Source organism: Saccopteryx leptura, chromosome 10, assembly GCF_036850995.1.
Source record: "Saccopteryx leptura isolate mSacLep1 chromosome 10, mSacLep1_pri_phased_curated, whole genome shotgun sequence".
Classification (NCBI taxonomy): domain Eukaryota; kingdom Metazoa; phylum Chordata; class Mammalia; order Chiroptera; family Emballonuridae; genus Saccopteryx; species Saccopteryx leptura.
The window spans coordinates 23,845,131-23,989,309 of NC_089512.1; the positions used below are offsets into that span (position 1 = coordinate 23,845,131).

General features: G+C 42.0%; 1 protein-coding gene across 1 annotated transcript; it reads right to left on the minus strand.

The window, feature by feature from the left end:
- Positions 1-17,493: 17,493 nt before the first annotated feature.
- LRRC3B (leucine rich repeat containing 3B) lies at positions 17,494-109,781 on the minus strand. Its single transcript, XM_066350903.1, has 4 exons — positions 109,488-109,781; positions 84,453-84,539; positions 34,895-34,964; positions 17,494-18,736 (listed from the first exon to the last, which is right to left on the minus strand). The coding sequence occupies exon 4, from the start codon at positions 18,569-18,571 to the stop codon at positions 17,792-17,794; it is 780 nt and encodes a 259-aa protein (XP_066207000.1). The 5' UTR covers positions 18,572-18,736; positions 34,895-34,964; positions 84,453-84,539; positions 109,488-109,781; the 3' UTR covers positions 17,494-17,791.
- Positions 109,782-144,179: the final 34,398 nt, after the last annotated feature.

Consider the following 144,179-nt stretch of genomic DNA (forward strand, 5'->3'; position numbering starts at 1 on the left):
GGGGTTATATGCCCAGGCTCACCATCCAGAAAGTTTTCAAGGTGGTGGGACACAGCCACCAACAGAGTCAGGATGCTGGGACACATCTTTGGATGGTCCCATAGGATCACAGTGTTAGGAATTTGTTGTGATCATCTCCTCCTTACCACATTGTTAAGAAAGAGATTCTTGTCTTATAGAGATGACCAAATACTAGATATCCAACATCGGGCAAATAAGGTTAACCACCTTTATAGGCATATACTTTCACAGCCCAGGGGAGGAGAATATTTCATATGTTATACAAGGTTACACAGGGACTGTACTTAGGGACGGAGGAAACCACCAGGGGCTGTGTGCAGGCTTTATAGAAGTAAGAGAATGAGGCACCCCTGATTCCCATGGAGGGAAGTGATTGACTTGTTTCAATAATTCTGTGGCTGGCAGGAAGTGGAAGCCCACTACTCAGGGAAGTGTAAAGACTATGCTCGGTCCTTATGCTAAAGGAGGATTGCTGGCTAAGGGTTCTTACCCATGGTATCAGAGTGTTCAGAAAGAAAATTAGCTGTTAGGTCATTTATGTCCTTTCCAATTTCACCAGATGTCAAAGCAGCACATAATATTGAATGTAAATCTTAGGTGTTATTTCTAAGTATCATATTTGACACACAATGTTTTGTTTAACTTTTGTAATAAACCCCGTAGATAGTTATTATTATCATGTCTCACATTACAGTCCAAAAACTCAAGTTCACAGAACTTAAATGACTCCAGGTGACTTACCAGGAAATGGAAAATCCAGGATTCCAAGCTGAATCTCTCTCACAGTATAGCTGTGACATATGTAGTGATACAGCTTTTGAGGGAGGATTCTTTACAAATCATACCGGTACACACTTCTGATTAACAATGCATTTGAACACCGGATGTAAATGAGGAAGCAAGGTGGACATTCTTGATATCTGTATCACCTATTGTACTTAGTATCTTGTGAATAAGCTGCAGCTCAGCAGATGGGAAGCCCTTGGGTACAGTGAGTACTTTGGTCCTTAAACAAAGTGCTAATTATTTTGCAAAACCTCGACATGTTTAATTCCCCATGGATTATGTGTCCTTTCAGTTTAATGAAGTTTTCAGGCAATCTCAGGGAGATACTTTAGATAAAATGTAGACCAGTGACTTGGAATGATTCTAATCAACTTATATATGGTGATTTTTGCAACTGAGCTAACCATTTGCTGATATATTTGCCTACAGTAATCTACCTTTTATATGAGAATCAGACTGAACACACTAGAGTGACATTTTGTATTGATGATCTATCCAAAGAATTTTACAAAGGAAGAACTTGGATTGTTTCTCTGCACATGATATACGTAGTATATATCCTTTCAAAAATAAAGGGTATCCTCAGGCTTAAAATACAGTAGCATTAATCTTTCTCCTCCCCATTTATATTGTGGACTATTCCATTAAAGCAGTACACAAAATTATTGAAGGGACTCTTTTGTTAATTCCTTTAGCATTAGATGAACTTTTAGGATTATTTCTTATGGATTGTAATAGTCAGCTATTGTTGCCATAATACTGCATAACAAGAAACCTAAGCATCTCAAGGGTGTAAAAATGTTGTAGACTGAATTGTTTGTGTCTCCTTAATATCCATATGTTGAAATGCTACCCCCAAATGTGATGGTATTACTAGCGAGGGCCTTCAGGTGGTAATTAGGACTAGATGAGGGCAAAGCCCTCAGGAATGGGATGAGTGCTGTCTTAACAATCCTGTGAGAGCTGGCCTCTGACTGCTCTCTGCCATAGGAAGAGGAGCAGATGGTCATCTATGTACCAGGACGTGGGCTCTCACCAGACACTATCTGCCAGTGTCTTCATCTTAGATTTTTCAGCCTCCAGAACTGTGAGAGTTTGCTTGTTTGTGATTTAAGACACCCAGTCTATGGTATTTTTGTTATAGAAACCCAAGCTGACTAAGACAAGGAGGAAGCATTTCTTTTTCTTGCTTACAGGTCTAAAGGTCAACAGGGGCTTCAAGCTACCAGGTGATTTGCTTCAGGAAGTTCAGGAAGTTGGCTTCATGGGTCTCCAGAGACCAGTGGCTACTGGAGATATATGCTTTTTTCATGATGAATAGCAGGAGCACAGGAGGGTGAGTGGAAGCATTTGCTGTCTCTTATGACCTAGACTCCAAATGGGTACACTGTTACTTCTGAACAGGAAGAGGTCCAGCAAGTCATATAACATGGGATCAAGGTCCAATCTGCTTCCCTCCTATAGGCTTTTTACATGGTGCCTTATGATTCATATATATATGAAAAGCCATTTTAAATTTAAATTAGGTGGGGCTAAAACTCTAAGAAAAAGAAAAAGGTGACCAAATTTACATAAACGTAACTTCTTCATCCTCAAAGCTGCTATTTTTCTGATTTTTGATTTTTTTTTCTCCCAGATGAATCCCAAAGTTGTGTTTTGAAGATATCTCTCTTGTTTAGGAAAATATCAGAAGCTAAATTTTCTGCATCCTTCTCCATAGAAAAAATGGGACATTATGGCTAACAGACCCACTCTGTGATGGAGAAGAGCAATTAGGATTCAGCATGTACCCACAGTGTGATCATTGTGGGTTATTGTCTTAAGTAAGACCTTTTGCCTTGACTACAAAATATCAGTATTGGCAGTATAATGTAGTATAGGTGAAAATTCAGACATACTCATGGTTATTAAACTGTATAGTCTATTACTTATAATGAGCAAGAATTTTAAGTCATTGCAGCTTGGTTAAGACAAACAAATGATTAACTTTGGTGAAATTCAGTGTCCCTTAATTTACAAAATTCCTAGCTATGCCTCTCTATGACATGTGGTAGCCAACTTCAGACATGATGGTCAGACTTGGGATGGGACAGGTGATGTTGACATAAGGAGATGCAGCTCAGACCTTCCTGTGTGAGAAGAATGAAGTTGTGATCCCTGTTCTGCCTTACTAGCAGAGGGACCGTGGGGGGTCATGAAAAGTTTTGGGTAGAGAGCCTTACTTATGGAATGAAGATAATGAGGATGCAGAGTGTTTTCAGGTTTAAATGAATTAACCCAAGTGTTAAATACTATGATGACAAAACATTATAATGTAGACCGGCTTTTTCTGGCAAGGGGTATCACTGCAAAGCTGCAGCGTGGCAATGTGGCCTCTGGAACTGGATTGCTTGCACTGAAATCACTGCTGGATCCTGGAGAAGCAGTGACCTCACGAGAGTTTATTATCACTCTAAACTTCAGCGCACTCATTTATAAAATGGGAAACATCACAGCATCTACCTCAAAAGGTTGTTGCTCTAAAGAGAAACCAAGAAAGGCATGAAGGGTGCTTAGCATGACACCTGGCATATATTAATTGCTAAATAAATGTCATCATCTAAAAATAATGATTTTCATTATTTTGGGGTATGTATTAAATTTCGGTAACATAGAGCACCCCGGAGAACATTGTATTTTATTGAGTCTTAAAAACAATGCACTTTATTTTATTTTTGGACAACGACTTTAACCCTTTATGATGTTTAATTGGCTTTTTAGATTTTATGATATGAGATTTGAGTGGCAATGGGGAAAAAGTTTCTAATTTTCACCCATCCTTAGAGAACATCTCTTTTTGTGAACACAGGTGCAAGCATGTTGTATCTCCGCCTCCTGACTGAAAGCTCAGAGGGTGGCCAGGCTGCCTAAGAAACAGGTCCTCACGTGTGTGGAGAGGTGGGAGGAGCGAAGACAGAGATTCCAGAGGATGATGACTCTCGGGTCAAGGATTAGACAAAAAATTTAATAAACTGCATTAGTATGAGCTCAGTCATTTCCCTGCAAGGTGACAGGCGGGTGCAGTTTTTGATTTAAAGCCTTCATTAAAGGAGGTCATTTAAAGAAAATGAACTTCATCTCTTACTGACAACCAGTCTTAAGACTGTTTAATCTCTGATGAAGTTTAAATCAAATCTATTTTTGGATACCTCAGGTTAAACTTGACAGAGAAACCATGTTGCCTCACTAGAAGAATTAGGCTGGTTTTATGAAGCCTCATTGGTTCCATATATTTGATTGATTCTATGATTTCCACGTATAATCATTAAACTCTAGGGCCAGAGCATGACCACAGTAATGACTATAATAAGGATAATAATGACGACGGCGACGATGAAGATGATGATAATGATGACAATGATGAGGATTATAATGGTGGTGGTGGTCCTGGCCGGTTGGCTCAGCGGTAGAGCATCGGCCTGGCGTGCGGGGGACCCAGGTTCAATTCCCAGTCAGGGCACATAGGAGAAGCGCCAATTTGCTTCTCTACCCCCCCTCCCCTCCTTCCTCTCTGTCTCTCTCTTCCCTCCCGCAGCCAAAGCTCCATTGGAGCAAAGATGGCCCGGGCGCTGGGGATGGCTCCTTGGCCTCTGCCCCAGGCGCTAGAGTGGCTCTGGTCGTGGCAGAGCAACCCCCCGGAGGGGCAAAGCATCACCCCCTGGTGGGCAGAGCGTCGCCCCTGGTGGGTGCGCCGGGTGGATCCTGGTCGGGCACATGCGGGAGTCTGTCTGACTGTCTCTCCCCATTTCCAGCTTCAGAAAAAATAAATAAATAAATATAATGGTGGTGGCACTGACCCTGTGCCTGACTGCATCTCCCACACAGCTCTCAAATTCACCGACTCTGTCTCCACTGCCACAATCCTGTCCAGGCCGCTAGCTTTTTCACTGGAATTTGGTGCAACAAATACCTGGGCTCTATGTCCTCATAATCCCTGTCCCCTGCCATGCGTTCTGACTACTGCTGCCTAAGTGTTAGCTTCCGGGAATGTGAAGTTAATCACACTCTCATCCCAGCTTGAAACTCTTCAAAGGATCCCCTGAGGATTGTGTGTGTGTGTGTGGGGGGGGATTTCAATAGTTCAGGATGGGAAAAGGTAGGAACCTAGTGAGCTTTGAGGACAGAAGCAAGAGATCGTTCTGGAAAGCTGAACAGAATTGATCAGGAATGGCCATATTAACATTAAGGAATTTGGTCTGGACATTATTAAGGGTGAAAGGAGGTGCCGGCTAACGTTTCTGAACAATGCACACAGTAATCCTTTCATATAAAATGTTACACATGTTTCCACACAGAGAGAGGCCCAGAAAAAAGTTCAAAGATATTAAGAGTATTTACTTCGGAGTGATGGGACTTAGAGTCATTTATATAAGGTCTACCGGAAAGTTCTGTCCATTTTTGGAATAAAACAAAATACAAATTTTTCTTACCGTCAATAAACTTTATTAAATAATATAATTGCCATTATTATTAATGATTTCTTGCCAGCGTGAGGGTAATTTGTATATCCCATTTTTGAAAAATGTTTTATCTTTTGATGCGAAAAATTGGACCAGTGCTTGTTTGATATCTTCTTCATTTTTGAATTTTTTGCCCTTCAAAAAATTTTGTAAGGACAAAAACAAGTGATAGTTGGAGGGTGCTAAGTCCGGGGAATATGGTGGATGCGACAGACATGCTTCTGTAACATTTCTTTCTTGTTGAAATTCATATACAATACAGTGGCGTAAATGAACTTTATCAGTAGCCATGGGTACACTATTGCTTCACACATAAGACTAATGTGAATCAACTTTGTTTTAGTTAATTTGCTACATCAGTATGTATACATTAAGTGATAAAAATAGAGAGGCAGGCCCTGCCGGTTGGCTCAGCGGTAGAGCGTCGGCCTGGCGTGCAGGGGACCCAGGTTTGATTCCCGGCCAGGGCACATAGGAGAAGCGCCCATTTGCTTCTCCATCCCCCCCCCTCCTTCCTCTCTGTCTCTCTCTTCCCCTCCCATAGCCAAGGCTCCATTGGAGCAAAGATGGCCCGGGCACTGGGGATGGCTCCTTGGCCTCTGCCCCAGGCACTAGAGTGGCTCTGGTTGCGGCAGAGCAACGCCCCGGAGGGGCAGAGCATCGCCCCCTGGTGGGCAGAGCGTCGCCCCCTGGTGGGCGTGCCGGGTGGATCCCGGTCGGGTGCATGCGGGAGTCTGTCTGACTGTCTCTCCCCGTTTCCAGCTTCAGAAAAATACAAATATATATATATATATATATAGATAGATAGATAGATAGATATAGATAGATATAGATAAAAAAAAATAGAGAGGCACACATGCGCCAAATAAACATGTGCTTATGTGTCGAAACTTGTTGTGATATATAGAAACGGACAGAACTTTCCGGTAGACCTTATATTTTCTTCTTCATGCTCTTTGATATTATTCTCATTTTCGATGGTTCTATAGTCTCGGATTTTTAAACATTGAAGTTATTGTCATTTTTCAAGCAAAATAAAACAAGTCCTGCGTTCCTGTTTACCACACCACAAGGCAAATTAAAACAAAGCATTAATCGGGCTTCTGCACATTAGGTTCTCCTAGTAGCCACGTCTGTAGAGCCCAATGAACTGTTTTATTAGGTAGGCTTCCCATTGTCTCTGATCTCTAAGTGTCTTGCCTGCAGAGATCTTCCGAGTCTCTTCCTGGCTGAATTGTAGTCACTGCCAGTGCGTCATCAACCAAATGGCAACCTAATTCTAATTACAGTGTTGTTATTGCTCTTGGAGAACTGAGATATAAGAGCCATCTTGTACCATCCTGGTTAGGGTTTTTGAATCCCCTAATCAGAGAATCAGTCACTGGCTTTGTAAACTAGGCTAATCTGTGAAAACCGTTGGAAGTGAACTGATTAAAAACCTTCCCATTGTAAAGCCCCGGCTCTTCAGGACAACTGATGGAGTTGTTGGGATTTTTAGCTCTGAGGGAAGTTCCTAATGAAGCTGGGACAGGAGGTGAAGTAGAATTTCAATGTAATTGGCATGTAATTAAATATGGGTCACGCAGATAATTATAGCGTTCTTCTAATTAAGATGCTTTATTACTTATAGCCAATGTTCCCTTGAAAATTGTTATCTGGAAATGAAGACAGCCCGTCTGATCATTCACTCGTTGTTGTCTCGTTTGTTCTTGAAGATCTACATGAATATCCACACTTCTCAGACTTATTATACTTACTTTTCAGCATGGAGGCATTTTCAGAGGACAGAGGTAAATCCATTTCAAAAGCAAAATTGTCTGTAAAAACTAAGGGCAGGGCCTGGCTGGGTAGCTCAGTTGGTTAGACATCATTCGACATGCCATGGTTGTGGGCTTGATCCCGAGTCAGAGCACATACTCTCTCTTTCACCTTACCTCTCTCTCTAAAATTAATAAGTAAAAAAAAAAAATTTAATTTATAGAACAAAACAAAAAACCGAAGGACAGGCCCTGGCCGGTTGGCTCAGTGGTAGAGCATCGGCCTGGCGTGTGGGGGACCCGGGTTCGATTCCCGGCCAGGGCACATAGGAGAGGCGCCCATTTGCTTCTCTACCCCCCCTCCTTCCTCTCTGTCTCTCTCTTCCCCTCCCGCAGCCAAGGCTCCATTGGAGCAAAGATGGCCCGGGCGCTGGGGATGGCTCCTTGGCCTCTGCCCCAGGCGCTAGAGTGGCTCTGGTCGCGGCAGAGTGACGCCCCGGAGGGGCAGAGCATCGCCCCCTGGTGGGCAGAGCATCGCCCCTGGTGGGCATGCCAGGTGGATCCCAGTCAGGTGCATGCGGGAGTCTGTCTGACAGTCTCCCCATTTCCAGCTTCAGAAAAAAAAAACAAAAACCGAAGGACAACACAAATATCCTTATATGTGATGGCATTGATTAATTGCATTTCCTGAAAAATACTCCTTGGAAATCAAGAGTTAACATGTGTTAGTTTGTGGAGGCTGACTTAATAAAACTCTGCTGATGGGTGGCTTAACAGCAGACATTTATTTTTTTATTGTTCTGGAAGTCTAAGACCGGGGTGTCAGCAGGCTTGACTTCTTCAGAGGCCTCTCTCCTTGGCTTACAGAGGGCCACCTTCTGCTGTGTCCTCCCATGTCCTTTCTGACACACACATCCCTGATGTCTCTCTGTATGTCCTAATCTCCTTTTCTCATAAGGACACCAGTCATATTCGATTAAGGCCCATGCTACAGTCCTCGTTTTAACTTAGTTATCTTTTTAAAGGCCCTCTCTCTAAGTACATTCCCATCCTGAGACATTACGTGTTAGGACTTCAATGCTGGAGAGGAACAAAACTTTGCTAATAACAGATGGCACCAGTTAGAAAGAGTAAACGGACAAAAAATCCCCACAAGTAGTAACTATTGCTTGGTGTCTTAAGATGTCAAGAACTGCCAACTTTTTTATTTTTTATTTTTATTTTTTTTACAGAGACAGAGAGAGAGAGTCAGAGACAGATAGGGATAGATAGGGAAAGCCAGGAATAGAGAGAGGTGAGAAGCATTAATCATTAGTTTTTCGTTGCGACACCTTCATTGTTCATTGATTGCTTTCTCACATGTGCCTTGACCATGGGGCTACAGTAGACCAAGTAACCCCTTGCTCGAGCCAGCAACCTTGGGTCCAAGCTAGTGAGCTTTGCTCAAACCAGATGAGCCTGCACTCAAGCTGGCGACCTCAGGGTCTCGGACCTGGGTTCTCCGCATCCCAGTCCAACACTCTGTCCACTGCACCACCGCCTGGTCAGGCAGGAACTGCCAACTTTGAATAGAGATAAATATGAATGTTTTGTACCCCAAAACCAGAGTGTTCTCCTGAACCAGATCATTACTCTCCTGCTGTTCCTGAGGCTTCTTCAAAGGCATTCCTGCCTCATACATTAGAAGTGTCTGGAGCAAGAGCTTTGCTGTCAACTGAGCTTCCTGCAAGTCTCAGCGCTCTCCCTGGTTACCTGGAGACGCCTTGAGCAGGTAACTTAGCATCTCTGAATCTCAGCTCCCTCATTCAGAAAATGATGTTATCATACCCCCTATCTCCTTTCTTCCAAAGCGGGTGGGGTGTTTTATGACAATCAACTAATGGAACAGTGAGGCTTGAATTGGTGTTTGAGCCGGAATCTGGGCAATTCAGGCGTACTTTCATAGAAAAGAATGATTGGATATCAAACTGTTTCACAACAGGGAAGCATGAGGACACAAATTATAAGAAATTGGAACTTAAGCAACATGGAGCAGGTAATGAGTCTGAGGAGAATGTAAAAAAAAAAGGCAGGAAATAATCTTAATTTTTTTTCCTGTTTCATTAGACAAAGGATCTGAGGGGTCTTAAAGAGATACTTATGATACAATAGAAGAATGCAAATAATAAATTTAAAACAATCAGAATAACTGATATTGTCCATGTCCCAACAGATGAAAAGCAGAGAAAATTGACCTGTAGCCTGACGGGCTATGAGATAATAAACAGTTACTAAGTTTCCTTTTGTTTTTCTCTTACTCACATGGTGTGTGAGGCAAAAGAGGAGCTTCATTATGGGTTCACATGACATTTACTCTCCATGATGGGACAGGAGCTTATGTTCTAAGACAGCGAAGTTATGTCGAACACAATGTTTGAGAAAAAAAACTCAGCACAGGATGTCTTATTGGTCGGTGATCACTGACCGATCACCCTAGGTCTCCAGTGAAGAGAAGACCCTACAGCAAATACGGAGGTCTGAGCCCAGCCCCCAGGGACTGCAGTGCAGTAGGTCTGGGGAAGGCATAGGAACTTACATTTTTCAAAAGCTGTCTCAATCTGTCAGGTCATTAGCTAGGCATGGAAAGCATCGATGTAGGGTAGACTCAGGTGATCTTAGTTTGGGTCCTTCCCATTAGTAGACACTTGAGTACAAAGAGTTTATTTGAGAGGTGAAGGAGATGCTGATAGGGAAATGTGGAAATGAGGTAAGGAAGGAAAGACCCCCCCAAATAGTGCCTCAACCAGCCCATTACCATGATGGACAAGTAGAGCTTCATTGATAGGGCAATGTGGAAATGAGACAAGGAAGGAAAGACCCCCCCCCCAAAAAAATAGTGCCTCAACCAGTCCATTACCATGATGGGCAAGCAGAGCTTCATCATGCTGGGGAAATCTGCAACACAGAGTAGAATGCATGCTTCAAAAGCTAAGGAGTGGGTGTTTCTACACCACATCCCTGGGAGTCGCCCCTTGAGGGCTGCTCCTAGAGGCTGGCAACTCCCTGGCATCCCCACCCTTCTTTGTAAGTGGCACAGTGTGCTGTGGGGGCCAGAGAAAATCCTCAGGCGAATGCATGCAGGAGGTGCCAGTGGGAATTTGCCTGGTGGACACACAAATGGTAGGGGTGAGTGTAGATGCAGCTACCACAACGCAATGCATCGGCCACCCCCTTCACCACTACTCCAGGAGCATCAGTGAAACAGAGGGCATCATTTCCAGGCTTGAGAGCTATCTACATGTCTGCCCCTCCCTAGAGCAGGGTGTACTACTGTCTGTGCACATGGGATTTCAGGCCTAGGCACAGAGAGAGGGGTCTGCAGAGAGGGTGAACCACTGCGTTCCCCAAACACCAGGCTCTGCTAAATGGCTCAGTAAGCAAAGGCTTGCTTTTAATTTTTGAACCTCATTTTTCTCCTGAGAAAATTAAGAAAAATGTCTTGTCCTATCCTCCTCCATTGATTATCATGGGCCTTAAGTGAAACTTCATAAAACTGAAAGATGGTGAGTAACTAGGAAGTATGGCTTAGGTAGAGAAAAGGACTTTGCAGGTAGCTGGGTCTGGCTCCACTCTGGCACGTTAGCTGTGTGCTCTTGGTCAGAACACTTCCTGGGTCTTAGTTCTCTCATCTGTAAAATGGGAAAATGATAACGTCTACATGGCAGGGCTGCTGTAAGAACCAGGGAAGGGAGGAACAGAGGAAAGGAACACTCTGCCAAGTAAAGGATAACTCTGGTTAAGGAAGAGGAAAAGTATTTGACAAATGGTTCTTTGATTTGTAGAAGGTTCTTATCTGCACAGACAGTGGTCTTCCTCAGTTCATGTTTCAATGAGAAGATAGGTTTTGTCAATGGCAAAGTGCTGAACATATCAGTCTAAATCAGCCCTGTATGTTTCCCTAAAGCAGTGGTTCTCAAAGTGTGTGTCAGGGCACACTGGTGCGCCATAGAAGATTTCCAGGTGTGCCCTATGGTATTCCAGAGAAATATGTGCTTGTTGGGGACCAAAAAACCAACAGGGTGTTTGGAGTTTAGATTTTTGGGGGACAGAGGTGTGAAGAATTGGCTATAAGCTGACAGTCTGCCCAACCCCCCACCTCACTTGCCTGATTAGGTTGCAAAAGGCTGTTAAGCTGCGGTGCTGGATTGTTTACACTACCCCCCATGTTCCCCGGAAAGACTGGAGGCAAGTTTCTTCTATCCTTTGTTTAGTGTAAAGTTAAGATGATATATATGGTGGGGTTTTTCTGCACTCAATACAATTAAGAGTAAAAAGAGAGGAATTCTTTAATGTATTGATGAGGAAATGAGAGTCTGCCTATGCCCAAACACTGAAGAAATCACTAGGACACATCAGGTTCATGTTTCTCCTAAACACAAGAATGAAAAAACTTAACACATTTGGGCTGGGACTTACTGAATTTACTAAATCATACTAAGAATATATCTATATGTATAAAAAGATAACTTTTTTGTCAGTTTTTAATTTTTAACCCCTCTTTTTTATGAATTCTAAAAAAGCATAACTCAAAAAATGTAACATAAAAATGTTTTTAATGTCAGAATAAATTTAATTTTGTCATATTCATTTACTATAAAAGCACAATTGGGGTTTATTTTTTTCTTTAATATTTGACTTAATTAGTATAGCATATTTCTCAGAAATTTGTATATAGTGCACCTACAATTATTTGTAGGATTTTAAATGCTCCCCCACTTCAAAAAGTTTGAGAACCACTACCCTAAAGCCTTGCTCCCAGGTAGCACTCTCCCAAGTCTTTGTTCTTCGTGTCTCATTTCATATTCTCTTCTTCTTTCTGAGCTTGCTCCTCAGAGAGACAGGGAATTGTTGCAAGACAGTCTGGAGCATGAAAGAGTCTGAGAGCCGACCAGCATTGTTCATGTATTTTCTTCCAGAAAAAAATGAGAACACCCCTAAGGAAGCTGGATTAGCCCCCTCCAACTGCCTATGGGCCATTTTTAAAAAAATGGATTCAGCAACTAATACCATTAGCTCAACAGCTGGCTTGTTAATCTTTAGACCAACAGCCAGATTTCAGATTGCCTTCCATTTTACACCGTCTTCTGTGAAGAACAAGACAATAAGTGAAATCTCAAAGTCAAAAGTAGAGTGCTGGTCCCCCAGAGACCCACGATGTGTTCTTTGAGGCCTACCTTTTAAGGTCAGATCTGGGCAACTTTTTTCAGTTGGATGCTCACACATCCACAGGCAAAGAAAGTAAATGCATCTGATTCTCTCTCTCTCTTTTTTAAATACTGAGCAAAATTAAGAACAGTTATCAGCCAAAGAATAAGCACAAAGTTGACCAACTCAGTTGCCATTAGTAAGAAGCATCCATGTTTTCACTGAACTTGGGGACAGCCTTGAAATTACATCACTAATTTCCCAAGAAATCTGGGCCACCCCTAAACCAAACTACTGACAGGTAGATTTTGTTTTCAGTGTTCTTACGATCTCTTCCTGATTCTCTCAGGACCTAATTCTCCATGTTACTGCAAGGGGCACTCTCTCTCTCTTTCTCTTAAGTGATTCATACTAACTCTAGTTCTTTCAACATTGAAGAAGTGAGAGCCATAAATAGAAGTGAATTTCCTTTTCCTGTCCTTCCACCCCTCTTCCCTGGGTTAGAAGGAAAAAGTCTTGGATCTTGAGAAGTCCCCCTTGCTGTGTCTTTGTGACCTAATAATTCATTTGGTTCTTTTGGGATCATCCATATAACGAGTGTGGACAAATGTGGAATGAGGCATTCAGTCTTATTTCCCCTAAATTCTGATCTTCCTATGTGGCTTTGGGAAAAGGCTGGGGAGGGCATTTCCAAATGTGTCGTAAAAGAGTTTGCCTCTGGTTTGCTTTGTCTGGGTCAGACCCAGCCAACTTATGCACCAATGGGAGGCCATGAACCATGTTGGAAGACCAGGTTGACAAGAGCTCTGGAAACAGAACATGGTTTAATGGCGCTTGCTCCCCTCCTGCCAGCTAGGCTGTACTTGGTCACTCAGGGTATATGTTGCTACTCAGAGAAACAAACGCTAATCAGCTCTTCTTCCCTAGGAAGTTGCAACAAGGTCATGTTCTCCATGTCCCCACTGGAAAACCGGATCATGCACCGCACTGAGCATGTGACTTGGGGCTACTTGTGAAAGGGAAATGAATCCTCTCATCATATCTGCAAGAAATAAGAAGCTCTTTAGAATCATAGATATTCTTTATTACAACTCCGTGACAGTGTAGAAACCTCAAATGCCTTCTGAATCCTCAAAGAAACGGCTGTGGATAGCCAGTGATATTTGCCTGGTGTTTATTATGATATTGTTTCTTTGAAGATTGGGAAACAGTTTATCGGGAAAGACAGTTGGTGTCCTGAAAAGGACACTTGGATGGGGGCTATGGAGACGTGAGTGTCAATCCCCAAGCCTGCAAAGGTTCCAATTTTAACACCTGTGAAATCAATGGGTGAGATTATCTCTAGGATGCTTCCAGTCCTGACATTCTTGGACTATGCCTATCTCTGGTACCCTGAATATTTAATTAAGCAGGGTTTTTCATTCTCTAGCCATGTTAGATAAATGAAAGAACTTACTGTAGGAAGAGAAAGTCTCGAGCTGCTAAGGAAAACCTACCCACATCCCAGACTTCCTTATGTTTGTTGATGTCACAACAAGAATCATTGTGGGTAATCAGAGGAAGACGTGGAAAAGAACAGCACGAACCTGGCAGAATAGTTTATCAGTGCATTACAGTTTGCCAGAGTGTGCTTGAAAGTTAAGTCTTTCATTACATAACTTTTTATCCCTTTCTTTAAAATGTTCCGTTTGGGTTGGCATGTTAGATGATTTCCTTTGCTTCAGAGATTAGCACATTGTCAATAATCAGACTAAAATGCCAGGTATTTTTTTTCCCCCATTGATTTGAAAGAGAGAGAAAAGGAAGAAGGAGAGAGACAGTTTATTGGGAGGAAGGAAGGGACAGAGAAAAAGAGAGAAGCATCAACTTGTTCCATTAGCTGTATACTCATTGGTTGCTTCTCGTAGGTGCCCTGATCAGAGATCGAACCCATGACCTCGGCACATTGGGACAACACTCTATCAACTGACCCATCTGGCCAGAGCCCCCCAGGTATTTTTTAATTTAAAAGGTTGAGGTCACGACACTAGAAGAGAAGGCTGAGCAAAGAAGCTGCTGTTTAAAATATTTAGAGGATAAGAAGGTATGTGCCTTAGATCAGTGGTCCCCAACCCCCGGTCCGCGGACCGGTCCGCAGAGAAAGAATAAATAACTTACATTATTTCTGTTTTATTTATATTTAAGTCTGAATGATGTTTTATTTTTTAAAAATTACCAGATTTTTTGTTACATCCGTCTAAGACTCACTCTTGATGCTTGTCTCGGTCACGTGATACATTTATCCATCCCACCCTAAAGGCCGGTCCGTGATAATATTTTTTGACATTAAACCGGTCTGTGGCCCATAAAAGGTTGGGGACCACTGCCTTAGATAATGAGATAGTTAATTTTGAAAACCTTACTGTCCTGACATAGGCAGCTTTCTTGGTAGATATAAACATCTACAAAGGTTTGTAAAATTAGGAAGCATGCTGGGATCCAAACCAGAGCATCCGTGTCTGCCCCTTTTCTGTAGAGCCGTGAGCCTCAGGTAAGCGCTTCCCACTCGCTGGCGTCATGAGCTGTCGTTGGTCCATCTGGGGTGAGTGGACGGGATAGCACTTCCTTTCAGCTCTGGTCACGAAGGGGTCCCGCAGCTTGTTATGAACAAAAGGAAACACATATTCTCCTCCAATTGGTTTTAAAATGAAAAAAATATATTTTATTATTAAATAGTGTAATGGATCTAACTTATTATTTTAAAAAAAAATCAGTTGTACTTGTGGCATTGTTAACTAAAAACATGCACATGGGAATCAAGCAGTGGGATAATTATTAACCTAGGAGGCCCCTCTTCCCTGCTTGGGTGCAGAGCATTACAACCTGCAACGTGGGGGTTTAGCTTTGCCGCCTCCGAGCCAGAACGCGGCTGCGCCGTGACACCCCTCCGAGGTTCTGCCTGGGCGGATGCGTCGGGTCATTAGCTAAATAAGCTCGTTAGTCAAATTTTAGAAGGAGCAACCTGAAATGGATTATGTACTTTGTGAAAGCTCTTCTAAAATGCATGTGACTCACACACTCAAATAGATACAATGTATTTAAATTTTTAAAAGGTTATTTTAACATAGCCTTGATTTTCCTTTTTTTTTTTTTAAGATCAAAAAGATCAGTTTTATTCCTGATAGAGAATAGAGATGGCTGGGGCATTCCTTGGCCAGTTTGCTCTCCACCGTGTGAAGTACTGGCTTGAAAAGTCTCTTGTCTCCAGTGGAAACTTGGAGCAAAGGGAACCAAGTTCTCCCTAACAGGGGGAGTATTCAGGTAGGCCTCTTCCCATGGTAGTACTTACAGAGATGTATTATAATGTTGTCCTCCAGGGGGCGTTCAATCTTCAGCAAAGCACAGGAAGGTCTTCACAGCCAGTTAGCAAAAGCAGACAGTCTGGCTTCCCTGTCACTGGAATACAGGAGTTGTGGGGCCCATATCCTGAATTTCACATCTCAGGTTTCTAGACTAGTCTTTACACTTTCTAGAAAGACTAGGGTGGGCACAAAACACCCCAGGTCCTGGGATGGGTGTAGCCTGGCCACGTTGCTCTGATTGCACGACAGCAGGTTTTGGATTCACCGGACCTCGTGATCCATGCTGATAACTCTTTTAGAGACAGTTGATAAGTTTAAAAACTGTAATGCTTTCTAAGGACAGAAAGGTGATTTCCTGGAGGCCCAAAGGTAACCTAATATGGTTTGGAGAAGGCTGGGTGGGTCAAAATGGCAAGAAATACCTCCTTCCTACTTAAGGCCCACAAAGGGCTTTTCTCCCCTGTTATTTTTTAAACAAAATCACCACTTAGGAGCCTGCAAACGTCTAGGTCTGGGAAAGCAGCACTTGGTGCAGTGGTTAAGAGGTGTATACGTTCTAGAGTGGACTGCCTGGGTTTCATTTTCTGTGCTACTTATTTATTTACTTGTTTATTTACTAGGGTCCTGAATTTATTAAACTTCCATGTTTTTCATTCCTCATTCACAAAAGACTATCTCACAGGGTAATTGTTAGGACTACTCAAGAACCTCAAAAAAGTACTTGGTGCATGGTGAGAGTTCCATAAATACTTGTTCTTATTCCTGAGCCTGGACTCCAGATCCCCATGGGATAGCTTCACCTTGTCTCTCACTTCTCCCCTACATAGACTCCTCCACCCCAAAGACCTCCACGCCTCCCTGCACTTTCATCCCTTTGCTCCTCAGCTTTCTCTCCCATCTTCAGCTACGTCACCATTTGATGATATTCCACCCAAATTTTAGGGATTATTTGTAATGGCACCTTAACCCCCCCCCCCCATACACACACACACACACACACACACACACACACACACACACACACACACACACACTTCCCTACTCCAAGAACCAAACGAGTTCTCTCCTGTCTCTGACCAATATCAGGGACATAATATCTTGAGGTATATACATTTGTTAAAACTTACAGAACTGTACACTGAAAATAGGTGCATTTTTAAATATGGAGATTATACCTCTTTAAACCAACCCAGTAGAAACATAACAAGAAGATCTCAATCTTTGGACAGAGGAAATCTTCTTGGTTCAAATTCAAGTGTTCCTACTTTCTACCAGCAGGTCATCGAAACTCTTTCACCTGCAGTTTCTTCCTACGTAAATGGGGTACAGTTATCACTTTATCCTCTTGTAGAGAGAGAGGGTTGAGAGACAGAATGGCAGGATAAAAATGCCTTGCACAAGGCTTGTACACAATTGATGCTACATGATTGTTAGGACCCTCCTTTTTAGCATAGCTATTTCTCTGTTTGTCACGCACCCCTGTCCACCAGAAGGTAATGTTGAGGATAGAATATGTGCTACTTTTTTCTCTATGTTTCTAGCATAGAGTAGAATTAGTATATTTAGCTATAAAATGGCCTTTATAGCTAAACACCAACAACTTTTAGGTAACAAACTCCCAGAGGCAGCCCAGTTGATTGAGCTGCGGCAGGACAGTACGCTGCGTGTTATCTCCTGGGTTTACTAAGGCTCACTATTCTAAAGTCTGACAGATACTTTACTTAGTAAATAACTCAGCTATGGCTCCCCGGTGTACAGTAGAATTTAATAACACATTTTTCATTATGACAGTTCTTTAGGTTTTACCAGGGTTGTCTATTTTTCTTTATAGCAATGAAATGACCATACTGTTTTCTTGACCAATAAGTCACTCCGTTTTCCATGGTTCAAAGTTAAGCTTTTATTTGGTTTTTAAATTAAAAAAATAAATTTCATTATTAAATAGTGGAATGGAGCTAACTAATGTTCATAGAGTAGCTGACTCAGGAATATACCACTGGGGGTACAATGAAGGGGTGGATCACCTAAACTAAAATCATTTGTTATGTTGTCATGTCTGTTAAAAGTTCAACAGTGGCATAATTCAAAAAGAAACTGAGATACAAAGTTTTAAATGTTTACAATGAATGGGAGAAGTACACCACTTATTCTACTGCAATCGCAAACAAATTTCTTTCCCAGTGCCGGCCAGTCGGTTTGGGGACTATACCACAGTGCTAATGTCGTCAGGTTCATCTGCTTTCTTTTGCCTACTTGGCAGGGACTTCAAGTATTCAAGGTGTCTCCGGGCATCCTCCTGATTTTGCCTCACGTAATACACCACATACGAGATCACCATGGTGAACCAGCCAAACATGGTGACCAGCATGGCATAATCGGTGGTTTTTTTAGGGAGGTTACAAAGATCAGCATCATTGGCAGCATTGAGAAAGGGCCTCCCCGCATGTTCATCCAGCACAGAAGTCTTACAGATCACATTGTGGGCTGTCTCATGATTGGACGCCATGCTCCTCAGCACTTGTTGGAGGGTACAGTCACAGTGCCAGGGGTTGTTGGCGATTCTGGCCCTGGCCTTCAGGTTATTGAAGGCATTTTTGTGTACACTCTGAATCCGGTTGTCAGACAAGTCCAGAGTCTGCAAAGTTTCAGCTACTCCTTTGAAGGCATGCTCATCGATAAACTCAATGCCGTTTTTGGACAGGTTGAGAACTCTTAGTTGGTGGAGGTCCTTAAAAATCTCATTGGGAATAGAGGTGATCTGATTGGAATCCAGATACAATAAGACAGTTTCAGGAGGAAGATCTCTAGGGATTTCTTTGAGATTTGCGTTGCTGCAGGTGACATTTAAACCCCCGGAGGAAGAACAAAGACAGCCCTTGGGACACATACTGGCAGAATGAAAGCACAGTATCATCAGCACAAAACTTTGGAGGAGGAGACACATGGAGAGGGAACGGGTCAACCACAGGTCTACCAGATTCATGCTGGAATGTCAGCATAATCACAAGCCCATTCCTCATTTACTCCCAACAAATGAGCGTGGCAGTGGGTCCAGCCTCGTCCGCCTCGTTGGTTTCCTTCTTGCGAGGTTCAAAAGGCTGCCACTAACACGTGTGTCTCTTCATTATTTCTGTCCTTGCTTGGATACCTGAAGGAAAAGAAAGCAGATGAAATTAGCCTTTTTGGAAAAGGAAGTAAGTACACTGCAATTAAAAGTGCTCTCAGGCGTCTGGCAGTCTATGTGGGCAGGAGGGTTGGTATGCAGATAATTTCCATTAACACCATCGGGAGTTATGGAGTTATCTGCGTAATGGGAATCTCCTGTTCAAATCCCAGGTGTTGGCGAAGAAAACGGTCAATGAATAACAACGTTCCCAAGTTGTCTGATCTTGTTTTCAGTTGTGCAGAATTAAAGCAACCAGTCCGGATTTCTCTTGTCTCTTCTGGCTCTTCCCCTGAACCCATTCTAAATTCTACTGCAATAAAATTTAATGACACCTTTCTCCCTTCTTACAATAACACGCATTAATGTAATTTAGCCCTGCATTTGAGTGGCAATGAGAAATAACAATAATGCTTCACAAGTAATGACCACAGAGAGCAGTAGTATCTATGATGGCTTTTCAATGTATTTCCAATTTGGAATATTTTCTCTAAAGAAATATCTTACTTGAATTAAGAAATGAATGCATGCATTCCAACCTTCACAACAAAGTGTTGCTAGGGGGACTGACAGCCCAGGGAGGCTCTCTAAAGAAGCAGCCTCCCCTGTGACCTCCCGAGATCACACAATACCGGTGAGATCACACAATACCGGTGAGGTCGCCCTTAACTGAACTTTCAAAGGATTTTCTCTCTGTTTTCTAAACACCCTATCCGCCCCCTAATAGATCTTCCAATATGACACATACCTCCAAGCCCTTTTAAAATATAAAAAAATGATAAATAAGAAATAATAGCCTCTACGCCTTCTCCAATAGACTATTTTTTTTCTTCCCAATCATAAACAGGCTGGGGCAAAAGTAGGTTCACAGTTGTGAGTGTGCAGAGTTTATTCGTATATTATTATTTATTAATTATTGTATTATTTTCTGTATGGACAGTTGGAAATTTACTTTTAGCCCACCTTGTATATTATTAGTGTTTTAAGGGGGTCTCAGAAATTGCAAAAATTAAGAAATATGAGTAAGTTTATGAGCTTACTCAAAAACAGAGACAAGAATATAAACGAACCCTCAAAACTGCTCTCTCAAATTGGGAGGACAGGCATCCTTGGGGCCAGTTTGCAGAGCAGGTAAGCGGATCTTGGCGAGATGATGTGACTTGCCCAAGGTCAAATAGCGTGTAGGTGGTAAAGAATGGACTCAAGCCAAAGACTTTGTTCTGACTCATTAATCTCACAATCCTTTCTCCCAATTCCATCTGTTCTATGAGGAGAGTCAGGACCCAGGGAGCACTGCTTGTTGTGATTTCTGATTCTGTTATGCTGCAGCTCTATCCCAAATGGGGGATGCCATGGTGCTTCATTGAGGGGGCTCCTGCATTGTGTAGAGAGTCCAGGCCTGACTTCAGAGGATCCTCTCTCAGGAGCAGAGAAACAGCCATTCCTCCTAAAGTAGTGAACAACAAACCTCTTTCAGCCTGAGCAACAAATGACTGCGCAAACGTATCTTCTCTAAAGATCCCAGATGGATAAATACAGAGGGAAATGACTCCAAATGTTACCAAACTTGCAGAAGAGAAGATTAATGTGAGCTGAAAACATAATGAACTGGGTTGTTAATCATGGGGAAAAAAAATGAAATTGGCAACAGCAGAATAGTGTGGATGTGCTTTTGGAATCCCGAGTCCTTTAAATGCCAGACGATGCTAAAAAGGACCCCGTGGCTCGCTGAGCCCTCCACCTAGAGCTCATTTCATTCGCAGTGAAATTTTCTCCCCCTTTCATGTTTTCCTTCAAAAGTGCATTGCATGGCATTTAGGGAGTCTAATAATTGTCTAAATGGGGGAGAGAGAAAAAAAATAAACAGGTGTGGATGGGAGGACACTCAGAGATGAAGGAAGGTGGCAGAAAGACAAAGCAAAGGATGCTAGGAGCAGTGCATGAGAAGGATCCAGGAGATGGGAGAAATGAAGGTGACTAGAGAAAATGAAGGGTGTCTACATCCTCCAGAACTTCCATCATCTGAGTCTGAATGGCTAGCCTACATTCTCCTAACAGGTGGGAATTCTCCTTTCTCTGGCGGAACCTCCACATCTCTCTCGAGACAGATTAAGAATCTATCTGTAGAGAAGTGTTCTCTATTTTAAACTACAAGCTTCCTGAAGGCAGAGACTTGTGTTGCCTCACAGAGAAACAACAGTAAACAAAAAGTGGAAAGTACTCTGGGCCTGTACTGCAGCTGTCATCTTTAGTCACAGCATGCTGCCAGGCAAGTTTTTTTTTTTAAGATTTTATTTATTCGGCCCTGGCCGGTTGGCTCAGTGGTAGAGCATCAGCCTGGCGTGCAAGGGGTCCCGGGTTTGATTCCCGGCCAGGGCACACAGGAGAAGCGCCCATCTGCTTCTCCACCCCCCCCCCTCCTTCCTCTCTGTCTCTCTCTTCCCCTCCCGCAGCGAGGCTCCATGGGAGCAAAGATGGCCCGGGCACTGGGGATGGCTCCTTGGCCTCTGCCCCAGGTGCTAGAGTGGCTCTGGTTGCAATAGAGCGACGCCCCCTGGTGGGCAGAGCGTCACTCCCTGGTGGGCGTGCCAGGTGGATCCCGGTCGGGCGCATGCGGGAGTCTGTCTGACTGTCTCTCCCCATTTCCAGCTTCAGAAAAATACAAAAAAAAAAAAAAAAGATTTTATTTATTCATTTTAGAGAGAGAGAAAAGAAGAAGGAGAAGGAGAAAAGAAGAAGGAGGAGAAGCAGAAGAAGGAAAAGAAGAAGGAGAAAAAGGAAGAAGAAGGAGAAGGAGAGGAAGAGGAGGAGGAGGAGGAGGAGGAAGAAAGCATCAACTCCCATATGTGCCTTGATCAGGCAAGCTCAGGGTTTCGAACCAGCGACCCCATTGTTCCAGGTCAATGCTTTATCCACTGCACCACCACAGGCCAGACCAGGGCAAGTTGTTTAACCTCTCTAAACCTCACTTCCCTTGTCTTCCTATAAAGATTCAAAAAGCACCTAATTACAAGGTTGATTTTAGAAATATATGAGATAATCTATGTGAAGCATTTAGTACAATGCTTAATAGTAGTTAAGAATCAATGCTTATTAACTATAGTTACTATTATTCTCCTAGATACATTCCCAACTCCAAGCATAGTTCTTGACACATAGTAATTGCTAAATATCTGTTGTATGAATGAACCAATGAAGTACTGAAGAATCTAGATGTGCTTTTTTTCCCCCCTATGGTAATTACTTTTATTATTTTTAACATAAACATTAGCCCAGGAAATGTCTATTGGTTTTTATATCTAAACATGATAGTTTTGGGAAGAATCCTGAGTGCAGACTCCTAGTTGATGAAAGGCAGAATGGAATTCTTTCTTAGTAGGCTCCTCTAGACTTAATTATGGTTTCTTCAGAGTGGTCAATCCAATGGTCATAGTCACAGAAAAGAAATGGTTAGGGTATATCTTGATTTCTCTACATCATAGTCCAATCCCTCTTGATATAGAATCCTTCATGCTCCAAATGGCCCACCTACGCCTTAGATGGCATGCCTATTAGGAGTACAAATTCAGAGTATCCCTTGCATTGAGAGAGGTTGGACTCAAATGAAGTCTTTCATTTTTCTCTCTGTGATGTTTGATAAAAGGGAAATGAAAGCTTTGGGGATTGGCTAGATTACTGAACTGCTATGACTCAGCCTCTAGAGCCTCTACTCTCAGCCAGGACAAAGTGACAAGACACACGGGATACAGAGAGCTGAGCCTTTGGATGTCCAGGAGGCAGACTGTAAGGCCAACAATATTGAGTCAAGGTCATCTTCAGCAAGGAGAACAGAAGAGGTGACTCTCCCCTCCTGATTCTATTATGCTTAAATACTATTTCCCAAAGAATGAGCATCTTGTCATTGTCCTAAACTACTGGCTAGGTCAACAGTGGATCTTGGAACAGAAAGATATGTGGAGATGTGCCTCAGAGTAAAAACGTGGGCATTCTTCTGATAGAGATTGTTGTGCAGCAGCGTACAGAGCTAGAGGGGAGTCTGGAAACCTACAACTTTCTCCTGCTATTCCAAGCCAGGTCTACCCACAAGCCCAAAGTAGCAAACAAGCTATCCTGCTGGGGGGGAAAAGTGCCTCCTTACAAATTTCAAGAGTGAGTGGGCAGAACATAAAGAAGGCCTAAGATCCCACTGGTCTGGGCAGCAATAGCAGCAGCAGTCGCTGCCTGTCCTCCTGATAAGGAACAAGTACCACCAATGGGACAGACCAAGTTCAGCAGCATCTTTTCCACTTCCTAACTCACCGTCTGCAATTCTCAACTCCTTAGACTACTCTGTCTGTATCCCCTCATCCCCTTCAAATAGGTCTGGGGCAATCATGAAGCTACTGAATTTAGGGATGCGACATCCAGGGATGAGCTATGCCCCCAAAGAGGGCCATGTTGTCCTTGGACCCATGCCTTGCTTACATTGTCCTGTCATCCATGTTTCTGAGCTACAGAAATTAGTGCTGGGATTGGGTGTCAGCCGTCAAATACTGTTTTCTAGAAGAGAAATACAACAACGGTGCCCATAGCAGACTGCCTGAGAAGACTGATCTTTCAGTGGCTGATTAACAGTTCTGTCTTGCTTCCTGTGTCTTTCTTCTCATCGTTAGCAGGTACTCAGGGCTTCTAAGCTCAAAGCTTTTATGAACTCTTCTGAGATAACGGAGTGCACCAATTGAGAGAGAAATACCAGACAATTACATTCTGTGCAATTCTGCCACCAAACGGAAGAATTTGATTAAAAAGAAAGAAAGAAAAAAAAACACAGCAAAATGGGAAGGCTTTTCAATTTGGGATACAATTCAAATCAACGAGGAAAAATACTCATAAATTTAAACAGTTAAAATGAAAACTTCTGCATGGCAAAAAGGGAGACCATATAAAGTGAAAGAACAGATGATAAAATAAAGGGCTGATTGTTTTTAAACATACAGGAAGTTCTTACAGAGGAATAAGAAACTGATGCAGTGGAAAGACGGACAGACAAAAGATGTATACAAACTGGCCAATAAATCAGATGGAACGATTCTTCATCTCACTGACAGTAAACTAAATTCAAACTAACATACCTATCATCTTGGTTTAAATTGGGAAAAATACCTAATGTCAGTCAGAGTGAAGAACAGAGCGTTCTCAAACACTTGATGAGGGAGAAATTGGGGCACTCCTTCCGTGTAAGCAATTCAGGAATTCCTATCAAAGACTCAAAATTGAAGAATGAGACAGACTGACTTGTACTCATGTAAAGTTCTCCAAAAAGGACCACAAAGAGCAGCATGTACGTAAAGGATTCTTATAGCATAATTCCATTTGTGTAAAATTTTTACAAAGAAGGGATAAATATGCAACTGTAAGGATATATGTTTCCATATGTTTAGAGCATTTCTACACAGATGTAATAGAACCTATTCACAGTGGCTCACTCTGAGGGGTAAAACTTGGGGGGGCTGGCAGGCGACAAGGAACTGTCCTCCTCAGTACGGTTTTAACCCCTCGTGATATAAAAGTGTTTTTTGTTTTACAGTAAAGATTTAAAACATTTAACGTGAAAAGACAAGGGATTATCCAAAAAACCAACCCAAATGCACACCTTCAGAAAGCAACTTTTGAGCACATAAAAGAGTTGAGAAAACAACAACAAATTTTTAAAAGCTGAACACATTTCAACCCGAGGCACTGAATAAAGCGATGGACCACTCACTGTGCAGGCCCCATATGAAAACAGAACTTTTAACTCACAACCTGCAGCCACGGGCCCTGCAGCAGCCAGCCCAGAGCAGCCAAGCTCTTGATCCGTAACTGACAGCTCTCCTCAATTCTGTCCCTGTTTCCAGCTTCAGAATCACCCGGGGAAGCCACATCAGCTCCCCTAACCAATCGCAGCGGATGCTCTGGTTCTAATTAACCTGTTGCCAGCTTCCTCGTGCCAGGAGCCTCCATCGCGGCATCTGAAGGTTTTATTTTTTTTCCCCCAATAAAAATCTTTTACACTTTCTTTCCTGTGTTTGAGTCTCTGCCAAATGCAAGGGGTGGTGGCAAAGTCCTTTGCTATAAAAAGCTTGAAAAAAAAATGGCCTTTGCTTGTTCTGATTTGGGTAGTATTTATTTTCACACACACTAAGGTTGGAATAAGTGATATTTTCAATGCAACATTTCTAAAATTAGCTTTATTACCTATAATAGAAATTAGGTACTTATTTTTTTTTAAATATGCTCAGATTTTCAATAAACTGTGGGTTGCATAAACCATCGGTGTACAAAATTCCTGACTACTAATTTAGGGAGAGGTAGGGACCCAAATAATTCAGGTGAACAATCTATATCGGTAATTCTCTCTATTGCTACTCTTTGAGATCATGTTCATAAATAAAACATCTTAATCCACATCTTTTAGCACTAAGGCTCGCCGTACATTTAGTTTTACGTTTCTCCTCACAGCCACCTGTCATGAGACTTCACCAGGGATCCAAACTGGATATACCTAAATATAAAGTAATTTTTACCCATCATCTTCAACCAATCTTATTCCTGCTCTGCCCCAAGTCACCTGTTCTTCTCTCCTGATTGTTTTTAAACAGGTTTCATTTTTATTCTCCCTTCTATCTCTGCTTATGCTTTATCTTTCCTCCATTACATTATCCTGAAAAAGGGGTGGGGGGTTCCACACAGCCTGTGTGCAGTCTCACCTTCCTCCCATTCCTTTCAAATGTCAGGTTAAAGTAACACTCTCATCATGTATTCCTGCTGGTCAAAAAGCATTACTGGTGCCCTGTGGTCCGTATCAATCCTCCTTTTCCAATCCTGTCTCCCTCCCTACTTCCTTACCCAGACGCAGAAACCTGAGCTCAATCAACACAGGTCAATCATCAGAAAGCGGATGATGAATGACACTTGAAATACGAGATTTATCAAAAACCATTTTCACTGAAGAGCTCTGCAGCTTGGAACAGCTTTCCTGGTTTCACATCTGACCATGACGATCAGGCCTGTGAGTCACTTAGACGGCCCGTTACTAATAGCCGTGTGATCATTTAGTTTAGGATATGAACTGATGAGGTACACAGATGCAGGAAGAAACTGAGGGTCCTTATATTTAATAAGAGTATAATCTGCTTGCAGATCCAGAATTGTTTAAGGTTGGGAGCTTCCCAAACCTACACATTCTCCCTTCTCTAATATCCTAGCCCAGTGGTCGGCAAACTCATTAGTCAACAGAACCAAATATCAACAGTACAATGATTGAAACTTCTTTCGAGAGCCAAATTTTTTAAACTTAAACTCTATAGGTAGGTACATTCCGTACTGAGATACTGTCCGCATGTGGTATTTTGTGGAAGAGCCACACTCAAGGGGCCAAAGAGCCACATGTGGCTCGTGAGGTTTGGGTTTGCCGACCACTGTCCTAGCCCCTACTATATTATTTTACCATTTTCTACTCAAATGAAAGGTATCTGTTCATGTTTACTACCAGACCATGAGCTTTCAGAGGGTAAGGTCCGTGTCCAAACCACTTTTGTATTCTCACATTGCCCAGTGTAAAAATTTAATAAATATTTATTGCAATGAATGAGGACCCACTCTCATTTCATCATAAAACAGTTGTCATTTATTTGGCACTTATGACATGCCAGGTATGAATTGATCATTTCATTTAACAGGATGCTACATTTGGAATTCTGACCAGGCTTCCGGTTAAATGGATAGAGAAATCCAAAGCGAGGTGTCAGGTTGCCACGTGAAGATTGGCTTACACATGTTCTGGGAGTCTGACGACTCCTTGGCCACTTCGAGAGTAAAAAGCATCAACAGGTACCTAGCCTGTCGCTTCCCCAAGAAGAAAAGAGAGTTGTTACATGACCCCTGGAGAAGGGGGTGCAGAATGTCTTAAAATAAGAACCAGGTTAGCTGATTATTGGGTGGTGGAGTTGGTTTTGATGTTGGGATGAGTCTTTACTCCCAGAGTTTGTCAGACAAGACATGGGGACCTATTTCCTATAAGGTCAGATAGGGCCACCTGGGCGAATGACATCCACAATGGAGAGCATCCTGTGTCCTGTCTCACTATCCCATCGGATGCCATGATAGGGTAGAAGGACCCCGGCAACAAGAAACTGAAGGATAGAGACTTAGATTTTGGGTAAGTGACTATCTGAAATATATCCACAACCAGGGGAGACTGATGAGTGGGGGTGGGGAGTGTGAAAGAACCCTGGGAGAGAAGTTATCGTCTGATAATAGGCTCATCTTACTAAATCTCTCAGTGAGCCTCTGAGCAGAGTACCTAAAACCCAGTTATGTCGATGTCCTGGGAGACGAAGGGTGGTGGAGAAGCAGAGAGGAGAAGTCAAGCAACTCACCACATCCCCTCCTTTCCCTTTGGGCTTGGAACAAAGAGGAAGGGAGAATAATTAACATTAAGTGAAATTCAGAGCATCGGTTAGCCTCTTGAACTATGCATTTTAATTATATTTAACTTGTACTTTAGTTTACATTCACTGAGTTTATGACAAAGTAATTGTAGGACAATCTATTACTTAAGACTAAGTACAAAATTATGAGACTGACTGACCTTTTCATTCAGTAACTAGAGGACAATGATTCCTCACACAGACTAGAGATTGAGGAAATCATAGAGGCAAGAAGTTGCATTTTATTCTGGATAAACATATATTTCCTTATGCAATCCTCACAATAGCTCCCAAAGGAAGTAATTAATGACCCTTGTACAGATGAGCAAATTGAGGCATCAAGAGATTATGCAACCTGCCCACTGTCATAGCTGCTCAGTGACAGAGACAAGATCTTCACTCAAGTCCTTTGGCTTCCAGAGCTTGTGTGGTCAAACACGGCACCACATGCCTCTTTATAGCTAAACTAGAGTAATTTTCTTTCTCCTTCTCAACTGACGTCATGAAGATGAGGAATAAGAACCAGGGCAGATTTTACACTGGAGGAATTCTTGCATGCTGAAAAGAATGACAGGTGAGACAGTAGGAGAAAGGGTTTGGTAGACGGAGAGAAGTTTTACCCCCGAGTCTCCCCATATGTGCATTACATGACTAGAGGATGAGATTTGGGACTTCTGGATTTTTTTAGTTTTCACTTTTTTTTAGTGAGCAGAGAGATGGCAGAGAGACAGACTCCCACATGAACCCTGAGTTGGATCCACCCGGCAAGCCCACTAAGGGTCAATGCTCTACCCATCTGGGCCCATTGCTCAGCTGCTCAGCAACTGAGCCATATTTTTTTAGAGCCTGAGGTGGAGGCCATGGAGCCATCTTCAGCACCCGAGACCAACTTGCTCAAGCCAATCAAGCCATGGCTGTGGGAGGGGAAGAGAGAAAGAGAGAGAGAAGGTAAGGGGAGGGGTGCAGAAGCAGATGTCACTTCTCCTGTGTGTTCTGACCGGGAATGGAACCCTGGACAACCACATGCCAGGCTGGTGCTCAACCACTGAGCCAATTGGCCAGGGCCAAGATTTGGGACTTTTGAACTGATGGTATTTAAATGAAATTTTGGAATTTTAGGTTGTCGTTCTAATAGATAAAGAGTTTTAGAGATGTTGGCATATGATTAATATATTTTCCATGGGGGATAGATAGACTGTTGTAAACTAAAAAATGTCCCCCAAAATATCTAGGTCCTAGTTGCTAGAAACCATAAATGTTATTTTACGGAAAAAGAGACTTTGTAAGTATGAATAGAGATTTGAGATAAAGGATTATCTTGGGTTATGTGGGTGAGCCCTAAATGTAATTATAAATGCCCTTACATTAAGGATAGTTGGGGTAGTTGACACAGAAAAGAATGAAGCAATATAACTACTGAAGTAGAGGTTACAGTGATGTGGCCACAAGTCAAGAAATGCTGGCAGTCACCAGCAGGAAGCAGCAAGGAATAAACTCCTCCCCTAGAGACTCTGGAGGAAATGGGCCCTGCTCACAAACTGATTTCGGTCCCATGAAATTGACTTCAAACTTCCGACCTTCAGAACTGTAAGACCATAGATGTGTGTTACTTTAAGCCCCGAAGCTTGTGGTCATTTGCTATCGCAGCCACAGAAAATGAACACAGTAGTAAGTGGGGAACAGAACTCAAAGTCAGTTTTACTCGACTTCCATTGCACTGGGTTAGAGACTTTTGCTACAACTCAATGCCTGGCTGAGCTCAGAGGAAGCCAAAGGAAGAAGACAAGAATATCAAAGGACAAAATTGTTATTATCTGCTACAGTGAAAGACGCTTAGTTATTAAGCATCTTTTTAGAATTTTTAGAATTTTTAAAAGGCCCTGTAAAAGGGCTACCATACAACATAATGGACAATATCTTTACATTTTCACTGATGATGCATGTATATTCTTCTTTGGCTTTAGGCATAAGGTGAAATCACTGCTCTGTGAAAGTTTTTTACTTAATTATTATCTAGGGATGATGCCTAGTAGAGATGCATAATGAAACAGGAATAGAATAAAAATGTGATAGGAGAGTTAGCATGTCCCTTATGATGTATGTGTGTGGGTGTAGGGGGGTTGTTCACAGAACTTATTATGTAAACAAAGTCACTCTAACAGCAGAAAGCGGTGCTGGTAACAATTGTACTGGGACAACAGGCTCAAATGGAAACGGTTCCAGACAAAATGAAACACATGGTCAGCTTATTATATACATCATCCTTAGGAGTTAGGAGAGAGCCTACCTAGTCCAATCTATAGTGGGCCATTTTAAAGAATATCTCAATCCAGAACTAAGACCAAAATAGATTTTTGTTCAGGACTCACAGTCTTCCTAGGCATCAATATAAATTTTCGTCTGTGGACTGTTAATTTTTAATTTTACAAAGAATATTATCAAACAAATATAATTTTTATAAATTAAAAAGATTCTCTAGAATTCAAATATATTACAAAGCAAATATTTTATTCTTCCTGGCCTTATAAAATATGCATGTACACATATTTTATAGTCACCATTTTTGCATACATAACTGGATTTTTTTCTTTTTTAAAGATCCTAAATTATCATGATATTTATTTATCATTTTAATACCTGCATAATGCCCTAGTGAATGGGGTTATGTATTATATCTATTTAAATATTATTCTTTTGTTAGATATTTTGGTCTTCTGCCATTTTTGCTAATAATTCACCATCAGTAATACGAAATTGAAACGCATGTTTTGAGTCAATAAATTTTTCCTGTCAGACTGTTTTCATAAATTCCTAGAGGTGAAATTACTTGAGTCAAAAGATTCTCAGTTTCTCATCTGCATTCTGTTCATGGTCTACATCATGGAAAGGACCATTTCATAAAACAATGGGCAATGTTTTCAAAATGACAGAGTTGGTTACATCTGTCCAGTTTCTACTGAATCTGTGTCCATAGTGCCAAAACCAAACCATGTAGAGTTGTTCCATGGGGAAGGTGGCAGCTTCAGGAAGCTGATTCCCCCTTTCCTGGTTTTAGCCATTGCGTATCTTAGTCATAATGGCAGCAGACAGGACCACTGCCTCAATCCCTTTCCTCCCTGGTCAGAGCACAGCAGAGCAGAGAAGCAGGATACTATTTTTAGTCAAAATTTGTATTTTAAAAAATTATTTATTTACAGCTCCTATAACAATTTCTTAGCAATAGTCCACTATTTTTCTTAAGAGGAGTTACTAGGGAAAAACAATGTCCTGTATATGTTTTTCTGTATTTCATTCAAAGCATTACTGTGTAAAGGTGTACGTATAAGATTGTTTCTTCACTGAAGCGCTGTTTGTCATAGCAAAAGAAAAAAAAATTTAAATAACATAGAATTACCCTAAAACTCTATAAGTCCATCACAAAAAATAAAATATGGTACATTGATAATTAAAGAAAAAAATCTACATATCCTGATTTAAAAAGACCTCAAATATATATCAGGAGAAAAGTATACATGTATAAACCCATTTGTGTAAAGCAAAACAGAAAGATCTACACACACATATAATAATAATGTTATGGAAAAACATTGAAAAAATTGATAATCTTACCTCTTGGGATGGTTCTGGAGCTGATGGTATGAAGAACAATTTTTACTTTTTATCTTATGCCCTTTTCTACTATAGCAACTTTTGATGATGAGCATGATCAAAATAACTATATAATAAACAAAGGGATTGTCCAGCAGGCATTGCCTGATAATCCATTTTTTATTAGGAGTTACAGAGATTACAAAAGTATGCAAGACATAGTGTCTCTTCTAACCAGCTGAGTCACCCTGGGAAGGCACTGAAACTTGAATCCCGGCAGAGTGTCTCAATTGTGGTACCACTGGGGGTATCTTGGGCATGCAGATTAACTGCTCAGTTTCCACAACTTTAAATAAGAACAGCACTTATTTCACAGGTTTTTGATATGATTCTGATAGTAGCTACATCATCGCAGATGCTAGACAAATACTCTACCTTCAAAGAGATCAGAATCAGATTCAGATTTTCCAGGGCTTCTGTGGAATACTAAGTATCTCAGGGTTTTACCAAATGAATATTGTACAGTCACATAAGTCTGAGAAATCCCACCTTTGAGAGTCACAACGGGCATCAGCCTTTCAAAGGTTCTGAAAAATTACAGCAAAATAACCTATTAACTCAGAATTTCCCAAGAGTACTTGGTCCCCCTGCCGAAGGCCTCCCCATGCTCCATCATTTTGCAGCATAACCACCTACAGAATATGATAGTTGTGAATCAGATCTAATTAAACAACATTTACTGCTACTACGACTACTACTGTGCTCTTATTTTACCTAAATAGTCTGGAGATGACAAGATTTGCAAATAAGAATTTTATTTGTACTTGATTGTCTCAGGCTTTATAATATTACCAAAGAGAAACACCCAACACTAACTCTGCCTGCCTATTGAATTGATAAAGCTAATAATCCACACAGCTATCACTAAGGGTAATTCTGTTAAATTAAGGAAATGCACCTTGATTAAAGCTATTCATGCCTGTTAGTAAATGAAAATGGATGTGCTAAATTACGTCTGAATTTTATCCTTCCTATTTCCTCATCCTCAGACAACACTTTTATTTTTGAAAAAGTAATTAATGGCATGATCTTTAGAGGCCTTGAAAACCTCACAGAGTGATTTTTCAAACAAAGGGCTTTGGTGTTAGACGAACTTTAAGTTTGTCTAACTTTGTCATTCAACCTACTTACTAGTTTCTGATTAGTGCCAGTAATTTATGACTTATTAGTTTTAAGAATTTTAGGGTCTGTTCTTAACATTGGACATTAATTTTTTTTATTTATAAAATGGGCACGATAATACTTATTTCATGTAGTGTGGTAAATTGTTTTTCAAAAATGGCTCCCATTATTTGCAATCCAGTATTATCCATCCTCTTTTGCAACGTAATCTTAAAGCTCCTCCCATAAAGAGGTGGAGTCTATATCCTCACCCCTTTAATCTAGGCTGTCCTTGGGATTTGCTTTGACAGCAGATGAGGCAGAAGTGACATTATGCTAGTTCCAAGCCTAGGCCTCTCTAAGAGGCCATGCACCATCTTGCGTCTTGCTTTTACTCTTGGAATTGCCTCTCCACTCCTTGCCCCCCCTCCAGTTACCATGCAAAAATCCCTGGCTAGCATGCTGGGTGATGAGTGATCATATACATAGAAAAGGCCAGTTGTCCCAGCTAAGGTACTCCAGCCTAGAGCCATCACACTCCAAACACGTAAGAAAGCCCAGCTTAGGTCCTCAGAGCCAACCATCTGACCTGCATCTGACAACAGACTCGTGAGTGAGCCCAGCCAAGACCAGAAAAACTACCTACTCACGAATTTGTGAACAATAATAAATGCCATTGTATTGGGGGATACTTGTTATGTAGTGAGAGATAGCTGATACACATGACTATTTGAACAATTTAAAAAGTTAATATATTTAGGTTTCTTATGACAAGGCTTACTGATATTTGTTTAACATATATACACTAATGACTAATTAGAAGAGTATGGTTCTTAATAAAAGTATAATAGAGACTCCTTTCAAGAATGTTGTAGTTGCTCAATGCTGAAGGACATTAGCAATTACATTACCATTAGACATTGAATTATTTCACTCTATTTGCTGACTAATCAATATGTTCCAAAGCGTTATGGTAACCTCCAAGTAGCTCAGAAAAACTGATACACACATGAAAGATATCCATCCAATCCCAAGGTCAAGTACAATATTTCACCTTGAATAAAACATTTAAATATTGCTTGCTCACCTATCCCTAGTGCCTAGCACAGTACCCAGCTTGGAGTTCACATTCTATCTAGTTTGGCCAAGTGGTTAGGAGCAAGGCCTAGTTCCTTCAATCATTTTGCCTCGACTCAGTTTCCTTGTCTATAAAGGATAACAGCATCACTTTCTTTTTTTATCTGTAGTAAAGATTAAGTAAGATTCCTTCGGTAAATTACTTATATAGAATAGAACCTAGCCATAGTCAGCGCACAGTAAGTGTCGGTTATTTCTCTCTGTTGAGTGATTTCTGTTTTAAACATACTCCTGGACACAGAGCCTGTTCAGCAGTTCTGGGCATGTGGGTATAGCCATCCCAGTGCTCCCCGGTTCTCTCAGACTCTCAGAAACTACTCTGTAACACAGAGACAGATATCAAAGAGACAACTACAAAGAAAGCAGCGTTTCTAGAAATTCGATGAGGAACTTAAATGTCACGTCTTAGCCACTGTGATGAAACACAACTGAAGTAAATAACACTATTAATTCAGGACCTGTGGCCAGCCTGTTGACACTGACGGCTTCGCAGCTGCTGCTTTGTCTGTAAAAGGTCCCCACCAAACAAAACCCACTCTCCATTACACGGGCACAGAGGGCAGGGTAGAACCCCAAGGGACTGCTCTCTCCGATCTCATTTTGGCCACTCACCCATCACCAAGCCTGCCCAGAGGGTGCTTTCCCACAAATTCTCACCGACTAGCTCAGGCTGAGGACCTGAGACTGACACGTGGGCCCAGATTTCACTTAAAGGTGAATAGAGAACTCTTTTGCACTCAGATTACCTTTCCTTCTAGAACCTCATACTTTTACCTTTCCAGAAGCCCTGTCTATCAAACCAAGTAGAACTGCTGCCCCTACAATTTGTTAGCAGAAAACAAGTGGTGTATACATCATCCCCAACCTTCATGTAATTAGCTCTTGATTTCACAGTTAGATTCTTTATTCAGTTAAGCATTTTTACATTCCATCTGGAGAATTGTTTAAGATAAAGTTTACCTGATTTATTTAATCCCATGGTACATATTTAAAAAAAAAATTAAGTCCTCTTAAAGGAAGAAGACAGAATGGAAAAACCAACCACTATCTGTAGAACAATAAAGTCATACAAAGAACTCTCCTGGGTACTATTAATTTAATTCTACCAGGAGGATCACCAAACAAGCTGCCTTCTGTTTACCTAACTATGCTAATAATAAATGAGGCGGCCCTTTTTAGATCAATGGATTGCATATAATCTAGAAATATTCTTGTTTCTTCCTGTTCTTCACCAGAGCCTTGTCCATGAGTTAAATATAGGCTTCTCCCAAATATAAAAAACAAACAAACTTCCTTTCATAGTAAAGAAACTCCACAAAACCAAAAAGGAAGTCAGGACTACGATGAATAGTTTATCTTTTCCATATTGTGTTCCACTGATGTTCCACAGGGAAATGTGCGGCTTGATTTACCTCTGGGAATGACCCGGAAAAATTAACAGCTACCCAAAGACTTAGCTTGTGTCAACAACAAACTGACTCCAACTTTCCAAACTCATTTAATTGTCTGCAAGAGGCGGTAGGACTTCCCCTACCGCCTTACTCAGACACGATATGCCAGTTTATTTTTGTTTTATTTTTTTGATATGCCAGTTTAAATAAAACTAAATTGGTGTCTCTATCCTAGAATTACTCTAGAGCTCGGTGAAGCAACCAGCCAGGTAAGAGCAGTGAAATGTAAGACACAGTCCAGCCAAGCTAAGAAAGTCAAGCAGAGGAGAGATACCAGCAAAAGATACCATAATCCCCCAGCCAGTCTCCTCTAAATGCTTGCACAATTTTTTAAAAAGAAGACCATCCCTCCGTACCTGAGTACTTCTTTCCCTTTCTCTCTTTTCACTTCAGCAATTCATAGTCACAAACTGGGAGTGAGGGGGCCTGTTGGACAAGAACACAGCAAAACATCCACGTGTGGGTTAGCCTGTGGACCATCTGAATGTGTCAGCTGTTGGAACGCCCACAGCTACCTTGGGGCCAACGACACCATAGTTGCTCAGGACATGTTTGCTCAATGAAACATCAGAGGACTAAAAACACAGCAAAAGCTTCTCAAGAACTGAAGGGCTTGATGGGGTGGGGGCTGGAGTCCTGGAAGTGAGCCACCCTCCCTTAGTGCAGACTTCCGACCCCCTCCCGTTTGTATGGCGGTCCCCATGGAAATGGAGGAGAGCCACTAATGGTGAGCTGCTTCTCCTGCTGTCAGGTGCAAAACAGACACAGAAAGCCTCTCACTGGGGAAATGGAGAAGGCAGCATCCAGTTCAGATGCTGGTATCTAGCAAGATCCGGAGAACGACACCTCTGCTCCCACCCAACCACCCAGGGATGGCCGTGGCCACATGCTCGAAGATGGCTTGTTATTATTAACGGCAGGATGGGTCCTGGTGACCCAGAGGCACTGTCGTCAAGCCTGTGACACTGGCGTGGCCCATGAGTTTTAGAAACATATAGTCAAAAGTAGGCATGGGGAGCAAGCCGCAGAGAGAGACTGAATCTGTGCTAAGTGGATCACTTTAAATTTCCAGCACTTCCCTCTTGGCCGGGACTGTGTCTCAACTCTAGCAGGTAAGCCCGCATCACCGACCTTGAGGGATATTGAGTGTCTGAGTGTCAGCGAGGCCTCCCTGTGCTCAGCTGCCGGGAGCTCCCTGCAGTGGAGACAGCTGTGGCGAGGCCACGGGTACCGACTTCCCTCCAGCTGCCGAAACAGATGGCTCTCATCCCACGATGGGGAAACCATGGCCACATGAAGTGCTGATTCTTCTACTCTCCAGGTAGTAGATTCCTGTCTGTTTGGAGGGATCCGGGTAAGTGTGTTCCAGTATTTATATAGGGCAGGGGCTGTCCTCACCCTTCAATAGCCAGAACTGGGAGGAGTGAGTGAAAAGGGTACTCCAGGCAGTAATTACGGGAGTGGGATGGAAATGGTCATTATTCTCTCCTGGTGCTGCAAATAGGCCGCAATGAGGCTGGATCTTTGCCCCGGGCACAGAGAACCAGCAGTACCTGTCTCCCTGCGGTCCTTTATCTGAAATCTGTGCCTATTTTCTGCAGGAGAACATGACTTCTACTATCTCCTGACCCAAGAAGGACAGATCTCTGGCTGTCTGGGTAGGAAAGTATTTTTAAAGGTTCATCTCTTTTCTATTAATCTATCGTTCTAAAACTTTCATAGTTTGTCTTCCCACGTGCACCTGGGACACCTGCGCCCTTTCTGAGTTGGCCAAGATGGAAGAGAGAGAGATAACAAAAAGAAGAACATGACAGAACTATTTCCAGAGGCCACTTGTGGAACGTCTCCTTGTTTGGCAGCAGCGTACAGTCCAGCGGCCGCATGTGATAAAGCCTTGGGAAATGCAGGAGCCAGGGCTAATTCTTGATTATTCAAACTACAGCTTATCTCAACCCCTGTGTTCTCTCCCCCTTCCAACTGCCTCCTGGGCCCTGGGTCATTTGCACTGCCTGTTATCACCAGCTCCGAGGAAAGGAAGGGGTAACGAGGGGGGTGGGGGGTGAAATGCAAATGAAGCCTTTCAGCCACTTGTTAGCAGCCCGGTGCAGAAGTGTACAGGGGGAGGCAGCTGCAGCTCTTCTGTGGGTTTCAATTCTTCATGCTATTCTTGTCCCCCCTGCTGCCAGGCAATATCGAGTGGGCTGCATGGCAGTGCTCTGTGGGATGAGAGAAGAAAGGAGGGGGGAGCTGCCTCCTACTGTAGCTTCTTCAAAGAAAAAGGAAAAGGAATTATATGCTCAGTGGCAGCATGCCACACAGAGTAGTCCAAATTCTATTAAACAAACTCATGTTTGGAAGCGTCTCCCCCCCACCCCCACCCCACCCCCCAAGTACTAGAGGAACAGGGATGCTGAGGCCACATTAAGATCAATGATAACACAGAGGATGCACTGATTGTCATAGCGGCAAAAAGAAAATGAGAAAGTATTCTTAAAAGATTATGCCGGGGATAGCAAATGCAGAAACAAGCTAAGACTGTGCCTCAAAACCTTAAAGAATAATGCAAAGAAAGAAAAGCGCATGAAGGTGTTTAAACCTGCCATCACCAACACAGGTCAGAGGGCAGGGAGCGGATAGACCCCTCAAGCAGAGAAAACATTCTCCTCTCTCTGAGCTTATGATACAGGAAGGGGCTGAGCTCTGGCTACCAATGTCCTGTTCTGCTCTGTGGTGGACACTGAGACGTGCCACACAGTTGCCCCTGCACTGAAGGGCTTAGCCCAGCTGCGGGGAATGCTGGTAGCAGGGCCCTTTGCGGTGGTCTTCATGGCAGAGAGTTACCTTCCCTTCCGGCCAAAGGACTGACCACACCTAATGACTGACCAATATAAGAAGATAAAGGCCTGGCCACTTTGCCCTAATTTGGGTCAGCATTGAAGAGCCAGTCCAGATCCAGGGCTTCCTGTGGGGTTGGCTGAGGCTCCTGCTGGGTCCGCATCGCAGCTCAACTTTTCCTCCTCTCTAATCCATGCCATCCCATCCCGTCCACAGATGTTGATCTTAAGGGTACTTCTTAATAAACCTCTTGCATGTGGAATCCCATCGCCGGAGTCTTCTCTCTTAGAAACTCAACATGCAGTGGTCACTATCTGGTCCTCATCCTGCCTGGGGTGTGTAGCTTATCACTTTTTCTGAGCTGGAGATTCATGTTTGTGTATGATGGTGGTATATATACTAGAAGAGCAGCCATGAAACACGTCAAAGAAGAAATGCAAGTTCGGGGAAGGTGAACAGGAGAGAAAAAGGCTTTTAAAGAGCCAAATGGAAATAGAATAAAGAGATTTGGCTTCAAATTTAATATTAAAAAAAAAAAGGCACTGTTGACGTAACCATAAGAAACATGGAGCAGCCCTGGCTGGTTGGCTCAGTAGTAGAGCATCGGCCTGGCGTGCAGAAGTCCCGGGTTCGATTCCCGGCCAGGGCACACAGGAGAGACGCCCATCTGCTTCTCCACCCCTCCCCCTCTCCTTCCTCTCTGTCTCTCTCTTCCCCTCCCGCAGCGAGGCTCCATTGGAGCAAAGATGTCCCGGGCCCTGGGGATGGCTCCTTGGCCTCTGCCCCAGGCGCTAGAGTGGCTCTGGTCGCAACAGAGTGACGCCCCAGAGGGGCAGAGCGTCACCCCCTGGTGGGCAGAGCGTCACCCCCTGGTGGGCATGCCGGGTGGATCCCGGTCGGGCACATGCAGGAGTCTGTCTGACTGTCTCTCCCCATTTCCAGCTTCAGAAAAAAAAAAAAAAAGAAACATGGAGCACTAATAAGTCACAACTACATCAGTCAAGCAATGGTTATGGCACCCGTATTAGATCCAAGCATTGGGAAAATAATAGTGAAGGGGACAGCATGGTGTTTACTTGGAGAAGGTGAGGGTCATAGTCTGTGTGAATCCTCTACCATAGCTGAATCCATTAATGGGCAAATGACTTTCTTTTGCCTAAGCCTAAGAACATGATATTTTCTATTGGGGGAATTTCTTGCAGTACAATCTTAGAGAATGCTTGCCACCAGATAAAGATATCAATAGCAGAGAGACTGGACTACATTATTGATTGATCTGGACATACTCTTCCACTGAATGTCAGTAGACACAGCCCCTAGAAGCTATGGCTGAGAGGAATAAAACAGGAAACAATTCAATCAATGGAGATTCATGAAACCAAGATCTTCCTGAATTGTCTTACAGAAATTTCTCATCAGTTGAACTGCCTAAGAAATTTAAGATACAGACAAAAAACCAAAAAACAATGCATGTAGCTATTTTTAAAAAATAGGTGAATGCATGTACCTGTACACATGCATACACATACATATATATGTGCAGTCTACCACATCCTAATATCAAACGAAAAAAAAAAGAGCCAGTTGTAGAATAGTGTGGGTGGTAGTATAATTCCATTGTAATCAGCAAATACATATATGGCATCAGGAACAACATCTGGTAATTTTATAATCACTAACTCATTTAACGCACATAACCACCTTTCGAGAAATTTACAAATCTAGTCCCCATTTTCTGGGTGAAGAAATTGAAGCACAGAGACATTAGCTAATGTGCCCAAGGGCACAGAGTTAGCAAGTAGTTAAGCCAAGCCAGAACTGGAGTCCCTCTCCCTCTCCTCAGCACATCAAAGCTGGCCCTTGCAAAGAGGAACGATAGTGACACCACGTAACATCTGGATTCTGTCTTAGGGTTTACCACGTGTTCCACAGAGGTGTGACTGGCATTATAGCGTTTCACAAAACTTTCAAGGCTCCTTCTGAGTAGTAGTAGGATGGCCCTTCCTCACTCTCTTTAAAGTTAGGTGTGGCCATGTGACAGCTTTTGCTATTGAATTCTAAGTAGAACTTACGAATGATTTTTTTTTTAAGTGCCTTCCCTCCCTTTATCCCGCCCCTATGCATCTTCCTGGATCAATGAGTAACTGGGAAACGTAGATACCCTCACTAAATCATGCTGACTGTGCAGTGAAAATGAGAAATAAGCCCATCTTTTTAAGCCATTGAAATGGGGTTTATTTATTACTGCAGCATTACCAAGCCTATCCCCCCCATTACAGGTGCTTAACCTCTTTCTACAGAAAAAGAAACTAAGGTTCAGAGAAGTTTAATAACTTGTCCGAGGCTACGTACTAGTAAGATGGAAAGCCCTTTAACAAGCAGAAATTGAGGGCTGGGATCATTTCAGAAAAAAAAAAAAAAAAAAAAAGAACAAATCGAGCAAAGTCAAGAAGCCACAAAAGTATATGTGAGCAAGTACGAGTATCTGGTGTGGGTGGGAATGTTGAAATGCTGACCAGGGTAAAACCAGAGTGCTGAATGCCACAAAGATAAGAAGTTCAGTGCAAACTTATTAAATATGTTTATTGAAAGTTATAAGAAAAGTGGAGCAAAGGACCGAAAATTTTCAGAGCAGAACCAGAGAAGTGTAAGCATAGATACAATATGCATCATGGTCAAGGCCATGACACCACCAAGAACTTTCTACCAACCTGCCCAATTCCTGAGACTGTTGGTCCTCTCACTGCCACGCAGGTTGAGACTCAGACTTGCTTTCATGGGAACCAGCTAGACTGACCAGTCCCATGCCATCTGCTTTCACCTTTGGGTCTTTGGCCACTATCAGAAAATACCAACCCTTCCCGTAGAGGGCTGGAACTTTTCCAACTTTATTTTTAAAAAGAGAGGAAAAAATATTCCAAGGGAGCGCTCATCCAGCCATGATCCCGAGTGAATAAACAGCAAGCCGTCTACACTGGCTGATCCCGCGATGGAAATGCGACCAGTCTAGAGCATCCCGAGACAGTCCTGAGAGGAACAGGCCTGCAGAGTAAGGGGCAGCCAATGTCCGACTTCACCATGCCTTACACTCACAAGAGCCAAAGAGCTGGCACCAAGATTTGCCTGGTAAATTTCTGGAAAGTGAGAATAGAAGTTTATTCACGAGAAATTCTGCTACAGGTAAATTAAGCAAAATGGATGTCCCAGCACCACCTAAATAAGCAGAGGAATACAAAATGGAAGTCTGGCCAGGTTGCTCTTGAAGCCAGAGGAACTGATGAGTGCTGGGCTGCAGAGCGGTGGGAGCTGTCCTGCTCTGAGCAGGCAATGTGGTAGGAAGGAATGGAATCTGGAATTGGCTTCACTGATTCAATAGGGTAGAAACCAGGAGGCACCTCTGGGTCCACAGAGCCACAACCTTTCCATATTGGACCTTTGAAAATGGCTAGGCGTCCATTCCTGATCTGCAGCCTACAGTCCCTGACCAGGTGCTGCTGTGATGCTCTCTGCGCCTTAAGAATCCAACTCCCTGCATATCCTTGTCAACCAGCCTCTTCTTCATTTCTCTAGTCTAGACCTTGCAAGAGTTTATGCTTGCTCTGAATCAATGGGGCCCCAAGAACTAGGAGGCTGCAACTGCTCAAACCTGGCTCTGCCAACATTTGAAGATTCCAGTCCCTGCTGCTTCCACTTACTCAACAGATGAGGTGACTATGGTGTCAGTGACATGCTGCACCAAGCCAGTGTTTGCCACGCCCCTACAGGTGTGATCAGAATGGTGGTCTCCTTCATAGATGGAGTGAAGCAAGCCCTATAACTCATTCATTTCCTTTTCCTAGATCTTGACTTTTCTAACCTCCTTCCCAAAAGGTATGGCTGGAGTGTCAGCATGCCTTGGGACTAAGCATGATTAGAATATAAGAGATCTCAAAATTGAGATGCCTGGGTTTAATTGGTATAAGAAAAATAAAGACAGATTGTTTTTGTGTATCATTTTTAATATACGCTACATAAAATGCCTGTGTAGAGAAACACAGGGTATAAATTAGGAACTCTCAGATCTTGCATTGTTTTGGGTAAACACAATGGAAAAGTAAAATTAAAAAAATAGAGAGCTAATCAATGTAGAAGAAAGAAAAACAGCAATCTTCTGACGCTAACGTTCTGTGGGTGAACACCAGACAGGACACGATCAGCAATGGGAAAAGCGCAGCCTGCTGCGCTGCGTTCATGACAACCCCGGGTGAGAACCCTGACGTTGGGGCACTTCACGGAGGTCCGAAGTCTAGCGGAGCTTTACAGTGAACAATGCCGCGACCAAAGAGAATGTTTGATTTTTCTCGAGGCTGGGGACTATCTTTCTAAAAGGTGGCACCTAGCCAGGAAACATATTTTTCCATCTCAGTGACAGAACTTCCTGGGGGAAAATAAATAGCTCTTCCCACCAGGAACAAAAGCAAAAGGCAATGCAGTTATGCAGTAAACCAGGTGACTACAGAGCAACCAAAGAAGTCCTCCTCCACAGGCCACAATGTGTGTGCAGGGGTGAGGGGGGCGGGGGGCAGGGCGAAGCAGAAAGAGCAATAAAGTGAGAAGTTATAAGAGAAAGTTGGCAATAATGGGACACAGATCACGTGTCGAGGAGGTCTCAATCCTAGGTAATGTATAGGAAAAACAAAATCAGCATGAATTAAATGGATTGGCCGAGGAGGGGTTGGCTGGCTGCAACGTGGTTGCCACGTCCCGAGTGAGAAGAGACTGAGGGTTAGCTGTACAACATGGCTACGGTGTAAATGGATCTGGTTAACTGCAAAATTAAGTGAACATTGCACATACTAATATATTAAGTGAATGATTTTGTTTACATTTTCAATTCAAGAGGCTTTACCTGTTTCAGAAATACTTTGATGCATACCATGTTTTTCAACCACTATAGCTCCAGACAGTGATTGACATTAATGACTAATATAGTGATAATGATGATTGTTATAATTGCAGTGGATGACATTTATTTAGCCACTTCTTTGGACTCTATACTTTGAAAACATTTTTTTTTTCCATTGTCTTGAGAGAGACAGAGAGAGAAGCGCCAACTCATTGTGTTCCACTTTGATATTCCATTTAGTTGTTCCATTTAGTTGTGCACTCATTGATTGCTTCACCTACATGCCTTGACCCGGCTCAACCCCGTGACCTCTGGCATACTGGGTCAGCACTTTATACACTGAGCCACCAGCCAGGGCTGGACTCTATGCTTTATAGACATCAGCTCATCCTATTTCACCCTCAGAGCAATCTGGAACGGTGGGAACCACTATCATTCCTTTTTACAGATGAGAAAATCAAGGCTCCAAGAAGTTTGCTTGAGTCAGTTGCAGACCAAGATGATGACTGCCAGGCCTGAGCTCATAAATATTATAGACTATTATCTCTCGCTGTGCAGAGCTAATAGATTTGTGTCTGTTCTTCCTTATTAGACTGTGAAGAACAAAGTTTTATGTGAAACAAATAGGTCCTCATAAGTATGTTTTATTTAGCCTTGGTTTTCAAATTGATTTCACTGTTATACTACATATTCACCTTTATGCTTTTTATAACTATCAAATTTACACCTATAATTTTTATGTGTGTTAACATAATTTAGTGCAATCTCAAAGTATTGACATTAGGTTTTCCCTGCCTGAAAGAACTTCCATCTGCACACGTGTGCACGCGCGCACATACACACACACACACACACACACACACACACACTCAAAACAATGAAAAGGACAAGCAAATGCCAACCAGAATAGAATCTATATCTTAATTACCTCCCTTCCTAACCTTTTCCTAATTCTTTCTTACTTCCTCAAAAGCTATATTTTTAAAAGTCTGATCCAGACCCCATTATTTAAATTGTCTTGTGTAGTATATGACAAAACCATATAATGAAGAGAACAGAAGACTAGGTTTTTCTCTTCTTGGTCCTATGTTACCTTTGGGTTGGAGCATTCAAAGGAAAATCCCATGATTAATAATAAAGTAGGAAAGATAAAGCTGTATTTCTAAATTAGCATATTTCTATGAACTATTTGGAAATCTGTATTTCAAGATATACAGAAATAGGTCCCTTTTTGGGGGGCTGGACTGTACTTTGAGTCTTTTGATGAAAATGAAACAAAGCATCTGAGAGATCAAGAATGTGGAGCCAGCTACAGAGTCTCCCTGACCAAATGTAATGCCCAGGCAATTTTTACACAGGCTTTTGGCATTCTGTGTGAAGGCACAAAACGTCAATTGTTTGAACAGCTCTAGACTACAGAGTAGGAACTGCATGTTTGTGACTCTGAGTGACAGAGAGGCTTCAGGAAAGTAAAGAGGTGCCCTCTGTGTAACATTCCTGGTCCACCTTTCCAACGAATGGATGAGATGTACAATCACATTTCTCAGAATCCTCAGGAAGTTTACAATCTCTGCCCATGGCATTAGATCTCCTCGTAGCACAGGTGTTGCTGTATCCCATGAGTCCAGGACAGTGCCCCATGAAATGGAATGTTCATCTTAGCTAATAGTCATGACATCCATTCATTCAATGGTTATTTATTGGGAGCCTACTCTGTGCCAGGCACCAATTAAGGAGCTGTGAATGCAGAAATAAATACACCAGCATCAACTCCTGCCTTCAGAAGACTACAGACTTCACACAAGCAAGACGGGCACCACTGCCCTATTTGACAAACGGTTCCTATGTCTACATCTCAGTGATGGCAAGGCATCATGGGAGGAGAGTAAGAGCTCAAGGCTGATGGACTTGCAGTGAGATTCTGGGCAGGTGACCCACAGTGCTCTGAGATGCTGTGAACGTACCTACAAAATAAAAGACCATATGGTCTCTCATGTGTCTCTTTAAGTCTTCACCTGTCAATTATAAATAAAATACAGAGAAGAGACTCTTGTTCTAGCAAGAAAATCTTTAGGATAATCAATGTAGAATGCTTGACACTACAGATATAGGATTTTTTTTTTTTAGTCTATATGTCATTTATTTCTGCTCTGATCTTTTTTCTTTAATTATTTTTATTTACTTATTCATTTTAGAGAAGAGAGACAGACAGAGAGAGAGAGAGAGAGACAGTGAGAGAGACAGAGAGAGACAAAGGGGGGAGGAGCAGGAAGCATCAACTCCCATATGTGCCTTGACCAGGCAAGCCCAGGGTTTTGAACCGGAGACTTCAGCATTCCAGGTTGATGCTTGATCCACTGCGCCACCACAGGTCAGGCCCAGATATAGGATTCTTAATGCTGTCCAACACACTCTTTTTGTAAAGAAAATGATGACCCATTTCACTGGCCACCCCAGGATGCTGAGCTGTTCAGGAAATTATTCAATCATGCTAACACTGTACCAAATTCCTAACCAGACTGTCACAGCGGGTGGCTTTCTGCACTATCAGTAGAAACAGAGTGAAAAGGATAAATAACTGTTTATAAATTGATACCCACATGCATTAAGGAACTATCCAAATTAAAAGCTTTTCTGTTATTTTGGCTCTTCAGCAAAGATGAGACATGTGGACATTGAAATTATATAATTTTAAGAGAGGAGGAGGACAAGCCAGGACAAGCTATTTTTTTCTTTCCCCTTGGAATACAAAATAACACCTGGGAAAACAAAAAAAAAAACAAAATAGTCAAATAAATGTAAATCCCAGAATTCCAAGTAGTCTGGGTTTTTGTTATTTTATAGTTTCCTTGACCTTTTATAAATTTCTTAAAAATCAAAAGTACACTGCTCACAAAACGTAGGAGATATTTTATCACTTCATATTCATATTGAAGTATCCTCTAATTTTTGTGAACAGTATATTATGGAATTAGATACTCAGGAGAACTAATTCAGGGGCCATTTTTCTTAGTCGCCCTTGGGTGAGAAGCTGATTCACACCCGGACCCAGGCCTTTCACCCAGTATGACTCCATCTCATCTGAGTCTCAAAGGTGCAGATGGGGGGTGGACGAGACCACAGGGACTGGGAGGCCCCTGCACCGTAGGGTGGCTTTGTTGCCCTTGCCCTCTCCTGGCCTGTGGACCAGCGGCAGTAGTAGTCTTAGAAATGCAGGATTTCAGGTCCGACTTGAGACCGCCTTGATGAAGACCTGCATTTTCACAGGATCCAGGGGACATGTTATGCATGCAGGTTTGATTCTCTCTGCCTGGGCCTCCCTGCAGGCTGAGGGAAGAAAGCAAGTGAGCACTAGAGGAAGTGGGGTGGTGGCTGATGGAGAAAACGAAGCTAAGGGAATCTGCTCTTCTGCATGTGACATTCCTTTTCTTTTCCCCAAATTCAGTCCTAGTATCATTCAGCCCTTGTAGTCATTCATTTGCCCTTTCAACAAATATTTTCTTATGAGCCCCCTACGTGCCAGGGACTGCTTCCCAAGTTGAAGATACAGCAGTGAACATAACAGACCAGGTCCCTGATCTCAAAGCTTCACATTCTGGTGGAGAAGGGTGGGACAAACAAAGGGCAAACAAATCATTCAGAATCAGGGAGCAGTCACTCCTATGCACAATAATAAATCAAAACAGAGGAATGGAGCATGTTAGGGTGTGATGATGCTATTTCAGATAGGGGGGTAGGGGGAAGCCTCTCCAAGGGGGTAAGTTTTTAGCCAAGAGCTGACTGGAGTAAAGAAATGATCTATGAAGATAGTGAAGGGAACTGTGTTCAAGCAGAAGGAACAGAATGTACCAAGACACTGAAACACCCTCAGCTTCTTTGGGCACAAGTAACAAGTTCAGTGCAGGTGAAGCAAAGCAGGCAGCAGCAGAGTGGTAGAGATGGCTTTGGAGAGGGGGAGACCACAGAGATTTCAGTTCCATCTTAAGCATGATGAGAAGCCACTGAGGACTGTGAGCAGAGAAGCAAGATGGTCTGATTTTAACATGGAGAGGATGATTCTGGCTGTTGTGATCACACTTAGGCAACCCACCATCACCTCTCACGCAGAAGCACCTCCACTCCCATAGATTGTCCATTCTTGAGGATTTTGTACACCGTGTTTGAGTATTTGATGACTGAATAACTGAAGTATGCATGAATGAAGGAATGGTTCCAGTACCCAAAATTTAGCCTACCCAAGGCACGTGATCCTATGCTCTGTCATTCACTAAGACCTTTTCTCATCAAATCTATGTGGATTTGCTACAGGACAACTGATATGTCAAAAGAAAGCCTGCCGAAATATTCCTGGAAAATCTCAACTTCTTAGAGGAAGTCCGGCTTTCACTTCAATTTCACAAATGTCTATGGCGTTGACAGGGGTGCTTGCAGTGTCCCGCAAACAAACAGCAATAAAACAGCATTGAACTCTGAACATCTCTACACTTGTTCAAGAAACACAGAAACACCCATTATTTTTTGTCAAAAACTTATTAGAGCTGGCACAGAAACTCAAGGCTCTCAGTCCTGGGAGAGACATTGAATAGCCATTCAACCCCCAGTAGTTTGATTAGTTTGGCCACAGATTTAGATCAGCTGTTGATTAGTTCAGCAGCCAATCAGATGAGTGGCTGATACATCAGCGGCCAAACGGCTGGTGGGAGATTAGATCAGTGGCCAATGAAATTTGTGATAGATTACATCAGTGACCACTCAAAAAATGGTTGATCACATCAGCGGCCAATGGATCAGCATTTGATTACATCAGCAACCAAGAGATCAGCAGTTGATTACATCAATGGGTATCAACCAGAGGTCAATTGGGTTAGTGGCCAATCAAATTAACAGCTGATTACATCAGTGGCCAATCAAGTAGCAGTTGACTAGATCAGGGGATCAATCAATCAGCAATTGATTACATTGTGACTAATCAAATTAGTGATCGATTAGATAAGTGACAGGGTAAAAATACTGCTGATTAGATAGTGGCTGATTGGATCACATATTGATTATATCAATGATTGGTTAGATTAGCATCTGATTAGTTTCGGGCCACATTTGATCTGTGTTAGATTATATTAGCACTTGATTAGGTTAGAATAGATGATGATTACATTACAGCTGGTTAGCCTTCCAGAGTAGGCTGGAACCAGGTGACAAGCTTTTCTCCCAGCAGCCTTACTAGCTCCAGGACAGGTGCACACACCCTTCCCCCTCCTTTGTGACCATTACCAGACATTGGATGGACCTCCCTCAGTTTCGCCCTCATTTAGAAGCTCACGGGAAGCACAGTCTCTGCAGCACAACTCTGGTGATAAAGTATTTTCTATATCAACCTACACACCTACCCATCACCCCAAAGGAAATCATGGCATCCTTGTGTGGTTAATGCCTTATTTTTGGTGTGGTACTAAACCATTTTCTTTTTTGTTTTTTTAATTTTATTTAGAAAATTAACTTTAATAAGGTGACATTGATTGGTAAGAATACATAGGTTTCAGGTGAACATTTCTATAGCATTTGAACTGTTGATTATATTGTATACCCATCAATCATTTTCTGTCACCTTATATTTGTCCCTTTTTACACCCTTCCCCCAACCCCTTGCCATGAGCCCTCCCCCATGGCTTCCCCTGGTAAGCACTTCACTCTTATGAATGTCCATGAGACTCAGTTTTATATCCCAACTATGTGTGAAATACAGTTCTTAGCTTTTTCTGATTTACTTATTTCACTCTGTATAATGTTCTCAAGGTCTATCCATGTTGTTATAAATTACACTATGTCATCATTTCTTATGGCTGAGTATATATTCATTGTATATATGTACCATATATTTATCCAATCCTCTATTGAAGGACACTTTGGTCCCTCAATATCCATGTCTTGGCCACTGTGAATAATGCTGTGATGAACATGGGGGTGCATGTGTCTTTATGTACCAATGTTTTTGAGTTTGGGGGTATTTTCTCATATATATATATATATATATATATATATATATATATATATATATATAAAAGCATTTTTATAAAGTATTTTTTTACCACTCTATTTTAAAAAATATAATTACTCAAATTTAATTTTTACTCTACATGTTGTATATAATGGTTAATTGACACAATATATATATATTTTATTTTATTTTATTTTATTTTTTTAGTGAGAGGAATGGAAACAGAGACAGACTCCCACATGTGCCCTGACCAGGATCCACCTGGCAAGCCCACTAGGGAGTGATGCTCTGCCTATCTGGGGCCCTTGCTCCATTGCAACCAAAGCCCTTTTAGTGCCTGAGGTGGAGGCCATGGAGCTGTTTTCAGCACTTGGGGTCAAGTCGCTCTAATTGAGCCTTGGCTGCAGGAAAAGAGGAGAAGAGAGAGAGAGAGAGAGAGAGAGAGAGAAAAGCAAGAGGGGGAGGCATGGAGAAGCAGATGGTCACTTCTCCTATGTGTTCTGACTGGGAATCCAACCTGGGACATCCACACGCCAGGCCAACACTCTACTATGGAGCCAACTGGTCAGGGCTCATAGTTTTGGGGGTATTTTCAAAGTGCTTCACACACATTATTTCTTCTCTTTGTCCAACATCCCTGTGAATAAGGCGAAAACTGTTTTTGTCTCCAATTTGCAGATGAACAGATCAATAGCTCATCTTCATGACTAGTCTACCATCAAGCTAAAACCCAAGATGAATGCCATTTCTACTTCACTTTAACATCTCCCCCAGATCCTACTTTATGCTGTAATTCTGAAGCACAGACATCTCCATTCCACACATCTGTCAATGGAGTGTCTGCAGTGAAGCCTAGACTCACACCTTCCCGAACCATGCTTCTAGACCAGCATTCTTGGACATGCAAAATTTCAAAATTAACCAAGAACTGATAGAGGGTTGCCACATTGTATTTTACCAGCTATCATCATCATTTCCAAAAAGAAGTGACAGCTTTAAAAATGGAGAGGGAGGCCTAGCTGGTTGGCTCAGTAGTAGAGTGGCATCCTGGCGTGTGTAAGTCCCAGGTTTGATTCTCGGTGAGGGCACACAGGAGAAGCACCTATCTGCTTCTCCACCCTTTCCCCTTTCCTTCCTCTCTGTCTCTCTCTTCCCCTCCTGCAGCCAAGGCTCCACTGGAGCAAAGTTGGCCCAAGAGCTGAAGATGGCTCCATGGCCTCTGCCTCAGGCACTAGAATGGCTCCGGTTGCAACAAAGCAACTGCCCAGATGGGCAGAGCATTGCCCCCTGGTGGGCATGCCAGGTGGATCCTGGTCAGGTGCATGCAGGAGTCTGTCTCTCTACCTCTCTGTTTCTCACTTCAGAAAAATGAAAAAAATAAAAACAAAATAAGGGAAGGAAAACATTTTAGAATTAAGGGCTAGTCCTTCCCAAGAAACAACCATAAGCATTTTTTATCACTCTATTTTAAAAAATGTAATTACTCAAATTTAATGTGTACTCTACATGTTATATATAATGGTTAATTGACACAAGTTTATCAACTCATATCTATATATATATATATAGCTATATATATAGATATATATCAACCCATATCATCCCATCTATATATGTGTATATATATATATGTGTGTGTGTATATATATGTATGTATGTATACACACACACACACACACACACACTAAATGATGCAAGGAAAAACAGTTATTCCAAATAACTTCATTCCTATCAATATCATCATGAAACCGCCCATTTCACAAAACTCTTTGGCAAAGATGGAAACAGTACTTGCTGGGACTTCTTGACACAGCTTGGAATATTCTAAGAAAACTGAAAGAAGTTGAGAATTCATAGTTTCCATGCCACCAGCTGCTTCTCTGACCGACTCGCTCTGTAGCACCAGGAAAGGAGGGGGTAGTTGGTGGAGTGTGCATCTGGCTGACAGTAGCGAGTGCTTCAGGAAGGGGGGTGCAGCACCTAGAACCACTGCTAAGACCCAGGGCTGCTGGCATGGGCCTGACTCATCACCCTATCGCCCTGCCAGTAGAGAATTCATCGGATCCGGGTATCACGGACGTGCATGGCAGACCTGATTTTAATAGTCACTGGCTTTGTTTACATGCAATGCTTCAATATCTTCATTTTATTTTAACAAAATGACACAGGTTCCTATCTGTATACATAATACCTACCTACCTATACAGGTGTCTACTTATATATGCAATAGAAATCAAGAGGGAAGAACCCCATAGGGAAGATATTCTACTAAGGTACATAGAAAAAATGCACCAAATACTAGAAAATGTTGAGAGAAGAACTTTTGTCCTTTTTGCTTGTGATATTCTAAGGTGTTTCCACTTATTTCAAGTCATGGAACATAACAGAATAGCTCAATGTAAAATTCTTTTAAATACATTTAAAAGTTTTTTTTTTCAATTACAGTTGACATTCAATATTATATTAATTTTAGGCACAGAGCATATGGTTAGACATTTATATAACTTACAAAGTGATCTCCCCAAAAAGTATAGTACCCACCTGGCACCATATATAATTACAATATTATTGACTATATGTCTATGCTTTACTTAACATCTCTATGACTGTTCTGTAACTGCCAATTTGTACTTCTTAGTGCCTGGATCCATTTTAAATTGTACTTAAGGCCATGCTATTTTATGTAGTCAGGAGGGACAATGGACAATGCTTGGTCCATGTTGACACTCAAATGTCAGGCCTGGTGACTCTTCATTGATAAAGTTGAGAAGGCTGTTGTCCCATGAGCTAAAGCCAGAACGGAGAAAATCTCAGGGAGGTGGCAGTTGCCACCTTATGGGGCATATTGAAACAGTTGGAAGCAGAGCAGCCAAAGAGACCCAAGCCAGAAGGCAAGATTGAGTGTACTGCTGCCACCTCATCCATACCAGGCACCTGGGATCACTGGAATAGTCTCTTCTGTGTATAGTGTAGACTGGGAGTAAGTATGGAACTGGCAAGAAGTCACTTGCCTGACCTGTGGTGGCGCAGTGGATAAAGCGTCAACCTGGAATGCTGAGGTTGCTGGTTCAAAACCCTGGGCTTGCCTGGTCAAGGCACCTATGAAAAGCAACCAATGAACAACTAAAATGGGGCAACTATGAGTGATACTTTTCACCCCCCATCTCTGTAAAATCAATAAATAAGATCTTAAAAAAAAAAAGTCACTCGTCGTTATTTGTATCCATCCCACCCTACTGCCCTCCACCTTTTTTTCTGAGATTGCTGCTCAAAACCTCCCCAAGTAGCTGGGGTTTGAAACCTTAATAGAAGTGTGCTTCCAATGTATTGTGGGTAAACTCGGGTGCCATTTTTTTCTATCTACACATTTCACAATAGCCCCTGGAGCATCTCTGGGTTATCATCTGATACAAAGTATGTCTAACAGCGCAGCACTTAGTGACCACTTGAAGTGACAGCTTGAGCAGAAAAGAAATAGGTGACTGCACAAGCTCAGCTTTAGATATCGCATGTTTTTTTTTTCAAGTTATGTATGAGTTCTAGGAAAAAAATAAAAGCAATCTGCGAGCTTTGATTTGAAAAAAAAAAAAAAAAGCACAAATGTCATGTCAAAGCAATCCTGACTTGACATTTGAGCAGAAAAGATTACTCACTACTGCAACGGTCCTTCGTTTGGACTATTCAAGAGTGATCGCTAAGATTCATCTCACATGTGATATTTAAATCTGTCAAGGCCAGAACTAGAATTCCGAGTGCTACAAAGCACAGTAAGTGAAGTAAAACTTTTTTTTTTTCTTGTATTTTTCTGAAGCTGGAAACGGGGAGAGACAGTCAGACAGACTCCCGCATGCGCCCGACCGGGATCCACCCGGCACGCCCACCAGGGGGCGACGCTCTGCCCACCAGGGGCGATGCTCTGCCGCGACCAGAGCCACTCTAGCGTCTGGGGCAGAGGCCAAGGAGCCATCCCCAGCGCCCGGGCCATCTTTGCTCCAATGGAGCCTCGGCTGCAGGACGGGAAGAGAGAGACAGAGAGGAAGGAGGGGGGGGGGTGGAGAAGCAAATGGGTGCTTCTCCTATGTGCCCTGGCCGGGAATCGAACCCAGGTCCCCCGCACGCCAGGCCGGCGCTCTACTGCTGAGCCAACCGGCCAGGGCCGAAGTAAAACTTTTGAACAGCAAGTGAACCTAGCCCGCCACCCAGTATCCCATGTGCAACCTTGTGGGTCTCTGGGTTATTTGTACAGTCACTTTGGTGAAATGACAAAGAAAGTGACCCCTAAAAAAAAGCACGCTATGAAGTTGTTTATAAATAAAGTTGTTTAAGAAGACATGCGTATATTCTATTACAAATGTATTATTGATCACATAAAAATCTATTCTAGACAATGACATAAAAAGGAGGACAGATCAAATACCGTACATTCAATGCAAAAATCTTCAGTAGCTGCTAGTGCAGCTACCATAATTGAGCTATACATTTGGGCTGCAGTTGCAGTTGCTGAAGGAAACTGGATAATAAATTTTAGATTTTATGTCTAAGAATAAAAGTGCTAGTACCTTTAGACTAACCAGGTTGGAGGTTGAGAGCAGAGATGAGTATGAGCTTCCAGTTCAGGAAGTGGATGGTAGAACTAATGTTCTTTATTAAAAGGTGGGTGGTCTTCTTTAAGTAAACACCTATGTAAAGGGATTTGGTTTTTTATTTATTCTTTACAATTAACTCGAAATTATGGGGAGACATTTCCATATGCATGCATCACAATTAAGTCCTATAAAAATGTTAAAAACTGACCTAGTGACTGAAGAATGAAAATAAGAAATCAGATTGGTGACAGTACATGGCTTGGTGCCACCAATTTTTCAACACCCTGATCCCCCAAATTACTGGCTCTGAGTTCCTAGGATATTACATCATTAAAAGATGTGTCCCTCTTTCTTGATATCTTCTGCTTGCTCATTGAAAAGTGAAGATTATTCTCTTTAAAACACATTTTGTCTTCCAAAAAACGTACTCAGTTTTAAATTTAAGAATTGCATTTAAAAAGAAAGACATTGCCTTAGAAGATTATTTATTTACTTCTCTATTATCTATCATCTATCTATCCATCATATATATATGTGTGTGTGTGTATGTATATATATATATATATATATAGTAATTTATACATGTATATACTCAAATAAAAATACCTGTGTGTGTATATATTAGATTCTTTATATCCAAATTTTCCTATAAATTAAAGTATTTACAGAATGGCAGAGTTGTTTAACCAGAAAGCAGGGTTGTTGTGTTTTCTGGTGGGATGAACATCTTGGTTACTGGACAACAATGTGTTTCAATGGATTGAAGCCTAGAGCTGGAGAGAGGGAGAGTGCACAGTCACCAGGTCTTTGAAAGTGTGTTTAACAATGAGTCATTGTTACTTTATTGGGTTTTCAAATTTATAGTAAGGATATTTAAATCTTGCATTTAAAATCCACATTTTAACTCTTGGCCTTCCTGGAAGGGAAGGATGTGAAGCTCAAGCTTGCAAATATAGAAGAAAAAATTCTCAAAGGCCCTGAGTGTGGTCCTGGTTAAAATAAATTGCATCACATTCCTGAGCCTCGACTTCTCTACCTGCAAAGTGGGGCTAGTCTTAATACTCTAAATATAGAAATTATTTTGGTAAACTACAGAAGAGGTGGACGTGGTTTGCTCCCAATGCTGAGCAAACCATGATGACATACATGATGAAGGAGCATTAAATAAAAGAACTGAAATATCCAAATTATCTGGCTAGTTTTTTTTTTGTTTTTGTTTTTTTGCATTTTTCCGAAGCTGGAAACGGGGAGGCAGTCAGACAGACTCCCGCATGCACCCAACCGGGATCCACCCGGCATACCCACCAGGGGGCAATGCTCTGCCCCTCTGGGGCGTCGCTCTGTTGCATCCAGAGCCATCCTAGCGCCTGAGGCAGAGGCCATGGAGCCATCCTCAGCACCCAGGCCATCTTTGCTCCAATGGAGCCCTGGCTGTGGGAGGGGAAGAGAGAGACAGAGAGGAAGGAGAGGGGGAGGGGTGGAGAAGCAGATGGGCACTTCTCCTGTGTGCCCTGGCCGGGAATCGAACCTGGGACTCCTGCATGCCAGGCCGATGCTCTACCACTGAGCCAACCGGCCAGGGCCTCTGGCTAGTTCTTTCTATGTAATAATAAAGACTTCAATGGTTGCTAAGATTCTATTATGCTCCCAAAGCCACACTGACTTTTTAGGTGGATTATGGCTTTCCATTCTCCGAACCTAATGAGGTAGTAACTATGATTATCTCTATTTCATGCTTAGGGAAACTGAGACTCAATAACTCAAAAAACCTGCCTCAAAATCATAGAGTTAGCTGGGGGGACTAGAAATTCATGCTAAATTTATTATCTCCTTCCAAACACAAAAACAAAAACAAATGACTTTTACCTTCAGCTTATAAAAGTTTTGATGATGCATAATTCCTGATATTTTTATAGCATATGTGGTATTTCATGGGATTCCCACCCAACCAACCAGGGACTATCATTAGCTCCATTTTATAGATTAAAAACCCAAAGCTCAGAAAGAAGAAATAATTGACCTAAGATCTAAGTGGCAGAATGAACTAGAATTCAAGCCTTCATAAGAAAAATACAATAAACAGCCTCCTGTGTCACCTACTAGGGCCTTCAAGTAAGCAGTGAGATAGGAGGAAGGGGACAGGACTCAAAATCAAATCACTTTAGGTATTTTGGGAAATATACTACTGTCCTTATTCTAGGAGACTGTTTCACGTCTCCCATTTCTGAAAGGCAAAGTGATGTAATGACTTCTCTTTGGAACTTAGCATCTACCAGGAAATGTACATCCTTTTCTAATACACACTCACTTCTCCTGTAATGAAAGTAATAGATTAATTACCAACATACACAAGATAAAGAATGAATGGGACAAAAGAGAGAAATGATTAGAATAGGGTCTACACTGATAGCAAACTCAATCATATACAGAAAGGGAAAGGATAGTAATTCAAATAACTTAAAAAAAAAAAAAAGATGAATGACATCAGAGTAATGGTAGCATGAGAGATATCCTTGATCTCTCCCCTTGAAATTTCAACAAATTGAACAACTATAACTCATTAAAAGAACCCCAGCTGGGCTCCCAGGTGTGCCTGAAAGATCTTCACATCCAATTAATGACAGGTAGAAAGGGTAAAAATGGGGGCTCTTGCAGTCAGGTTCTAGAGAGGAGAGAGGCCCAGACTGCTCAGCCTTTTGTTCACTGGGGCTCTAAGAAGTGAGAAACCCAGAGTGACTGGGTCTCCTTCTGCTGGGAGGAGTGGAGAGATTGGGGGGAATTCAGTGTGATACTGAACCAAAGCAGCAGAGCATGGTGTCACCACCAGCATTTTCATGGTCTGCTAGCAGTCCTCACTCAAACAGAGACACAAAAATACAAAGTGTGACCCCCTCCCCCAGCCTCCCAGATCCTGCCTCCTTCCCCTTGTGGGTACCCAGAGTGTCAGAGACATACCCACAGCTGAAGAACAGAGGTGTTCTGCATCTGGTCACCTGCTGTTGAGACTTGGGAGAAGCACCCAAAGAGACTGCCATTGCCAAAGCCATAAAACCCTCACAAGTACAACCCATCATCATCACTGCAGCCTGCCTCTACCTTTGTCATAGTAGCTTCTCAGCAAGGTTCAGCCTGGGATTTTACAGAGCTAAAACTTGTAATCCAATGCCTCCTACTGGAAAAGAATAGAAAAACCTCTCAGAAATGTTTCTTCTATTTTTTTTATTTTCCACTAGTTTTTGTGTTGTTGTTTTTTGTTTTGATTTTTTTGTGTTTTTTCTCTTTAATCCTGATTTTAATTTAATTTTATTTTTAAAGTTATTTTTATCTTTTTTTTGCTTGACTTCTTAATAATACCACTCTCAAATGCCCTCAATGCAAAAATAAAGGAATACTGTCACACCTCAAGAAAGAGGTGCAGTTCAAAAATAAAAATAAAAAAAATTTCCAGAAAGCAGTCTCAATCACATGGAAACCTTGGAGTCAAATAATAGAGTATTTAAAATTGAAGTTCTGAAAAAACTCAATGAGATGTGAGAAAACACCAATAGGCAACTTAATGAGCTCACCAAGGAGATTGAAACTTTAAAAACAGAGATGAAGAACTCAATATATGAATTGAAACATGAGATAGCAAGTTTAGCTAATAGATCAGGTCAGATAGAGGAGAGAATCAGTGACATCAAAGACAGTCAACTAGAGATGATAGAAGAAAAGGGAGGCTCAAGAACTTTTAAAAATGAGAGAGCTCTACAAGACTTGTATGACTCCATAAAAAAAAAGCAATATAAGAACAATGGGTATTTCAGAAGAAGAAGAGAGGGAGAAGAGAATGAAGTTAGTGTGATTTCTCCTATTTAGAACTGGAGGAAAAAGAAATGGACATTTCTAGTTCGACTTCTGGGCTTTAGGGACTGTGCTTCCCCCTCATCGTACCAGGCTGTGTGCCAGGCACTTTATAAGGATTAACTCAAGTCTTACAACAGCGCATTTAACAGGTCAGAAAATTGAGGACCCAAAGGGGATGTTAAAGTCACATAGTTTCAAGGATTCAAACAAGTAATTGATGAGAACTTCCAAAGTCTATGGACAGAGTTATATTCTCAAATCAAGAAGCAAAAATAATACCTAGTTACCTCAACACAAATAGGCCTTCTACAAGGCACATTGTAATAAAAATGTCCAAAATCAATGACAAAGAAAGAATCCTAAAAGCAGCTAGGGAACAGAAGAACTTAACATATAAAGGAGCACCCATCAGGTTATCATCAAACTTCTCAGCAGATACTCTACAAGCCAGAAGAGAAGAGACCCAAATATTCAAAGTATTGAAAGAGAAGAATTAGCAGCCAGGAATACTATATCCATCAAAGTTGTCTGTCAAATATTAAAGAGAAATAAAAACTTCTCCAGACATACAGATGCTGAGGGAATTTATCACCAGAAAACCTCCACTTCAGGAAATATTCAAGGGGGTTATTCTACTACATACAAAGAATGGAACAACACAAAACTACAAGTAAAAGCTCCAATAAGGTTACAATACAGTGTGTCTGTCAAGTCATGATGCACTTTTCACTGGTCACAGAAAAGCAACAAAAGACAACAGAAATGTGAAATCTGCACCAAATAAAAGGAAAACCCTTCCAGTTTCTGTGGCAGCATGTGCGCATGCACAGATGATGACAAAACACCGTGTATACAGCGGAGCAGCCCATGGCCATGCCAGTCGAGATGTGGACAGTACAGAGAAAAGTTCAGTGTGTTCTGTGGCTTGTTAAATTTGAATCCATGACCAAAGTACAATGTGAATATCGGCGCATTTATAACGAAGCACCACCACATAGGAATAACATTACTCGGTGGGATAAGCAGTTGAAGGAAACCGGCAGTTTGGTGGGGAAACCCCGTTGTGGAAGGCCATCAGTCAGTGACGAGTCTGTAGAGGCTATACGGGATAGCTACCTAAGGAGCCCTAAAAAATCTGTGCATGAGCCCACATTGAACTGCACTGAATAGGTATGAAACTGGGAGAGTTTTTTCTTTTATTTGGTGCAGATTTTAGGTTTCTATCATCTTTTGTTGCTTTCCTGTGACCGGTCAAAAGTGCACCATGACTTTACGGACACACTGTATAAACAAGGGTAATCTGTAACAACAAAAACATAAAAGGGGAGAGGATAAAGGTCTTAAGTAGCATAGGAGAATGAAGTGCAGAAGCACTTATAAGGCAAAGGACTCCTGTATATATGAAAGTTTCTTTTTCAATAACCTAATGGTAACCACCCAAGAAAAATAACAAAACTGAGATACATAGCTTAAAAAAAGAGGAAATAGAGGGGAAAAAGCATAGAATAACACCAAACCGAAACAATTAACAGAAACATAAAGAAAAAAAAAAAGGAGACACAGAGCTACCAAAAAACAAAATATATATAATGGTTATAGAAAATCTTTATATGTCAATAATTGCCCTACATATAAATGGACTGAACTCACCAATAAAGGGGCACAGAGTAGCAGATTGAATCAAAAAGCAAAACTCAACCATCCAACCATATGCTGCTTTCAGGATACACATTTAAGCTGCAGGGACAAAAGTAGACTCAAAATAAAATGTTGGAAAACAACTTTCCAAGCAAATAATACCCAAAGAAAATCAGGTGTAGATACACTTATATCTGACAATACTGATTTCAAGCCAACAAAGGTAACAAGAGACCAAGAAAAGTATTTTATAATGATAAAGGGGACACTATATCAAGAAGACATAACACTTCTTAATATATATGCACTGAATCAGGAAGCATTAAAATATATAAGATATCTACTAACAGATCTAAAAATACAAACAGACAAAAATGCAATCATAGTTGGATATCTCAACACACCAGTGATAGATTTAGATAGATCATTCAAACAGAAAACCAATAAAGAAATATCAGCCTTAAATAACAGACTAGACCAAATGAACATAATAGATGTTTACAGAACATTTCATCCCAGAACATCAGATTATACATTATTTTCCATTCTCAAGGATAGACCATATGTTGGGTCACAAAACTAACCTCAACAAATTTAAGAAGATTGAAATTATACCAAGCATATTTTCTGACCATAAGGCTTTGAAATTAAAATTCAACTACAATAAGGAAATGTTATTAAGGTTGGAATTAATGAAGGGATGAGCAGAACTTGATCTGTCACCTGGGGCCCAGTCCCCACCTTCCAAGTAACAGAACTGGACCCAAACAAACTAAACAAAAATAACTGGCTCAGAAGGGGTGCCTGTTAACACATTCTGCTCATGGAAAATGTAAGAAATCATTTTTCACCAGCAGCCATATGACTTTAAATAAGATCCAACTTTGGGGAGAGAAAAGTAATGAAGTGTGTAATAGTTTCTTCTTTAGAATGGCAAATGGGAAATCTCTTTTATTTTCCATTTTTTTGGTTTGCTCTCTTCAAATAAGATGGATTTAACTAAAAGAATAAGTCTGAAAGAATAGAAAAGAAGCAAGTACTAAAAGTTGGGGTTCAGCTCCATGACTCTTAGGGTTATAACGAGGTAAATAAGTGGTAATCACCATCTCCTTATTTTATAGATACTGATACATTTATACAATATTTTTGCTTCAATAATGAAATCTTTCATTTTTTCTGGGTCTAGCTAAGACAGCTCGGGTTAATCCAACTATGGAAGACGAATTGCCTAACTATGGGAGCAATTTGCTTCTACTTAGTGAAAGAAAATAAATAAAAACCAAAGGCACAGGCAAGTGGTTCTGGAAGCATGTGATGGACATGGCTAAGGAGCGACATGGTGGAAGCAGCAGTAAACTTGTACATCAAATTTTTGTTTCCAGCTTCACAACCACAAGGAACTTTTGGGTACATTAGTGGCTCTGTGAACATACTATTAAATAATAGAACTTATTTAATATTCAATGACTGAAAAAAAAAACTATTGGCAGCAAGGTACTCTGAATTTACTAGTGCTTTTGAATAAATTTGCATTTATTAATCTCACCAAATAGCATCTTTGTATGTTTACCCAGTGGTTGAACATGTGTGTGTGTGACATATTAAATTGCTCAATCTACAGACAATGTATGAGGACCCTGATAAGTAATCTGTAACTCCCCAGGAATCTTCAGCTACCAGATGGGAACTATTAAACCCTTTCTTTCTACTAAAGACTCCGTGGTACAAAAATAGATTTTTAGAAGGCATTCCAGCATGTTATCCTGCAAAAATTTCAGTCTATATGCATTGAAAAAGAGCCAGAGGATTATACGCTAAAATGATAACAGTATTCATTCCTGGCTTAGAATAGTTTAGGGAGGTTAATTTGTTTCTCTGTATTTTCCAAATCTGTAACAATAAGTATTTGTCCCTTTCACAGTAAAAACTAACAACAAAAAATCTAAGCAAAACAACTTAACCAGAGGACTCTATACCCCTACATCAGGAAGGCCCTATCCGTCCTCTGTAAACTTACCAACACAGATCCCTAGAAAATGTCTCTAGTAGCTCAACACTGACAGTGCACTGAAATTGTTAGTAACCCAGTTATCTGTGTTTATATATGCAGGAGGGGTTGTAAAACAGCAGCAAGTATGGCAGTGATCACTACTTCTCTCCCAATTTCCAGTCAGTTTTTGCTTGGCACATGACCACCTAAAATAAAAATCATATCCCCTAGTACCCTTTGTAGTTGGGTGTATTTATGCGACTAAGTTTTGGTCAAGGAGATATAAAGAGCAAGTACTTCCAGAAAATTCTTATCAGTGAAAAGACATACAAGACATACTGGCTCTTGCTCCATCCTTCAGTGTGGAATGTGGATGTGATGAGTGATGGACAGAATTTTACCAACCCTTCTGAACCATAAGGATGAGGGCATGCTCTAGAAATGACAGAAGAGTGAGTTGGCAGGGATTAGACCCCTGAATACATAACATCTATAGTTCTCATTCCAGCTCTGGATTGCCAATGCCAGATTGTTTCCAGGTGAAAAAAGAATAAATCTTAAAGTCTTGGTATTTATAAGATAATTTTTTTTAAGATCTCTATATGTGTAGTCAAATCTAATATTAAAGGATATATGCAACTGTGTATGAAAACCAGGATTTTAGCCCAATACAGAATTAGAACCCTTGATAAAAGTCATGATGCACTAAGTTCACTTGGTGAATATCACATATTAGGGATGCTTTGCAACTCATCTAGAAAGTTAGCATCATCATCAAATTTCCCAGGGGCTGAAAGGCCATGATATTGGGTATACCTGTTTAAGTTGAGTTTCCTTTTTTCTTTTTTCTCTTGAAAAAGAAGCCTTTACTAATAGTGAAAATAAATCACAGAGGTAGAGTTCCCAGAATTCAAAGAGCCCCAGTAGGCATGACTACAAAAGAGTTCAAATTCATTCTTAGTTTTAATGATGTTGCTGACAAAAATTATTAGTGAAACCTCTTTTTTTCAAGCCTAAATCCCTATCTTTGAAAAAAAAAAAAAAGGTTAGAGTTGATATATTTCTAAACTTTCAAAACAGCAATTTCCATTCCACAACATACCTAATATTCCGTAAAACTGTCATGGTCATGAAAACCCAGGAAGAATTAAGAAACTCACGGACCAGAAGGGGGAGCATAGCAACTAATGGTGGGAGATGTGGGTTCTGTGTTGGATCCTGGGAAGAAAAATACATGGTGGTAGGAAAATGGTGACATCCAAATAAAGCCTGGAGTTTGACTAATAGTGATAGACCAATATGGGAGTTTCAATCGTGAAAAATGAAAGCTAATACAAGCTGTGAACAGTGAGGGAAACCGGGTGAGGGTACACAGAAACTCTCTGTTCTATGTCTAAAATATATTTTTTAGATTTTATTTATTCATTTTAGAGAAGAGAAAAGAGAAAGACAGAGAGAGAGAGAAGGGAGGAAGCATCAACTCCCATACATGCCTTGACCAGACAAGCCCAGGGTTTTGAACCGACAACCTCAGTGTTCCAGGTTGATGCTTTTATCCACTGCGCCACCACAGGTCAGGCTCTACAACATTTTTTTACACTTAAAATCATTCTAAATTTTAAATCTTTATTTAAAATATTACAATATCTACTGATAATCAGTTAAGAGAACTGGTTGAGATAATAGGTATAAAAGCCAGGGGATTGTGGAAGGGATCCAGTAAATGGTAATATCCTTCCTTCCAAGAAAACCCTTAAATTCCACCAACTCTTATTATTTGGTCAATTCTTTGACATGTACTTCTGTCTTGGTATGGCTAAAAAACTGATTTTCTTATTATAAACTTGTATAAATTTGAAGACTTTTTTTTTGTCCTTTTTCTCTTCCATCAATTATCACTTTGTCATCAGCTTTTCCTCATAGTTACTCTTCCTTCTTCCTTGAAATCTTACTCTCTGTAGTCTTTCTAAATTTCCCACCCAAAATTAGATTTCGGATCTAAAATATACAAAGTTTCCTCACAAAAACATTGCATAGTAAGCTCCTTAAAGACAAAACTCTTTTTTTCCATGGTTCTTCCTTCCTTCTCTACTGCCTGAGGTTTCACACAGAGGAAGTTCTAGTAGGTTTCTGTTAAACTAATTTAAATGAATAAACATGGACCACAGTAAAAGAACTGTTTCACGATTCTTGAATGACTTTTTACCTTCACAAACGTATCAGCATGATGTCAGATTTATTTACAACACTAAACTTTTATCTCTCATATTTATTTCAAAGTACCAAGTTAAGACAGATATTCCAGTCCATGAGTTACCCCTGTGGACACTGGATGCCTCTGGGAGTTCCAGAAACTCTGTCCAGCATCCAAGATGAAAACAGTGACAGCAACCCTCAGTTTATAAAATAAAAGCACACCTAAGGCTTGACCAGAATTTTCACAATTGCCAAAAGGCTGCTCACTTATTTCCAAAGAGTATCTGGAAAATCAACAAATTATTATTTTTTAAACTTCTAGGTTCTTTCTACTCATTAAGCCAATTTTAGTGTCTGGTTATAGATTTCTTATACCATATACATTTTATTACCTATTATTTAACTCTTTTCTGTAGTCATCAGTAATAAATTCTACTCTTTTCTGATAGATAACACTATGTTGAAGTTTGTTTTGGTAAATTATGATAAAAGGGAATACATCGAGTCAATCAGGAAGAAAAACACATCAATAAGACACAGAAGAGGAAATAATTCCTTTTAGGAGGACTGAATGAGGAACACGAGAAGAGAACTAAAGATGGTGACAAATAGTTCAGTGTGTGTGATTTTTAATCACAGCCAAGTGACGTTTGATTTAAAAGTGAAATACTCAGGTCAGTCGGTCTTCCAAATCCCAGTTGGCCATGGATTGGAAATGGAGCCAGCAGCACTCTGCTCTGGGCAGCTCAGATCCTCTCGCAGGTGTCCCCAAACTACGGCCCGCGGGCCGCATGCGGCCCCCTGAGGCCATTTATCCGCCCCCCCCCCCCCCGCTATACTTCTGGAAGGGGCATCTCTTTCATTGGTGGTCAGTGAGAGGAGCACTGTATGTGGCAGCCCTCCAACGGTCTGAGGGACAGTGAACTGGCTCCCTGTGTAAAAAGTTTGGGGACCCCTGCTTGGGTGTTAGTCAGGACCCAGTCCCCGGAAGCAGATGCTCTACCGTCATCACTATGAATCACTTGATGTCTCGAGTACACCAGCTTCTGGTTGTGGTTTCACTCCTGGCAACCTACACTCCACTCACGCCTTCATTGCAGGAGGACCCTCAAGGTGCTGTGCCCTATGTTGTTTAATCCACTGCTTTTCAAAGTATGATCCATAGACCAAGAGATTCAGTGTTACCTGAGGACTTGCTGGAAAGGCAAATGCTTGGGCACTGCCCCAGACTTACTGAATCACAAACTCTAGGGGCAGCGCTCAACCATCTGCATTTTAATAAGCCCTCTACTTGATCCGGACACAGGCTCAATTTGAGCTCACTGACCACAATTGGAAAGCCAAGTGACTGGGAGCATATATTTTTGGGAAGAGGCAGCCCTTGGCCAACGCCGATAAAGGTGGGAATATCAACCCAGCAGATGCCTCACCCCAGGTGGGGATAAATCAGAGATGGAACCTAAAACTGTCTTCGGAAGTGCCCTGGAGAACTGAACTGACAATAGTAAAACCCTCAACAGTGCTAAGGAAATGTTTTTCCCAAAATTCCAGATAAATGGCAATAGGCCAATCTAACTGCTGAAGTGTGGACAAGAATGAGCGAGTCAGGATATGAAAAGTGAAGAAAATATTTCAGCCCAAACCATGAGCTAAAACGTGGAAATGAGGAACAGAGAAAGGCCATGCATCATTTGGTGCTCACGTGATGTTAAGTTGAAACTGAAGATAGGCACGTGATGAACTTAAGGAAGAAATGGAGAACTTCTAAACAGAAGAAGACTTCTATACAGTGTGGGCTTTATTGTATTGATGATGGATATCTGCTGATGAGTTTTCAGCATGAGAGTGACATGCTCAGAGATACTGAGAAAGATCCTTCTGGCTGAATTAAGAGGGGCAGTTCTCTCAGCAGGGAAACAAAGTCCAAGACTATAGCGATGGTCTAAGCAAGACATAACAAGGGCCTGAATTAGCAGTGGTTTTCAACCGTTTTAAAATACTTGGGGACAGGTAAAAATAGGAGAATTAGTCCGGGCACCATTAAGGCAGAAATCACCGTGAACATAAGTGAATTCGACCAAGATCATTGGGTCTATGATTTTGATACAACATCAGGGTGGTTAACTCTCTTGCAGACTGGCACAGAATTTCTGGCGAACTGGTCCACACACCAGTGGTTGAAAAACACTGAACAAAAGGAGAATATGGAACCCAAGAAATAGTTAGGATGTAAAACTGGCCACACTTTGAGCCAGGGGTCCCTAAACGTTTTACACAGGGGGCCAGTTCACTGTCCCTCAGGCCATTGGAGGGCCGCCACATACAGTACTCCTATCACTGACCACCAATGAAAAAGGTGCCCCTTCTGGAAGTGCGGTGGGGGCCAGATAAATGGCCTCAGGGGGCCGCATGCGGCCTGCGGGCCGTAGTTTGGGGACCTCTGCTTGAGCAAATGTAGCCTTGAATGACAAGGAGGAACCAGCCAAGGACAAATCCAGGTTTTCTGGCCTGTGATACAATAAACTTAAGTATCACAATTATTTCCCTTTTACTAGTTCAAAGTGAGGATTAAAACAGGCATGCTAAGAATTGCTCCCCTGCCTTAGGAAACCCACATACAACTAATATGGTAAACCAACAGTCAATAGAAAACTTTATCAGGATTGAAAGGCACAGGCAGCATTGATTAGAACTGATACGAAATTGCCACTGATATGGAGGGGCTAGGGTTTCCGGGATATAGTGGAAATGAGAGGAAATTAAGGGCTAAATGGGGACTCCTAAAGGGAATATATAGGTGCAGAAACTATTTATTAATCAGTACTAATGAATTTCAATATTCAACAACTGGCCTGCTTGCACCATGCATATCAGATGAATATCAGCCCCAGCAAACAAGAATGTTTTTCTCATATTAAATCTCCAAATCTCAGAATGCAGAGTACGGAAGGAGTCTAAAAACAGTGATAAATTAAGTTAAATTAAATCAACAAAACACCAGGCACAATCAATAAGCCCTTTCAGTTAACACACAATTTAGTTATGATTACTTTAAATGGAGAGTTTATGAAAATTTTTAGCCGTCTCTTGATTAATAAAACTCTAAGTCTGGAGAAAATTAGACATGGAGACAGGCAAACGTTTACTAAAAGAACAAACAGTAAAATGAAGATGTATGTGTGTGTGTTATATAACGGAAACAAAAAACATAATCAATGTGAGCTATCAACAACTCAAACTACAGAATGAATTCCATCAAATTACTATTTGGACAGAAGCAAACACAACACCTGACTCTGGTACATAAATATTCCCGTCAAATGCAACCCCTTTTCTCAAAGGCAGCACATGATTTATTAATCAGTACAGACTATTTATTACTCAGGCGCAGCTATATATTAATCAGTACTAATGCATTTTGATATTTCAACAATGGGTCTGCTGGTACCAGGCATATCAGATGAATATCCATCCTAGCAAACAAGCATATTTTCCTTGGATTAAAGTCTCTTGACCAAGCCAAAAGATATTTGCAAAATGGGATATTTGCAAACCTGCAGAAACGGCTTGAAAGAGGCTTTTCCTGGTGTCTTTGTGTCTGGAGAGACCTAAAGTACAACTCAATCTAGTCCCCTCCTCTTGATGCACCAGGAGGAAAAGCTATGAGACGGCAGAGCCAGCACAAGAACTTGGTGCCCCTTGTGCCCAAGGGTTCAGTCTGGTGATTCTTAGAAAGACTCCCCCTGAGTGACAGATGCACATGCTCACATCTCTCCTTTCCCTCTGCTCCATTTGACTTCAGCTCCTCGGTATCCAAAACGAGAGAAAGGCCAGTTTTAGGCTTTCACAAAAATTACAAAGATGTCAATGGGTCTCATCTTTTCATAATCCATGAAAAGACTGTCTGCTAGAGAAGCAGGCTGAATTGGTAAGAGCAAGAGGCAGTGGTGGGAATCAAGAGAATCCTTACCACCAAAGGAGCTACACTACACTCGCTCCAAGAAATTTATAATTACAGACTCAAATCCCAGTTTGAATAAAGCAGAGCACAGTGTTACACACACACACACACACACACACACACACACACACACACACACACAAATGCACGCACACGCACGTGCACGTTTATCTATCTAAAGACATGGACAGAGAGCAATCAGCACGGACAATGTGTTAGCTATAGAAGAGTTGAGGAGCTGGATGGTAGAGAGATTGCAGAGGAGGGAGGAGGGTCTGGGATTGCCAGGGTATAATGGAAACTGGAGGAAGTTTAGGGCTCAATGGCAGCCTCTTGAGGGAACATAGTGTCAGAAACTATTAATCAGGATTAATACATTTCAATATAATTCAACAACTAGTCTGCTAGCACCATGCATATCAGATGAATATCAGTCCCAGCAAACAAGAATGTCTTTCTTGTATTAAACTCTCTAAATCCTAGACTGTAGAGTCCAAGTAGGTCATGGAAAAGAGTGTAAGGACAGTAATGAATTAAATTGACCATAACGATCTAGAGAACAAGAATGATAGGGCAGGCTAGCATTAATAGCTAGAAGAAGTAATTATCTAACTCAAGAGCAGGTTAAAGGAGGAGGGACTCTCACTAAAAAAATCTGAGATTCATATCTCTTTAACGGTGAGGTTAATGGTGAGTTTTCTGGAGCTGATAAGTAAATGCTGGGGTGATATGTTAAGGACAATGGCATTTCTCAGAAGAGCGTCAGAATCCCCAGGTAATTACTCAAAGTTTTTGAGGGATCACAGAGATCAGAACCTATAATGCAGAGAACACTCTCTCCTTTCCAGATCTATCTGCACTTTCCTGACATTGCAGGTTTTGAAAGACAAAGAAATGTCAGACACCAACTTTGGGCTTTGGGCTTGAGCTGGAGGCATCTAAGAAAATTAGAAAATATGGTATAAGAAATTGATGGCAGCTGCATCAACCAAGTTCCAACTCTAATGACTTGCACAGAGCAGGACATGGGTGACCACTGCCATAAACGTGGCAGTGTTAGTTTGCAAATAGATGTCTATGACAGAAGTATTCATGATAGCAAAGAATTGGGGACATAAGTGTTTTATTCTACAAAGTTGGTCAGACAAACTACAACACATCTACTCAAAGTGATGTTACACAGCTATTAAAAGGATGTTTATGGCCCTGGCTGCTGGCCCAGTGTACGGATGTCTTAGGTTAGATTCCCGGTCAGGGCACACAGGATAAATGACCATCTGCTTCCCTGTCCCCTCTTCTTCTTCTCTCTCTCTTCCCTTCCCACAGCCAGTGGCTCGATTGGTTTAAATATGGCCCCAGGCTCTGATAATAGCTCTATTGGAATGCATCAGCCTCAGGTGCTAAAAATAGCTTGGTACTTGAGCACCCACCCTAAATGGGGTTGCTAGGGGGATCCCGGTCAGGGTGCATGTGGGAGTCTGCCTCACTATCTCCCCTCATCACCTAAAAAAGAGGATGTTTACAACATTTTTATCATAATGTTTATGTTTTTTCAATGTAGTAGGAAGGGAGGAGATATAATTAGTATACAGTATGCTTATAGCTGACCACAACAAAATACATAAAGACAGAAAAATCACCAAAATATTAATAGCATTTGGGTGTGGGATTGAGATTTTCGTGGCATTTCTTTATCCTCCTAGTTATTAGTATTTTTCCAATTTATTTCAATAAGTGAATTGAACAAAATAATGTGCTTTGGATAAACAGTGGGTATTTACACTACTTATAGAATTCTGTAGATAGTACATGTGGTCGTCAGATACAAATTACCCTTTTGGTTTCAAATTACAGCCATACCACTTTTCATTTTCTTCACAAGACCTTCCCCTAAACAAAGGCCAATGCAATGTTAGTGTGTGTGTGTGTGTGTGTGTGTGTGTGTGTGTGTGCGCGCGCGCATGTGCATGTGTGTGTGCATGTGTGTGCAGTAAGGGGATTGCAGTTAAGGATGCACACACCTTTGGGGTCCAGAATTGCATGGACTTGTTTAAAAGACACCCATAATCCACTCAGGGTGTTTTTAATATTGTTCAAGTACTTAAAAATAATATTGGAGCTATTAAGATCACACATAGATGAACAGTAGGCCAAAGATGAAACTATCTTAATATTAACTCTTATGAATTTTTATTTCTTTCAAGAAATATACAATATGTCACACACTATGACAGCATAATCCCCATCACCACCCCCTGAGGTTGGTATGCTTATCATCTCCATTTTATGGATGAGAAAACAAAGTTTGACACACTGAAAGACAGGTGACCCACTGAAGGTCATGTGGCTAAGAAATGAAAAAAGCAGCATCTGAACTGAGTACTCTCAACTTCTACATCTCTGACCACTATTCCATAATGTCTGCATTTTTAAGCATGAGAAGTACACACCTAGGCCTGGGCCAGGTGGCTCAGTGGATGATAAAGTGTTGACCTGGAGTGTCAGAGGTCGCAGGTTTGACCCCCAGGCAGGGCACATATAAGAAGCAATCAATGAGTGCACAAATCAATGGAACAACTAAGTGAAACAAGGAATTGGTACTTCTCTCTCTCTCTCAAAAATCAATGGAAAAATTATATATATATATGGAAACAAAAGAAACAAACACCGAGATACCTCAGAAGTCAATAGACCTCAGGGACTATCCTTCTCCATCAATGTTTGTTTTAGAACAAAGCAGAGAAGGATAGTGATGTACTGGATGACACAGACACATGTTAACTATTAGAGCCTCTTACTCTGACCACAACAAAATCTAAATGAACCCTATCTGAGAAGCCACAGTTAAAGAAAAGCAATGGTGTAATCGATGTGCTCCTTTTATTAAATAGTCTTGAGTGTTACCTATTTGCATGCATAAAATTCATTCTATCTCTCTTCTGTTTTAAATTTGCTCATTCAATTAAGACAGCTAACTGTATCTAACGCTTAACATTTACTCGGAAAGACTTATCATTATCATTCGCCTAAAAGGAAACAAATTCAGTTCTGGCTAAATGCAATGAAATAGAATAAAGTTCTGTTTTCAAATTTACTTGCTTTACCACCGTGGCTTTCTGACAAAGAGAAAAGAAAATCTTTAATTATTACCTTTTCATTAAATAATCAGGAGGCACCTTCCACATATATATCCAGAAGCCAGAAATAAAAAGAAAACCCTCCCAGTTTCTATAGGATGATGTGGCAGCATGTGTGCATGCGCAGATGATGACGTAACACCATGTATACAGCGGAGCAGCCCACGGCCACGCCAGTCGAGATGTGGACGGTACAGAGGAAAATTCAGTGTGTTCTGTGACTCGCTAAATTCGAATCCGTGACCAAAGTGCAACGTGAATATCGGCACGTTTATAACAAAGTGCCACCACATAGGAATAACATTACTCAGTGGGATAAGCAGTTGAAGGAAACCTGCAGTTTGGTGGAGAAACCCCGTTCTGGTAGGCCATCAGTCAGTGACGAGTCTGTAGAGGCTATACGGGATAGCTACCTAAGGAGCCCTAGAAAATCTGTGCGTGAGCCCACATCGAACTGCACTGAATAGGTATGAAACTGGGAGAGTTTTCCTTTTATTTGGTGCAGATTTCCCATTTCTATCATCTTTTGTTGCTTTCCTGTGACCGGTCAAAAGTGCACCATGACTTTACAGACACACTGTAGTTCCCTATTCTCACGTGCCCTGAATTCTTGGGGTAAGGACAATACAATGATGAGGTGTGAGCCCTGTATTATCTCTCACTAAAATTCAGAGGGAGAAAAGTGTGTTCAGCTGGAACATTAAGAGTCTAAGAAAAGCGAGGGTGTTTTTTTTTTCCAGGATGAGAAATATGCTGGAATGAGACAAGGCAACAAGAAAAATCATGGGCTAAATCTAAGTGTAAAATTCAGGTGGTGAAATTGATTTCATGATGAAACACCTTTCCAAATGAAGAGCTAAATGCAAGAGGCACTGGAGAATGATTTCATTTCAGATGGGCTAACGCCTGAGAGAAGAATCTACAGGGAATAATATTGCACAAAATGGGAATGAATGAAAGCAGCTGATGGGCCTTCCAGAGGTTTGTAGCTTCTACAGAACATTCTGTTTTCAGAAAACTTAAAGGAAACAAACCCAAGAGGTGTTGTTGTTGTTTTTGTAACTTTCCCAGCAAAGCAAGCTCTTCCTGAGGAAGCAGCAAAAAATATAGAAATATAAACTAAAAAGAAACATACGTTGGCCATTTACACAAGACTATTTAAAATACCCCGATGATAGTCAAATGCTTCCGTCTAATCCTAAAATCTGTCTGCACAGTTGTATGTAATGGATAAAATTTCCCATGCATTATCCTATTGTGACTTCCCAACAATTCCGAGAGGTAGCCAGGGCGTCCTCAGGCTCATTCCATAAGTGAGGGAACCGAGACAGAGAGACTAGAGTACTTACTAAAGGACAAACGTAAATCGTGGTATCTGATCTTAAACTCACACGTCCTGGCCTCATGTGAATCCAGGAAAAGCATGGCAAGAGATGGCGCTCAGCAGCCAGCATGCCCAGATTCAAAATCTGCTCTCTGCTGATTTGGGCAGTGTAAGAAATTAACTTTCCCATGACTCAGTTTCTTTATCTATAAAGTGGAGATAATAGTAGTGCCTACTTCATTCGATTGGTTGTAAGGATATAAATGAGTGACTATTTGCAAAGTGCTTGACGCTTCATAAGCACCACCTGCTGCTATTAGTAACAGGCACACAGATACTTGGTTCCACCTACCCTTTTAAACGTCAATATTTTTTGAAGTGATGTTTCCCATATTTATACTTGTATATATACTAAAACGCTAATGTGCTGAGCAAAATCATTAGCAAGTTAGCATCTGACACCAACCCAGAATCTTCATTATCTGTGGCTCCTGATACACCCCTGCTCTGACCAGCGCACCATCCCTCCTGTCAGATCACTGATTACAGCCATGCCCCTCCCATCGCTCAGATGGCATGAGATCTGTTATCCTCCTGTTTATTGTCACCGTAGATGCAATCTTAGAATTGGGGCTGCCTGAATTATGCAAACTCACAATGACCCAGAGGAGGCACTTTGTAAAATACTGTTGATTGAAAACACAGAAAAGATCCCTCTTTCCTCTTGATTGCAAACGTTTATCCATTTCCACCAGTGCAGCCTGGTCTGCACTCCTTGTCCCAGAGACCATGTCATCCGAAAATGTTTTGCACAAAGATGAGGCCTTGGTAAGAGTGGGCCCGCCTCACCCACTCTGCCTTCTTCTCAAAGTGTGGTCACTGGACCAGGACCAGCAGGCCCTGGGGACCCTGTGAGAAATACCAAGTCCCAGGCCCCACTTCAGACCTACTGTATCAGCAAGTTCACTGCAGATAGATCCCAGGTTCCTGTACACACAAAAGATTGAGAAGCACAGGCTACCTCTCTGCAGGGGGCTGTTTGCAATTTCTCTTTTACGGCAAGGTCCATTCAAAGAGTAACACTCTGCTAATTGTTCCGTGGCTGGGGACAGTCAAGATCAGCCTACATCGGACAGGCCAGAACTCTGATCACTTCAGCAACCATTCTAGAACAAAACGCTGCCAGTCTCTTCCTGATTTTTCTCTAATGCCTCTTGTTATTTACTTATTAAAGCTTGAAATAGCAGATGTGGCCTCACCTGCCATCACCCAGAAAAATACAAGAATGAGTCATCCCACTCCATAATTAGAAGAGCAGGCTTGCCTGTTGATTCATAGCTGGATGAGCCCAGAAATGAATGAAAAGCCGGGCCACACAATCATCCATCTGCAAAGCTGGGCTCAGAAGGCAGCCTCAAAGGTAATAAGCACTTTGGCTGGAATAAAAAAAGTTTCAAGGGATTCCAAAAGGTAAAAAAATAAAGGGCAAGGGGTGGAAAAAAATAATCACTCTAACTCTGGAACTGCTCAAGGCATGGAAGAAAGTCTGAGTCTGTTTAAATGACTAACACACCATGCATTCGTGAAAGTGACTTAGTAGATAAGAGAGTTGTAATGCGATCACCCCGAATAAGCCCTACTCTCAAAGGGAGAGGTGGGAGTTGCAGGAGCTTCAGCTTATGTCCCAGAGGGGTTAGTCACTGAACATTATTGCACCAGCCCCATGGTCACTTTGTCTTTGGCAAGAAAGTATATTTTTAAATTGAATATAATTCAATAAGCATCAGTCGGGCAGCAATTACATCCCCAGCATGGTGGGGGTTTCAACAACGGGGGTGATTCAGGCTGTTCTCTCAGGAATTTGCAGTCACGCATGGTGTGTGTTAAGAGTGAGTCTCTATTACAGTGTTGTGAACAAAAATTATTATTATTATTATTTTTTATTTTTTTTGTATTTTTCTGAAGCTGGAAATGGGGAGAGACAGTCAGACAGACTCCCGCATGCGCCCGACCAAGATCCACCCGGCACGCCCACCAGGGGGTGACGCTCTGCCCACCAGGGGGCGATGCTCTGCCCCTCCGGGGCATCGCTCTGTTGCGACCAGAGCCACTCTAGTGCCTGGGGCAGAGGCCGAGGAGCCATCCCCAGTGCCCAGGCCATCTTTGCTCCAATGGAACCTCGCTGCAGGAGGGGAAGAGAGAAACAGAGAGGAAGGAGAGGGGGAGGGGTGGAGAAGCAGATGGGCGCTTCTCCTGTGTGCCCTGGCCGGAATTGAACCCGGGATTTCTGCACGCCAGGCCGACGCTCTACCACTGAGCCAACTGGCCAGGGCAAAAATTATTTTTACACACAAATATTTTACTTCAGTTTTTGAGGTGGGGAGAGAGCAAACCTGGGACTTTGGGGGTTTAGAAAGCATGCTCTAGGCAACAAATCCTTAAGCAGCAGGCCCAATGATAATTAAAAAACAACAGTTGTAATATCTCTTTGATATTTAATGGTTTTCAAACACTTACACATGGACTACTGATTTATATTATATACACTCTGGCTCTCTATAAAGAAGATAAGGGAAGCATTTTTCCTCCTGACTTCACAGAAAATGCTTTGCAGCTCCAAGAACTGAATGAGTAAGCCATGCTAACATAGCCATGAAAGGGCAGAAGAAAAGAATTGGAGCTTGAATTCTATATCCCCATCTAGGTCTTTGTCTACTCTCCCATGCTAAGTCCTAGGTTGCTTGCCAAGAATGTCCACATACCTTCTCTCACTCTAATTTTGACCTTAAATTACCCTGTAAGGTAGAAGGCAGCAGGGACGAGTGATTCTGACTTTCAGATGAGAAACTTGAGTACTCTCTAAAATCTATTTCCTAATCTTCTTGGATACACCAGCATAACTATAATGGCCTTCCTTGCAATTGGATGAAGCCATGTGACTTAATTCTGGCCAATGGAATGAGAGTGCAAGAGATGTATGGCCCTGGCCGGTTGGCTCAGTGGTAGAGCATCGGCCTGGCGTGCAGAAGTCCCGGGTTCAATTCCTGGCCAGGGCACACAGGAGAGGCGCCCAACTGCTTCTCCACCCCTCCCCCTCTCCTTCCTTCCTGTCTCTCTCTTCCCCTCCCACAGCCGAGGCTCCATTGGAGCAAAGATGGCCCGGGCACTGGGGATGGCTCCTTGGCCTCTGCCCCAGGCGCTAGAGTGGCTCTGGTCGCAACAGAGCGATGCCCCGGAGGGGCAGAGCATCGCCCCCTGGTGGGCGTGCCGGGTGGATCCCAGTCGGGTGCATGCGAGAGTCTGTCTGACTGTCTCTCCCCGTTTCCAGCTTCAGAAAAATACAAAAAAAAAAAAAAAAATAGAGATGTATGCCTCTGGTGCAAGAGATGTATGCCTCTGCTAAGGCTTGGTCCATAAAAGGATCACATGCACAGTCCTCTAAGCCTACTCCCCCTCTGGCTAACCGGAATGGAGACATCAGCGACATCCTTGGAAGTCATGTATTGATGGAAGCAGAGCCACAACCAGCCTAGGTCCCTGAGTGACTGCATGGACTAAAGTCACCTTCCCCTTCCACCTTCCCACCAATTTCAAATTGCCTTGCCCAATCGTGTGATTAAGAAATAAACTTTTGTTGTGTTGAGTCATGACATGTTTGGGTCCATTTGTTTTAGCACTTAGATTATCTTGGCTGTGATCCACCACCAGCCCTACATGCCAGCTCCTTTGAGCAGCACCAATAGCCATGCACCCCTTGCTCTGCTTCATAGACTATCAAATGCATCCCTGGCAGTGATTCTTTAACACGCTCATAAATCATTGCATCAAAAGAACCCAGGGAGATGAGCAACTAGGCACAGCCATTCAGAGGCAGGTGTGGAGAAGTAGATGAGATCAGGCTTTGGGAACGAATCTCAGTTTGAAGTCCAGCACTATCATTAATTAGCTGGGCAAAGCCTGGCTGGTCCCTTAGCCTCTCAGAGTCTCGGTTTCCTAATCGGTAAAGCGGTGATAATAAGCAGCAATAACGTGATGGTGAGTTTTAAACCATGTTACATAAAGGATACTTGGTAACCTACAGGCATTACTAATATATGTAGCATGTGCCCCGCTGACCTTCTCTGTCACCACAGCACAGCTTGAATCGTAGCTGCAGGGAATGTGGGTGGTTAATAGTGGAGTAGAGACATGAGCTCTTCTCCATCTGGAATTCTATATAGGACACAACTACAGAAGACAGTGAAGACGGAAAGATGAAGGTAGGTGCTGTTGATGCAAGAACTGAGTGAGTGAAATGAACAGCAGCATTGCTGTCACCAGCCCAACTGGATTTGACTAAAACGCTAGGTCCACCTGCCAAGTAAGATCTACTGATCAGCAAAGTGCCTATGTCATGCAATCATAGAAGGCTCTAGATTGGATTTTACCAACAGTCTACATAAACCAAGCAGTATGTACTCAAGATATAGACATTGTTATGCTTTGAAGAGGCTTTAAGAGAAGTCCAGGGGGTACTTCCTGGGAGCTGCATTTTTTTATTAGCTGGTTACTGGCTTTAGGATAAGGTCATAATGTTTGCTCTATGACTGCAGGGTTATTTTTTTTCATTACTGCCATTGCTTAGTAATTTAAAACTTGACTTTCCCATTTACCACAGTGCTTCGTGAACACAACAGAGACAGACAGACAGACACGTAGACACCACAGGGCTTCTATTGCTTCAAACGTACTCAAACCATTGTTAAAATAAAATGTCCCCATATGAAACCATAGCCACGCAGTACACTATTTTCAAATTCCACAACATTCCAAATTCTCATGTTACTCGATAGTGCATTTAAAAAATGGCAATCTCTAAGTTCAAGTATGTGTGGTGACATTCTACATTGCCAGTTACATTCATTCACATGGAGAGCAGGTACGTCCTTCCTGGGGTTATCAAACCATCAAGAGCTGCCTTTTCCGCAGGCAGAATAAAAGGGGATGATTAGATCTGAAAGCACCTTCAAAGGTCCGCTGTTGTGATTTTTACCGTGTCTCTCAGCCACGTCCCTTGCCGGTATTTTAGCATTAAAGCTGACACGTGGCGGACTGTGACTCCATCGTCTGGGGTAATGCTAATAAAATGCTCATCACCTCCCCCCACACACATACACACACATAGATCCAGCAAGGACCGCTGGTGCGTCAGCTGCTGAGCTGTCTTCTGATTCCTTTCCCTCTTCACCATCCGCGGTCGCCACCCTGCTCAGTGCTAGTCTGCCTCCAACAACACTGACACATCCTCCCTTTCCCCAAAGAGACTGGGCCTCAAACTCAGAATCTTCAGCAGGCGAGAGTACCTAACGAGAAACAACTCAGTTTTATTTTTGTAGCAGTATTTCCTAAGACTGAACTTCTATTTGTGAAAAGTGATACAAGTTTTTCATTGAGGGTGTTTTAGAGAGTATTCGATAGAGGGATAGATAAGCAGATAGAGATATATGTCCTTTAAAGATATATTTAAGTGACAATAAATAGGAAAAAAAATGTTAGGAAATTGTACACACACACAAAAAGATATGAAGATATAAATTAATAACGAAAGTCAGAAAATGTCATTTTAAAGCAACAGTAGCCTCCTAATGCGATACAGGTTTATTGTTTCTGCTTTCTTCTAGGCACTGGATACACACTGGTGCTCTATTCATTAAAAATAAAACAAATACACAAAACACCCTCTCTCCGATGGCTACGTTTGCCTGTGAAACTGGAAAGCAGTCCCATCTGCCGGGCATCTGCCCCTTTCAGCACACTCTGATTCTCCTGATAGTCTCTTGCTATCCCTCTATTCCTCCAGGCGACAGCTCAAAAGGATTTTGTGCTGTGTCACCACACACTTTCTTATCTGTGCTTTGGCTTCTGTTGTCCCTCTGCCTAGAACACCCTCCTTGCTCCGCGCCAAGGAGGCCGGCCTTTGCTATTTCTCCCGTCTCTGAAGTACTCCTAAAGCGTATCCGCATCTCTCTGCGGCTTTTATTATATCTTACTTTATTTTACAGCAGTGTGTCAAAACCTCCTGGGGGATTTTTTAAAAAATGACTGATGCCCTACCCCCAGCCTTAGAAACTCTGCTTTAATGTGTGGAGAGGATAGCCTGGGCCTGGGAGGATTTCAGAAGCTCTGCAGGAGTTGCTAGTGTGCAGCCGAGTCTGGGAACCATCGCTACAGTTATAGACACTTATGATCCTGTCCAGGCCCTGGCTTTAGACAGTCAGCTTTTTGTGTGTCCATCCACACAGCTGGAATGGCAGTGGGGAAACACTCAAAAATCCATTCCAGCATTCTGAACAGGTCTGGGTCTGGGCTTGCTATGGCCGACCTGGTCTTTTTCCACACATACCCACATCTCCGACGGATTTTCCGTCACGATGCTACCACATTGCTGCACCAGATTATTAGAAACAGATCACCAGAAACAGGAAGGCATCACAATAAATTCAGCCAGGCTGCGGACGGCTTCCGCATCTAGGAAATGTATCATGCAGGCTATTTTAGGTTGTTACTTAGACACGAAAAGAAAACATAGTCATCTGGTGTCCCAAGGTATGGACACCATAAACTCCTCAATATCCACACGATACAATTCATGTCTTTCGAAACCAAATGCCGCCAATGAGATAGATGAACCGTTGTTTTCAACGTGGCATCTTTCAGTACTATTGGGCCTAATACTTCCTGGCACACAGTTGGGTACAGTCTGTTCTCAAAAAAACGAACAAGAGTGAGTTTAAATGGGTAACATTATAGGTCAGAGTCGAATCTAACACCTGACCCCGAGTGGTAATCAGAGAAGCGATTTAAGGGCCTAAGACAACCAGCAAGGGTTCTCCAAATCCTGCTTGCCTTCAGGTTTTCTGTTATTTAAGGACACTGTCAGCTTTGTTTTCTGTGAGCCCTTCCTTCTGACAGTCGCAGGTTTTGTTTTATTCTCCCCCTCTCTCTGCCTCCCAGAGGCTTAAATCGGTGAGAAATGACATGTCAGTTTCTCTGAAAACATTATTAATGACAGACCGATTTCTGACCTCACATGTATAACCAAGCTCATCTTCGAGAATATTTCAAATCAGTCTTTCTGCCATCTTTGTTATTGTGCCTGTAGAGAAATGACAGAAACTGTAGATCTCATGGAGACACCAGCCGCTCGAACGCAAGTCAGCCAAACTCCACACCAGAGAGATGGGTCATTTTCCTTGCACTAATTTCCACTGTCTTCGCCTTCCCTCATTTTTCTCTGTTCTCACCTATGTCTCTTCCAATCTTTTCTTAAATCTTGTATTGTAGGCGCTTTAATTCTCTCTTCCTAAGTCTATCCACTGATACAGCCTTTGGTTTTGGGGTGCCCTCTCCTCACCCCTAAACATGTATCTACCGGTGGGCGCTGTCACGCCTTCACCTTCTCCTTGGCCGTGGAGGTGCCTTGCAGTGGTGGCAGTGACCATGACTCCTTCCAGAACAGATTCCTGCACATTCAGGATGCAGGCTTATGCCCTAGTAAAAAACGTGCATGCATATGGACCAGAATTGAAAAGGCAAGAGCCCAGGAAAAAAAAAAAAATGGAAAAGATCTTATAGTACCGTAAAATTTAGAGAGATTCTTTGTTTACGTTCCTTAGTGTTGTTCTAATTTTGTTATGTTGTTATAAGTGTGTTTGTTGAGGTTTAAGCTTTTAAATCAAAAGTATGCACTTTAAAAAAAATTTTTGTCTTAAAGTCTCTAAAAACTCTATGAGTGGTTTTGAAAAAGTGGGTTTGTAAGTGAGTGATTCCAAGTGTGAGACAACATAATGACTACCTTTGCAAAGGTATGTTTAGGACATGGACACATGAAATGGCCTGTCCTCTTTTTGCACAATCGGCTCTTTGGACTAAAGGATTCCTGCATACCCGCCCCCAGATGGCCTTTATTCCTGCAGAATGAGCTGACCCTGTTCTCCTCAGCTGCTGAAGTCCTGCGTTTCGTTCCCCGGCTCCTCCGTGCTAACTGCATTTGCTGCTCTGTTCTGCCCCACTTCACAGCTGTGCGGTGACACCCCACATGTCTCAGCAGCAGATGCTGGTAGGAGCAGGTGTCAAAGCAGCAGAGGCTGCGAGAAAGGGAGAGGATCCCATGAAGGTGGGGCACTCTGCCTCGCCGGCCCCGGCTGTCCTTCCTTCCCAGGCTTGGGGACAGGACAGGCCTAGATGATCACATGCGTGTTGTCATTTTTCTCATCTCGAAAATGGCCTTTTTGACAATCCATTGAGATAATATACATTAAAGGGCCTAACTACAGTAAACTCTCTCTACAGGGTCACTTTTACTACACTGCTACCTTCTGAGTTAGGTTTGCAGGCTGAACCAATAGGTAAGGAAGTTGGGGAAATTTTCCATCTATATCTGAAGAGAACCATATTCTCTGAGATAGGCAAAAAGGTACTTCTGTAACACCTTTGCAGGTGTGCTTACCTGGGCTCCAGAGAGAAGAAAATAAGTGGAAGGTGTCTGCGGGATATATATTATGACACTTCTCTCATTCATTCATTCACCCAACAAGTATTTATTGAGCATTGATTCCATGTCCAACTACCATACAGGTGTCCAGGATACAGCATGGATTAAGCAAATTTCCTGACCCCATGGAAGCTGAGACTAGCAGAGAAGACACATACTAACAAGTGAACACACACACACAAACGCAGACACACACACTTATGTGTAATATGTGAGAGGGGATAAATGCTGTGGAGAAGAACGAAGTGGGATAAGAATGACAGAGTGGGGCGGGGCGGGGGAGGGGTGTGATCACCTATCTCAGATGGTAGTTCAGAGAAAGTTTCTCTAATAAGGTGACATTTACACTTGTGTGGAGCTTTGTCTAGAGTCCTCAGAAATTGTTCCTCGGTAAAACAAGCATATCTTATACATCAGAATTCTTACTATATATGACTCCAGGAGTACGTACTGTTTAATACACCCCTTCTTTATCAGAAGAAATGATTTTCCATGATAACTGTCACCAAACAAAACCAGATGCTTAGAAATATCCAAAAGTTAAGCACAAACAAAACCCACAAGTGGTCCCAGAGAATGGCAAAATTAATGGAACTCAAGGTCTATGAATTTTTACAATCACTGTGCTCCACTGTTTGTTCCATATCTACTTCCTAACTGCAAGGTCACATGCATGGGTCCACGGGGCTGGGTCCACAAGTTGGCCCTGGAGCGAGAGAAGGAGTTGGCACCATCTGCCCTCCTTGTTGAGTGGCTATGTGTGCCAATCTGCACAACTGGGACTTCTCCACATTAACTTCCATGTAGAATACAGCATTTATTCAATAATAATATCAATAACAATAATGTGCTAATTTGGAGCTTATTTATATTATTAAAATTTAACAATAACAGAAATGCACATTTGGGGGAGGAAAAATAATTTTATGACGATGTTGTTTAGAAACGCTAGTATTTCATGATAAGCAGCAGAACAACTAACTCTTAGTTGGTTTCATGATAGTTTGAAATTCCCTATGTGCCTATTTGTTGCCTGTGCCCAGGGATGCTGCTCCTCCTGCCCACCCTAGATATGCCACTTTGAGGGTAAGATGGGTGACCTCTCTCTGCTCATTTCCAGAGATAGCATGCTCCCACTTCCAAATACATTTCACATTCTCTCTCCTGGGCCTGCCAGACTCTGAATACAACTGCCCATACTCTGGGAGTGAAGTGATCTGACATGGTTTCTGAGGCTTAACAGAAAAGCTTCCTTGACCCATTAGGCAGGCAGAAAAAGTCAAGAACCGTATGATTCCACTCATATGTGGGATATAAAACCAAAAGCAATAAATGAACAAACGAACAAAAACTCACAGACACAGAGAACAGTATGGTGGTAACCAGAGAGGAAGGGAGTTTGGGGATAATAAAAGGTGATAGAAGGAAATTTGACTTTGGGTAGTAAACACACAATGCAATATACAGACGATTCATCATAGAATTGTACTCTTGAAACCTATATAATTTTATTAACCAATGTCACCCTGATAAATTTAATTAAAAATAGGAAAAGAAAATGAGAGCCACCTAGATTTCCTGTTTATTAGAAAGAGATTTACCTCACTTTTGAGAATAACAGATACTTTCAGAATACTTATCCTGGGTAAGATGGCAAACCAGGCAGTGAGTAGAGATGTTATGACACATAGTCATGGGCCGTAAGACATTTAGTCTTGGACACAGCTTATAAAAGGCAGGAAAAAAAAAATAGAATAAGTAAATTCAAGAGATAAAAGCTTACTTAAAAGGAATGATTACATTTGAGACAGGATAGCAAGAAGTTAGGAAGTAGTTTGAGGGAAATGGAGACAAATAGTTAAACAAGGCCGTGCAATTAACAGTCTGCTAATAAATTGCAAGATCTTATCTTCCCTGACCAAGGACACTTAGTAGCAGATGGTTTATACCTCTTCTCCTCAGCCAGAAAATAAATAGCTTAGATCACCCTAGTAAAGGAGATAGATAACAGAGACCCAGTTGATGCCATTAGGACCAGCAAAATCCCAGAATGGATGAAGTCAGGGAAATAAATTGCAAAAGCCAATTAGAGCCACACAAACCTAATATAAAAGTAAAGAAAAGAAGCTGATCAGAGAATGATCCCAAAGTCCCTATTTATGCTCATTTTGATGCATAAGCATACTAAAAGACACACCTGGAAAGCTATTAAATATTCTCCCATGGAACCTCCCTAAAACTCCTGCCTTTAGATAAAAACCCTCAAGACAAAGAACCCAGAGCAGCTCTCCTTTGAGTGTGCCTATGCCCATCCTTTCCTCAGGCATGTACTTCTGCATTCTTTCTCTTAAGCTCTAAGGGTCCCCACAAGGCTTGCAACCAGGGGAGCAGTAGGCAGTGGCATCTCATCCCAGGCTAACCCCGTGAACCAAGGACTTTTCTTTTGCCTCTGTAATTTCTTTTCCCGAGTCCATGCAGCCCAGCATGGCTCATTTCTTTTACTGTGACTTCCTTTCTTGAGCCTAGGCTAACTTCTGTAGCTGTGATTTATCTTCTTCTATCTTAAACCTTTTCTTAGTTTCACTATCCCCTTACTCATGTCATCAAATCTTTTCTTCACAAAGTCAAGAACTCACATATTCCAGACCATGCCAGGGTAGACCCACCTTGGCTCTGGTCCCTTTCTGGTGCTACTTTAATCAGAGGCGGTCAGTTGCTGCATTTGTACTTGAGTTAGGTATGAAAAGGATGCAATAGCACTGAATAAGTTCAAAGAAAAAGGAGGGAGAAAGTCTTCAGTAGAGACTACATCAGGGACATAGAGAATGTAGAGTACGTTCAAAGTTCATCAGAAGTGTGGATCATGTCCAGCAGGAGCCCTGAGGTGCACCATGAAATATATTAGAAGAAGGAGATCAGAGTTGGTCTGAAATGCCAGGTCAAGGAATTCAACTTCATGGATACTGAGAGTCACCAAATGCATTAAGCAAGGAAGTAACCAACTCAAAGTGGTATTTTAGGAAAATGAACCTCGGGGTGATTAAAGGAAGCACGGTGGTAGAGGAAGAAGGTAAAGAATAAGCAAATGACAGAGTTTTGAACGCAGGAAATTCTCCTTTCCAACACAACGGGAACGTATGACCTTAGGTCAAACATCAAAAAATTAAAACTCAGAGTTTGAATTTATTACTTTTTTTTTTAATTTGGGGAATATAGAGATAAGGGCCTGAGGAAATTGTCATATAAATGGCATCTAAGAAAATTCTCTTAATTTGTTGATTTGGTGTTCTGAACTAAAGATGAAATATTCTGAACCAAAGTTTCCAGAAAAACAGTACAGAGAAGTCAGAGAGGCAAAAAGCATTCTCTTTGACTCTCAGAGCTCAAATGTTAGTTTCTGCACAAAACCCAGCGGAAGCTTTTCATCCTCCAAAACAAGCAAACAGAGGAAGAGTCACTTGTGTGATGTTTCAAGGAAATTCTGTGTGGTGGTTGATCCTCTCCGGGGCAGGCTGGCCCTGAAGTAGATGGTGCTATATGCAAGCCTTGGACACCCTTAGGAATCTAAGATCGACCTTATATTTCTAATGGTTTTCTTAAAAACAGAAGGAGTTTTAAAAAAAAGTGCGTTTAAATCCTCTGAATGAACTATATTTTAGGGTTGCACTTAATTTATAATTTCTTTTGTGCTAATTCACCTCTCCTCTTTAAACAAGACTCCCTACAAGAAATCCTCAGTTCTTCAAAACAGAAAAATTCCTATTCTTATTTTTGTTACCCTAAGGGAGAAATGTACATTTACATTATATATTATCTTTATTATAGAGAAAGTGCTCATATTAAGGTATAGTCCATATTACAAATAATTGGTGTTGCATCTGCTCATCCTTTAAGTCACTTGTTAAATATATAATTAAATTATACTGCTCACAAAAATTAGGGGATATTTTATCACTTCATATTCATTTGGAAATATCCCCAATTTTTATAAGCAGTATATTTTTGCATCAAAATCCTTGTGCTATATAAGCTTATTTTTCCAGTAGATCTGAACATTCTTGTGAGGGTTTCTCTTGGGAGTCTAACAAAGAGACCCCATGCCCTAGGAAGTGTGGGCAGGATTCCGGCGGTCCTCTGGGGAAGTGGAGAGGAGAGGACAGATTGAATGTGCATGCTTCTTTTCTGACTCAGTTTACCAAAATTCTTATACTTCAAAAAAGAGGGAGAGGATACAGACGAAGTAATTCTCCAAACATTTAAATTTTGGTTTCATTTTCTTAAACTAGAAATTTCCATTTCCACTGACCCTTAAATAATCCCTTCTAATTTCCTGGAGAAATAGACCCAGAAGGCGAGAAGGCACGGCACCATTGAATACTGTTCTGCAAGATGGCAGCCAGGGAGGGGATTCACCCTCCAAAATCAACACACTTCACTGCCCGATTCAGTTCCTATCAGGATGATTTTCTCACTTGTTAAAAAACAACAACAACACATCTTTCTAAACATCATGAATAATGGATTGAGATTTCTGAAATCTTCCCCTTCCTTTCCCTCTACAATTTAAATCAAGCTATTTGAAAGCCAACATACTACATCTTGATTGAAGACTGAAAAAGTTATAAATAGTTAAGGTTGAAATTTATCCACAAAGGTAGGTAGATAGAAAAAAGAATCCCTCTCCTGTCCATGGGCAAGATGTCCCCAGCAGCTCATTATCAGCACTGCCCTCCTTTATCATAGAGCTGCTGTCTGGAAGGAACACAAGGAACATAAATGGGCCATGGCTGTGGCTGTGGCTCCACAGTGCCCACCTCCAAGCTGAACCCTCTGTGTTTGTCCCCTGTCCCCACCACCCAAAGCAGGCCCATGATGCATTTTCTTTAAGCCTAAACTGACACCGGGAAACTGTGTGTAGCTTGAGTTCCTAATACAGTCTCCCTCTGATGCCGGGCATTGTTTAAATGCTGCCTGCTCGGTGTACTTACATCTGTAAACTGTGTGCTGAGTACCAATTTCCAAGCCGGAGAATTTGCCATCCTGTTTCAACTTCCTCCAGGTTTCACTCGAAATTCCTGCCGATGAAAGGGATCAGGAGTTAGATTATGCGTCAGAAACATGAGACCTTTACAGAAAATGCCACGAGAATGGGAAAAAGACACTTCAGGCTGGGGCAATGGGAAGGGATGTTTCACGGGTGAAGTGAAGAAGGCTTAGTAAGAGGTGTTGGATAATTTCCAAAGGACTCTCTGAAACCTGTATCATCTGACCTTCAGAACAGCAATGGAAGGCGCCTCCACCTCTCACAGAGGTCCCAATAACTTCCATGCAATAAATATTTATTGAGCCCCTACTATGTACCAGGTGCTGGTTTACCCATAATAGTCAAGGCCTCTGCTCCCATAGAGCTCAGGGTTGAAAGAGGCAAGATCAATAATAAAAACAAACAAACAAACAGGTGCTCAAGGTAACATAAGATAGTGAGCCATGAAGAAAACCCATCAGGGTGACAGGTTAGAGCAGTGGCTCTCAAACTTTTTGAAGTCAGGGCACATTTAAAATCCTACAAATAATTGTAGGCGCACTATATACAAATTTCTGAGAAATATCTTATAATAATTAAGTCAAATATTATGGGAAAAAATATAAAATCCAAGCATGCTTTTGTGGTAATTAAACAAAATAAATATGAAAAAATTAAATTTATTATGACATTAAAAAACATTTTTATGTTACAGTTTTTGGGTTATGCTTTTTAGAATTCATAAAAAAGAGGAGTAAAAAAATAAAAAAAATCCACAAAAAGTTATCTTTTTATACATATAGATACATTCTTAGTAAGATTTAGTATCACAAAGATTTAGGAAATTCGGCAGGTCCCGGCACAAATGTGTTAAGTTTTTTCATTCTTATGTTTATGAGAAACATGAGCCTGATGTGTTCTAGTGATTTCTTCAATGTTTGGGCATATATTTGAAAGGCAAACTCTCATTTCCTCATCAATTCATTGAGGAATTCCTCTCTTTTTACTCTTAATTGTGTTGAATGCAAAAAACCCCCACCATACATATCATTTTAACTTTACACCAAACAAAGGATAGAAGAAACTTGCCTCCAGTCTTTCTGGGGAACATGGGGGGTAGTGTAAACAATCCAGCACCACAGCTTAACAGCCTTTTGCAACCTAATCAGGCAAGTGAGGTGGGTGGTTGGGGAGACTGTCAGCTTACAGGCAATTCCCCACACCTCTGTCACCCCAAAATCTAAACTCCAAAAACCCTGTTGGTTTTTTGGTCCCCAACAGGGCACATATTTCTCTGGAATACCATAGGGCACACCTGGAAATCTTCTAGGGCGCACCAGTGTGCCCTGGCACACACTTTGAGAACCACCGGGTTAGAGAGTGACCAAGGCTGGGATGGCTGCTCAAATGGTGACATTTGAGCTGAGAGCTGAAAGTGGTGTGATCTGTGGGAAGGCCGTCTCAAGCGAAGGAAGTTACATTCAGCAGCTTTGAAGCAGGAATATGCTTGACATGTTCTACAGACAGAAAGGCCAACCGAGGGAGAGACTGGTAAGGCACTCCATACACGAGTGTGTATGACCAGGCATCAAAAAAGAGGATCGAGGAGGAGGAGGAAACGACTCTCAGATTTGTTGAATATTTACAACGAGCCAGGCCTTGAGCCAAGTTCACAGTCACAGGCGGCAAGGCTGGGACTCCAACCAGGTTCTCTGGCTCTAAATCGTTTAGTTTTATACTAGACCATGCTGCCTGGCCCACACCCTGCCATCTGGAAGGCCAGCTTTGGTTCCCCCGAATGGAAACAGGGGAAAGAGAAGGAATAGTGATATTTGGAATCCTACATAGTATCCTTTTTACCTGCCGGCCGAAAATCACGTGAGTGATTTTCTATGAAGGGCATGTGTTGACTTGATTTTTAAAAATTGGAATTTCTCTAATGCTGGAGAAATAGCGTTTCCACTTCCTATTCTCGGTGGCCTCTGAGCTGGAGAGTCAGCTGATGGATTTTACACCCTGGGGTAAACTGAAACATGGCAGAGAGAATGTAATTATCAGATGTTACTGAAAAGGTGACTGAAAAAGAAAAAAATAAAACATATTTCATGCCTCCAGGAGATGAATCCAAATAGATCTTGTTCTGTGTTACAAGGATATTGCAGTATAAGTTCTTTCCCCACCCTCCTCTAAGCGAGTTTGAATACTCTCTCTGTCACTGCTTTCACATGACCTCAGATTGCTTTAGAAAACTGTCATATTGAATTAGCCAAAGCAGATAGTAATTCAGAGAGGTGCCAATGTGGCATTATTGAAAATTGCTGGTTGGAAGGCTTCCTCGCAGCATTATTCAGGAACAGTAACTCACTTTCATCACCATGTGTCGGGATGAGCAAATGATGAGCTTTGTGTGGTTTTTTGAATTAAACTTTCTTAAAAGTCCATCGTCAAGTTGAAAAGCGCACAGGGAACGGCTGCGTTCATCAACAGGAGAACAGGGGAACGTGAGCACACCTGTGCACCGGTCCTACTCTATAGTCACTTGGTGTGAAATACACCAGACACACGGACCCTTTGTGATGTCCTAGCAGAGTAGCCAGGTTTCAGAAGATCCTTGACTTTGATATCAGGGGCAAGCTCCAAGTCCAGGGGAATAAGGAATAAATGGCAGAGACCTGTACAATAAAATAACTCTTCCTTGTGATATTAATAATCGATCATCTCCTCAGAGAAGCCTTCCAGACACCTTGCTTCATCACATTCCCTGTCATGTTACCTTCATACTTTTTTATTTCTTTATAAGACTTAGCAATTTTTTATATCACCTGATTCACCTCATTATTTGCTTGGCTGTCTATCCCTCCCACTTCAGACCATAATCTCCATGAGAAGTAGGATCTAAACCATCTTCCTCTGCCCCTAGGAACAATACCTGGACCATAGTAGGCACTCAATAATTATTTATTGGAGAACTTTTGAATTCACCAAAATCAGATAATACCAGCACAGAGGCTATTCTGTAACAGTGTTGTTTGATCATCTGTAATAGGAAGGCCTGTAAAAGCTAGAATCCAGGTGGTCACCACAAACCATTCATCCTTGGTTCTGCTGACCAGAGATGGGCTTTGTGTCTAATGGTTACTTGGCAGAGGGGTTATTCATAGTGGAATAGCTGTGTAGTTACTGTGGGTCTCTGTACCAATGTAAGCATGTTCCTTAGTCAGCTCAGGAAAAATGTTACACAAAACCATCAACAAAAGAAAAAGACATGGCCCTGGCTGGTTGTCTCAGTGGTAGAGCGTCGGCCTAGCGTGCAGAAATCCTGGGTTCGATTCCCGGCCAGGGCACACAGGAGAAGCGCCCATCTGCTTCTCCACCCCTCCCCCTCTCCTTCCTCTCTGTCTCTCTCTTCCCCTCCCGCAGCCGAGGCTCCACTGGAGCAAAGATGGCCCGGGTGCTGAGGATGGCTCTATGGCCTCTGCCTCAGGCGCTAGAGTGGCTCTGGTCGCAACAGAGCGATGCCCCGGATAGGCAGAGCATCGCCCCCTGGTGGGCGTGCCGAGTGGATCCCGGTGGGCACATGTGGGAGTCTGTCTGACTGCCTCCCCATTTCCAGCTTCAGAAAAATACAAAAATAAAAAAAGAAAAGAAAAAGACAACCTACTGAATGGGAGATTTTTGCAAATGATATACCGGATAAAGGGTTAATATCTAAAATATATAAGGAATTCCTATAACTAAATACCAAAAATCAAACAAACAACCCAATTAAAAAATGGGCAGAATATCTTAATAGACATTTCATTAAAAAGGACATACAGATGGCCAACAGACATATGAAAAGATGTTTAACATCACTAATCATCTGGAAAATGCAAATCAATTGTAAATTGGTGCAGCCAATATGGAAAACAGTATGGAAATTCATCAAAAAAACCTAAAAATAGAGCTGCTAAACAAGCCAGCAATTCCACTGCTGGGTATTTATCCAAAAAAACAAACAAACTAATTTAAAAAGATATATGGCCCCTTATGTTCATTGCAACATTATTCAAAATAGCCAAAATATGGAAGCAACTTAGGTGTCCACTGATAGATGAATAGGTAAAGAAGAGGTGGTATACATATATAACAGAATATTATTCAGCAATTAAAGTGAATGGAATCTTGCTATCTGCAACAACATGGATGGACATAGAAGGTATTATGCTAAATTAAGTAAGTCAGACAGAGAAAGATACTGTATGATCTCAGTTATATATGAACTCTAAAAAAAAAAAAAAGAATAAACAGAACAAAACAGAGACAGATCTACAGATACAGAGAACAAGCTGATGGTTGCCAAAGGGGAAACAGGAGATAGGTAAAATAAAAGAAGAAGAACAGAAAATTTTAATAGGCTGGGGTAAGGAATAAAATATATATATAAGGCCCTGGCCAGTTGGCTCAGTGGATAGAGCATCAGCCCAGCATATGAACATCCCGGGTTCAATTCCTGGTCAGGGCACAAAGGAGAAGCAACTATCTGTTTTTCTCCCCACCATCTCCCTTTTTCTCCCTCTTCCCTTCCTGCAGCCAGTGGCTCAACTGGTTTGAGCATCAGCCCTGGCACTGAGGATATCTTATTGGAGTATCAGCCTCAGGCACTAAAAATAGCTTGGTTGATTCAAGCATCAACCCCAAAAGGGGGTTGCCGGGTATATCCTGGTAAGCGTGTATACGGGAGTCTGTCTCACTATCTCTTCTAATTTAAAAAAAATTAATCAATTAATAAAATAATTTTTAATTGTTATTTATCTAATTCCTGAACACCTACTTCTTGAGTTACACAATGAAATTCTTAGATGATTTCTGTGACCTATATCAAAAAGTCTAATATTTTCTTGCAACTTTTTAATTTGAAAATTGTATAAGTCTAAGTCTCCAAAAATGGTGCAGGAATTGTATGATGAATACTCTGGATTGACCAACTATTAATATTCTGACACATTTGCTTTCCCTCTCCATGTACATACGTCTATGGTATGTGTTTATGTATGCGGACACGTAAGTCTATGTATCTGTGTGTATGTGTGCATATGTGTTATGCGCAAGTATGTATCTGTGTGTTTATATGGGTGTTATGTATACACATGATTATATGTGTATGTGTATTTTGGCTTAAGCTGTTTGAGAGTTAGTTGTAGATATTGATATACTTCAACCCTAAATACTTCAGCATGAATCTACTAAGCCCAAAGTTAGTCCCCCATACTATAATTATCATACTCAGGAAATTTAAAATTCAAAATATACTATTTTATAATATAAAGTTAGCTTTCAAATTTCCTTCAGTGTGGCTAAGTGTCCTTTATAACTTATTGTGTCTCCAGGGTCCAATCAAGGATCATACATTATCTTTAACTCATTTCTCTTTAGTCTCCTTTTCACTCGAATGGCTCCCCTGACTTTGGGGGAGGGGGAGGTTCTGTTTATTTTTGTTTGTGTGTTGTTTGTTTTGGTCCTTTATAACATTGAGATTTTTGTAGAGTCAGTTGTTTTACAGAATTCCCTTCATTTTAATTTGCCTGATTGTTTCTCTTAATTACACCTGCTTAAAATCTCACATTCAAAGTACTTAACATGACTAATATAAAGTGGATGTAAAATAACTCAAATTTCCAAAAGGAACTTTTAGACCAAACTATCAAACCAATCAAGAATAAAACACTTCTGACATGGGTATCAGGTACCACCTGAGACCTCTTCCAAATTTGCTACAATGCTCATAATGCAATTAGGTTAGTGCTTCCCACATATTAGTCACTCACGTACTCCATTCAGAATTTTACTGCATTCAAGTTCTATCTGTATTAGCTTTTATACAATCTTTTACTTCAATTCAATTGATTTATTTAAATTTTTTCTTATCTTAAGAATTAATATTGATATTAGTGGTTTTGCTACGCTTACTGTATTTTTCTAATGCCTATCAAAGTATACATAGCCTGACTAGGCAATGGCACAGTGGATAGAGTGTCGGACTAGGATCCGGAGGACCCAGGTTTGAAACCCTGAGGTTGCCAGCTTGAGCGCGGGCTCATCTGGTTTGAGAAAAAGCTCACCAGGTTGGACCCAAGGTTGCTGGCTCGAGCAAGGGGTTACTCAGTCTGCTATAGCCCCACGGTCAAGGCACATATGAGAAAGCAATCAATGAACAACTAAGGTGTCACAATGAAAAACTAATAATTGATGCTTCTCATCTCTCTCTGTTTCTGTCTGTCTGTCCCTGTCTATCCCTCTCTCTTACACTCTCTCTGTCTGTTAAAAAAAAAAGTATACATAAATATCAAAAAATATTTGTGCATATCTAAAACTACCTGCTAACCACAGTGGAGTACTTAGGGAAACTCTGAGTAGAGTGTGGTCAAATTGGTGTGTGTGTGTGTGTGTGTGTGTGTGTGTGTGTGTGCGCGCGCGCGCGCACGTGCGCGCATGCACGTAGATGCAGAAAAGTCCTGCCCACTCAAGAGCTAAGGAAACAAAGACTCAAAGGACAGATAAAGAGTTTCCCAGAGAAGAAAAAGCTAAAGGACCTCATGACCACCAAACCAGTCATACATGAAATGTTACAGGGTCTTCCTTAAGAAAAAGAAAAACAAAAGCTCAAAGATACGAACAATAAAATGGCAAAAATTACATATCTATCAACAATTGAATCTAAAAAAAATACAAAATAAATAAACAAATAGCAATAATTACATATCTATCAACAATTGGATCTAAAAAAACCCACAAAATAATAAACAAACAGGGCAGAAAGAGCCTCATAGATACAGAGAACATTTTGATGGTTGCCAGATGGAAGGGGGTTTGGGAGATGGGTAAAATGAGATGAAGGGATTGAAGACGTACAAATTAATTGTTACAGAATAGTCCAGGGGATGTAAAGCACAGCGTAGGGAATACAGTCAATAGTATTCTAATAACTATGGATGGTGTCCGATGGGTACGATATTTATTAGGATAATCACTTAATAAGTTATATAATGTCTAATCATTAAGGTATACACCTGTAACTAATATATTGCAAGTCAACTGTAATCAAAAAATTAAAAAATGATTAATAAGAAAAAAAGAACTAAGGAAACAAAAAGGTGCCAAGGCTGGCAGGGCAACCCGGGGACAACGTCCAAACAAGTGACAAGATCTGCAGCTCCTGAGACAGAGCTTCCTCTGTTGTACACCGATGTCAGATTGATGGCTTCTCCATTCATTTCCCAACCCCTTAACAGGCAAGATTGAAAATGAGGCTTAAGGAAAATGCTTCTTGGGCAAACTCTGACACTGATGGAGCCACTGTGTCCTCCAGAAGATCACTCTTGGTGGCCTGTAAAATATGCACATTAGATCTCAGGATTCCTGATATTTCACACCCCTCTACAGGTCTCAGAAGGAAAATGAGGCTTAGAAACACCTACTGGGTTGTCCCAGGTCACACTGTCAGTTGGTGGCAAACCAGGAACATCATCTATGATTTCAGATACTCGGACCAGTCCATTTCACTCCCCATGCTGAGGCCTGAGCTTACGTAATTACTTATATATAAAACCACCTATACATATAACATCATATACATATAAAAACCATATTTATACACACACACACATATATAACCACATAGATATATACACATATACACACACATACGTATGTATAAATGTAAAACCACACCCGGCTTCTTGAATCGGTCCTAAACTCTCTTTCAAGCACAAATGTGTCTGGCCCCAAAGAGAAGATCACTCTCCAAACTTCACTCTTGTCATCTTTGCTACTCACTGAACAGCCAGCCATCTTTCTCTGTGCTCCTGCATGTGTGAACTGTGAAGCCTGGGCCAGCCCACACTTGCATGCTTTTAGTAACTCTGGCCATTCAAAAGTTCTACCAATATATAGTCATTATAAAAAAAGTCAGATTTAGACCTCCAGATAATTATTCTAGGGCTGGACTTTCTGCTTCCTGCCCACCTAAGGTCAACCCTCATGGAATAGAAGGCAGACTCAGGGATGGGTTGAGAACACCCCACACCTGTACTGGCAGCTGGTGGGTATCCAGCCATTCATTGGCTTAGGATGTTCTCAGGGACTCTCCCTTCTCTTTCACCCCAACAACTAATTGGTTACTAAGTTCTGTGGCATCTGTCTCCTGAGCACCTCTCTCCATCTTTGCTTCTCCTTTCCAGCTGATATATCTTGGTGCAGACCCTCATTTTCCTCCCCGAGACTGTAATAAGATTTCCTTCCTGTGCCCCTGTGCTCTGCCTGCCTGCCAAGTCTCCCTCTACATTAATGACTCTCAAACGGTGGTCCAAGGACTCATGGAGGTCCCTAAAACCTTTACAGGGGGGTCCAAGAGGATGAGACAACGTCTATAATATTGTAGACATGATTTGACTATAGACATGATATAGACTATTCCCATTGTATTATATCATAGTACAAAAGATATGAGTTGCCTTTTCTACTCTTATTGTATCATAAGTATACAGTGGTTTCCCTGAGTCTTTGTGACATGGGATATCACAACAGAGTGAATGCAGAAGCCGACACGAGAATCAGACTGTCTTCTATTAAGCCAGACACTAAAGAGATGTGCAAAGATGTCAAATAATGCCACTCTTCTCACTGAGTTTTTGTTTTTAATATAAAAATGTGTTTTCATGTTAACATGTAATGGGTTCATTGTGATTGTTAATGAATGAGTCAACATATTTTAAATTTTGGTTTTAATTTCTAGGATGGCAAATATGAATAATATAACCCACATAAGCAAACACTCTTTGGGATCTTCAGTAATTGAAGGTTTCTGACATCAGAAAATTTGAGAACCACCGCTTGAATTTTTTTCTTAAAGCGAACTCACTTTATCATGTTACTCCTCCATTTATAAACATTAGCTATCCAGAGGACAAAGTCCCTAATATTTAGCAAGGCCCTCAAGGCTGTCCACTGCAGCTTTGTCTCTTCACAAGGCTGTCCCCTGCCTTACAACATCACCAGCCACCCCGATCCCCCTATGCCCATCCAGCCACTTCCAGCATAGGTTTCCTAAGCCAACAGCAGGGGTTCTGTATTGTGTTGACTTAGTTCCACTTGACCAGGTAAGGTGTCCTGGAATCCCACTCCCTGTGGGGGTCAGGTTAAGGCTGGCCACAATGAAATCTACTGGAAATTTGGAAGCAGAAGCGAAACCTCAGCATCACATGTGAAAGGCTCTGGCAGCTCCCACACATTGTCACTGACGTCTAACTGACCTCATGGGTAAGGGCAGAGGTGGGCTCACATCTCGCCCAGCTCCTACCGGGACCTCCACCCTTGGTTTCTGAGTGTGTGTGTGCAGCTCCTGGGTCAAGGGCACCAGCGCCTTCCACAGGCACAGGTTTCTGTCCCTCCTCCCAGGTTCCAGGGTCCCCTTGCTTCCCGTCACTGGAGTCCTGCTTTCCCCGCTCTGAACCCTGCTGACCTCCAGCAATGCCAGGCCCACCACTAGCAGCAGAGGCGATGCCTTCTGCCAACCTCGTCATCAGCTCCCTGCCTGGGCCTTCTGCAGTGATGTTTCCCTGCTCCTCTACCTGTGCCCTGCCAGACCTCCACTCCATAAGGTCTGATTCGTACAGTAAACCCATTATTCCGTTACTCATAATGGCTCTGCTTCCTTGTTCACTACCTAGTTCACACTAAGTCTCGAGGTATCTTCCCCATCCTAATGGAATATCAATTTTCCCTTTTCTAAATCAACCCAGGGTCTCAGAAGCTTTTCAAAACCATTCTCACCAACTCACAATCCAGATGGATCTGACTCTTGTCTTCTCCATGTCCCCACTGCAGCCAGCACACACCCGTAGCCCTCCACCTGCAATGCTATGGGCTGTCTTCCACAGATCTGTCTCTCCCTCTTAAGTCTGCAAGCTCTCTGAGATCAGAGGCAGGATCTCATGATCTATATCTCTGTATCCCCAGAGTCTGGATGGAACGCGTGTTTGTTCAATGACCCGAGCACAGCGGAGGCAGAATACATATGACACCATGGGTTTCTAAATGTCCAACATCGGGGAAGAAGATGAATGAGAAAGGGTGGGGTTGAAAAAAATTCCATTTTTCTATGCTGCAGGATCTGCATAGAGTTTAAAGGTTTTAAAATCTCCTGGGCATATGATTTCCCAGGGAGCTTATTAAAGATGCAGATTCTTCGGGTCACAGATATTCTGTGATGATATGGATACTTCAGATTTTCTGATGTAGTTGGTTCAAGGTAGGGCCTAGAATTCTTCCATTTAACAAGACATGGCATTCTGATAAAGGGGGTTCTTAAAACACAGCTTATGAACCACTAGCAAAAAGGGTGTGTGGGAGAAGGGCTCGCAGGGCTATGAGGCTGTTCTGAAGCACTTGGCAGGAGGGAGGTAGAAAAGCAGGAAAGACTTGCTAAACGTGCAGTTTCCTGGGCGCCACCTAAATCTTCAGAATCAGAGGCGTTTTGAGAGTGGTGGGTGCCCAGTGGGGCTGAGAGTCAGGAAACAACTCCTCTGGTTTAACTGCTTAGTCATAAAAACCTGGTGCAGAGGCATTAACTTCCTGTCTTCATCTAATCCTCTAAACTCACCCCCGAACCTTCCATCGGCAAAGCAAAGACCGGAGGGTGGCCCTAGATGTAAGTGATGAAGATGCATAAGGAAAGGCCCTTCAGGGGACCACGTAAAAGGACCCTAAGGAGAAGAGCGGAAACTTTTAGAAAAACATCAAATTGACAAACTAGCAACATTGATTCATAGAAAGGACAAAAAACCGGAAGGCAAAGCAGCTCTCTCTGATTTTTCCAGAGTTTAACTGTCCCCATGGTGCCTATGGATTCCTCTCCTCCTGTTTCCTCGTGTAATCTAGATCAGCGCCACCCACTATGGTCACCGCCGGCACATGTGTCTACGGAGCACTTGAAATGTGGCTAGTGAGACTAAGGAGCTCAATGTTTAATTTTGTTCACGAATAATTCAAATTTAAATCTAATCACTAATACTCGATGTCACTACCGGAAAATGTTTAGTTATCAGGGCAAAAACTTGGATATGTTAATCTGCTTTTGCAACTGTAAATTCTATAAATTCTAAACTCAGGCTGAGTGTTGTTGATGAAAAGCCAGTGCCCAAGTGCAGTGTGCCTCAAGTATAAAATACACACTGGACTGCAAAGACTCAGTATGAGAAAAAAAAACTCAGAAAATTTTATTTGGACTATATGTTAAAGTGGCAATCTTGGATACATTGGGTTAAGTCAAATATGTTATTAAAATTAATTTTATCTTTTTTGTTTTACATGTCTAATGCGGCTATTAGAAAATTTTAAATAACAGAAGCAGCTAGCATTTTAGTTCTATTGGTATGTTCTATTTAAGAATGTGTAGAATGTGACTACTGAATGTAGTCACTAAATTCTTTGAAATCATCATGGAATGTCACTTTGTAGAGAGAAAGGAGGGCCCCTCGTTAGTCGCTTCAGAGGACTATAGGCTGATTCCAAGGACCCCCTCATTTTGAAAATGCCATTTTTTCAGGGTCCCATCCCTTCCCTCCTTCATATTCTATGGAACAGTCTTCAGGGTAGCTAATGAGCCTCTCCCAAAAGAAGCCTTAGAATTTCCAAATTCCAATCTGGTGTGGATACACCTTAATCACCCTCTTCATTCAACAGCCTTCCTTTAAATGTCTTTGACTTACTTAAAAGTACCACACTCACCCCAAAACAGTTTGAGAATTGACCTTGATGACAATATTCAAAACATTTTTACTACTGCCTCTCAAAAAAATAAAAGACCCAATATTATTTTGAATAAAGGCAACATCTCTCTCCAAAGGGACCAGTTTTGAAGCCAACCACACTGTCTAGGTGGAATTCTGGCCTGTTGGTTATATAAATTATCAAACAGAGAGCAGCATTCTTTTCTAATACTTTCTATAGGTCTCATCTGTCTGAAAACTGCTTTGGTTGTCATTTTCTCTGTTATCAGATGTTGACTCGCACTTTGACTCAGAGGTTTTCAACTCAGGGTCCATGGTTCCCCAGTGTGGCCATGGCTGGAATGCAGGGGGGGGGAGGTTCACAACTGTGGAATGTCTTTTCTGGGGGTTTTTTCCCACTGATAATTTGATATTTCCTTTCATTTTAAAGGCAAGCAACAGACTGCACTACCGTTATCAGCACCTCCAGGGGTCCCCAAACTTTTTACACAGGGGGCCAGTTCACTGTCCCTCAGACCGTTGGGGGGCCGCCACATACAGTGTTCCTCTCACTGACCACCAGTGAAAGAGGTGCCCCTTTCCGGAAGTGCGGCAGGAGCTGTATAAATGGTTTCAGGTGGCCACATGCAGCCCGCCGGCCGTAGTTTGGGGATGCCTGAATCGTAACCAATGCAAATCACAGCTTTCTATTCATATAACAACACAGTTGTTCCAGAAATCCTGAAAAGTCACTTATGCACAGCCTGACTTCAATATCATTACAGTTCATTCTCCTGCCTCTAGCTAGCCATAACATACGGAGGCAGCTGTTGGTCAACTTTTCACCTGGTTGCCACAAACAGGGACAGGTGCGTCTTCTCATAGAGATCCAGAAATCTAAAATGCTTTATGCTCTGCACTCATTCGTTCTTTGTGGCTACATGAAAAGAAGTCAGCCATTTAAATTATTTGCTCCAGTTTTGTAAAGCTGAACTGTTTAAATGAAATTTTTTAATTCTCTTCAGTTTTGCCTTTTGATAGGCATGTGAGTTACAAGTCTATAGAAAGTTCAAATACATCTGATGGGTAAGTTAACTACACTACTGAAGTGTGTTATTTAAAGTAATTTTTAAAAATATTTTTGACAGGTTGGGCAGAGATATATAGGTCATGCAAAATTCTGTGAGTTCTGTGAGAATCAGGTGTGCTTGGTGGGTTTTTCTTTTAATCCTATGTACCTAAGTTTTTACATTTAAAAACAGTTTTACATTTAATTTAAACAAATTTAAAAATATTGCCCTTGCTGGTTGGCTCAGTGGTAGAGCGTCAGCCTGGTGTGCGGAAGTCCCAGGTTCGATTCCCGGCCAGGGCACACAGGAGAGGCGCCCATCTGCTTCTCCACCCCTCCCCCTCTCCTTCCTCTCTGTCTCTCTCTTCCCCTCCCGCAGCCGAGGCTCCATTGGAGCAAAAGATGGCCCAGGCGCTGGGGATGGCTCCTTGGCCTCTGCCCCAGGCGCTAGAGTGGCTCTGGTCGTGACAGAGCGATGCCCCGGATGGGCAGAGCGACACCCCAGATGGGCAGAGCATTGCCCCCTGGTGGGCGTGCTGGGTGGATCCTGGTCGGACGCATGCGGGAGTCTGTCTGACTGCCTCCCCGTTTCCAGCTTCAGAAAAATCCAAAAAAAAAAAAAAAAAACAACAACAACAAAAAAACCAAATTTAAAAATAATGATTTTACATTTAAAAAAAATAAGAAGGGTTTCCCTAGACTGCCAGAAGGAACGGTGATTAAATAAAAAAAACCCTGACTATTAGCATTACATTCCTAATCTAGGACCCTGAATATCCATGCGGAATCCAAAAATGTTACCTCGCACTGGTCACAGTCATGCTCACACTTCCCACTCCACCCACAACTGAGTAGAAAGGTTTCTCTGTATTCTTTTTCTATTGTCAGTACACACGCACGTGCGCGCGCACACACATGCGCACACAAAGGTAGAGAAAGAAACATGCATTGTGTTTTGGGGTTTGTTTTAGTCATGTTGCACAGTTTCACATACAAAAGCCCTTGAGGTTGATGATGACTTAGAGAGACTTTGAGCTTGGAAAGCAAGCGGTAGCTTCCTAGGAACTCAAGAAATTGCCATTAATTTTTCTGGAAATGAGTTGACTCTTCCACTTTCAATAGGAAAAGTGAATCCAAATCTTGCCTGGTATTACTGAAGCTATTTCTTTCTGTCAGTTGAACACAATATGAATGTATATTTAGAAACACTACAGCACCAACCACTTAAAAAGAAAGCTGTGCGGAGCTTAACGCAGTCAAGTCGGGCTAGGCAGAAGAGAGTGACGTGTCTCGGAGGCCCATATTTCTCAGCACTGTTGTCCCAACATTTAGAAACACCCTGGCATAAAAACAACACTGTCAATTTTAGAAATTTTGTTCTCGTTCTTTAAAAAAAAAAAACCCAAAAAACAAGATTCAGCCCACGATTGAATACTGTCGATACATACTCTTCATTATACAACTGGCACGCCAACTGTTACCTAAGCGCTTCAGACTCTTCAAATCCCACACCCACACATTCTGAACTCATCTGCACCCAGATCTGAATAAAGATGAATAGCATCTTGAGGAAATAGTGTCTCCATTCTCAAATGGCAAAAGCCACGGAGCAAACTCCTCGTAGTGTCTGAGGGATTTCTTAGATGGACATAAAGGAATCTGAATGCCGTTTTTGTTTTGTTTCGTTCTGTTTTTTTCAGAAAAATTACATATTTCTATGGCAACCTGCCCACTGAGGATTTAACATGAAAAGGTACCTCAGACGTCCTTTCCAATATTGAGGTTCTATGATTCTCTTATTAATAAAGTATTATTTTATTTTGTTAAACTTAAGTTAATTAGGTTTGGGTAGCCCAACTCAGTACCAGTTGCTTGCACGCTGGATAAATAGGAAACCATGCCGACTGTATTTATTTTACTATCGTTACATCTCCGTGGTGTGAGCTGGTAAGAAAGTGCTGGCTGTTAGCACCTTGGTGATACACACACATGCGTGCGCGCACATGCACACACACACACGCAAACAATATGCTTAAATTATTTTTTCTTCATCTCAAGCCATGACTTCAGAAAATCCCCAACAGCTGAATGAATTGTTTTCCAAATGTTTGTTTATAAACTGGATGTTTTCATTCCATTCATTAGTGTTCATTCATTCATTTAACAAGTAGCTATTGAGTGATTTCTATGTGCCAGGCTGGTGGCGAACATCAGGTACAGTGGCATAAAAACAGGCACATCTTTGTTCAAAGATGTGCTTCGCAAGGTGGCCAGGAGCTCCTGTAGCTGCAGATAAGGGGGACAGGACCCCAGACAGCAACAGGGGATGAGAGCTACAGCAACATCTGACACCTCACTACTGTGGGGCCAGGTAGCTTGGGGTTTGGAAAAGAATGAACTAGACTCTGAGTCTCAGATCAGCTTCTGAGCAGAGGTGGTAAAATCTCTGCACCGGGGCCCAAATCCATAACCGATGTGCTGTCCTTACATCAAAGCCTGACTGCATCTTTGAAACTTCTCAGGATCAAGTTCAATCAGGCAATACAACAAAATACCTACAGATAGCACAGAATCAGAAGAACACCAAGATTCACTATATTGTGACAAGCCTGGGTTATTTTTTTTGTTTATTTGTTTTTTTGCGGAGCTAATGTTACACAGTACTTTTAAACCAGGCCTGATGAAATAGGCTGGACGCATAGCCTCCTCTCTGCTGTGTGAAAGCCAACATTCACCAAACTCAGCCCCTCAACTAGAAATAATTCAACTCTGCTAAGATCTGATCAATTTCCTTAAAAGCCTGCATGATCAAAACCAGTCCAGGATGGATAGAGATCAAAAGTAGGAAAATTATACAAATGCAGATGCAGATCTGGACGTGACCTAGACTAATACCTAGTCGGGCTGACTACTTCTCAGAGGATCCTCTCTGCTCCCAGAGGAGCAATCAGCACACACCGCACAGAGGCTGTGTGCACCTTTCTCCGTCATCCTGGACCCATGCTGAAGCAATCAATAACTCCTCACCGGATCTCTGACATACAGACTTCCAAAATGGAACGTCAAGCTCCTTCTGATGTTTTTAACAGAAGGAAAGGGGAAAAACTACTCCTACACTTCTCTTCCTCCATCTATTGTTGAAATTGAAAAAGGCAGGTAAGCACATTCAGGTATCTTTGTGTGACTCAAATAAGGCTTGGGGCTTTACTGTGTGCCTGGCTCTGTCACAGCATGTAGGGTCTACTGATAATTCTAATGCATATCTGGTTCTTTGCAAGGTTCCATAGTCCAAAGGTTCCTCAGAGCAAAGTGTATAGAGGATAAGAAATATGATAACTATCAGGCAGAAAACCAGGGCTCAGAGAGCTTAAGGGACCCTTACCTGTGGCCATGCAGCTAATGGCAGAATTCTATTCAAAATCAGGAATTCCAATTGTAGGTCTTATTTTTATATAAATACAAGCTTGGAAACCTGGGACTCCACTCTCTACAGGAAGCTGAATAGAGTCTGTGTAAGTGTTTTGTTTTTAGTTGAATTACTTCTACCATTAAATATCAGGAGCTTTCATATGAAAATCTGGCATTTCTGATTTTAGTTTGGAAAACCCCACGGTCTGACCTATCCTGGTGCAGGCAACAGAAAGAGAGGGCACTGTAGCTCACTTCTTCGTGGATCTGTAATAACCCAAATACATTCAAAGACCTCCTCCCTCTCCCTCTATGAGCTCACGCTCAGCTACACAGAACTCTAATAGGCCATGCTGTTCCCTCTTCCATGCCTGCGCTCAGATGACTTCCTTCTCCTGGGACGTCTCTATCTGTCTTGCCAGTTTGGTGGGTCTATGTGATCAGTCTTCCAGGGTTCAGTTCAAACTTCCAGGGCTCCCTGAAGTCAATTCCGGTATCTCTGGGAAAACGAACCAGGCTTTGTTTGAGGCTCTTGACCATTTCCTGGTGCTTGTATTATTGAATCTCTTTCCACACCATGTGTGCATATTCAATGCTGGGCACAAGGCCAAGCAATCGATAATATGTGATAATTCCTAAAAACAAAGACTAAAATAGTATTTCTCATGTGCCAGACACTGTTCAAAGCACCTTATACTTATAAACTCATTTAAGCCTCACAGCTACCTATTAATATACCCATTTTACATGGAGAAAACTGGGGCCTATTAAAGGTTGGGAAATTTTCCCAGAGTCCCTCACTCAGCTATTGAATGGCAGAAGAGAAACTAGAACTGAGTCTGGCTATTTCTGGATAGATGGGTGGATGGTTGGTGGATGGACGGTTAGATGGAAGGGAGGAGAGAAGAAGGGAGAGAGAGAGAAGAGGGAGGGACAGATAAAGTGTCAGGAATAGGCAATGGCAAACCAAACAGAGAGAGATGTGAAGGAGCACTTTCCACTGTAGACACTTCAAGTCTTGTGGTGAGGTGGGCCAGTGCTCTGTGTTGGTTGACGTTAACAACAGACTCTCGGGGCGGGGTGGAGGGGAAGCACCTCTTTGTGGTGTCGGATGGTTTCTGTGCTGTAAGTAGTCTTACCATTCCTGATTTCAAGCTACCAACACGATATCACCAAATGCAGCGTGGGAGAGAAGACATGAACAATCGCCTGTACTAACCGGTACTACCCCCCGCTTTACCACATGAGGGCATTGTACACGCCAAGGAAAATGGCAGATGACGTGACAGGCTGGAGCGGGTGATAAAGGTCCTATTAAACTGCAATAAGGATGGGATCCTCCTCTATGCAACCAGGGGTAATTCACAAGTTGTGAACAGGGAACGGCATGGTTTGTGGTTATAGAAGTGTTGGACAGAGGATGGACACACAGTCAGAATCTTAGAAACCCTTACTTCTCTCTCCTATGTCTTTAAGGAGTAATAGTATTGCTGCAAGGTTCCATTTCCTTCCTATTCTGTGCCTTTAACTGTCAGGCATTTTCCCCTCCAATTCCCTACTGCATCCCCTTATCCTAGGCTCCCAGACATGCTCCAGGTGTCACAGGCCCTCAGGATTGCAGTATCCACCCATCATTGGAGGATCTTTGGCATCTAAGGGCTGGGAGGCCTAAGCAAAGAAGTGGGTCAGAACCAGCTTAAGCAGAGTATAAATAAAACCATGCCAGACGCATCTTTGACATTACAGACCGTGGAGCTGGAATGGGTTTTAGGAACCATTGAGCTTCCAATCATCTTCTTCCTGGGGAAGTAGAGTAGAGGGCAGTCAACCAGCCCCCACGCCGCCAAGCTGGTGAGAACCAAGGCTGGAATTAGAACTGGGTCACCTGGTTCCTAAATACTCTACATGTACATAAAGACAGTGTTTTCTGAGACATTGCCTTTCCTCTGCAAAGTCAAAGGCTTTCTTAAAAGAATTCTTTGCTTGTGCTAAGCAGGTTCCACTTCACCAATCAGAACAGACAGAAACATGGTGATATCCGGGAGCAGGGACATCCTGTCATCCTCCACCAACAAAAGACAGTATGAGCCATCTGTTTACGAAACACTGCATGGCCCCAGTACCCTCATGATCACTGAAGGATTTATTGTCCAGTTCAAGAAGTTTCTTGATCCCGGCCTTTTCCCCTGGGTTTCCATCCACCTGCCTGTACCGAAGCCATTTCCTGATAAATAGGAAATGGGCAGGGAGAGGAAGTAAACCTTTAAAGGCCACCGTGGCAGCTCTACTTCGAACAAATAAATCACTAACGGGAAAGTTAAAACTTTTGGCTAAAATGCAGTGTAGTCTGATCATTCAAACCCACTTCAGGTATAATTGGACAAGGCTATAGGGCATCTGGCCAAAGGAGGGAGAGGGGACCATTGGAAACTGAAATACAGGCCGGCGTTCACCCAGCAGGAGGCCAGAGCCTTCTGTTCTGATGAAGCCCATTTTCCAGTTCTTACGAAGGATGCCCACAGCCTGGCTGTGGCCCTGCCATCTGACCCTCTTGTCAGCTAAAGCTATTCTTCACCTCTGGTGTCAGTCAGTATCCACAACCATAATCCGAGAAAACTAATTCTTTTTAGGTCAGAGAAGTGAAAACTGGTCGGGGAGAAAGATCTACCTGAGAGCAACAAGCTACTACGAGGACCTATGTTACTATATTCCCAGGCCCATCCCAATTCACACCTGCTGTCCCAGGGTAACAAGTAAGATCCCTTTCATTCTCAAAAGTACTTCCGTTGGAGACAGTACATTAAACAGTCACCCTAGCCTTTCATTCTCAAAAGTACTCCCATTGGAGACAGTACATTATACAGTCACCCTAGCCCAGGGTCCTTAGGGTCACAGACCTCCAAGGCATCCATCAATAGGATTCCAGGGATCCATGAACTCAAATGGAAAATGGTCCCAAATTTGTTCCTAACACTGAGCGACAATTTAGCATTTCATTTTATTATAAGTACAGGCAGCAAACCTCAAATGCCATAGCAGTACTGATGATTCTGTCAACAACATAAATCAAGTATTTTCCTACCTGGACAATATAAATCAAAGCTGTTACTAGTATGGCTGCAGGAATCTCATAGCAGCATTTATGATCATCCCGCCTTCAAAATAATGGCAGCCATTAGTCCCACCATTAAATCTTGTTACAAAGACATAGGTAGGTCACAATGTTATATATATATAACTATTTCAATAAAATTTGAACTATAATCATATATATTATATTTTATGTATTTAAACACATCATTCTGGAGTCCTTAAGCTTGTCACACCATCAAAGGGCACCAAGACATTAATAGGACTAATAGCCCTTGACCTGGCAGTTGAGAAGCCACATCAACAAGGGACAGGGGACTAGAAGAAAGAGACTGTGTCCTCTAGCTGAGGAGCTAGCCAGCCTTTGAGTCATCTAGACCATGAGGAATTATTTAAGTATCTTATTTTTCCTTACATACCTTTTCTTATTTATCACTCCTATTAGCTTTCTTTATCTTCTTTTATTTTTATGCCTTTCTCTTTTTTATCCTTTAGCTTCAGTTTTCTCTCAAATGTCTCTTCATCTTCCTAGGCTAACTGCTGGGTTCCCTTCCTCTGGGTGGTTTGTTTTCCCTGATGGCCTGCCTCTCTTATCCCCTCCCCCTTTCCCCTAACTCTCACCTCCAGCTGCTTCTCTGTTGCCTCTCTGGGCCCTCATGACATGGCTGGCTATCAGCCACCCCTGTCTCATGAGTTTTATAGCAGATATTTTGGGCACCAAGAGTCTATACTATCCCTTCCATCAGGGAAGGGGATTACTTTTCTCTCTAGAAGGTGTTTTTGCGAAGTAACTAAGAAACAGACCGACCACCCAAATAAACACCTATGAAACACCGCATGGCAGATGGTCACATAGCTTTGCAAACTCAACTTTGAATAATAGCAGTTGTAGAAAGGATGGAAAACATTTCTTCTTGATAATCCCTGATGACTAGACATGTGGGAATGGTCAGCAGACTGGGCCAGGATTCTTCTCAGGGCATAAATTCCCAGTCTACTAATAGGGGAAATTATATTGCTTAGTCACTGCAAAGAGGAGAGCCTTCCGCAGAAAGCCTCTACAAGGAATCTTTTTCTAAACTATTGCAGAACTGAGGTTAGAAGACTAGAGAAAAAGCCAGTGTGACTACATGACCTTTGTGTTTTAGCTTTGGACAAATATATAAGTACCTTCTCCCTGCCCTCACTAGGGGAAATATTGTCCTGAAACAGCCATCTCTCCCAACCAGGTACTGAATACTAACATGCAGACTGAAAATTCTATCAATCACCTAAGAAAAGAAGGAAGGAAGGAAGGAAGGAAGGAAGGAAGGGAGGGAGGGAGGGAGGGAGGGAGGGAGGGAGGGAGGGAGGAAGGAAGGAAGGAAGGAAGGAAGGAAGGAAGGAAGGAAGGAAGGAAGGAAGGAAGGAAGAGAGGGAGGGAGGAAGGAGGAAGGAAGGAAGGAAGGAAGGAAGGAAGGAAGGAAGGAAGGAAGGAAGGAAAAAAGGAAGGAAGGAAAAAAGGAAGGAAGGAAAAAAGGAAGGGAGGAAGGAAGAAAGGAAGGGAGGAAGGGAGGGAGGGAGGGAGGAAGGAAGGAAGGAAGGAAGGAAGGAAGGAAGGAAGGAAGGAAAAAAGGAAGGGAAGAAGGAAGAAAGGAAGGGAGGAAGGGAGGGAGGGAGGGAGGGAGGGAGGAAGGAAGGAAGGAAGGAAGGAAGGAAGGAAGGAAGGAAGGAAGGAAGGAAGGAGGGAAGGAAGGAAAAAATAAGCCAATCTTTCTTTGAAGAATACTTAGATTTGTCGAGTGTTTCTCCATATGTGAGAATGACTCACAATATTTTATTTTTTATATTTGTTTCCATTTTATTTATAATAAAGGCACAAGCCTATTATAAAAACTGAAAAGTAACGACACTTGCATTACACTATACCAGTGGTAGGCAAACCGTGGCTCGCAAGCCACATGCTGCTCTTTGGCCCCTTGAGTGTGGCTCTTCCACTAAATACCACGTGCGGGTGCAAAGGCCACCTTAGGAGTACCCTAATTAAGTTAATAACAATGTACCTACCTATATAGATTAAGTTTAAAAAATTTGGCTTTCAAAAGAAATTTCAATCGTTGTATTGATATTTGGCTCTGTTGACTAATGAGTTTGCCGACCACTGGACTATACTGTTAACCTAAAAAGCAGCTCTGAGAGTGTAGGATAAAATGAAAACATAAGTTTCATAAACTTTATTGATCTGTTCATTTATCCTCTTAAAGAAAAAATGTACTTATCGGTGTGTTTTTTTAAAAAAAGATGTATTCAATTATTTGTATTAAATGAATTATACGGCTCTTGTTAACTTTTTCCCTTTGAGGAAATATAAATAGTACGTTCCAAGCCTTTAAGCTATTGAAAAGATTGCAGATGTCATTCTCATACAAAAGGAGCATTTCATGTGTCGTGTTGTGATGTTTAATTCACTAAGTTTTTATAAAGCATATACAGCTGTTACTAGTATGTTAGATATAAGAGCTTCCATTCTGTCTCTCAACACTTGCAGAATAAAGCTTGCAGAACAAAGTGCCAATCTGCAGATAAAAAAATAAATTTAATTCACTTATGTTATTCAAATATAAATAAAAAGACATTATATATTTATTTAAAATAAAATATATGAGGGTAAAGCCTCTCCGGTTCCACTTGGTCCTCTTTTTATTTTCTTTGCTAACATCTTCTTCAAATTCCACAGAACCTTATTATTGGCCGTTTTTTTGGTTGTTGTTGTTATTAAAAATAGGTCAAGTTCAGATGCTCTGGTTCTTGATTTTTTTTTTTCATTTTTAAATATCTAACCAAAACTGAGAATTTTAATTCATAATATGTATTGCATACAGACTTATTCATTGTGTTCTGTATAAAAAAAGGTTTTCTTTTTTCCATAATCTTTTTCCCAGAGCATGTTGCCTAATAGTAATTGTTATTATAATAGTCAATAAACTAATATATATACATAATATGTACATATATACATAATATGTACATATATATACATAATATGTACATATATATACATAATATGTACACATATATACACACATAATATGTACATACATATATAATTGAAGGTAAATATTTTCCCAAAGAATTGCCACAGCAGCAGTGTTGTGTGGGCCCTTTAACGGTACAACACACAGGAGTTAAATAAGTAGAGGGGATGTGGCCCCATAAACAGGTTGAGGATACAGCTAACTTCATCTCACCCCTGGAAAGGCTAGAAATTGTGAACCAGAATGCACGCCTGGGTGCAAAAAGATTTTCTTGCTGTGAGAGAACATTTCTTTTAGCTTTTGCCATACCTGACTTCAATGCTCCATCTTTGATTTCTCTAACACTACTGTCATCCAAATAAACCAGTATCTCTACCTTCCGAAGGTTACCCTTCTGGGATGATCTGATGTCTAATGGTTCTTCTTGAAGAGTGGTACAGCTGAGCGTATCTTCTTCTACCTGTGTAAAAGCAATGTTCATCTCTAGTGAGTTCTCTAGAGTGAATGCTTCCCTGAGACAACAGGATGCTGGCATTCACTTCAGCCAACCCAACGCAGATGGCAGACTGAGGTGGTGGAACGGAGGGACAGGGAGAGAGCATCCCTCAGCGCAGCTGTTCATGGCCATTTCTGTCACCCCAAAGCCCTGATCGGCCACGCCCATCTCCCCGACCCGACCCCATGCCTCTTCACCAGCACTGGTCCCTCTCCCTCACCTTTTCCTCCTCCACCCCTAGTGACTGGTGAGTCTCTGCATCTCTGCCCTGGCTTGTCACAGCATCAGGGATGAAAGTCCTGCTCCAGGTAACATAAATGCACCAGTGTCCACTATCTGCCTGTAATTCTTAACCCCCACCAGGTGATTCTGAGAAACCAGCTTTTCTGTTTACTCCAGCTGACTGTTGGCATGTCCCCAGGGAGAGGACATCTTGGTAATCTAGCTACATAGGAAAGGCAGGGGATGTTCTGAGAAACCAGATTTCGGTTCTACAAGAATGCTAGGGCTCTACGGGAACCCTAAGCTCCTGCAGAAAGTCCCCTTTGTAAATGGGCTCAGTGGGTGAGAAAATGGCAAAGAACTATTTTTCCCCTTCCTGAGCCCCAAGTATCTTTTGCTACAGATTCACATCAGCCTAAAAGTTTAACGCAAGGGTCAGAAATCCAGAAGAAATAATAACAGATCATTTCATTGGATTCAAAAGGATTTTTCCCTTTGATGTACTACATTTTCTCTTCTTTTCAACAATAATTCAGAGTTGAGCAGGACAGATATATTCAACTTGACAGAAGAACTTTGGTAAAATGGTTGAGAATCCATTTAATTTTTATTTAGAATCATTTGAAAAGGTTATGTGCTTAGTTGATTTTTGCTGATTTGGAGACTTATAAATATTCTGCTGCAATCTTTTGCAAAACAGGCAATTTGTGGTAGTTTGTCCATTATATGATGGTAGTTTTTTCTGGTTATGCTGATTGAGGCATTTGTGAAAAATCAGCAAAATGATCTATTTTTTAACAAACACTTTCCCTAATTAATTTTTTTCCTAATTAAATTTAAGATGCTGAGAAACAGCTGCGGTGAACGTAATGTATTTTATGCACAAACACAGTTGATGTTGACCAGGGTCAGAAGACAGTGGTTCCAGCACCAGTTAAGCTACGAACACACTGAGAGCCTTGACCCCATCACTGAGTCTCCTCCCTGCCCCTGGATTGGGAGCGGTGATAGCTGAGACCCCTTTAGCTCTAATACTCTGTGATTCCTTCACTTAGAAAGAAACTCATTTGCAGAATACAGTATCTGCAGTTTGTGACCAGAGAGCAAATCTCTCCTCACACCGGGATTCCTCTTTCCATTTCTCCTCACGTTTCAAAGGGGAATGTCTACCAAAAGGTCTAGAAAAGAAGTTCAATGTCAGCAGCCCTAAATCTGCTTCCAATACTAGGATCTCATTCTACCAAGATGCACCCCAACAGACACTGAAGGGGGTGAGATGTACTATCAGTCTTCCCAGTGCCCCAGTCACAGGGGCTCACAGGCCAGGGCTGGCACTTATAGTATTACGCCCCCTGGGTTTGGAGGAATGAGCTGGAGGCCTCACCCACACTTCCTTGTGGACAAAGGGTCTTCAGTACCAGTTAGGGCAGGGAGTGTGGCTCACACCTCAGGTTCCCTGCTCACCCGAGGAACCAGCCCCACCACTTACTGGCTGGGTGACTATGAGCAAATAGTTTCTCCACGGCTTAGTTATCTCACCAACAAAATGGGAAAAATAACTTTATCTTTCACGCTGTTGTGAGGATTCAAACGAAAACAACACACATATCATACAATATCTACAATAACGCTCAGCACAGAGTAAGCACTCAATAAAGGCAAGCGTCGGTTATTATTACCACCTGTCTCACCAGATTAGTTCAGCCACCTGAGAAAACCACCTTGGTGTGGATTTAAGGTCTTCCTTCAATAGTTCTCAAAGGACCTGTTCCAACCCGTTTCTACACAGAAAGAAAAGTGATCTGAGCACAAATCCAGGTGATAAGCATCTGGATTGGGGGTGGGGGTGGGGTTGGGGGTGGGGGTGGGTGGGGACAGGGGGTTGGGAACGGACCCCGGGGCATCAGAAGATAATAAATCTTACAGAGTGAGGGACTCACTTCCGGGGTCCTACCTCGAGAATCCAGGTGATTCCGAAGAAGCCGAGGCTCTGTCCCTGGCCTGGGAGGGTGTGGCCTTCGTGCCCAGGAGCCGCACCCGGAGCCCGGAGCCCGTGCGGAGGGAATCCCCGTTCCCGCTCCTCGGGGCTCTGAAGCTTGCCTCGAGGTGACAGGGAACTCGCTGCTCCAGGGGTGTCCTGGGATGGGAGGAGCCAGCTGGGAGCGCCTCCCCGGAGCCCTTGGGAGTAGACTACTCTTTTGATAGGGTTTGGCCAGGGCGTGCGCCCCCGAAAGGGGACTGCGTTGGGCTGTGCTTTCTCCCAGTTGGTACAGGAGAGCAGGAGACCTCTACAGGGCAACCGCAGAGACGGCTGTGCCCCTAGATGCCTGCACGTGTGAGGTTTGACCAGGGAGAGACGGAGGTTTGTACATGGCTCCGGGTCCACGTAACCTCCAAATTCCCTATAGGTGCACTAGGAACCGAAAACGGGACTCAGCCAGAGGCGCCGCTCGGAAAGGGGCGTGCACCAACTCAAGCAGAGAAGGTTAAATGGGGTGCGTTCAGGCCTTTGGCTGCCCAGTATGTTTCCTACCAGGATAACTGGGACCCGGGGATGCTGCCCCCCCCCTTTTGCAACAGCAGTCTAGGCCCCCTCCCGCAAACGCTTTTCCATCCCAGATATCTGGGGTGCAAAGGAGCCCAGAGCCACGCCTTCTGGCGTCTGGAACAACCAGAAGGATCTACCTCGGGGCTGCAAAGTGGACAGCCCACCTCCGCACTAGGTCTGCAGGGTCTTCCCTCCCCCGATGCCCACACCCCAGCGCCCTGCACGCCCTGCACGCTCCGCAGCTCTGCGCTCCGGAGCAGAAAGGGGCTCCCCCACTCCTTCGCTCCGCCCAGGTGCGATTTGCGGAGGGGTGTTGGGGGGGGGGAAGGTGGCTCCCACTGCAGCCTCCGCCCCTGCACTCTCCGCCAACCCGTTTGGACCCCTGCCTACTCCTCTGGCTCTGGGGACTGTCCCCACATCCCGCATATACGTCTCCCCTGGGGGTAGGAATCCCCTTCCCACCCCTAGGGCTATGGAGACGTCCTTAACTCCAGAGAACCCCTCAGGGAAGGTGGGCGTGGGTCTACCGACTGTGCTGAGGAGACAGAACGGTGTAGAAGAAGCCGGTGCCTGAAAAAGGAGGAGACTAAGGTCCTCTTAGATCCAGAAAAAGCATCTCTGGCCCATGATCTAAACCACTCAGTCACCGCCCAAGACACCAACGCATTCAGAATCTGGCCGGGAGGTTTGTTAATCCTGGACAGGGATAGCGCCCCATTCCAGTCACCCGAAAGAAGGCTACCTTCCCCAGGTCCCCGGGGCCCCGGCATTCCAGGGCTCCATTTCCTCTCTCTGCGCCTCCCCAGGTACCCAGCCCCTCCCCCAGCTGTATTAACACACCGGAGCCCGCACCCTCCCTCCGGATTCAAATCCCTTTTCCTCCCTCACAGATGCCTGCTCGGGACTGGCCCCTTGCCCACGCTAGCAGAGCCTCTTGGTCCTCCCTCAATCAGATTTACCCCCGACACTCAGCTTCTTCCCTACCCCCACCAGCAACCTTTTCCCTCCCCAAACCACTTACTTCACCCGCCCGGATCTGCACCTGCCGGTCCCAGGGCGCACAGCCGCCAGCCCCTCCAAGGGTTTCATTACCGAGTTGGGGGTGGCATTAACGCAAGGACAGACCGACTCCGGCCGCGCAGGACAAAGCCCCAGGGTGGCCGCAGACTTCCCCCACTTCCCACCTCTCCTACTCCACCATCTCGGCTCCTAAACTGCCCCTACAGGCAGGATGAGCACTGCTAGGTCCCAAACCCTCGCCTCTCTCTAGCGGGAGCTGCAGGGAGTGAAAAGTCGACTGACAAGAACACAGAGAGAAATGGGTAGATGTAAAAGGCAAGGGAGGGGAGCTGGGGGAAGGGCGCACGCCAAAAGTAGCCGTGCAACTTGCACGGCACGGGGTGAGCACCGCGCGGAGAGGGGGTGCACAAAAGTTTGCAGACTATTGCGTGGCAGCTGGCTGCACGCGAGCAGAGAGGGTCGACTCCCCCTCGCCAAGGGAGCCTTGTTTTGGACAAGGCTCGAAAGTGGTGTTCGAGTTCTCGTCTAGTTATTCCCGGAGGAACGGCCTAGGCACCCGGGCGGAAGGACCGTACCGCGCTTTGCAAAAAGCAACAGGCGGCCGCACCTTACCTTGCGCCAGTCCCGGGCTGGGGTGGCTGCTCCATCCTCGTGGCTCGGGGAGGCGGCGTGGGGCGCGCGTGCCTTGGGGTGTGGGCGCTGTCGGAGCTGCAGCGGCCGCTCTACCGCCGCCGGCTGGAGCCGGGCTGCCCACCCCGGGCCGGGCGGGCTGGTTTCCCCCCACCGCGGCCGCGGCGTTGGTGCGCGGAGGCTGGAGCGCCGGACGCGGGCGGGCGGGCGGGCGGTGCGTGGCTCCGCTGGCGTCCTCCTCCTGCGCCTCCAGCGAGCGCCGGAGCGGCCCCGGGCGGCCGTGCAGGGCACGGCTGGGCTCCGGCTGCTGCTGCGGCGGCGGCCGCTGCAGACCCTGCGCCGGGCCCGGGAGCCTCGCAGGAGGAAGAGACAAAGACGGGAGGGAGGCGAAGCGCCGCTTGTCCAGATGCAAACGGCTCAGTCACTACGGGGGAATCGCCTCCAAACCCGGGCTGGGAGGAGGAAGGAGTGACGAGGAGGCTGGGCACTGGAGAAGCAGCAGGGAACGAACGTGACAGCGCCCTGCCACAGCCTCGCCGGCGCTGCCCTCTCACCTCCCGGGTGGGGGTCCGGAGCGCAGAGAGAGGGCGGGAGCTGAGCGCTTGCGGCGGGAGGAGAGCTGGGGTGGGAGCCTCAGCACCCTCGGCCGCCCTCGCCTGCCTTCCTCACGCCCCCTTATAGCTCCCCTCTCAGGCTGCTATGGCCCCATTCTTTCTCCTGTTTTCCTAACTACTGAGATCAGAGCTAAATTAAGCTGGCAGAGAAGCATAAGGTGGTGGTGATGGGTTGATTGTCCTCTAAGGGGGGAGGGGGGAGGAGAATGCTTAAAATCTATTTATCTATTTGACAAATGATTGTCGACCAGGTGCCAAGTACTGCCCTGGGTTATTTGAGGGGGGAGGGATGAGTACGGTGAAGGCTCCCTGGTCAGTTCTCAGAACGACCCCCAGCAATTCCTGAAGCCTAAAATTTTGGGGTTGAGTCTTGGACCCTCATCCCCAATCCCAACCAGTCCAGTTTCCCAAAGTAGAGGAAGGTGTTAGTAGAATTCAATTCTTCCTCACCTTCCTGGGATAACTGTAAATGTGCAGCTGAAATGGAGTCTCCATGCCTCTTAGGAAAGTGTGTGTTTTCAGATTAAGGAAAATTATTTTTTTAATTTTTTTTTTAATTTTTTACTTGTTGATTTTTAGGGAGAGAGGAAGGGAGAGAGAGAGAGATATCAATTTGTTGTCTCATTTTTCTATGCATTCATTGGTTGATTATTGTATGGGACCTGAGTGGGGATCAGCCCACAGTGTTGGGGTAACCGAGGAGCATGCTCTAACTGAGCTACCCAGCTAGGGCATAATGTTCTTATTTCATGCTTTAAATTAATCAGATCTATGCCAAAACAAACACACACACACAAAATTGGGGCCAAAGAACTGTCCTTCCTAGCCATTACAAATACCACCTTTCCATATGGCCCTTTCTCACCCCACACCTCACTCCTTACCCTGGGCCACTTAACCTTAACCTTGTCTTTGCTGTCACGGTTGTATTTCCTAATCACTTGCAGAACTTACGTAGCTATAGATTTTAAAAAGAGATTTGTATTGCCTCACTCACCTGTATTATTTTTGTTTCCACTGCAACATCCAGCATTATTTTTTATCTAATAGTTGTTCCAGAAAAGCTTGACCAGTTGAAGGTCATTTTCTCTTTTAAATAGAGTTAAATCCCTGTGTCTCTAGAAATAAAGGAAGTTGGTGATAAAATGTTTACCAGTCTGGGGGAAGTAGAGGACCCATATCATTAGACTCACAGCCCATCTGACCTAGAAATGTGAAACGATCTAATTTATTTCTGTTTCTAGGCTCCCACTGACCACCCTACCTCTGTTTGCTGAATTCCCAGAGGCAAAGGTAACCAAGCTGCTTCTCAACTGCATGGAGCAAGAGATACGGACTCAGCTGCCAACACCTAGAGCTAACCCATTCCAGGTGGAGAGTGACCAAAAAAATCTTTATCATTTTGTGACCTGTGTCAAGTGTGTTAAAAGCCGGCCAAGGTTTCCTCATTTCTAGTGACACTCTCTTATGCTGGATGAATTTTATGACAGTTTGGGCAGTATTTTGCATTGCTGAGAATTCTTTTTTAAAGTACTTTGTAGTTAAGGGCTATTTAAAATCACTTATTTTTTTTTTCTGTCCCTAGAACTTTCTATACCCTAGATCAGGGATGCACTATGAAAGGGTTTATAATGTGTAGGTTGGGAAAAAAAATAATTGCTAAGATATCTTCTATTTCTAAGATGATAATATGGTTAGGAAATTGTGGTTTGAAGTTTTGTTTATTTTTTTTTGTTTTGCTTTTCTAAATGAGATTTTAGGACCCAGGTATATGTACATTTGGATGGTAGGCATGTAATTTGGTATAATGTCTCTGAAGGGAAATTTGGCATTAGTATTGGAAAACATAAAATTTTTGCATGCCATTGTCCCAATAACTAGACTTCTAGAAATTGACCCTCGGGATATAATTAAGGATGTACAACAAGATTTATCTACAAGGATATTCATTAGAGTGTTGTTCATACTGATAGAATATTAAAAACAAAACCAAACAAATGTCTAACAAGAGAGGAATAGTAAAATATTTTGAAAAACTGCAAATAGAATACTAGTCAGCCATTAAACTGTCATTGTAAGTAAATAGATAAATATTGTCATGAATGATGATTATAATATAATTTTAGTTTAAAAACTTCAGGTGCACAAAATGAAAGATAGAATAGTAAAAATTAAAATCTGAAGTTGACATATCTAGGTTTGGAGCCAGACATTTCTACTTGCTAGCTGTGATCTTGACCTTCAAGACCTCAACTATATAATTGGGTTGATATTTATCTCAGAGTATCACTGTACTTTAAATCAAATAGTATTTATGAAGTACAGTACCGAGTATGTAGTAAAGCAGGGGTCCCCAAACTACGGCCCGCGGGCCACATGCGGCCCCCTGAGGCCATTTATCCGGCCCCTGTCATACTTCCGGAAGGGGCACCTCTTTCATTGGTGGTCAGTGAGAGGAGCATAGTTCCCATTGAAATACTGGTCAGTTTGTTGATTGAAATTTACTTGTTCTTTATTTTAAATATTGTATTTGTTCCCGTTTTTTTTGTTGTTGTTTGTCTGTTTTTTTTACTTTAAAATAAGATATGTGCAGTGTGCATAGGGATTTGTTCATAGGTTTTTTTTATAGTCCGGCCCTCCAACAGTCTGAGGGACAGTGAACTGGCCCCCTGTGTAAAAAGTTTGGGGACCCCTGTAGTAAAGTCTAAATATGTTTTGGGTTCCTTTTGGCAATCATTAAATGTATATAGGTGAGTTTATGGCACAGCACATTTTTGTTACATATGTATGTATTTAGGCTCATGTCTAGAATAATACACACCCCAGTATTAATAGTGTTTATGGCTATTAATACTGAAATCTGTACAATAATCAAAAGCAGTGGAATTTGTTTTCAATTTAGTGTTCTTTTTATTTAAAAAAATTCTGACAATTGACACAGAAAATCTGTAGACTTAGATATTTTCTGCTATAGTTAATTCACATGATCATCAACAAGACTTGCAGACTATTGGTGTCACCCATGCTATAAAAAGGATAAATGACAGAGCATGGAGTTTGTCACCTCCGATATAAACTTAGATTTGTTTTGTAGCAACCAGGAGTCAAATCCAGCTCAGCAAAATACACTATTTCATATAAAAATCTGATTGGTTGCTGCCCTGCTTTGTCTTGATAACCAATAAAAAAAGAAGAGGAGAGAGGAGGTATCAGAAACCACACAGTATTTGTAACTTTTGATGAGTGAATTAGAGAAGAAAGCCTAGTATTAAAAGGCTCATGAGATTAGATGACCTTCACTTATACAGTAGTGGCCCTTCTGGGTCAGGGGCGGAGAGTTTGCAAATTTTGTCTGTGTATATTACAACTGTTACAGATATATAGAGGCAAATACCATTTATTGGTATTTTTAGTTTAACTTTTTTATTTTAAACTTTTTTAGAAATAGAGCATTATTTTACAATTAATGTTTTAGAAAGTTCACATATTAAGGTAACCCCTTGAAGTTTGCATTGTATTCTTTCTTTCAAACTCTATAGAGAAATGGAAATGCCCTTCTCTGAGCTCCTGAGTTATGTTTCTGAAATCTGAAGACTGGGGGGGTTTCTAAAACCTTGCCGTCTAATGAATGCATGGAATCAAGGCAAAAAGGCGGTACTGTCGTGAATTCTTTGTGGTAGCTGTTCCAGTTACGTGTTCTTAATAAGAAACTACCCTAGAACTTCCCGGCTTAAAATAACAACAATATTTTATTAGCCTGACTCTAAAATTTGGACAAGCTTCAGGGAGGATGGCTCACTTCTGACCCACTCAGTGTCAGCATAGGGTCATTGAACTCAGACCTGGAGGACTAGCTTCCCAAATGGCTCACTCACATGCCTTGCAGACTGTGCAGGCTATTGGTGTTCAGCAGGAGCTGCGGGCCACGGTCCTCACTTTCCCTCTACACAGGCTTCTCCATGCGCATCTCCCCACAGCTTCTCATGGATTTCCTCACTTCATGGCAGTCAGGTTCACAAAGAGAGCCCCAGTCGAAATCAAACCTTTCCCGGGTTTTGAAAACCTGAACAGTTAATGGTTGCCCATGATACAAACAATCCAGTCTTCACTCACTATTATAAATTTTAATCCAGAACTCACAGGGCAATGCAAACTAGGGCACTAGCTCATCATTTGAATGATCTAGGTAAATGGATCAATTTTTCTTTAATTTGTTGAGATTTTGTCATAAAGAATAGGAGGACTAGCTGGGAATGTAAATTGGTGGAGCCACTATGAAAATCAGTATAGAGGTTTCTCAAAAAATTAAAAATAGACCTACTATATGATCCAGCAATTTCACTTCTGGATATTTATCCAAAAGAAATAAAATCCTTATGTATAATCATATATGTTCATGGTAGCATTATTTACAATAGCCAAGACCTGAAAACAAACTAAATGTTCATTGATGGCTGAATAGATAATATGAGACACTCACACACAAGAATGTTATCCAGCCATAAAAAAAGAAGAAAAGTCTGCTATTTGCGACAACATAAATGGACTTCAAGGGCACATGCTAAGTGAAATAAGTCAGACAAGGATGAATATTGTATGATCTCACTCATATGTGGAATTAAAAAAAAACAAACTCTTGCGTACAGAGTAGAGATTGGTGATTGCCAGAGGCAGGGGTTGGGGGTGGGAGAAATGGGTTTATTACTTATTTAAAAAATAATTGGAGGACTAGCTATTTAAATGAATGTCTAAACCTGTGTGTGTGTGTGTGTGTGTATACACATACACACAATTTATTGATGACTCTACATAGTGAAGACCAAATTCCTTATGGTCTTCATGGTTCTCTGAAATTTAACATTCTTCCCAGCTCTCTCTCATAACTTCCTCTAGCTTTTCAAGCTTATCCATCTTCTCTGGGCCTTATGTTGACTTGGATTAGAGCTAGCTGTTGACAAGTTCACCTTTCCTACTAAACTATAAATTCCATGAGGGAAGAGACTTTTTACTGCAATCTGTCTATACCCCCCACCATCTACCAAGAGCCATGCATGGAGTGGTGACACATGCTTACTGAAGAGATGAGTAATTCAACACCTCTTGCCTTTCCAACTCAATCATTCCATCTCTAAAATGGCAAGATTGCTCCTGCGCTGCTCCACGGGGGAGCTAATTAATTCTATGAAACTGGAAAATGTTCTGAAGTTCCACAGTACTTTGGAAGCACTCAGGAACATTAATATGTGCAGTAAAGATATTATTACTTCTCTGGACACATAAATTGTGAATAATCCATTTTAATGTGTTTGTTTTGAACATACTTGGTAAGTTTGCTGGAAGTAATCTACTTGTACATACTTATGTGGACTGAGTAAGATGTGGCCTCTTCTAGCTCTGCTTTGTTCATTTCTCCAGCTTCCAGGGTGGCCATTTATACATGCTTCTGGCCAGAAAAATGCCCAAGATGTGAGAATCAGCCTTTTGGAGGTTACATGTATTCACAGGTAGTATGGGTACCTATGTAGTTCTAAGAGTGCACTCTTAGTTTCCCCAGCCACAAAATTACTGTGGGAAATGTCATGTAACTACAAAGCTGAATGATCCAATAGAAAAACTCTGTCTCAAGCTGTGACTATCAGATATTCTTCCCTGGGAATTTGAGATGAGAAAACTGGGAGAGTTGGGTTAGTCTCTTTGGTGGCTAAAGCCACAAAATGTAATCTGTAGGAGCCATGAGCAGGCATGCTGTCTTCCATGTAGAGAAAGCCGCACAGCGGTGTGAGTGATAAAGCTGCCACGCAGGACAGATGTGAGAGGCAGAGCAATTATCCGTAGGGTCTCAGTCCATGGTCCCAGCTGTTTGGCGGGCCAGCCACATGTCTGCATTTCCCACAGCTTTTTTATTCACCTTCTGTTTTCAATAAATTCACCTTTTCCTTAAACTAGTTCAAATTTGGCTTCTGTCACTTGGGACCAAAAGAATTTCAACTAATGCAATAACAAAGAAAGATTTGAGAACTGCTTCTCAGAATATGTTTGATTAAAGGTTTGAGAGAGAACACTCTGGGATGTTTTGATATAAAGCTTGTATTTTGAGAAGTTAAAAGCCCAGTGAATAACATAAATTCAATCCTATTTTTCCAGACAATAAAAATAGGAACTGACATGTACAAACAGTACTCTAGTATTTGTGATTGACTAGAATGGTGACTTCATGAGGACAGAGATTTCAATTCTTTGCCCCTCTACCCTGATGACTATAATATAATTCTTCCTCTACCATACCACCATCACATATAAACACATTCCTCTATAGGACAGAAATATCTTCAGGGTCAATGAGCTGAAAGGGGTATGATTGGACTGGAATATTGCTTCTTTTTTAATTATTAAGGATGTATTGAAACACACAAGTAGTCCTCATTTTATAGATAGGTAAGCTCAGGATTATGGTGCTGCTTCCAGGACTCATAGTCAATGTCCCTTAGAAAGTCTAATTATTAGGATGGAAGCCCTCCTATTCTTCTTCCAAACTTTTCATAGGGAGATATCATAACACTCCCAGTCACTTATAGCTGTTGGTGCTCCACCATATCACCTTGGCATCACCATTCCCTGTTTCTCAGTTCCCTATAGCAAGCACCTGCTACTCTGTGCCTGGCCCCTTGAGGGGTAGCCTGGAAGTGCCGCCCAGGGGACTTCCTGCCCCGCCCTCAATGACTGCTAAGAATTGAACTGTAGAAACCCTTCAAACTACTTCTTTGTTTATATGACTCTAAGGTATGTTCTACACCAGGGGTCAGGAACCTATGGCTCGCGAGCCAGATGTGGCTCTTTTCATGGCTGCATTTGGCTCACAGACAAATCTTTAATAAAAAAAAATAATGTTAAAAATATAAAACATCCTCATGTATTACAATCCATTCATTTCCTACCGCTCATGTTCATGGTTGCGGGTGGCTGGAGCCAATCACAGCTGTTCTCCGGGACAACACCAAATTTTTATTGGATAATGCATAAAGTACATGGGTCGTTGTATGGCTCTCACAGAATTACATTTTAAAATATGTGGTGTTCATGGCTCTCTCAGCCAAAAAGTTTCCCGACCCCTGTTCTACACTGTCCCCCAGATGTTCTCATGTGACTGTGTCCCATGTACCCACAGCACTAACTTGCTCAAATGTCAGTTCTTTATTGGCTTTCTTTTTTTTCCATGCCTCACTTCCCTAAACCTCCAAATAAACTATTTGAAGTCTCACCTTCATCTCAAGGGTCTGCTTCTAGGATAGCCCAAGGTAAGTCATATCTCTGCCCCCTCCACTATGTTCTCAAAGGGAGAGGATTCACATGTTTGATAGAAGAAACTGAGCATTACTCATTACATTCCTCTCTGGGACATACATGTTTGAACTCTCCTTTGCCAGGTGTTTAAAGATTTGCACTCATGGGAAGTTTCATTCATTAGCAACAGGATAAATAAGTCAGTTTAATTTAGAAGTGACATATTAGGACACCTTCCAGGTTCTTATAGATCTAAACTTTTAATCTTCAATCAGCTTTATTATCAATATGGTAGAAACTTTGATTCCATTGAAACTAGGTCAACAAGATTAGGCCAACATCAAGATTAGCCAACAGGTAGAAACAACTCAAATATATATATATCCATTAGCAAATAGATAGATGAAATATTTTATACCCATACAATGGGATATTATTTGGCCACTAAAAAGAATGAACTACTGATACATGCTATATTATGGCTGGACCTTGAGAACACTATGATAATTTTAAAAATTCAGTTACAAAAAACTACATATCGTATGATTCTAATTCATATTCAATGTCCAGGAGTGCTACAGAAACATAAAGTAGATTAGTGGTTGCTTAGGAACAGAGAGGTTGGGAGAGGGGGATGGAAATTGATAGCTAAAGGGTGTGAGATTTCTTTTTGAAGTCATCAAAATGTTCTAATATCGACTGAAGTGATAGTTGCCCATATCTCTTAATATACTAGAAACCATTGAAAGGTACATTTTATTTTTTGTTCTTTTATTGCATATATTAGGATGACATTGATTAATAAAATTATGCAGGTTTCAGGTGTGTAATACAGCATCTGCAAATTGCATTGTGTGTTCACCATCCCAAGTCAAGTCAACATTCATCCTCTTCTACTCTCCTTCACCTCCCTAACCCCTTTTCCCTCCTGCAATCCCAACACTCTTGTCTGTGTTTGTAAGTATTCTTTCCTTTGCTTAATTCCTTCACCTTTTGCACAGTCCCTCAAAGTTTATCTCCTCTGACAGCTGTCAATCTGTTCTCTGTATCAATGAGCCTGTTTCTATTTTGTTAGTTTATGTTGTTCATTAGATTCCACACATAAATAAAATCATATGGTACTTGTCTTTTTCTGACTGACTTATTTCACTTAGCATAATACTTTCCAGGTCCATACATGCTGTCTCAAAAGGTAAGATTTCCTTCTTTTTTATGGCCAAGTAGTATTCCATTGTGGAATACCACAGCTTTTTTATCCACTCATCTACTGATGGGCACTTGGGCTGCTTTCAAATCTTGACTAGTGTAAATAACACTGCAATGAACACAGGAGTGCATGTATTCTTTCAAATTGGTGTATCAGGTTTCTTTGGATATATTCCCAGAAGAAGAATTTCTAGGTCATAAGGCAGTTCCATTTTAAATTTTTGAGGAAACTCCATTCTGCTTTACCAGTGGCTGCACCAGTCTGCATTTCCACCAACAGTGTACAAGGAATCCCTTTTCTCTATAGCCTGGCCAACACTTGTTTGTTGATTTATTGATATTGCCATTCTGACAGGTGTGAGGTGATATCTCATTGTGGTTTTAATTTGCATCTCTTTGATGATTAGTGATGTTGAACATCTTTTCATATGTCTATTGGTCATTTGTATATCTTCTTCAGATGTCTACTCAGGTCCTTTGCCCACTGCTTAACTGGATTGCTTGTGTTTTTGGTGTTGGGTTTTATAAATTTTGGATATTAAGCCTTTATTAGATGTATTGGCAAATATGTTCTCCCACTCAGTGGGTTTTCTTTTCATTTTGTTGATTTGAAAGGTACCCTTTAAATAGGTGTATTATGTCTCAATAAAGCTCTTAAAGTTAGATCCACATGGTGATGAAAAATCTTAAAATTAGGGGAATCCAGGCAAAAGGTATATGAAAATGCTATGTACTACCTTTGCAATTCTTCTGTGAAAGTAATACTATTTCAAAATAAAGTTTTTTTAAAAAAAATTACGTCTAAACTTGGGAAAGCCTAAACTTGGGAAGGTTCAAAACCTCTTTGACTCAGCTAGTACTCATCTCATAAGGTGTTTATAAGAATCAGTTGAAATAGTATATGTGTATATGTGACACCAATGTACCTAGCAGATAGACTCTCTCTTTCTTCCTCTGCATCTCTGTCTCACTGTCCCCCATCCCCAACATAAGAACAGGTTCATAAGTCAGAATTGCCACTATGTCTCAGGCATTTCATTTCTTCCTGAGTTCTCCATTATCCTCCCTGTCTCCCTGTTAATTTCAAAGGTCAGATTTGTCCTAATAAGGTGTGGTCAGTGTTCAAGCAATGAGGTGAATGTTCTTATTACTACAATTTAATGGGTACAATGAGTCAGCTCAGTTTTCAATGCCAGAGATTTGTGGGGGGAAAAAGTAGAGTGACATTAACAATTGATGCCAAAGTGGCCCTCCTTAGCAATTAGGTGTTCTTTTTCTTTCTTTCTTTTTTTTTTTTTTTTTTTTTTTTGCATCTCATGCTAGCTATTTTCTCTTTTATTTGTGTTTTATGAAAGTGGTATCATTCCATCAGACCCACATCGAAGTCTTTAATTGCTGATATGGGCTTTTCTTTCCTCTTTCTGTAGCACTTATGGAAGCTAGCACAATATTTCTGCTAGTTGGTCTGGAGTTGGTCCTGTATACAATTAATGGGGTTGATTTTTTTTTTTTTTGGTATTGAAGTTTTCTCCACCCTCCAGGGGTGTTAGGGATGTGACAGGAGCTTTCCCTATCCCCATTGTCTCTGTTTTATTGTACAAAGCCCAGGGCATTGCAGAAATACCCCTGTTGGAGAGGAGGCTTGGTTTTCAGTTCTCTCTCCAAATTGAAGGGACAAAAGAAGCCATGGACAAGCCATTTAATTCCCCAAACTTCAGTGTTTCCTTCTGAAAATTGAGAGGATTGGCCCAAATCATCTTTAAAGCTCCTCCCTGTCCTGACATTCTCCAAAATGCAAGCATTATTTTTCTGAAGTTTACTGACAAGGAGTTGCCAAACACCAGAGGGGTGCTGATGGGTTGTTAGCTAATATTATCTCTCATCTGTTTGCAGCGTCTGGATGAGAAATCATCGCTGGGAACAGCTCTGCATTCTGGTGTCTGCTTGGGGAAAAGGTTTAGAGAACACAGGAAGAAGGAATTACAAAGAGGGTGGGTCCCGCCAACGTGGACAGGAATGGTATCCTTTTGTTAAGACGCTGAAACTTATACAGAGAAACCAGAGGAAGCCTGGCTTCTGTGCCTGGAAGATGAGAATTACATAAGTGCAATTTTTACTTTCTGTGTTAATCTCTGCTGAGCTAATCGCCGTCATTCTATTTTCAGTGTGTTGTTGGCAATGCTGCATGGCCTACTGACAGTTGTTCAATAAAAATAGAGATCGTACTCAGGAGGGAAGTGCAATACTCACATGTGGCCAATGTTCTGTCTCTATGAGCCATGGTACTCAATTCCTCAGGAGTGAGGTGGTGAGAGGCTCTTGCCAGTGAGCTTTACCAGGAATCGGGGCTGAGTTCTGTTTACAGGTCATTGAGTGTGTCTGAAACTCAGCTCGGTGTGCAAGGAGCCATGCAACAATGTCAGCAAGGGGGGAGTCTTTCCATAATGAAGGAAACTGGAACTCACATTCTTCTCTGCTTATTACATATTCACCCCTAAGTCATATCTATCCTTATCCTTCATATGTACCACTAAATACAACCAAGTTTACCTCCTAAATATCTCTCTAACCATCTATACCATATAATCAACCTCCTACCCCATTGCTGTTTTGGTTCAAAACATTATCATTTCTTACCCAATTACTGTAATATCTTCCTACAATGTTTCCCTTTCCCCAGCTCTCTATTCACCCTCCCTTTCTTTTCAGTACAGAAGCTGGAGGGACCCCGGCCTAGTCCAAATGTGATTGTGACATACCTTACTAAAAATTCTTCATTGCTTCATACTAAAATCTTCACTTTATTCTACAACCAGCAGTCTCATTATAATCTTCTGTGTACCTATTTCAATAGCTCTATCCTCTGCCTCTTCCTCTTCTCCTAGGGTCCAGCCAAGCTAAGATGCTCACAGACTCCCCAAATTCATCACATTGTTGTGCCTCCTGTTGAGATACTGCCCAGCGTCTTAACCTCATGCAGCCAGCTTCTTCCTACCTTTGAGGTGTCTGTCACCATATCATCCCTGATTTGCCTTTCCAAACTCTTCAGGAAGACCTAGAGACTATTTCCTCCCCCTTCCCAATGTACTATGTACATACTTTCAGTATGGCAATAATCAAGCTACCATTGTCACAGTGAACTCAAATCTGATCATTTAAAAGCTGGGACCATGTATTGGATTTTCAACTCTACCACCAAACCAGGTGAGAGGTGCTTAATAAATGTCTAAGGGAGAAACTGGAAAGAGCATATACTCAGCACTTATTAATGTGTGTCAGGCCCCATGTTTGTGGTTTTGGGTGGTGGTAGAAAGGAAAAGTAAGCTGTCTGTGACCCACATCTGGCAGAATGACAGAAGTAGTGAGAGGATGGGCAGAGATATCATAATAAAAACCGTGCATATTAAAGATTCAATAAGCCAGAAAGTCCTGAAGACTTGGGTAGAACTTAATAAATCATGGAAGAAAAGGCATACTAAAGTTAATATTAAGGAAATAAAACCTTTGACTTCTACTGACTTCCAGTTTCTCAGTGAGTGGAAAGGCCTCCGTGACCTCAGTATTAAATCTTACTGAGATATTTGAGGATGACCTTAATGATCAAGCATCTAAGATATGAAGCAGATTTGAAAATATTGATGTTCCAAATCAAGGGAATGCCGGTAATCATGCTTTGTGATCTGTGGAGATATTGAAAGGAATTCTTAAGTAGATGATTTTATACCCATAGAATTTAAACATCAATTCTAGAAAATTACTCTCTTATTCTCTTTAAATCAAAGACTTGGACTTTTAGAAAGGAATATCGGGAGTGAGGCTGGACGAGTAGCAGAGAGGAAATTATAATGAGACATAATGACCATACTATGGAGTTAATATTTTATCCTGAAGGCTATAGAGAACCATGAATGAATTTTGAGCAAGCTACATCACAGTCACATATGCAGGCCAGAAGTCTCTGGCTGATGTATGCAAGATCGAAGGGAGGTGTAAATAAATACAGGGATGGATTGATTATTTAACACTCTGTTACGATACTCCACATGAGAAATGGTGGTGTTCTGAATCAATACCACAGAACAAGGGATCGTAAGTCATGGGCCAATAGAGGGAGATGGTGATGAGGCAAATTAAGGCATCTGACATTAAGTAACTGCATTATAATGGATTCCAATCATCCCCTCCATGTGTTAAGTCTGTGAGGTATGTCAAGTTGCCCATGGCCAACAAAACTGAATCCCCATTGTGGCAGATGCCAATGGCTATCCAACTAAATGGCCATTCTCTTTCCCACCATTTTGCAACAGAGCACATTTCTCACTATAGAGCAGGGGTCTCAAACTCAACTCAGCATGTGGGCCGCAGAGCAAGATCACAGCCATTCGGCGGGCCGCACTAGGTCTACAAAAGGCAACTGTTATGCAACACTTTTCTCACTGCAGTTGAAAACAAAAAAAAATCAGTACAACAAGCACAATCGTACATGCAGTTTACTCAGTGTCACAAAACGACCAGAAACTGTAGTTTGCATCACAACTGCTGTTAACTAAGCTAATATCTAGCTAGGATGCTAGAGAAATGAAAAATACAAGTAGGCCCCTAGGCTTACTTAATTTTATCCAAAATATTTTGAACTTCATGGATTAGTCTGTGGGCCGCACAAAATTGTTTGGCGGGCCGCGAGTTTGAGACCCCTGCTATAGAGGTTGAAAAGTGGCTTTCCCAGAAGCCCTTGCCGTAAAGTATGGGCATCAGGCATGATTCTAATCAATGGAACCAGAGGGGAAGCTTGTTAATAGTAATTTTTTAGTAAAGGCCTTTTTTCTTTCAAAAAGAATCACAAGAGAAAAAAATACTCCTCTTCTACCAGTCATACATTTTGCCATGCCTGCGTGTGATGCCTAGAACTGTGGCAGCCATTCTGAGACCATGAGGAAGACAGGAGCCATGATGTTGAGGAGAGAAAGAATGGAAAGACCCTGAGCCCTGTTAACTACCTACCTTCAAACTTTTGTTATGAGATAACAAATAGCCTTATTTTAAAAGGTTTTGCCGCTCTAAAAGGCAAAAGGGTGGTCAGTGGACCACCTCTATTAAAATAACCTAGAACACGTTCAAACTGCAAAATCTTGGGTACTTTCCCAGAAATACTGAATTAGAATGTGCATTTTAACAAGATTTCCAGTAGCAGTCTAGGCTACTTTTAATTAGGTATTCTGTTACTTGCAGTTGGAAGCATCCTAATTAATATTATTCACTATAGAGTGTGTTTGTAAGTGAATTAATTATACTTTCTTCTGTTATCCCGTAATACGTGACCATCCTTCTACCACAGTATTCATGTTATTCTGCCACATTTAGGTAGTACAGTTAGAAATATCTACAAGAATCTGATCCATATGACTTTATACATTTCTTAAGAGTAGACCCTGTGTTGTTTTGCCCTTTGTATTCCCTTTCTGCCTAGCATTAAACTGTGTGAGAACAAATATTCAAATATGTATTGAACAAAATAATAAAGAGAACAATAATTGCAATTCCTCTGGCCAATTAAAATTTTAGAGCCTCCTAATAATAGCCATACTGGATTCTAAGGTACTTTCCCAGAAATACTGAATTAGAATATGATCTGCCTTAGGCTATAAATGTATTCTGTTTTCTAATTCAACCACTTTTCCAGGTGGAACCCTGCTCCACAGAGCTCTTCAGAGTTGGGATGCTCAATAAATCCTGGACCTTTTACATGGTGGGTCACGTCGCTGCCATCTTCCCAAAGCTTAATTGCCTTATTGTCACTAGAATAATGAGAGTCACACCTCAAGGTTTTCCCTAGCAAAGTAATCAGATCTAGCCCTCTTGGGATCACTTTATACATATGGTGTGCTTAATTTAAAAATAATCAATGCCATAGATCAATTTACCATTTAACATCCAGCATTGACCACTGAATATGGGCAGGAAGGAAATCCCTGACCATCTAGAATTCAGAAAAAGCCAAAAAAAAAAAAGGGGGGGGGGGCTGGCACATTAGCTGACTCTGCTTTTGTTCAAAGGCTCTGGCAGTGGCCAAGCTTAGTGAAGCTAGAATGCTGGGATAAATATAGAAAATTGATTTATCTTTTTCATTTAATAAAAAGCATCCACAGATTTTATCAAGTAGAAGCCCTGTATATAGGTCATCCAAATGGAGGACACACACACACACACACACACACACACACACACAGTGAATAGATCTTAGCCATCTTACAACACAAACACTAATATACAGTGATATGGTTTGGTGTCTTGCTTCATCTACTATTTTGTAAATAAACTTTCATAACCAAACATACATCTGTGTGCTGGCCTGCTTCCTCACTATCTGGCAAAGAAACAGACATTATAAGTGTGGTGAGCATAGTTCAAGACCTAAGATTGAAGAGACCTAGGCTCTGGTCCCAACTCTGCTCTGCTTAGAAGTAAGAGGTGAGCCTACGTCATGTCAGCCTCAGTTTACTCAAATGAGTACCATCCTTTTGATTAGGAATGCCCTCAATTTCCAATTTTAGAGTGGATAAGAAAAACCACATCAGGCCCTGGCCGGTTGGCTCAGCAGTAGAGCGTTGGTCCAGCATGTGGAAATTCTGGGTTCAATTCCAAGCCAGGGCACACAGGAGAAGTGCCCATCTGCTTTTCCACCCTTCCCCTTCTCCTTCCTCTCTCTCTCTCTCTTCCCATCCCACAGCCAAGGCTCCATTGGAGCAAAGTTGGCCCAGGAGCTGAGGATGGCTCCATGGCCTCCATCTCAGGCGCTAGAATGGCTCTGGCCACAACGGAGCAATGCCCCAGATGGGCAAAGCATCGCCCCCTGGTGGGCATGCTGGGTGGATCCCGGTTGGGCACATGTCTGTCTGAGTGCCTCCCCGCTTCTAACTTCAGAAAAATAAAAATAAATAAATAAATAAATAATTACATCATTATTTAGAAAAAATAGTTTTACAAAACTCTTGGAAGATTTACAAGATATTTTAAAGGTTGCTACAAATTTTTTATGTTTCAACAACTTCATCTATTTGTGCACAGCTCTGACTGGACAAAGGAAGAGGCATGGTGTAGCAAATAATCCCCAGCAGTTCCTGCCATGATTCAACATTGTCAACCAAAAGCTAAACTTTATTAAAACAAATTGCCCAATAAGGCCCACAAAAACCACACATAAACAGCTGCAATTGTAAGACTTCGATTGTCCTTTGCAAATAGGGAAATTGCAGAAGCTATTTCAGAATCTAGGAATGCCTATTAGCAATGTTTCCCTGTTAGCTATAATTGCTGGGGGCATTTTGTCACTCCCAGAAAAAGAACTAATTTTATGTTATATTCATGAGGTATTTTTGAGAGACTATTGATTTGAATTTCAGTGGAAGTTAATTCCTCAGAAAAACAAAGTTTGTTAACTAATTTATAAAGTTTCCAACTTGGGTTAACCAACATTCTACTTATATGTATGATAAACACATTGTGGAAATAAATAGAGCTCTGAGAAGTTTGGTGTCACTCAGAGGCAGAATCAGGACCACAGCCTCATTGTCACTTTTGCTTAGAGCAGTGATTCTTACCTGGTGGTAATTTTGTTCCCCAAAGGATATTGGAGAATGTCTTGAGACATTCTTGGTTGTCACAGTAGAAGGAACATACTATTTGCATATACTCCTGGGATAAAGGTCAGGATGCTGCTAAACATCTATGATCCACAGAACAGCTTCTTAGCACAACAGTGTCGAGGCTAAAAAACCAGGGGTAGAAGTAACATTCAAATATAGAGGTTTTCTTGCCCCCCCCCACATGTGCGAACGCAAAAATTACCAGAAAAGGATGAGGTATTTGTCTACATTTTTCTAACACTTGCTTATAAGCAGAACAAGAACAGTAATAACAGCAGCAAACCTTAGAGTTTCCCATGACATGCCTCTTTCACTCACTTCCCTTCCAACATCAGCACATCCTGCCAACACCACTCCCAAGTTATATTCTCAAACCAGCTGCTTCTTACCACCTCCACTGACCTCCACTGATAGTTCTGACCAGCGTTACCTTTTATCTGGACCACTGCAATAGCATTCTAAACAGTGTATCTTCTTCAGCTCTCTACCCATTCAATCTGTTTTTTACTCAGCAGGTGCAATGATTTTATTAGTTTTTAATTTTTATTTTTTTACAGAGACAGAAAGAGAGTCAGAGAGAGGGATAGATAGGGACAGACAGACAGGAACAGAGAGAGATGGGAAGCATCAATCATTAGTTTTTCGTTGTGGCACCTTAGTTGTTCATTGATTACTTTCTCATATGTGCCTTGACCGCTGGCCTTCAGCAGACCGAGTAACCCCTTGCTCGAGCCAGCAAGCTTGGTCCAAGCTGGTGAGCTTTTGCTCAAACCAGATGAGCCCGCGCTCAAGCTGGCAACCTCGGGGTCTCAAACCTGGGTCCTCTGCATCCCAGTCCAGCACTCTATCCACTGCACCACAGTCCGACACTCTATCCACTGCGCCACCACCTGGTCAGGCAGCAGGTGCAGTGCTTTTAACAATGTAAACCTGATCATGTCCCTTCCTTGTTATTAAAGCTTAGTCCTCCACCGGGACTAATTCCATATTCCAGTGTGCTGCCGAAAATGAGTAGGACAAATTTTTGGTTGTATCGTAAGTGTGGGCCTTTGCTAACTGGGGTTTAAAGAAGCCATTGTTCTATAATAGCAGGGAGTATGAAGAACTGACTGACTTGCCACACTGTTCAGCGCCTCTGGTAAGATGCAATAGCCTCATTGCCTACCGCACTCCTTACCTTGTTCTCCATGCTCCTGTTGGTAACCTTGATGCTTCTTAAACCTGTCAATCATGCTTCAGTCTCAGGGATTTGGCACTAAGTGCTCCCTGCCCACAAGCTCTTCCCCGAATATCCATATGCCTGGCTCCCTCATTTCATTCAAGTCTTGACTGAGTTGTCATCTGATCAGAGAAACACTATATCATAATCTTATCTAAATTAGTATCCCCTTCATTATGGTGAGGTGTCGTTCTGCTAAATGTTTCTTCCTTTCATTTATCAGTATCTGATATAGTAAGATGTTTGTCAGCGTGTTCATTTTCTTATCTGTCCCCCATTATTAAGTGAGTTCCGTGAAGGGAGGGATTTTGTCTGTTTTACTTATCTTTGTATCTTCAGTGGCTAAAACAGCACCTGGCAGATGGAAGGTATTAAATAAATACATGTGGAATTAATACATAAATGTATGTCTTCACTTGGACAAATAAATATATTCCTCTAAAATTTGTGGTCAGTATAGAGAAAAGTTGTACTTTCCCTTTAATTTGATGGCTGTCTATTTTAAAAACCTAACATGTCTGGGGGGAAAAAAATACTATATTCACCAAGGACTGCTTAGAAAATTAGACTTAGGAAGTAGTCTTAATTGCTATTTTAATTATTTTGTGACCAAAGTCTGCCTTGGTGGACTGAGTAGTAGAAATAGGTCAAGTATGTTTCAAGAACTTCGGAAATCACGGAAGAAAAAGAACCGAAAACGTCCATTTACATAAGATATAATTAATAGTCTTATTAAGGATGCAAAGTTTCATGGACTATTTTGTGCTGACAACCTCAAATGTGAAATTCAATAAAACGGTGAAGTAAGAAAAAATTTTCTCCGTTAACTTTGATGGGAGCTGAGAACCTGGCAAAACTGAAATTGCCTTGAGGCCTGGTTTCAGGCCAAAGAAAAAAAAAGTGCTCCTCTCAGGGAAAAGCTTGAGTTTGGAAAGACAAGCTGCTAGCCATCTTGATCAGCAGACTGAACTTGGCATCCTTCTGACGATACGCTTCTGAGCTCTGACTGCCTCTCCGTCTCCTTTCCCCCCAGCTAAAGAACAGTGGAGATGTAGGGGGCAAGGAGAATGTCACTGTGGAGGCTCGTCCTCATTTGGATGTGTTGAGCCCACGTGTTTTGGGTCAGGTTCTATAGACTCAGAGCCCTAGTGGGCATTTTTGTTAATGCAACGGGGCTGCTCTCGGGAGAAGGGGAGTGTAGGAGGTTTAACAGGGCAAGGGAAGGTATCTCAGCAAGGATGCAGACTCAGTTGGAGTCTAGCTTCAGCCTGGTCCCATGGGGAGCTCTGGAGAAGCAATGGACCATGGAGTTGGTCTTCCTTCAGACAAGAAGACCAACTTTTCATATCCCTTTGTTGTCAGTCTTGAGCCTGTAAGTGCTCAGTGGGATGGGGAATGACTTCTCTGGGGACAGCTGTGTACCCTCAGCAGCAACAATCATAGCAGCTGGGAATGGGGTGCCGCTACCCTGAAAAGGGGATTTGGGTGAAGCGCCAGCAGCATGTTCTCCCTGTCTGCCAGTCCGAAGGAGACATGAATCACCGTTTTTTAAAGAAATACCCAAGAGTACTTTCTCTCAGTATCATTGCTTGACACAGCATTATTCAGGGTGGCCTTGAGAATCACGTCTGGCATCTTGAGTTTCTTCTGAGGGAATTCTGCTAATGTAGGGCAATGTCAACATGGTATTTGCAACACCAAACAGCATTTCCATTCTCCTTGAAATGTTCCAAGCATTTTACAAAGAGCCGTATTAACAAGTCTCAGAAAGCGGTGGAAGAGGTTAAAAATAGATGTTAAAGCAACTAAAAGATTTTTTTTAAAAAAGACCATTTTCACAACAACTTTGAATAATAATCAACTGAAGCCATTTTAGCAAGTCCTTTAGAAATCTTGTTTACATATATTTTTTCTTTTCTTTTTTAAAAATTTAGGTATTGATTTTAGAGAGAGAGGAAGGGTTAGAAAGAAAGAAAGAGAGAGAGACAGACAGACAGACAGAAACATTATTCTGTTTCCCCATCTTCCCTGACCAGGGATCGAACTGGCAACCTCTGCATATTGAGATGATGCTCTAACCAACCAAGGTATTCGGCCAGGGCACATTTATTTTCTTTAAGAAAGAATATAATCTCTGAAGTAGCATAATATGGCCCAGGGTTCTCAACTTCAGCACTATCTACACCAGGGGTCCCCAAACTTTTTACACAGGGGGCCAGTTCACTGTCCCTCAGACCGTTGGAGGGCTGGACTATAAAAAAACTATGAACAAATCCCTAAGCACACTGCACATATCTTATTTTAAAGTAAAAAACAAAATGGGAACAAATACAATATTTAAAATAAAGAACAGGTAAATTTAAATCAACAAACTGACCAGTATTTCAATGGGAACTATGGGCCTACTTTTGGCTAATGAGATGGTCAGTGTCCCGTTCCATATTTGTCAATGCTAGCCGTAACAAGTGATATGACGCGCTTCCGGAGCCCTGACGCATGCGTCCCGCATCGCTGCGCTTTGTGGCGCCACCACATACAGCACACAGGATGCATCCTGTGCTCTCTCACTGACCACTAATGAAAGAGGTGCTCCTTCCAGAAGTGCGGCGGGGGCCGGATAAATGGCCTCAGGGGGCCGCATGTGGCCCGTGGGCCATAGTTTGGGGACCCCTGATCTACACTATATACAAAGAATTTGGGTTTATCCTCTGCATTGTAGGGTGTTTACCAGCACTCCTGGCCGCTCTACCTACTAAACATTGTAGACATTAGTGGTAACCATGCTCCTCCTCTCCCCCTTCACCTTGCCAAATATCTCTAAAGCTCAAAATTACCCCTGGTTGAGAACCATTGATTAAAGCAAAACAAACCCAGAACAATCTTTGGAGTCATGGTAGGGCCATCGACTAGATAATATGCCTTTTATTTTTAATATTAAAATTAACTTCTATTTTTTATTTATTTTTTATTGAATTTATTGAGGTGACATTGGTTAATAAAATTACCTGGGTTTTAGATGTATAATTCTATAACACATTGTCTGTATATTATATTGTGTGTAGCTATGTGTCTTGAGCAAGTTAAACCATTATTCTAAACCTTGGCTCTCTCATATGTGAAATGCAAATACTATGTCCCTTACAGGACTAGTGTAATGATTTAAATAGAGAACATGGTGCAGCATGAACTTGGCACAGTAGCAGTGTGTGTGTGTGTGTGTGTGTGTGAGAGAGAGAGAGAGAGAGAGAGAGAGAGAGAGAGTCCCCCTCCTTTCCTTCTGGACTAAAATTCTTCCCAAAGGGATTTGTGTTCTTACAGGTAGACTGGTGATCAAAGGACCATTTGATACAATTAGGACATAAAGCATGGTTTTACTCCAAGATCTAGGTTGATAGAGGAAAAAAAACCCAAATTCCTTCTAATTGGAAAAGGTGTCACTCCCACGTGTTCTCTTCCAGTTTTTACTAAATATTCTTCGGGGAAAAGTATATTTGGAATTTAAGTAATAATTTAAAGTAACATTCTGAATGCTTCATTTTGTAGCAGATAGTGTTATAAGACTTCGTGTGGTGTATCTCTGGAATGGAGACTACTATCTCCAATTCGTAGGTGAGAAATAGTACCAGAGAAAGGTTAAGGAAAAGGTTAAGGTTATTCCTCAAAATAATAGGAAATGATGGGCCATTGAAGTCATCTGATGGGATATTGGAAAGTAGAAGAGCCAGGTCAGGAGGGTTGGGAAGAGGTCGGGTCTCTAAAATCATAATTCAAGGAATAGAAGAGTTGCCTCCATATACCATATGCAGTTCAAATTAGAACAATTAAAACACATGAATAAATTTTAAGAAACACCCAAACAGCCCTGGCCGGTTGGCTCAGCGGTAGAGCGTCAGCCTGGCGTGTGGGGGACCGGGGTTCGATTCCCGGCCAGGGCACATAGGAGAAGCACCCATTTGCTTCTCCACCCCCACCCCCTCCTTCCTCTCTGTCTCTCTCTTCCCCTCCCGCAGCCAAGGCTCCATTGGAGGAAAGATGGCCTGGGCGCTGGGGATGGCTCCTTGGCCTCTGCCCCAGGCGCTAGAGTGGCTCTGGTCGCGGCAGAGCGACCCCCCGGAGGGGCAGAGCATCGCCCCCTGGTGGGCAGAGCTTCGCCCCTGGTGGGCGTGCCGGGTGGATCCCGGTCGGGAGCATGCGGGAGTCTGTCTGACTGTCTCTCCCCGTTTCCAGCTTCAGAAAAATACAAAAAACAAACAAACAAAAAACACCCAAACAAAGTCCCAATTTTTCTATAATAAATATATTGATGCTTTTGGAAAACATCTAATAATTGTTTTCAAAGATATTTCCAACATATTTAGCTAGCCTATTGGGTATCCAGGACTGATAACTTTGAGTTTTTTCATCCTCCAATGTCTTCATACTGAGTTAGTGAACTTAACCATGGAATGAAGGGTTAATGACCTTGGATTGAAAAATTTAGCTTCACTCTTCTAACCTTCCTTTGGAGCCTCCAGGTTTCTTTGGATCTAGAGGAGCCACCAGTAAACTTCTTCTGTAATGAGCCAGAAGTTAATCTTTGTGGGTGATGGCATCTCTGTCACAGACATTCAACCCTGCTACTGTCGTTCAAAAACAACCACAAATAATATATAAACATATTGAAATGACTGTGTTTCAAAAATATTATGTTCCCCAAAATAGGCAATGGTTCAGATTTGGCATGTGGGCCATAATTTTTGACCTTTGATCTAAGGGCCTTTTTATTCAACATGATGCAAAATTATGCAATAAAAACAGCAGGATTTAAGAGAAAAAAAATGGGGTTATGGAAACAACATTCAAAAACTCTACTCGTGATACATAGAAAAAGGCACCTAGTTAAACCAATGTTACAATTTACAAGTGTTAAATAGTTAAGAAATACACAAATACTACAGTAAATACAGCACTTTACCTTGAAAATACCCTGAAGTTTGCCTGTAGAAATGTGCTTTGAAACCATTGTACTTTGTGAGTTATTGTGAATGCTGGTATCACACTGGTACACCTGGCCACCTGATTGAGGTGCTCATAGCCTGTTTGGGGTGGCAGGAAACTATGACGTTTTAACATTTAATAAGCCCTGGCTAGGTAGCTTAGTTGGTTGGAGTGTCATCCTGATACACCAAGGTTGCCAGTTCGATCTCCAGTGAGGGCACATATAAGAGTCAACCAATGAATGCATTCAAAAGTGGAACAACAAATCAATGTTTGTCTCTCTCTCTCCTCCCCCTTCTTCTTTCTCTCTAAAATCAGTCAATAAGTAAATTTAAAAACATTACAACACAGCCTCTTTAGAAAAGAGAAATGGTGCTGTTCAGTCTACCTGAGCAGGACACCTCACCAGAGTACGGGCTTTCATGCTAAAACTTTCAGGCCCTTTAATCAAGCTAAGAATCTATCTGTGGGGATTTATATTAATATGCAAATGAATCAGGTCACGGCTTCCTTCTGGACCACCAGACATCCAACATTTTTACATGCTTCCCACCGTGACATCTGTACTAATCATTGTGTGCTTACTAGTAAATAGGTTTTCTCTATCTGCTTACCTTAAAAGCAGTTGTACACCAAGAGGTTATTTTAAAATATTTAGATTTAGCCTGACCTGTAGTGGCACAGTGGATAAAGCATCGACCTGGAAATGCTGAGGTTGCCGGTTCGAAACCCTGGGCTTGCCTGGTCAAGGCACAGATAGGAGTTGATGCTTCCAGCTCCTCCCCGCCCCTCTCTCTCTTCTCTCTCTCTCTCTCTCTCTCTCTCTCCCTCTCCTCTCTAAAATGAATAAATAAAAAAAATATTTAGATTTATACTTTGATATTTGGGTTTGTTTTTTTAAATTAAGAACTAAAGAATACTAAACTATCACTAATACTGGACAATCCAGGATTAAGGTGGCACATGCATTTTTTCCCATTTAATCATATCTCTTTGAGGTAAAACTTATTTGATGAAGTCAGTACTGTTTAGATGAGAAACCTGGGACTCAGAGAAGTAAAGAACCCAGAGGTCACACAGCTAGAAAGTGACAATGCCAACTCAGTCTATTTGACTTCAACCCCCTGATCTAACTACAAAGTTGTACTAAATATTTCTGTATAACTTACCCCAAAATTATGTTTAGCAGTTTAAAATAACCAGTATTGATGATCTCGCTTGTCTGAGGGTCAGGAATCAGGGAACATCTCAGATGGATGGTTCCAGTTGAGGGTCTCTCTTAAAGTTGTGGTCCAGGTATTTTGTGGGTCTGCGGTCATCCCAACGCTTCACTAGATTAGGGTCCAAACTCACTCACGTGAGCATTGGCAGGAAGTGTAAGCTCCTCACCATGTAGGCTGGCCCATAGGGGGAGCTCCTGGTATGACAGCTGGCTTCTCTGGAGTGCGTGCTCTGAGGAGAGACAGGCCTATATAAAATTAGAGTTCTAGAAGGTATTTAACTTTATATAATGTCAGAAGTGACATGTCATAACATTGGTCATAAAATTCTATTGGTCACAGAGGCCAATCCTAGTAGAATGTAGAGGTCAGTGTACAAACATGTGACTCCCAGGAAGCAGAGACTCCCACGGGTCAACTTGGAGATTGATCATCATTACCAACCAGAGTGAAGTTATTCCATGAAAGGGACCCAACAGACCCCTTGGCTCCAGGTCTCCCTACAAGCTACATATCAGCGTGGGGAAAGTAGGGGGTGAAGTCCAGGAAAAAAGAGAAGAGCAAAGTTATATAAATTAGTTATTTTTGCATCTTTCCCAAGTGCCTTAGATAGCACTAATTGAGTTTGATAAGTTGAGGCTAGTTAACCATTCTCTGGACACATGCACCCATTTTTGATGTGTGTGGGGGACGGGGGTGGGTGGGGGCTTAATCTTGCAGACTCCCTAAGCACAGAGTCACCGTCAGATTTAGCACTGTTTTTCTCATATCATGGCAGGACATAATCATGCTCAGGTGCTGAGAAAACCCAATGGTGGGGGAGAAAGGGAGAAATGAACCATAAATGTTGGAATTATTCCACAGCACCAACAAATGATAAACTCCTGCTGTTCCTCTCATAGATCTGTAACCACAATTGCACTTATCCCTTTTAAAAATAGCAATTGGAGCCAAGAGTATTTCTAAGGTAGTAGAGTGTCATCTTCATTTTTAAACATAAATAACCTACACAGAAGAACATGAAGGGGCTAAAGCATTAGACAGAAAGAGACGCAGGGCCAAGAGAGGGGAAGAGGCAGATTTTATCAGGGGTTCCAGAGAAGGGTTGTTTATTCATTCACTCCTTCAACTAACATTTAGGTAGTCTTTATTATGAAATGGCTCCTAAGGATTTGAAATCATATAAAAATATACAAAGCACAGGCCCTGCTTTCCGTAAGTAGAATGTTATTGATTGATTTCCATAGATTTAATAGACAGACACAGCCTCAATCCCTTATTCATTCATTCACCAGATTTTTCTGTGAAGGCCATTGTGCTGGACACTAGTATGTCAAGGATTGATAATACAGCTGTCAGGTCTCCAAAGCCCATAGTCCAGTGGAGGGTCAGGAGTGAGGTGGACCCAGAATGTTGAGAAGAAAGAAGGGGGCACCTAGTTTGGTTTGGGGGAAGAGGATGGGCAGGTGCTAGGAGAAGTTTCTCAGCGGAAGTAGTTCTGCAGCTGAGTCTGAAAGAGAAACTTGAAATCAATCTTTAGATCGGCATCTGTGTAACTGACTTTCTGTCTGTCCATTAAAAGGGTGTGGCTTAGAGATTATAATCATGGGCTCTGGTTTGAATCCCAGCTCTGACACTTAATAGCTGTGCAACCTTAGGTAAATGAGCCTCTTAATGCCTCAATTTCTTCATCTGTAAAATAAGGATAATAATAGAGATTACTTTCTACGATGATTATGAGAACTGAATGAGTTAATGTCTGCAAAGTGCCGAAAAGAATACCTACCTAAATAAGCTCTGTGTACGTATTAGTTATTTCTCTCCATAGATCTTGCGATTAAAAGGAGGGCCCATAAAAGGGAAAAGCACAGAATGCAATTTTGAGAAGGATTTCGAGAGATAAGGTGAGGAGTCTTTATGGTTGCCCATTGGGAAAGCCGGAGTTGTGAACTTTTCTTCAGGGAGCAGGACAAGAGCCAGGCATCTCAGATTCTTCACAGTGTCAGAGGCCTTGAGGAGGAAGCTGTTGTACTGACACATGCGTGTCACAATCTGGAGGAGCCGGAGCGCTTTGGTGTGCCCCCAGCAGCCTTCTGCCGGGGGGAAGATGGCAAATAAAAATGTATGCTGACTTCAATCTCTACATCCTCATCATTTCTCCCCTTCCCCGTGTTCTCCCTTTGGGTGGCCCAAAGAGAGAGCCCACTGGGGAAATTTAGGGTGCCATCGGTGTCTGACACGTATTCAGGTAACTGCTCTACAAAGTAGAGGGTGGGCAATCTTCTTTGTTGCAAAAGAAATGAAATTAAATGTTACAGTATTTTGTTGACACTGGGGTTCGATGATATATATGTGTAGTTCCATGTCATTTAGTTCCAAACTAGCTCCCCGAGGAAGCTATTATTATCATTTGCATTTTAGAATGAGTGAGGAGATATTCAGAATAATTACTAACTTTTCCAGTGTTATTATTAGCAATTGGAAGAACTGTGGTATCAGAACTAAGGAGTTACAGAGTTTCAGGAAAGGGAGAGTGGGGAAAATAATCAAGACTTCCCCAGAGAGGTGGCATTTGAGTTGAAGATTACAGATGGGCCCGGTTTACATGTGGAAAATGTAAAGTACATCATTCTCATAAAAGAAATGCTCAAGGTTATGAGGACGTGACAGTCATGAACCTCCCAGGGAAGTGGGGAGGAGCCTGGGTTGGTTAAAGCATCAGCATGTTGTGAGAGATAAAGCTGGACAGGGTCCATTTCAAGGAGGGTCACTTGTTCCCTCAACCTGATGGAAACGCGAGCCCAACCACAGAGGGGTGTTAGGGGCAGGAAGAATGCAGGGAGCGGCCCTGTGTCAGATGACTCACCACACAGGCACATTCTATCCGACCTCCCACCCCAGCCTTTTCCCATAGTTGATGGTCAGTTTCTGCATCACTGTCTGAAGACAGTGGCACTGAGCCCAGCTGCTGGGACTCTAGACACTTCAAGTGGCCCAGACGTCTGGATTGGACCTGATGATGGGAAATGAGCAGCAGAAGAGAGACCAGCAAGGAGCTGCACCTCAGACCAGAATCAGAGGGATCGTGAAGGAGAGAGGGAACCTGGCTCTGCAGGAAGGAATCCCTCTTATCCCCCGTGGACACAATCCCTTTTATCTGCTGTGATGGTGTCCCGCAGCAGGACCGATCTGGACACAACCATCCCATAGGGAGCCAATGATTCCTTGAATTGTGGTTCATGGATATATCAAGTCGAGGGGTTGTTCTTAATGATCCTATTCTTTTCCCACACCATCTTAAACTTTTAGAAAGTGTCCCCAGGTAGTTGGCTTGTCATTCTCAATGGGGTAATGTGCATCCAAAATAACAAAACTTTGACCTATTCATTAGGGAAACAGATGTGATCATGTTAAAAAGCAATAAAGCCATTGCAATGTTATTTACAATAGCCAAGATATGGGAGAAACTCAAGTTCCCATTAATAGACAAGTGGATAAAAAAAAAGCTGTGGTACATATATACAATAAAGTATCATTCAGCTACAGAAAAGATTGCCACAAGTTACCATTTGCAACAGCATGGACGGACCTAGTAAGGTATGAAGGTAAGTGAATTAAAAGTCAGTCAGAGAGAGACAAATACCAGAGAGAGATTTTACCTATATGTGGAATCTAAAGAACAACATAAATAAACAAACAAAATGGAAACAGACTCTTTGATTGAGAACAGACTGATGGTTGCCAGAGGAGAGAAGGATTGGAAGAGAGGGTAAGAAAGGAGAAGGGACTCAGCAGTACAAATTGGTAGTGACACAGTAGTCACACGAAGGAATACAGTCAATATTGTGGTAACTATGTATGGTGCCAGGTGGAGACTGGAAATGTTGGGGAACACAAAGCCCGTGATTGTCTAACTACTGTGCTGTACACTTGAAAATAATACAAAATAATACTGAATGTAAACTGAAATTGAAAAATAAACAATAAAACATTAATTGGTTTTGTCACCAACGGTTCAGATGCAAGCCCCAGCTCTCAGCATAAAGCGGTTCTGTAGTCTTGGACAAAGGGCTTACCTTTCCTGAGCCTCGGTTTTCATAAGTGTAAAATGGGGCTAAGAAAGCATATTTCACAAGACAGCTGTGAGCAGAAATGAGATAATATGCATGAAAACACACTGCTATTTTAAAGCAGCGAGCAGGTAGACGGCATGGAAGAGAAGCTCATTTTAAAGTCTGAGGGCAATCTCATCTGCTCGGCATTCATGAGCGCTCAGGTGTCCAGGTACGGTGCTCACAGACACATCTCTGTGCCCTGTTCTCCTAGGTCCCTCGCCAGTATGGTCGTTGCTTCCTCTCTGGGATGAAACAGAGGAGAGAAAGATTTGGAGCATCAGTGACTCCTACTTTATGCAAGGTTTCCGATCTCCTTCCTGCCCCTCTGTGTCCTCGCAGAGGTTAGAAATGGTGACATCCCGCAGGTGCATGTACCTTTAAATGTGTCTTCAACCAACAACACAGCTCCAAAGTATTTCTCTCTGGCATAATTAGTTACTATGTGTGTACTTCTCTGGTCTTGAGAAACTTACTTAATCTCTCTGTTCCTCAGTTTTCTCATCTGTAAAATGGTAATCTTAGTAAGTGCCTCCTCAGTTGTAGTGAGAATAATACTTTGATATTATTATTATTGATATATATATCAATAGTATATATATTGATATATATTATATTATATATATAATTGATTTATGTTATATATAATAATATATATCAGTGATATATATTGATATATAATAATACTTTGATATAATTATTATCACAAAAATATATTAATATTATTGTGAGTAATACTTAAGATACCACACATAAGGAGAATATTTCGCAGATACTCTACACTCAATAAATCCTAACAACCGTCCCCATTCTGATTGCTGCATCCATTGCAATTATATCATTCCCTTACAGGGGGTCTGAGTCCCATCACACTGCTTGTCCCTGGGAACTGAGCAGGCCTGGAGTGGCATGTTAGGTAGCATGATATGGTCAATGTTTTCCCAACTCCGGTCAATATCACCTTCAGGACTCTTGACAGATGCGAGTAATACAGTATCTTACTCAATATTTTCTTAAAATGGATTTACCTTTTTTGCGTTATAAATAACAACCCATATCGTTTTGCCATAAATATAAGCTAATGGTGAGACAAGTAGTCAAGTAAAAAAACAAACTATGTCAGTCAATTCTTGCTAGATCATTTTTCCTGTAAAGGCTCTGAGCCGACTTGTCTGTCTCTTGTCTAAAAAGGGAAACCAGTAGGTTTCTGAGAAGCGTGGAAGCCATCAAGCACATATGGCAAGCTTTTCATTTAGGACGAGACGAGCTGGGAGGGAACGGGCTTGCTGCCGTGCGGTCCGCTGTGCGGGAACAACCCCACCACGAGTCTCTGCAGCCTCGTTAGAGCTCTCAGTAGTAAGGCTCCCACAATTAAGGAAATGCTCTTGGGGGTGATGGGAATATCTCTGCAGGGTTTTAAGACGGAAATGTTCCCTTTTAGGACATCTTTTGGATTATATTGTTGAGGTGTGGATTTAGGGGATCTGTTCCTTGTAGCTGGGAGATGAGGTCAATGGAAACTGCCGTAGCCCCCGGCAGAGGTGATGAATGCCTGATTGAGACATGTTGTCGGACCAGACCGGGAGGAGAGAATATTCAAGGACCATGGATTGTACTTGGTGATTGAATCTGCAAAGAAAGAATAATGATTGCTTCCAAGCAGTCAACTTGGGTGAGAGGAAATAACAATGGCACCACAGTGAGACAAAGAATTCTGTAGGTGACTTTCCCACCTCCCTTTTTGGAACTTGTCTGGTCATCTTCTCCCAGGCTCCCAGACTCTTTCTGCTGACTTCCAGGATTCTCAGACCTCAGGATACCCAGACCTCAGGATGCCCCGACCTCAGGATGCCCTGAGTCAGACCCAGGGAAGAGTTCATACTCCATTACCCTGCTCAGGACTACCCCAAGGTAACGTGCAGACTGAAGACAAATCCCTCTGCATCTCACCACTCCCACTCACCACTATTGTACAGTTCCAATCTGGTTACGAGAGTCCCACACACCCAGGCCTGGATTCAGGAACTGACCAATTTTGTTTCCAGTTGGTGGCTAAGTTCAGGTAGAGAAACATAGTGGCCAAGTATGCATTTGCATCTTGGATGATTTGTAAGTACTGCTGGAGGAACAATTCTCTTGGTTCCAAGCTGTCCTACTTTACTGCACAGCTAGCTGTGCTTGCTGCAGTGGAATTTCTGCCCTTTTCTCTGAATGTCCAGAGGTCATCACATCAATATGGTACATCTTGGAAATGAAACTATTCATCTAATTCTCCTGATCCAAGGGGAAAAAAAAGCAGCTGGCAGTCACACCAGAAAGTGGCTAACTAACAAACTAGCTCACACTGTGGTATAAGTGACTGTGAACAGGTTAACTGTCTAATTTCTTAGCAAGAAATTAATCTAAAGCAATGAATATCTTATGGACAGGATCTTCAGATCCTTGGGACTTTATTGTGAAGTGGAAAACACATCTTTTCCTTCCTGGGAGGCTACCCTAAATCAACAGACACAAGGAACTTAAATAAGTTCCACTGACTCAGTAGAGTGGTCTGTAAAAGATAGTCCCAAGAGTGTCCCTAACAGAGTACTTCCAGATTCAGCCGTAGAGTCAACTAAGTTCTGAAATAAATTCCTTTTCCTATTTCTAAGGATGATCACTTTGATGTCAACATGAAAACTCATTTGGTGATGTTATAAATTTAATGGACACTAAAGGTAGTGGAAAATGCATCAAGGGTTTCTGCGGAAGTACAGAATGTTTCCATTTAGTCACTTCATTAGTGGATGAACTAGTCATGTAATCTGACATTTCATCTGCAAAAATCAAACATATTATCTGAATAGAAAAATGAAAGAAAGCACAGGAGAAAGTGATAAACATTCCAGGAATTAAAGGGAACCTATGGAGTTTACTATTTTGAGAAAGTAGTGGTTTCACTTTCCCTCATTTACAAATATGTCTATTTCCTTCAAGAAGATAGCCATTGAGGTTGTCCTTGTTGACAGATTTCCTATGTGTTAACCCTTTCCTACTTGTCGATTCAAGCTTGAACTTTTTCTACTTGAACAGATTCAAGAAAATGCTTTTACTTAGGTTTAGAATGCTTCTGAGCACTGGGAGGGCAGCAGCATTGGTTGCATATGGCGGTCATTCAGTCTCCATAAGGTTAGTGTCAGCCAACAGGTCTATTTCCTTTAACCTTTGCCAGGAGAGTAGCTTAAGCATATAGCTTTATCACAAACTGCTGTGTGGGGGAATCAAAATTAATGATATGTTGTATAAAACATATTTTTTCTCTCGACCAAACCATGTTTTTCTAACCAGAAGTGTCTCCTTTGACACAGTGCTTGTTTTTTTCAGTAAAATCATAGACTCCTAAGACAAAAAAGAAATTGAAAGGACATATACCTTATGCTGCTACACCTAAAATAATGGTTTCCAACCTTGGATGGTCAAAATTTCCTGGGGAGCTTTCTAAAACATGTACATGCCTGCATTGCATTTCTGAGCTACCTGTTGGCCCAGGCATTGGTATTTGTGAAAGTAACACTCCACCTCCCTGGCCCTGATGAATGGTGAGGGTTGGGAAGCGCTGACTTAGAAATTTAACTCACCTTCTGTACTCTTCAGAACCTGCTTCTAAGTGGTCAAATTCAAGCAACACCTCACTCGTGTATAAAGGGTTTAACTTGTAAAACGAGCCCTACTGCAGTGTTTAATTTGTTTTTCTCTTTCCAAGTACAACATGAATATTCTCTTCCTTCTATACTCAAGAGAAGAGAGCTTGACTGAGCAAGGATGAGATTTGGGTTGAGTGGGAGAGGGGATTGGAGGCAAGGTTCTCCTCACAACTACCCTTTGTAGAAAGTAGCGAGTTTCATGCTCTTCTTCAAGGTTCCACCAGCAGTATCCGATCTGGGGTATGAGCAGAGAGCAGGGAGCTGACTAGATCCTGTGTCAAATCAGTGTGGCTTTGACTGTGTACTCTCTGGCTGCCACAGCCTTGGCTTGAGTAACAATGCATTCTGTTTTGGGGAGAAAGAGTGAACCTTTATACATTAAAACTTTAATTCTAGTTTTAGGATATTAGTATAATAGATTTATTTATTGGCATTTATATGAACTCCCTACTCTCAAAAATAAGGTTTTAGCCTTTAAACTCAATGAGTCAAT

Coding starts and splice junctions, on each gene's coding strand:
- LRRC3B (XM_066350903.1), bottom strand. CDS start 18,571: ATGAATCTGGTAGACCTGTGGTTGACCCGTTCCCTCTCCATGTGTCTC.